General features: G+C 39.2%; 4 protein-coding genes across 5 annotated transcripts; all 4 read left to right on the top strand.

Annotated features, from left to right (window-relative positions):
- The first annotated feature begins 5,945 nt into the window (after positions 1-5,945).
- chrna7a (cholinergic receptor, nicotinic, alpha 7a (neuronal)) lies at positions 5,946-14,671 on the top strand. Of its 2 annotated transcripts, none has more exons than XM_030766164.1 (10): positions 5,946-6,000; positions 8,098-8,237; positions 8,610-8,654; positions 10,091-10,200; positions 10,649-10,728; positions 11,617-11,784; positions 12,404-12,598; positions 13,593-13,679; positions 13,904-14,013; positions 14,141-14,671. In XM_030766164.1, exons 1-10 carry the CDS (start codon positions 5,946-5,948, stop codon positions 14,669-14,671), a joined length of 1,521 nt encoding a protein of 506 aa, XP_030622024.1. The 2 variants fall into 2 exon arrangements, with proteins under 2 accessions (XP_030622024.1, XP_030622023.1); XM_030766163.1 differs by lacking the exon at positions 5,946-6,000 and adding an exon at positions 7,686-7,717 and having other exon boundaries at positions 8,063-8,237.
- A 3,375-nt stretch (positions 14,672-18,046) lies between these two features.
- On the top strand, positions 18,047-49,206 carry trip4 (thyroid hormone receptor interactor 4). Its single transcript, XM_030766149.1, has 13 exons — positions 18,047-18,195; positions 18,893-19,068; positions 19,156-19,286; positions 19,395-19,613; positions 19,769-19,847; positions 19,960-20,083; positions 20,352-20,567; positions 20,790-20,916; positions 21,337-21,521; positions 21,701-21,825; positions 22,161-22,252; positions 31,336-31,438; positions 48,659-49,206. Exons 1-13 carry the CDS (start codon positions 18,116-18,118, stop codon positions 48,715-48,717), a joined length of 1,716 nt encoding a protein of 571 aa, XP_030622009.1. The 5' UTR covers positions 18,047-18,115; the 3' UTR covers positions 48,718-49,206.
- Positions 49,207-52,031: 2,825 nt separating this feature from the next.
- On the top strand, positions 52,032-88,438 carry znf609b (zinc finger protein 609b). The gene is made up of 9 exons (XM_030766636.1): positions 52,032-52,090; positions 63,620-64,476; positions 76,768-76,993; positions 81,550-81,637; positions 83,857-86,155; positions 86,370-86,697; positions 86,819-87,169; positions 87,455-87,533; positions 87,968-88,438. The coding sequence occupies exons 2-8, from the start codon at positions 63,745-63,747 to the stop codon at positions 87,526-87,528; spliced, it is 4,098 nt and encodes a 1,365-aa protein (XP_030622496.1). The 5' UTR covers positions 52,032-52,090; positions 63,620-63,744; the 3' UTR covers positions 87,529-87,533; positions 87,968-88,438.
- A 3,468-nt stretch (positions 88,439-91,906) lies between these two features.
- On the top strand, positions 91,907-106,858 carry gramd2aa (GRAM domain containing 2Aa). Its single transcript, XM_030766884.1, has 12 exons — positions 91,907-92,016; positions 96,029-96,124; positions 99,810-99,815; positions 100,286-100,343; positions 101,452-101,524; positions 101,946-102,049; positions 102,343-102,441; positions 103,410-103,481; positions 103,624-103,686; positions 104,653-104,812; positions 106,036-106,129; positions 106,747-106,858. Exons 1-12 carry the CDS (start codon positions 91,907-91,909, stop codon positions 106,856-106,858), a joined length of 1,047 nt encoding a protein of 348 aa, XP_030622744.1.
- Positions 106,859-108,246: the final 1,388 nt, after the last annotated feature.

Here is a 108,246-nt window from a genome sequence, read left to right as displayed (position 1 = left end):
CACATTGAGTCTGTTTATAAAAGAGAAAGCAGATTATAGTTTTCTCAGCATTGTTCCATGTTCACCACATTATTTAGTCTGAGGATCCTCCCGAAAATGGTTCTTACGTAAATTGTTTAACCGACATGCAGTTGTCAATAATTTTGTGCCCATTTATAGGTGTTTTAGGTGCTAAATGTTTAGTAGGGGTGTACTGAGAGAATTATGCCTAGTTTATTTTTGTATTAAGTGTTTTGATAAACAGATATTGAATGATTGAATGAACAGATTTACATAATGATTGTTTGGGTTAATATTTGGAGTTGTTTCTCAGGCTGGAGAGAACATTTGTGTATCTTTTCAGGTTTCTCCTCACTGCACAATTACTTTCTAATTTCATTTGCTTGTTGTCTGGTGCTGCAAAATATGATGTATCTAATCGAATTCTCTCTTTTTTATTCCAATTGTTAACATTAGGAATGACCAATTATACATTTTTTCATAGCACTACATCTTGCATTTGTTCCCACTTCAATTAAAACATTTTTAAAAACCAAGGAGTAATTTCTGAGTTACTTAAATGCTGTCAAAATAATCAACTGCTTTTGATTTAAAAAAAAAAAAAACCCAAAAAGTGAAGCCATACATCTGTGACATGCTGAGGAGAATTATGTTTGAGATAATAAAGAGTGCTGAGGTATTTTTAGGCTTGTAAAGAATGACATCTCAAACTTCACAGTAATACACCAAAGCTGTTACAACCACTGTCTGCTGTCTCTGAGGTCTAGCTGGAGTTTCTGTCATGGGAGGCAATGGACTTTGAGGCTCCAGTGAAGCATCAGTGAGGGATTTACAAGGCTGAAGAGGATAATAGAGTTAAAGCTACCACTTTGCTCTGTTTGATTAAGGATCCAACATCATGTTCTGTGAAATATTTTCTCAAAGAGTTACTTGTTTAAGGCTTTTCTCATGCTTTGAAAATTTATTCTGTCAGAAAAAGCACTTCAAGCTGTCATTGCAGATGCCTAGCATGGCTATACAGCCAGAGCATGTAGGAGCTCATCTCCTTACCATATTGCAGCTAAGCTGAAATGTCATGAAAATGCCTCCATTGTTTGTACTTTGTGTTGGATAGGTCGCCCAGTATAAGTCTGATCAGTCAGATTTTTTTAGTGCAATGACAGTTGATACCTTCAAAAGCATTACTTTTCTAGTTAGGCATATGGTGTCATTTTTATGAAGAATGATAATGAACAGCTTTAAGGGTCTTCATAAAATATTTACCTTATTGGAGACCCTTTATGAATAGTACCAACTAAAAAAATTTAATAAAACCACGTTTTATCAAATACCATAACCAATCCATGTGGGACACTCAAGCATATTGTCTCAAAGACCACATGTAGGAAAGATTTGGGGGTTGAATTAGTAATTCAGTGACTTTAAATATGCATTTGACCATGCTCTGGATTTGCAAGCATTAACGGAAGCAAGTTCACTGCTGCACCAACTATAGGCTGGAATACATCAGCTCGGAAACGAGAATTTATCAGTACTATTTTACTTTATAATGGTAATTCATTAGAAAATGACAGGCCCATTTTCAGTGCATCACACTTGCTATTACACAGACAGTATTTTCAGAGACAGTAAATGTAGTGTCAAATTATGCCTCTTATATCATATGTCCTTAGGCATGGCCTGTCCATCTACTTACACTTCCAGTGCACTGTACAGGATGACTTAGATGACATGCTGAATGGGCTTGCAGTGTGTCTTTGTGCCATGATGTTAGCTTGTACCAATGCACTATCACCCAAATGTTACAGAGATGTAACATCACAAGATACCTTTAACGTAGTGTGTTATGTTTACTGCAGTGTTGTATTTCCAGAACTTCAGTGAAGTTTCTTGTGTATTCCAGTGAGTTCTTCTGTATGGAGAAGCGTAACAGTGCCCCTTACTGGATGTTTGCCTTTATTTCAAGTCTTTCCAAACTATTAGCTCAGTTAAAGTGTTTAACTCTCTGAGAATTTTCTGGTTTCAAATGAAAATGATTTTTCTCACCTTTTCTCTCTTTGCTAAACTCAGGCTACTTGAATGTCCACAGATATTTTTGGTAGATTAAAAAAAAAGTTTTTCCTGTGCACAGATAAAGCATAAATGAACAAACTAAAATTAAGAGAAGTTAAAGTCATTACCCATAAAAGACCAGCTCTCTGTATTAAATAACTAACATTTTCAGATTATTCTGCTAAAAATGTGATGTAACCCTTGTGAATGATTCTACTTTTACCCTCAGTAAAATGCACATTGTGTAAGCCTTGTAAGGGTCAGGACATTGTAGTAATAAATACATAATACATTATAATTGAATGTTATCTTTCATACAATGTCAATGCTTCATAACTGTTTGCAACAGTATAGAGAGATGGCAAAATACAAAATACTTGACATGAATATCGAAATATAAATGCATTAATAAAACACGTCTACATGTGTCAGTAAAATGTTATTGTGTAATTCACATACTAGGAGAGATTTAACCGGTGCTGAGAAAAAAAAAAACCCAACAATCTTTGGCTGTTTTTGATTTTTTTTTTTCTATCACGACCCTCGTGCCTTCTAGTAGGTTCTGTGTGAGTGTCAGTGCTGTCAGACTGGTGAGGAGTTGTACTCAGATGTGCAGTGGAGCATGCACAGTCTTTTCTCTTATGACGTTTAGGATGTCAGGCACCTTTCAAAAGTCTTCCGCTACCCTCACATGCAGTGACCCATAGTGGGCATAAAACGTTGGTTCCCACTGCATCTTTTGTTTTTTTTTTTTTTTGTTTTTCCTACCACAGTAGGGACATTGAGTGCCCTTGCTCTTTTTCAACACCACCATGCTGAGGTGAGGAGAAGAGGTAAGAACTAGGTGTACCATGTTTCAGCACCTCTGGAGCAACTTGTGGTCAAGAGTCAAGGCCACAACCGCAGCAGTGACCAGAGGAAGGGCAAAGGTTGTGATACTAATTTGCTAATTCTGACTTTTATTCTCAGCTTAATCAAGTTTTTTGTGTGCAAATCTTAGAGCACAGACATTACTGTTGAGTAAGCATCAAATAAAATGACTTTTTTCCCCCCACTTTTTTAAAAGGAACTACAGTGTCAGACATTGATATTGCTCACATTTTATATGAATGAACAAATGTTTGATTAAAATGTAATCTCATTACAACATATTTTGAAATTGTTTACAAATTCCAAAATTTCCATTTATGAGTACAACATTAATGTAGTGTACAGTAAATGACCTCTTGGGAGCACTAGAATGAACCAAAGGTAGTTGGTCCCTTATTTTTCATCTTATATAAAGCTTTATAATTAAGATGTCTTTAACTGCTCACTTGACTACCAATTACTTACTGTGGCTGAAGGACAAATGGTTATGAAAATATGAAAACCTCAACAATTTAATACTGAAATACATTATGTAGCTCAAACAAAAGAACAAAATGTGAACTGCATCAGTATGAGACTCCCACTACTTGCTAATGTACTTGAACTACATTTTAAAAGTTATTTATTTATGTAACTTGTGTGCCGCATATAATCTTTACATAACTGTACTTAGTATTTGTTGAATTGTCAACATATATGTTGAATTATCGACATATTTATGAATCTTCATTTGATTATGGTTAAAACACAAAATTTCTTATGAGGGCAGCTGCTCACAGAACACTTTTATGTTTGTTCCTCTGCCTCTAGATGGCAGTGTGTAATATGACAGGTTACTGTATCCCATCACAAAACAGCAGTCTTTTTGTACTTTGTACTAAATTGACACAGTTTTAGAAATAATGTTGCTGTTTGCTTCTGTTATTACCAGTGTAACGCACTTTTTACTGTTGTGTTTAGTCAGGTATAAAATAACTGTTTGTTTGATGTAAAGTTGTCTGTTAGGTCAATGGTAAAAGCAAATGTGCTCAGCACAGCAGAATTGGACTGCTAGGGCTAGGGAGCTCTGACACTGGCTATTAATTGTCTCCCACGGAAGGAAAGATCAATTAGAAGTGTCTTGACAGACTCAGCCCTTACTGAAATACTGTAGACTGCTCAGCAAGTAGATCAGATAGCAGATATTCAGCTTAATATGTGACACTATCTCCTTTTGTCCTTCCAGAAACTGGGTGAAGATGTGTTGTTTGTCTTTTACAGCACTGGTAGCATTACCTTACAGAGAGGGAGCATTTAATATGCGGCAGTCAATTGTAATTATTGATTTTACTTGAGCTGTTCTAGCCTACACCTATATCTCCTCTCGTGATCTTTCCGAGTGAAAGTATAGATAGAACAGTAAATGTGATTCTTCTTTCATTAACAGGCAGTAAAGATTACAGCATTATAGAGCATGTCTGTTAACTTGTACATGTGTAGTATTTGGCGTGTCAAATAGAAATGAGAGTTCCCTGGGATTAATTCATGTCAGTTCTCTGATTGGGTTGCCTGATATTGTCATTTACGTGTGTAGCATACAGTGTTGTGCTGTTGGTTCTATAATTTAAATTCCTCCTTTAAAAGTGAAACAACAAAAGCTTTAGAAATTTGTAATATCATGTAAACCCACAATATGGACCTTTCTTCTTCCTCTTCTTCCTCTTCTTCTTCTTCTTCTTCTTGTTTTATTATTATTAGTAGTAGTACTGACAATAGTAATCTTCATCATCGTCATCATCATCATCATCATCATCATTATCATCATCATCATAAGGAGTTTTAAGGGGCAAATCTTTGGTCGTATTTTTTTCCGGCCTGGATGAATTTACTGCTATTTCTACAAGGACCCCTGAATTTATTACAAGCCTTACACAAGAAACTGCTAACATCAGCCAGAAAAGGCTATTGCTCTCTCTACGTTATTACTGTGTGTTATCAGGTGAAGGGAGTGCACTGGCTTAGAGATTGTTCGGAAGCACATTACAAATGAAATAGCAGCTCAGTTATGAAACTGTTTCCAAATAAACACTTTTCCCAACACTTTTTCTTTCAAAATATAATGGTGTTTATGCCCTGGTTTTTTTAAGGTTGTTTGTTAACTTATGTGTTCCCATATTGTTCTGGTGGTGGAGGGAGAGTAGTGGTATTAAGCAGTGGTATTAGGCCACATAAAGTCTACAGTGTAGCTAAAATATATTTCTGGGCTTGCATGGCTGACTAACATATTGTGAACGTCTGGAAGGAGGTAAGGCCAGCCTCTTGCCAGTCCTCCATTAGACTGGGCAAGGTTCCAGGGCCATGTTACCTCACTCTCAATCATGCAGCAGCCTGTCAGGGGCTGAGCTGCAGAACTGAGCACAAACATACAGAGGTGGTACAGTTCAAGTCAAAATGAAAGATGCATGTGTAGGAGGGCACATATTTTGTTATTGTTTCAAATATACTCATTCTCAATTGACAAAAAAAAAAACAGTTTCATTAAATATTGCAGACCCTATTCGACGCAATTAGTGCTAGATAACGCAATATGTAACTGTGACTTAAGAGTGAACCCATCCGTGTTGATCTTGACAAATGACGTGAGTGATACCACATATGATTGTACAACTGCTTTTGTAGTAGAACTCAGCAAAAACTCATACATAAAAATCGATTTTGTTCACGCCACACAGTGGATTACAGATGAGGAAAAACTCTAGTTAATTCGTAACAGACAGTCAGACATTTGCTCGAAGTCGCACAAACTTGAAACGTGTAAGCACGGTTTCATTAGAAACTGAGTCGCACTGATACACACACTTGACAAAACCACTCTATCTCAGTGGTTAATAAGGTATAGTAAGAAGGAGGCGGCGCACCGTACCCTGTAGTTGCTGATGTCGTTGGAGACTGGTTTAATCGTCAACATTCAGAATCCTCGGCTGTATCAGTACAGTTGAGGGAAGATTTGCACATTTGCTGAAGATAGATCGTAGCAATACACGATGCGTATTTTGGATTTTACTCTTTTTATCACCGCTGTAGCCTGCATATGGGGTGGTAGGTATTGCATGGTTTATTTAAGGAAAGGTGTGCGTTATACACAATGATTACTGGTTTTGCGTTTTGTGTACTGCTCTTGATTGTTGTCCTCAACCTTTTACCTTTTTTTTTGGCAATTGATAGGCCACTTCACCGTTTTAACGGTTTGTAAGGATTAAAATAACAGGTCCGTTTGAATACTGTGGGATGAGATGGAAGAGACGTACGAAGTAATTTTGTAATTGTAAAAGTGGTGTGTTTTCAAATTCCTGTTAAGTATGCGATTCATTTACATGGTTGGGTTGCAAAACAGTGATTTTTTTATCTGATTGTATGATCTAATTGTATTTCAGTAGGTAATTAATCAATTTAGCCTGAATTGTTTTTTAAACATATATGGATGGTTAACCCAGTGTAATAATACATTTTCCTGCCACTTTTGCTTTGTCCTTTAGATATTTCTACTCCCTTGTTTGATTTCACATGGGCCTACAGACACACACACACACACACACTCACACACAAAACTCACAACAGTACACAGATATCGGACAAACGGAGTTAATTTTCCAAGTGCTCTACTTTTCCACGGATCCATGTTAGTTTTTACCCAGCTTTAACAATTACAGCATGAAGAATTAAACGCCCTCTCCTACCTGACCCTTATAACTGGTGTAGACTCTGTTCAAATAGGCTTTCAGTGTGCAGAAAGTACAGTCAAAGCAGCTACAGTCCCAGTGGATGTAAATTAAGGTCAAGACCAAACCAAGGCTTACTTAACTGTTTTTGGTTTATTCCTTTACTCTGTAGAATAGCCAGTAGTTGAAAATCTGACTGGATCATTTAAGGAAACCAAACTCATGCTGTCTTGGACTGAACTTTGTTGTCCCTTATTTTCTTGGCTTTGAACTCATACGTTTAATATGAGATTGACTAGAAACTTTGTCTCATGAAACTCCCCACCAATACTGATGAGACTGACAATATTTTTTTCTCTTTTGTTCCACAATGATGAATCACATATCCAATTTGAAGTGTAGTAACGTAATAGCCTGTAGTGATTTAGAAGATGGGCTCAGTAGAATCCAATTATGAATGGCTCCAGTTTTAACAAAATTAATGTGGGCATAGAAACCTTTTGTCTCTCCTGTGGTACAAAAAAGCATTGTTCTTGAAGCAACATTAATCATGCATTATAAATGGCCCCATGGACTCTTAGAGAAGATTTGAGTCTGCCGCAGATAATAAGGTGTATTGATTCCATGATTATGAAATTAATTTAAAGTACATTTATTTGAGGGAGCCTTGTGGAGGATAAAATATTCACTACTGTGTGTCACACTCCCTTAGATACTCTTCACAGTATTTGTGATTAAAAGAAATGGAAATCTGACACTTATTTGATTATTTATCATAAACCTGCGCAGTGATGTAAATGCCACAGAAAGGACGTATTTGCATTTAGAATGGATTACAGAGTTAAGGCTAGCTGAGCGAGACAGCAGTCTGGAGGCTCTGAGATCCTGTAGAGAGTCTTTGATGAGTTTCTTGGATCAATAATCTAGCATCCACATTAGCTGGAGCGGCTGTTCAAGCTGATTTGCAATGCTTTCTCCACAACTACTTTTTCAATGCCTGGGGTTGGCAGTTTTCAGAACAGACTGCATGTCTAAGGGTGAGATGTGGTAGAGTGGTAGAAGAAGATGCCCCGTAAATACACTGCACATGTGTACGTGTGTATACACTCACCAACACTGATTGTAATAGGCCTCTTATTTGCAGTAATTTAAAAACTGCCTAAAGATTAATTAAACATAAGTATGATTTCATATTAATTAATTAAATTTAAAATAATGAGGTTTTATTGATATATCCAGAAAGTAACTATACATTACAAGTTTGACCTATATATTTGAAGCTCAATCAGTATGTCTGCTCTTTGCCATCAAGTCTGTTTGTAATTATTACTATATATAACACATAAATAGTCTGCACAACATGCCGCCACGCTATAGTACAGATAGATAGATAGATAGATAGATAGATAGATAGATAGATAGATAGATAGATAGATAGATAGAGTTATATATCTTTTATCTTCATATTTTCTCTTAGTGTCACTACAAGGTGATGCCCAAAGGAGACTGTACAGAGATCTGATGGCAAATTACAACCCACTGGTACGACCAGTGTTCAATGACAGCCATTCTCTCACAGTGAATTTCAGCTTCAGTCTGATGCAGATCATGGATGTGGTAAGTGTACTAAAAGACTAATTCATTTAGAGACCTACACAGTATGCTTCGTGTACTGTAAAAACATGAAAAGTAAAAGCAGATGTGTTTATTTCACAAATATTATTATTTAATATTATTAAATAATAATTATTGACTGGGCTTAGATCCATTTGTGATCACTGCCTCTCTTACTGCAATATATCAGGACAGAGTGCTGTTTTACAAAAGCATAGAGTTTAACTGAGAGGCAAAAACTTCTCTGAACTTGATTCTTGTTTGTGTGAAATTATATTATTCAGAACCCAGAATAACAGAATAGAATATCAAAGATTTAGTGATGCTTCAAGGACATTACGGACATAAAGATATTTTTCCACCGGTTTCCAACAGGATGAGAAGAATCAAGTTCTAACAACTAACATATGGTTACAGCTGGTAAGACACTCTGTTTCTTTGTATGTTGGTGTGTCAGGTTTGTCTGCTTTTCAAATACACAGTAACATGATAGACTTATCATATAATATAATGGAAAAATTCAGGATGGTTTTCCACCTTGAAATGGGAGATCATGAAAGTAAAATGCATTGGAACTGATTGATTCTTAAAGTGTTAGGCAAAGAAGTACTGTTGGTTTGCAGTTATAATGTCATACACATTTCTTTTTAAGCCTGTGTTTATGGGCCAGTTTACACATGCTCTTGTTGTGGTGGCATTTTTATGTATTAACAAAAGTTCATTTTTGAATATAAGATCACTTCATAACAAAAGTTCATCATTTCAAATAATGGCTAAATTTCCATGTAATCTTGAATTGGGAGGTTACCAGATTGCATTCTCAAAAGATTTTACCTGCTGTGTTACATATGTGTCTAGAATATCAGGATTTCGAGAATGCTCTTCAGTTAAAAATAGCGACATATAAATAGCATTGCCACCAACAAAATCCTCGAAGGGAAGAGTATATGGTAATCATATTGGGGAGTTCATCCTTTAATATCCTGCATATCAAATGGTCCAGGGACATCATGCCTGCAAGCCATATGTATGTAATACTTTCACTGTGTCAAATTATTTCTAGTATGTCATTTAATCAGTTTGCCATGCCTTAGCTTGTGTGGGCAATCCCCTTAGCTATCTCCAGAATGGTTTGAAAACAGACAACATCGCTCAGTTTTGATCAGGGCTTTCTTCTCTATTCAAAACACATATTATTAATACATATTGCTAACTTGAGACAGCATGACTAAAAATGTAAATCCTAATTTAGTGTTTTTCTGAAATTGTTTGATCATTTTAATCATGAATGCTAATTTAAAGCACTGTCCTTTCTTTCTTATTTATAATTTTACATAATCTAGATTTAATATTGCAGATTTTGAATATATGGACAAATGAAAGTGTAAATGAAAAGAGGAGAATCTGATATATCTGCTGCTCATTAACTCTCCAGTTAAGTTCATCAAGTGGTGAAATACATTTTTATATCCTGTCAGTATGCATCTTTTATGATCTTTTCTGTCACCATGAAGTGTGTTTGTGTGTGTGTGTGTGTGTCTAGAATTGCATGGAGGACTCAAAAGACCATACAAAAACCTCTCCGTTTGTAAATCACAGCATATTAAAAATGACATATTACTGGTATAAACATTACACTGAGTGTAGAGGGGGTCTGTATGGTTTGCTGTATGCCTTGAGCTGAATGGTTGCCTCAGTTACTGCAGTTCTATAAATATTGAGTCTATTGCTCTATTGGTGTATGCTGTGTGCCTTAATGTATGCTCCAGTATTTTATTCCTCATACACTTTATCACTTTTCCCCAGAGTAGAATGTGACGTTGTATGATTTGTTTTTTTGGGTTTTTTTCTCACAGTACTGGTATGATTACTACCTTCAGTGGAATGTCTCTGATTATCCTGGTGTGACAAGTGTGAGGTTTCCTGATAGCCAGATTTGGAAACCTGACATTTTGCTCTATAACAGGTATATATAAGACACCACAGGGGTTGTTCTGCTCTTATATTTGCAATCAGTATAAGCGTGCTATCCTGGATGTTGATGAATTATCTTGAGAAGTGCTAATAAATGATGACTTGGTCTCCACCACACAATCAGAAAAATACCAGCTTCTGATGTCATTTTGTCACTGTCTTATGGAAACCATTTGGTTTTAATTTGATTGTGCTGTATTTCAGTACCCCTTTCCTTTTGCTTAAACTCTCTTTTTTCACCAATAGTCTTTACTTACTGATATGGTAAACCAATAAACAAGATCAGAGCCGAGTCTTTTCCTTCTAGAACAGCACAATTCAGAACACCGCTTTCAATAATTTGTAACATATGTACAAAGAATTCATATCTATTTTTAATGTTTTCTGTGAGGAATAATAGTAAATTGCTGCAGTACATATGACTGTTGTGTTCTCCACAGTGCAGATGAAAGGTTTGATGCCACCTTTCACACAAATGTCCTGGTTAGTTCTTCTGGTGCCTGCCAGTACATGCCACCAGGTACCACGCACTGTGATATATTTCTAAAATAATTTAAAGAATACATATACCAAATAAATGCATTAAAATATGATCACATCCAACTCTTGTTCATAGTAATGGAATTAATGGGCTTACTTCATCACTAATCTGCAGTTTGTGCGTATGTGTTTGGACTAATATATAGCAACAGAGCATCAAGTGACTTTGTGCGCTGAATAGCCAACAGCCCTAGTCTACTTCTGCACAGGGATGGAAATGCCAGTCTAACTGTACAATGGTAGACTGTAATTTTCTGAGCCTTGGAGACTTTTTAACAGTGGCTTGATGGGAGCAGATGCACCTGTATAGTTCAATGATGATTGTTATCATCTTACAGATCAGTTGTGTACAAGTGTACATACTGTACCATAGTCTCTTTGGCATTCATTGTGCAGAGGAAGATCACTCATTCTTATGACAAGTTCAGCAATTACTCTTCATAAATGATGTGTTTTGCTGCACACACACAAAAAAACTATTATGCAAAACAGTTAAACTGTGAGGGAAGTGAAGGGCTAGGATGTATTTCAAGTAATGTGAATGATTCATAACCTGAACAAAATTGATTTTTTTGAACATTTGTCATTCCTGTCAGATTTAATTCATATTTGTAGCAGTCATTTCCTGTTCCCATTTCCTGTGTGCCCTCTTCATTTCATTTCTGTTCCATGAGATCACTCTTTCATATTGTGCAAATTTATCACTTGTTCCTGTAGATTTTATAGTTTAGTTTTCATTCTCCCATACCATCTGTATATGGACAGTACTTCAAAATTGTGTGTACTGGTTTGTGTGCCTTTAATGTTATGTGTGGGATTTTCTCACTTATAGTTTTCCTGTGTACACATCTTACATTTCTTTCCATAGGAATCTTTAAGAGCACCTGTTACATTGATGTTCGCTGGTTCCCATTTGATGTTCAGAGGTGTGACCTGAAGTTTGGTTCCTGGACATATGGGGGTTGGTCTCTAGACCTCCAGATGATCGAGGCTGACATAACTGGTTATATAGCCAATGGAGAATGGGATCTTGTGGGTAAGATCGTGTAGCTACACAGGGCTACATAAGACAGCAGTCTGTTTAAGTGCAATGCAAGGATTAGTTACCATTCTACCCATGTGGGGAGCAATGAGTAATTTTGCACTGTATGGCATTTTTCTCCATTGTTTGGACCTTTGTTTTGGAGTAACTAAAGATGGAACTATGTGGCTCACTTCTAATAATATTTTTAACAATTTTAAAAATCAATGTACCAGTTTAATTGGTTTCTACAACACTTTTGTCAACATAAATCATTCATATAACTCATTTAAATTAATTACTGATCAGAGGACTTCATATTTAAATAAATTAACCACTTTTTTCACTAGGAAAAAAAATGTTAATCAAAGCAGTCATACACAATATTTAACACTTTATCTGTGTCTTGTTCAAAACATGCAAAGCTGTCTTTCTGACAGTGTGTAAAATGCTGTTCAGTTTCATTAGCTGAGCTCCAGTATCTTTATCAAATCAGAAGTCTGGCAACAGACTGAAAAGAATACAACATGACAATAAAAAGGCCAATTACCATGCAAATATGTAAGCTTTACTTGAAGAGAAGGAGAAAGTATAGTGTTCTTTAGTGTTCTTTCAGACATTGTGCTTTGTGCAGAGGTTCCAGGGAGGAGAAATGAGAGGTTCTATGACTGCTGTAAGGAACCGTATCCAGATGTCACATTCACCGTAGTGATGCGGAGACGAACATTGTACTATGGGCTGAATCTGCTCATCCCCTGTGTTCTCATCTCCACACTGGCCCTGCTGGTGTTCCTACTACCAGCAGACTCTGGGGAGAAGATCTCTCTTGGTAAACTATTCCAACAGTGCATTTAACTGATCCTTTGATGTGTGGGATAATTTTAGAATTATTCAGTGCTCATAAAATAATCATAACCATAATCAGAGGAGTGCAAATGTACTCAGTATATTTTGCCTTCTTTGATGGCAATGCAATACAACACCCACATCTTATACTGATTTTGTATTGCACATCTCATGCTGACATCAGGTTAAGTTGTTGACGTTCCAAACAATATCATATGAAACAGGCACTCACCAACTCTGTAGCAAATGGTAGGTGCCTTTAGGCAGATGCCTGAGATCCTTTTAACTGATGAGAGCTCTACATACAAGGTCGTTCCACAATATTTTTTCAGTACAGTAGATTTAAAGTAAGATGTCAATGTGCAGAGGAAAGTAATCTGGTAGAAACTTTGACTGAAATCACAGCAGAGCTGTTTTTTTCCCCTTAAACGTTATTAGTGTGTGTGTTTCATCTGCCAAACTGATGTCCCAGGGAGTGAGTCATTGGCAGAGACCCACTGATGTTCCAGGATCTATATTTCAGCCAGTCGGAAATTAAATGAGCCGAGTGTCAAGCTCTTTCCCAGATTTGTTAGTATGGTTTAAGAAGAATCAGGAGATCTTTAGACATTATATTTAAGAGACTCCTAAAACAAAGTAGACTTTAAATAAACTGGATATTATTTAATAAAATGATGCAATAAAAAAATAGTAATGTTTCCTGTTACATTTCTGGTCATGGTCATTCATATTTCATCATGATTTTTAAGACTTTCCTGATGGAAAGTACAGGAGGATGCCGTATTTCAGATCAGCATCCAGGATTTTACACACGTTTTTTCATATTTCTTTACATGAGCTTAACAGCTCTGAAACCTCTATGAGGATGTATAAGTTTAACTTTTTTATACAGTGTCATTGCTTGGCTTAAAGGAGATTTTCAGAGGAACATGAGAGGGGTGTTTTAACATATAGTAACATAAGCTCCCATATTGCAGGGATAACTGTGCTGCTGTCATTGACAGTCTTCATGCTCTTGGTAGCAGAAATAATGCCAGCAACATCTGACTCAGTGCCATTAATAGGTAAGCCTAGTTATTTTTCATCTGAAACAACATAACACTTAACAAAATGAGAGAAAGAAAAGTCTATTTGGCTGACAAAAAAAGGCATAATTTTTTCTTTGCTACTTGGCTGCAGTTTAACTGTCACAGTAGGAATAAATTACTTTTATTAGAATACCACCTTTATCCCATTAAACATTCCAGCTTAATCCTTTTAATGAGTCGTATCTCTTATTTTTTATTAGCTCAGTACTTTGCTACCACTATGGTCATTGTTGGCCTGTCTGTGATAGCCACAGTTTGGGTCTTGCAGTATCACTACCATGATCCTGATGGAGGAAAAATGCCCACATGGGTGAGTCGTTTTCCTTGTCCAATTTGCTTTATAATTACATTCACATTTGTGGGTGTGTATGTATGTGTGATATATTATGTAGAAAAGTGGAGTGCAAGTTTAATAGCATGTACCATGTTGTGCAAAGACCCGTGTAGTACTGTTGAACTGGTGTGCCTGGTTCCTGAGGATGAAACGGCCAGGGGAGGACAGAGTCCGTTCAGCCTGCCACAACAAACAGCCACGTGGCAGCCTCTCCAGCGTGGATTTCAACGTCAGCACGGGAGCACCCCAGTCCACCAACGGGAACATGCTCTACATTGGATTCCGTGGCATGGACAGCATACATTATGCCACCTCCCCTGATTCGGGAGTTATCTGCAGTCGACTGATGGGTGCAGGAGAGGAGGATGCCTTACTTCCTGGGGCGCCGGCCTCCACAGTGAGCAGTGGAGACACAGAACTTTCAAAAATTTTGGACGAGGTGAGGTACATTGCCAAGCGTTTCCGGGACCAAGATGAAGAAGAATCTCTGTGCAATGAGTGGAAGTTTGCTGCCTCCGTTATTGACCGTCTTTGCCTCATGGCCTTCTCTCTCTTCACCATCCTCTGCACCATTGGCATTCTCATGTCCGCCCCAAACTTTGTGGAGGCTATCTCCAAAGACTTCTTCACCTAGGGACCTTGTTTCCTTCTAACTGTGTCCTCTTGGGCTGTTTAGTGCCCCTCAAGTACATAACTATTTGCTTTTTATATTTGTAAATTCATGGGGCCACAATTATTAAAACACCACGTCTGGATTCGATAAGAGTACATTTTTATTTGTTTAACTGTCATGGTAGTATTTGTAAATGATAATCTTAATAAAATGCATTTGCAGAATTTGAATAAGTCAACCTTTTCTCAAGTTTCCCTTGTGTAACATGTAAATTAGGTCACTGTAACACAAGTTCTCTTGTTCATGTCATGTGAGGAATATAAAATACATTTTATAAATTTAATGTTTTTTTCCCCCTGAATTACACTTACACAAACGATAACTAAGGCTGTTAGGGTGTTCATGCATAATTATACCTCATGCATATTAAACTTTATGATTAATCTAATATCAAGATTCAGTAAGCATAAACAATTTTTAACCTTAACACAAAACTTTGTAATAGGTGATGGCGGCTTAACTGGATGATGACAAGTTAACTAGGCTGGAGAACAATCTAGAGCATATTCTTTAAAAACATAATACTGATCAGTATACGTGGTTGTTACAGGTATGAGGCCAGAAAGCTACTATTTCTAATGTTACTTGTTAATTATGTTAATGCATGTGAAGTCTAAGGAATTTATAGTTTCAGTCTTGAAACTGCAGAAAAAAGAGCATCCTTGACAAACTGAAACTTTTAAAATATTTTCATGGTTTTGGTACTCAGATGTTTAAAGCATCATAAGCATCATAATAATCAGCTCTTTAGTTACCTGCTGACAGAAAACTGCTGACACATAAATGCTGTTTTGGATCATCTTTATTCAACCACAAGGCAGAATACATAGTACAAGCTGTCAGATCATTAACAAGAATGGCATTAACAAGATGTGTAGAAAACACAAGAAGTCCCTAAGGCCCACAGATTCATTGTGCTGTGATATTTTATGAAATGTACCAATAGACACAGTGCTGCACAGGCTTGGATGCTATTTTACAAAATATGCTTAAAATATCTAAAAACTGTGAGCTGTTAAGATTTTCCAATGGGAATATTCCAAGGCTCCTCTCTTAGTGGACCATCCAGACTTTTTACAGCATACTTACTCTTCAGCTAGCTAAGTAGGTTTGTTTAACTTGAGACAAAGCTGGTTTTGAGTCATGTATGCATCATCATTATTATGATCATTATTGTTATCGTCAGTCATATCATCATCATCATCACCATCACCATCATCAAGCTCTGCAGGCCTCACATATCTTTGTTACAATTCTTTACAAGTCTTCTGCTCTCAGTTACATATTGTACAGTCACATATAAAATAATAAAAATATTTTTATATGTACTGAGAAGTGTAATGGGATTTGTAGTTACACATTATCACAGACCAAAATCCAGAGCTGAAATTTCGATAAAACGAATGTCTTATCTTAGATCTGACTGAACTAATTTAGGTGTTAGTTAATGAAGTACGTGTGCCACAATGATTTAATCACCTAATGATCTGTTTCCCAAAGATTATATTTCATTTTGTTACACTGTTAACTATAACTGTTAAACACACATCCTCTAAAGTGAACATAATTTAAGTAAGCTGTTACTTGCTTTAATGATGAAATATTCCTTTTCTGCACAAACATTACTATTGGAAGAAAGCAAAAGATCTTTCATTTCTGTGAGAAACTTGTCCATATTGTGATTTTGTTGACCACATAGAACACCTCTCTCATTCTAGCTAGGAAATGCGTGAATACAAATTTAGTCCAGCAACACAAAATGCAATACAATCTCTACATAAGGTAATTATACCATGGGTTGGATACCCCACAGGTGATGTGATGTATGGGGACAGTGAGTTAATACATGAGTGGTTTCTGTTTTATCCTGTTCATACATTTTTAGTAATTTTAAAACAGGAAGGCAGATAGTGGAGCAAACAGTAAATGCTGACTCGGAAAGTTATATATGATGTATATTTTGCTGAAAACAGTGGACCACTGTAACAAAAATAAACCACAGAATTTTGGGAAACTCTTTGAATGTTTGTGATATTCTTCAAAAACTAAAGGCCTGCATAATTTGAATGAGTAAGAGGCTTGCAGCCAGGTCAGAAAAAGGTTCAAGCCATGGCCAGAGGTGTATTACATTTGAATAATATGACACTCTGCCTTGGTATTTAATGTTGCCCATTAGCAGGCAGTCCCTGTAAGAAGCATTAAGGGCAATCAGGGCAGCATGATGTTACAAGAGGCGTATATAAGAGCTTCTGAGTAAGAGGTATTTTATGTTACTTGCAGTTAACAGGACGGAAATGATGAATGTGCTACTGGCATATCATTAAAACACAGGTCTGTCAGACGGTGTAAGGATCTCCAAAGCTACCACTGTGCTGCCACCTAGTGATGGAGAATCGCCAGGAAAATCGCTGGTGGTATTGTAAGTTTGAGGGTGTGAGCATAGGAGTCATAACAGAGTGAAACAAAACTAATTGAGCAAGAACATATGTGATAATATAAGAAAATGTATACAAAGTAAAAGGGGAGGGGGGGGGGGGGGAGCATTGAAAGCAAGTGGGAAAAAAACAAGTTAAGAAAAAATACAGGAAATAATGATAAGGAAACATACCAGGCGATAGCTCTCTTTGTTCACAGTTCTTTTACTCAGCCAAACACTGCTCATAATCCTCAGGTAGAGCATTTTCTAAATTCAAACAGGTCCAATTAATAGCTCCTCTACTTATTCTAACGCCAGAGTGCCTCATTCAGTATTTATCCAGTGCTCCTGGGGACTGAGCACTGAACAGGTGTACCATCAGGTTTCTGTTATTAGTCATAAATAATTGCCATTTTGTGCTTTCGGGACTGATATAAATATTTAAATAAACAGAATATGTTTGTTTGTTTTTCAGTGTAACTATTCAGCAGGCAAATTCTAGTTTTTATCATGATGCCAGTGATATGATATGTCAAGGACACATGTCACCCTCTAGGCCTAAATTAGGCTGGAGCAAACCCAATTCCTACTTGTGGTCCAGCCCATAGAGAACGCTCACACAAATTTCAGAATGACTTACAGTTAATCACAAATCGAACGAAAAAAACATAGTTTGTAATGCTAACATCGGTTATAAAACTGATCCATATAGTAATTATTTGGAGATTTGTCTTTATGCATCCTTTTTAAACACGCTGATAATTTGCGACCGTCTGAACAGGCCACCAACAGTCACTTACAGCGTAGGAACCTTTGCCATATAGAATATTTACCTGGGGAATATAATTCTGTTGCAATATGTGTAGACGCGATTTCATTCCGGGTAGTACCATGACAGATTGGATTTGCAGACTAGTTAGTTAACTACGTACGTGGCTTGGAAACGTCACATTATTCTCTTCAGTAATATCAAAATATAACCTTTCACAATGACCGATCCTTTAATTCGCTGGTGTGTAGATCAGTTGAACAACAACTTTGGACTGGAGGCAAGCGATGACATTATTCAGTGAGTAAATTCTAAGATTGCTGGGGAAAATGTTTTGTCATTCATAACAGCATCTTGCCACTCTACCTGAACTACGTCAGCAAAATTTTGCTGGGGGTTTTGTTTACTCAGTATTTAACATTGTTGTATCATCGTAACTCGCCAAGGAATATTACTGACATAACAGACAATAGGCTGAGCAGTGTCTAAGTTGTTAAGACCAGTCTTTAAGTTCTTTACCGAGTACTAGTGAGATTCAAATGAATAACTTTCATTTAGGGTAGTACTTAATTAATTAACCTCATAAAGGTTGGTGGTTGTTTCTGTCATATGTCTTATATTTGTAATTTGTTTTTAAACGACAGACCCATATTCTAGACTTACTTTCTTCATATCTATACCAGTAGGCTATGTTCTGAATGTGAATATGAAATGTATTCAACACATCTAAAAACAACCAGCATTCTGAAATGTTATGTTACTGACACTTTATAAAGGATTATGAAATATTTATGTAATTTAAGCCATGCAGACCAAATAAATTTTTCATGGTTTGTGTTCTTTTCCATACTGATTTTGTTTCTGCAGGTGTCACCTATTGTCAAACCAAATGCCTAAACACTATTGCTTTGTAAATGATAGTCCAGTGTTGCTAAAGAAAAGTATTCCTCAGCTACTGATATAACATGGTAAAAATGTTCTAACATTCCCTGTTTAGGTATATTCTGTCAATTGATAACCAGGAGGAAATTGCTGAGTACGTCGGAGATCTGCTTCAAGGAACAGATGGGAAGAAGAAGCAGTTCATTGATGAGCTTTTGGACAGATGGCGCAGAACCCAGCATCAGACCAGTGATGGTGCCAGCTTCATTCCAGTGAAAGAGACTGTAACAGGTAAACACATTGTCAGCGTTATTTGCATGTCTAGTACCTTACACAGCTGTTATTAGCAGTCAGTAAATTAGCAGTTTGCTTCTCCAGGGGTTGGAGAAGTGACCAAAGACACTCAAAAGAAGTCTAAGCGAAAAGGGAGAAACAAACAAGAGGTCATTCCTATTAGTCAGCTGGAACCCGAGCCTGAGACTGTGAAAACTCCCATTGATTTACGGAAGGTGAGACAAACTACTTTAACGTCATTTGGACCGACTAAATGGTGTAAGCGGCTGCTGCTAAGGGATGCTTGAACAGATGCCTTTTTGAATTATGTATGTTTCCTCCAGGCACAAGAAAACAGTGCCCAGTCCTCTGTGAAGAAGAAGACTAAATTTGTGAATCTGTATGCGAAAGAGGGTCAGGACAAACTGGCCGTTCTGCTCCCTGGACGTCATTCTTGTGACTGTCTGGCCCAGAAGCATAAGCTCATCAATAACTGTATGACCTGTGGCCGTATTGTGTGTGAACAGGAGGGTTCTGGACCCTGCCTCTTCTGTGGCAGCCTGGTGAGACAGTACTTATACTTGAACATGGGTACTTTAATGGAAGTACTTTAGTGAAAGTGCTAGCATTTAATTTACCTTGTTTGCCTTGTTTGACATTACGTTTCATTCGTACAATTCAATCTGTTTACCTAATCTATCTGCGTTTTGTAAAATAGGTCTGCACGAAGGAGGAGCAAGAGATTTTGCAGCGTGACTCAAACAAAAGTCAGAAGCTTCTTAAAAAGCTCATGGGAGGTCAGCATAACTTCTTAGGAATGACCCACAGAGTAAACTGCCTAGATGAGTACACAGTATATGGTCTGTACTTTAATGTTGAATTGAGCACCTCTCTGGTTTCCGATGATAGATCGAATTGTACCTGCTGAGGGATCAGAGAGGGACTGTCTCCCTCATCAGGAAGCCCGGATGAAAGCAGGTCTAGAGAAAGCTGTACAGCACAAAGACAAACTGCTGGAATTTGACAAAAACAGGTACTTTTAATTTACTGTCTCTGTAATCAAAAGCTATGATGTGTAATACTGAAAAAAAAAAGCTATTGAATTTCTGCGTGTGAAGCGCACACTTACTTTCAAGCCACATGAAAATAAAAAAGAACTTGCAATAATAGTAGGACAGAATTTTGGGTGGCACTTTGGTTAAAGTTGTATAGTATTGGATTTTCCTCATACCTCTGCAAAATGTTGTTTCATCCAACTTGTACACCCACTTTCACATACATTCGTCCGTCCTCTTTTGTAGCGTTCGTCGAACGCAAGTTTTGGACGATGAGTCGGACTACTTTGCCACGGACTCAAACCAGTGGCTGTCTCCATCAGAGCGCGAGGCCTTACGTAAGCGCGAGGAGGAACTGCGGGATCTGCGCCACTGTTCTCGCAAAGACCGCAAGATCACTCTGGACTTTGCAGGCCGAAAAGTGCTGGAAGAGGGGGAGAACCTGACTCAGTACTACAATAAGTAAGACCCTTCGCAATATGCTCTCATGCTTGAAAGTAATTACGCAGTGGGATCCTGTTCGCTGTTTCATAACGAGGTAGCTACTGCTACCTTGAGGCTTATAGAATAACATTCACAAACAGACAGCAGTTATAAGTAATGTATGTGGACTCACTCAGAATAATATAACTTGTTAAATGTGATTGTAAAATGTCACCGAGGCTCTTGTTTTGGCTGTTATAGGTTTGATGAGACAGTCAATGCCATCAACACAGGGACTCTGGTACAGACTCCAAAGGGTCCTGGCACAGCGGGGCGTCAGCATCTAAGAGAACTGGTCAACCCTAACATTTTACAGGCCGCACCTGAGGTTGGTACAGCTGCATGGTACCTGTTTGGCAGCTTGTTTACCTATTTATAGTGCCTATATACCAAGCATAATGCTGGCTTGAATGTGGCAGTGGAGGCAGGTTTGAAAGGTACATTGTTGGAGATCACATATACAAAGCTTTATGTATTGTAACAATCATGGTGCCCTGGTGCACTGAATAACAACCCAGTTGGGGTTCTTTTCAGTTTTATGACACAAATACTGCTTCAATCCACCTCTATATTTCTTCTTGTTTCTTTTTCCCAGCAAACCAAAGCGCATATATTTAGTGCTCTTCTCTAGTTTTTGCACTTTCTTTATTGTGAATCTGTTTGCATGGTCCCTGACTGCAGGAATATCCATTAGTTCATATATATATATATGTGTGTGTGTGTGTGTGTGTGTGTGTGTGTTTATTAGTGGATAGACCCAGGTATGGGGGAGGCTGTGCGTAAGGCTCCAGGGAAAGGTATGGGGAGTGAACAGGAATCAGACCGGTCCAGGCTCAGGCTACAGGACAGGGAGCTGCAGGAGATGTCAGACGGGGGCTGGTGTCTCAGCATGCATCAGCCATGGGCCTCTCTGCTCGTCAAGGGCATAAAGAGGTACAGCACTTCTCTTTACCTCTCACTCACCAAAAAGACACTTACTTTACTAAGAAAAAATGTGAAACATAGGATACACCCCCCGTAACATCATAGTAGCAGTGCTCACAAAGGAAAAGTAGTTAAAAAAAAAAAAAGGTATAGGTTGCAATTTAATCTGTGTGGATTTTGTGTTGCAGAGTGGAAGGCAGGTCATGGTACACTTCCCACAGGGGTAGACTGTGGATTGCTGCAGCTGCCAAGAGGCCCACCCCTCAGGAGGTAGCCCAGGTGGAGGCCATGTACCGCCAGATATATAAAAAAGGTATGACAAGAATGTAAAATTTATATTTTATATATATTATATATATTTTACTCTTTGCAGCGTATCTATCTATCCATTTATACACACACACACCCACACGCACGCACACACACACATATATATCTATATCTATATATATATCTATATATCTATATATCTATATATATATATATATATATATATATATATATATATATAAATGGATAGATAGATAGATAGATAGATAGATAGATAGATATGCTGCAAAGAGTAAAATATAGGATGTATTGACCTAGAAGTACATTGTCCTGCTGTTTATCTGTAGTTTAACATAAACCAATTCTATCATTCTCCAGATATCCAGTTTCCTAGAGAGTATCCCACAGGGTGCTTACTGGGCTGCGTGAACCTGACGGACTGTCTCTCCCAGGACCAATTTAAAGAACAGGTCAGTGAAAACTGAGGCCATGTCTTCACGCTCAGCATACATTACATACAGATACATGTTCTCTCTCGCTCTTTCTCTCATTTTCACCCTGTGAAAATCGCATAAAGTGAGCTTCACTGAATGGACTAAGACTTCATGACGCTGGTTTGAAACCCAGGTGTGCCTGCTGGTTGTAAAGACTCTTGCCTTCCTCTTGCCACTACCATTAACCAGTGCGGCTGTGCCCGTGAGCTAGGCTGTTAACCCCAAGTTGATCCGGGGGTGCTGCATCATGGTCTCCATGTCTCCCTTACCCCCTCACCCCAGCATAGAAGCCTTGAAAACGACCAATGAAAACATGCCCGGTGACCTTACCATGGTTAAAGGAAGGTTCAGCAAAGTTCAAGAGCACATAAACGCTAATGTTGTCTAAATTGGACACATTCCTCTCTCTATGTCTGCTTCCGTTTCTCCTCCTGTCTTCTTTCCTTGCCCGCAGCAGATTTCCTGCCTCATTTCCTCCCCTCCCTCCATGTACACACTGTGTATAATGTGGAGGTAATTGGTACTGCTTTGGTGCTTAGATGAATTCTGCTGTGACTGCAGAGCAGATAAGACTAGCTATTGCTGTGGACCGCTCACAGGCAAACACTCTGCTGCAGAATCTTCTGAGCAAGCACCGAAAATCCTATCAGCAAAATGCATTAACGTCCAGAATTTTACCGTAATATTGTTAAAAAAAAAACGTATTTTTGGATGAAACAGACTTCTTGTAATAGAAGAACTAAAAGCAGGTTTATTTTACCATGAGAAGCATAATTAAAAGAGCCCTTGACTTGCCTACTGCAGCCTCAATTTGTGGGTTATTCAGAACATTGTTTGCATTATTTGATATCATCATGGCTTGCATGTTCAATCCAAACTTTAAAATTTTGATTTTAAAACAAACATAAGTCAATATTTTGAAAGTGAATTAATTTTGTACTTTGCAATGTTATCAGCCTGCAGTTATGGAAATTATCAACACTTTTATAATTAAAGGTGTTGTTTTGTTTTCAATTGTGCCAGCAGAGGGCGCAATGCACCATTGTCTCGCTAGCCCCAGGCAGCCATCTTTTAAGTCTTTACTGCAGTCACACTGTCAAGTTATTTGGAAGAAATATCAGAATTACACAGTGAAAGATTTCCTACTCGCTCACTACAAATGATTCTGGTGAATATTTGCCGCTTAAATCAGTTGTATGAATTTGTGTAAGATGGATTTACAAAGGATGACGTCTCAGAGCAGTAACATAACCCAGTTCTGCGCTTGATTAATTATAAATCAATGAAGTCCAGAGCTGCTCTGAGGCCTCTTATCTTTTCCCTTTCATCCTGTTTAAATGTCAAGGTGACTTAGCCCTTCGCTCACAGAGCCTGACAGAGCTTCTCTCAAACCCAAACAGCAGCAGGCACAAAGGCCATCATGTACATTTTGATTTTACTCCTGCTTTTGATAGGAGAAGTGCATAGCCTCTTCAGTAAACCCGGCCAGGTGGATATGTAGATGACTGTAATGGGGGGAAAGTAAAAAAAAGGCACCTAGAGGAAGCGTCTTCTACTGTTTTGACTCATGTCTGTAATCACGCTTGCACTTTTGCTTTATCTCTTTGTTTCCATTTCCTATTAATTTTTTTTTCTTTTTGAAAACTCTGTTTGCTTTCGGATTAAGCCTCAAGTACGAGCAGAAGAACGCTTCTTTTGTCGTGCTGTTTGTTCTTATTCATTAATGAGATCCATGGAACAAACATCTGTGACTGTCACTGCCAACTCTCCCACACCCTCTTAGTCACATTAGCTGTAATGAGATATTGACAAAGACACTGTTGTCTAAATTATGTACATCCATTTTCTGCTGATGTTTAAATAGCACTGATTGAATGTAATTGCTTTCCATCAGATTGCTCAAAGGGTGATTATGTGAAGACAGCAGACATCTCCCCTGTTGTTAAACTTTTTTTTTTTTTTTTTTTTTGTAGGATGCTTATCAGTAGAATAGAAAAAAAATTCTCCCTGAAGTGTCTTTTAGTCTACATGAATGTTTTACTCAGGCACAAACACAGCGAATGAAATCAGACTGGAATCCTGTGTTCTTACGTTTGCTCAGCCGCCTATGTACTTGTTTGCTCAGTGGCTATTTTCCCGGGGTTTTTTTTTTTTTTTTCTACTGATCCCCTCTCAGGTCATAAAGCCGTGTGTGTGGAGGTGCAGGCTGAGCAAGCGCCCTTTCATCCCTTGCTTGAGTGCTCGGGGTTGTGAGGCTAGCCATAAATCCAGTCTGAGAAGCAGAGGGGGGAAGGGGGACATGGAGAGAGGTTGGGCGTAAATAAAGGCTTCCATAAAGCCTCTGTGAAGAGTGCTGCTCCCGCCATCCTATACTACTCCTCCTCCTCCTTCGCCTCCTTCACCTCCTCCACCCCCGCAGAAGAATTAATACTGGCTGGGAGGCTTCAGCGATCGCAGCTTGTCCTCTCACCAAATGAAAGAACAGCCGTGACTGAGTTTTGAACAGCGTCTAAAGGGAGGGAAGGAGATGATTTGAACCCTACCACACTTAAATTCTCTCTAATACAGACGTAAATCTGTACTCTAACACTTGCTCCTGAATGAATCTGTTTAGAGGGACACAAAACCGTTTTGCTATATATATTAGTGCACTGGGATATTAGTCTCTCCCCCATCTGTTGTCCTGATTAGTATGTAGATACCTTAACCTGTTGTTCTTTTTCCACACCATTCATCCCCCCATCTGGAAATGAAACGGGAAAATCTGTGTGGAGCAATAAGAACACAATCTTAACAGCAGTTTCAACAGCCTTCTTTGGTTAAATACTGAGTTATTAGGGTTTGCCTATCGATACTTAGATATTTGAAAACACTATTTAATGAAGCACTTCTTTGCACATTATTTGCCTTAATTATTCAATACATTTTGTAAATCCAGTTAAATTGTATATCTTATTACTCAGACTTCAAATACAGTGGTGGAAATCTGCTAATAATACCAAGAAAGGATTTTTTGTACTGACTCATGTTCAGTTTCTTAGTAAAGCTCAACAAACAAAAAGTGCCTAGTCAAATAGTAATGCCACCAAGAAACTAGAGGGAGGGGGTAAAGCCCATTAATCCACTCAAGCTCCCATCCCCCAACCTTCCTCATACCATTCACTCCACAGTCTGGTTCTAACTCTTTAAATGCACTTGATCTTATTGATTCATAGCTTGTATGAGGCTTGGATATCTTTGTCAGTATTAAGACTGGCTGTAGACTGTTGAACCATTGTGATTACAAACATCTTTCTTTGTTTGTCAAAGGTGAGCTTTTCAGTGAATTTGGTACTAAGAGAAAAAATATATTATGTCCACAATCATTTATATCTTTTCCCCCATTTTCTATCTTACATGCAGTGAAAGATTTTTTTTGTTTGAATACAGATATCCCACATTTCTGTGTTTGCTTTTAATTGTTTCTCAGAAACCTACTATCGTTGGGATTCTCCCTAATGATACCTCACCGGCTAGATTACCGGAGGATGGCTGCTCTCCTCTCTTGTTAGTGAGGCTAGATGGTCCAGCTGATGTCTGTGTTTCCTGGAGTGGTAATGTGATATTTATATGCTGAAAGCCTTCCTGAGGGAGAGAAACACCATGCTCCAGCTTTGCCAAGGAGAATCAGGCCTATTTGCTCTCTCTCTCTGTCTCTCTCTCTCTCTCGCTCTCTCTCAGTCTGAATCTTCAGCATCCTGGCTCTCTTTTTCCACCTCTTTATGTCTTCACTTAGGTTCTTCCTCTACATGTTTTTTTCCTGTCAGGATTGTGTGTGTGTGTGAGGATGTGGTTAGGGGGAATTCAATTTCTACAGGAGCGCCCCCCCCCCTCCCCCCTTCATCATCTGTTGTCTTTGAACAGGGACGATTGGCTTTAAACACAGTCGGCCTCATACCCCCACCCCCTTCCCCATCCCCACCCCCTCCGTTTCTGTGCCGGGCATGCTGCCATCCCAGAGAGGTCAGACATCATGTGATTCTACAGTGCTGTGTAAAATGTAGCCAGCAGGAGCCTGACGCACTGAATGACAACCAGAACCGGCTACAGGTCATCAATAGCTTGAAAAATAAACAAGGCCATCTGCCAGGCAGAACGAGCGCTGCACTGCTCTAAATCTTATTAGGCATTTTAAACTGCCACTCTGTGTGACATGCTGCTTCTCGTCATTTAAAAGAGTGTCTTTTCATGCATTTCTTCCTCCTGGAATTAATCACTGCGTTACAGTTCTGTAAATAGGGCACAGTTGACAGTCAAGGAAATAATTTGATTCTGCACTGCAGTCCTGGACTGTTTCAAGCAAAATATCATTTTAGACTGAACATAGACTTTTTTTTTTGCTTTTACCCCGCTAGCATTCACCAGTTTTTCACTGTCTGTCAGTATGACAGCAGACAGAAAATGGGTTGTTTTATGGGAGAAATCAGCTCTTGAAGCTCCTTGCAGTACATGTATCTGTTTTTCTATTTGTCCAAATGACTGGAGGAAGGGCACAGTTTATTGAAGAGGCTGTTCCAATACTGGGAACTCTTGTCCTCAGCTTAAGAGCTTCATCATCCGTCGAAAGAGTCACTCACCCTAAATATACATGCTGTCTGAATGTATCTGACAGACTTCTCCTCCATAATGGGCAACCTTCTGCAGGAGCCAGAGGCCGTCAGTTGGAGTGAAAGGCTGGCTGTGCAGGGCTCACCCTGTCAGCCGGCTGCTGCGCCAGCCCTCCGCAGGCATCTGTCTTCATGACAGGCGGAGCAGCGAGACCTGCTGAGACTGCAGTGGGTCAGAGTTTACAAACTCAATTGTGTTTCCGAGGATCTGCGTGTCTGCTCGGCTACTTCCCAGTGACAGATCAGAGAGAGAGAGAGAGAGAGAGTGAGAGACCTCTTCTGGACTCTGCCTCTTCTCTTATCCTCCTTCCTGTTTTTTCACGTCCGGGCTGTTAGAACCTACTAGCGTCATAGCCACAGCACCATCCAGACTTCTGAAGTCTGACACACAACAGTAAATAAGTAAATAAATAAATAAATGTTACTTGTTGTAAGAACCCCTCGGTTGAGCCACTGTGTAAAACAGCTTTTTTTTCCCCTCCCCTGGTCAACTGATGTTGTAGAAAGAACCATGTTCCTCCGGGCTGGGGACTTCCATACTCCTGTGCTGCTCCTAACTTTGGTGTTCTTAATGAGGTGACGGGTGGCCTTGGAGGATGTGAATATAATGCATCCTGTCTCAGCCAGGCACTTTTCTTGTGTAGGGCTTTGTGGGAGCAACAGCTTCCAGCAGAGCAGAATGAACACAGATGGGCTGTGTTCCAAAGGCCTAATCAAAGCAAACATTCACTTTGGGCCACCGCCATGCTCATAAACATAGCTCTAATTTCATGTTGGGAGTTTAGAGTAAGTCCGTGCAATGCCATGGTTTCTGACTTGAGTGATATTTGTCTGATTTAGTCATAGCAGTTGTTTAAAAAATTTTAGGAAATCTTTTATTATTATTATTATTATTATTATTATTATTATTATTATTATTATTAAACGTGTTCTGAATATACAAATTCAGCTGATTCAACAAGACACTCCTTGTTACCTGCTGGTGGCCAGTATTATAATTGTGACTATGAGGATGCCAAACTTCTTTGGCTTGGAATATTTTTTAAATTCAGGCTATTGCTGCCTCATTATTTAGCTGTTAAACAAATATCAGTAAAATTAAAATAATCTATTATTGCCATTATTATAGGTGTTATTGAAAATGATAATAAGTTGTAGGGAACTGAGGTGTGAAAAAAGCAGGCTTGACTTGTACTCTCAGTGATTATAGCATAGAAGTGTAGTTTTATGTTTAACACATTCAAATGTTAAAGATTTTAGTTCAGCGTCTCTTACATGATTACCTTAAAGACTGAGCCAACAGGGAGGTTGGAAAGTTCCAGATGCACAGTCAGTTGTTGTGTCTAACTCTGGGTCTGGCTGACTCTGAGGCAGGCTTGTTTTCTCCTCACTTTGTGGTGTATTTGAGGAGCTGAGGTCATAAGCAAGCCTCAGGGCCTAGAACTTTGCTAAACATTTGGACAGTATAAATCTTACCACCAAAATACATGACCTCACAAAATCTATCATCGTTCAGTGAAGTGCCATTTTTTCCCCCTGTTCTAAACTGAGATTCCCTTTGGAAGACTGAAAGTGTTTCATTTTACTTTTGGGTTGAGAGCTGAAGACTAATTTTGCTGCTCTGCTTGCATTTGGCGGGACAGTGATTTACTGTGCTGATCCCGACTCCCGCAGGCTAGTATTCAGCTGTCTGGAGAATCATTTTTCTCTGGCAGCTTTTGAAAAGTACATTACCTGTTCAGCATGTCTCTTAGCCAAACTTTCATTGTCAAAGTGATTGAAAGAATGACAATCTTTGAGGCTGTTAAAGCTAGACCTATCCCTGTCTTAGTGGGTGGGAATATGAATGAGGCTATGTAGAATCACATACACTGATGTATAATTAATGTGTGCTCTGGTTTGACATTGGCTGTCACTGTTTGTGAAGGATTTTCTTTGAATGTTAATCACTGAAAAAGTTGCATAAGAAGAACAGCAAGCTGTCTTCACGTTTTGAATAGGTTTTTTACCTCAGTGTCTAAATGATTTTTGTAGAAATATACAGTATAATGCACAATGACCATGTCATTGCATAGAAATGTATTATTTGTTTAAGGGAAATGATCAAAAGTATGATTTGCATAAAGGTAAAAAAAAAAAAACACTTGCAATTCCATTGTTCTGACCTCTTTTATACTAAGTCACTTTCTTAATGTGACACCGACAAGTGAAGCTGGATGTTTAGATCAACATATTTTGCCTCTCAAAGCTTTTCTGTCAACACGAGTGAGATCATTTGATCTGCTTTCTTTATCTCTGTGTGAAACGGCCCTGTGCCTCAATCCTTTTTGTTTTGTGTCTTTCACTCTGTCTCAATATCTGGGTCCCCCTCCCCTCCCTCCCTCACTCTCTCTCTCCCTCACTCTCTCTCTCTCCCTCACTCACACTCTCTCCCTCACTCACACTCTCTCTCTCTCTCTCTCTCTCTCCCTCTCCCCCCCCCTCTCTCTCTCTCTCTCCCACTCTCTCTCTCTCCCTCTCTTCCCTCTCTCTCTCTCTCTCTCTCTCTCCCACTCTCTCTCTCTCTCTGGCTCTTTGTAGGGGCCTCCTCCACAGTCATTGCCCTGATTCGGGAAATCTCTGCCAATGAAGCCCTTTTATTTGGCTGAGATTGAGTGCAGCCAAGCGGGCCAGCCAACCACACAGCCTTATTACCACAGTGCACAGTGCGGGAGATTGCTTGTCTCTGCCTCCTAATTGCGGACAGCAGCTGAAAGGCTGTGGCTGTGTAGCAGGATCAGGCAGCCAGGCCCACATTCACTGCTCTGCCTGCTGTTTACAGCACTGGGCTGCCTTTGTTAGGGGACATGGGTGGGCTAGTGGGCTGGGGTGCACTCTCTCTGCCCTCCAATCATGTAGTGGTCGCTGGCAAGGGCCATTTGCACTCTTGTGCACTCCTTTGCCGTGGACAATATGAATCTCACATTACTGTGGTTATTGCTGTGACACATTGGCAATACTCCAGCAAATAGAAGAATAAGATTCTTTCACATATCTTGCACCTTGTCCACAAATATTTGTGGTTCGCATGTCGTACAGTTTGGGCATCCTTTTCTGTGCGTGTGGGTGGGTGGGTTGTGTGCTAGGTTCTCTGACTTTCTGAGATGGTTTCTGTTAAATAATTTCCGTGATAAATTTGGAACGTTAAAAAGCTCCCTGGCTTTGTGCGGATGTCACATGCCTTTTCAATTAATGTGGTATTGAAACAATTACAAGGGGTTGGGATGTTGGGCCAATTAGAACCAACAGCTTTAAATCCTAATTAGCCAAAGGAAGATAAAAGAGTTGGCAACTGAATGTGAATTTTTTTGATGAGTTCAGTCACTCTTTGATTGGGCACCATCCATCAAATTTCAGTTAGACATTTGCCATTTTTTGTGTTATTGGAAAAGGTTTTCTATTTCCAGCTGCCAAATTACTACCCAGAAAATAGCCCAAACAAGCTTTTTCCCCCTACATTTTAGGTGTGTTAATTTTGCTTAAAATATTAGTCAAATTGTGGCACTTCTTTTCACTAACCTTTTCCATTCCTATTTGTCTAATTTGAGGTAAATATTATTAGCAACTGATGTTGCTGAAGAAGACTGTTTAGAAAAAAAAAGCAAACAAGCAACAACTAGAAACAAATTAAAACAGGAACCTACACCCCCGTGCTGGTGATGCTCTGTAATCTCCTTCTGGCATGTCAGGCAGCTAGTCAGCCTCATTAATGTGTCCCAGCCTCCACACAGTATGCTTTGTTCCCTTTTATTTCTTCCTTTAAACATGTTAGAGGTTCTGATTAACCTCGTCAGATACCAAGGATTCCTCAAATGGTTGCATGTCTACAGTAGAAACAAGACTGATAGTACATCCAGCTGTCGTGTTTTATTTGTCGTTTGTCGATAAAGGTAATCCCTCAGTCTATCACAAATCCTTCTTTTGCCAAGCAATGCCCGTCAATCAAATTCATCAGAATGGTTCAAACCACATGTGTTATTTATCTTTCAAGAGCTCAATATACTGTGGTCTCTAATCATAAAATATCTACCATTTCACCTGGTCCATCACAAGCACAAATAAATCAAGCAGCTGCTGGACTCAAGCACAGCCCTCTGAGATAGTAGGGTGTAGATGTGGTATGTTCTTAAAAGTCCTGGTTATGTGGAAAGCTCCTTCTTTCTCACTTGGTGGGAAGGAAATAAGGTGACACAATTCTCAGCAGATAAAAAAAAGATGACTAATTTTCATATGAAAGTGTTTGATATTTGATTTGTCCACTCTCTTGTGTTGCTCCTTATCAATTAGGAGGCAGAAAAAAAACCTCTCAAAGTGTGTGACATTCATGTTTATGAAGTGCACAGCTCATGGTCGTTTTTCTCCTCGTCTCTGCAGTTTCCCCAGATTTGTGAGGAGTCAGCCTCGCCATTTGTCTTCATTTGCTCTAACCCCCAGGAGCTGGTGGTGAAATTCCCCATGAAAGGAAAGCACAAGATCTGTAAGTCCTGCCTCATTCATGTAGTGACTCCAGTCGTTCATATTAGCCTGAGTGCCTCTCTCACACACACACACACACACACACACACACACACACACACACACACAAAAACTCCCTTGAAAACTAGAAGAGAGCCATCTGTTAATGCGATATTCTGTAGTGCTGTTGTTTTACTCGGGGATCGCAGGAACTAGAGCTGCAGTATTGTCTGGAGATAGTGTTCATTTATGATTTATTATATGATAATGTGACTGTAATCTGTATCTTAGTCCTCAGTTAAGATATATTTATGGCATTGGAGGTTACCTTAATTTTTCCCCTTCAAATTGGCCATACCCAGTTATTTATTCTGTTTGTCCAGTGGTTGTGTTTGTTGATGTGTTTCTATGCTATGCCAAATTCACACACTGTCATAAAAATAACACAATAACAAAGCAATAACAACTCACAGTCATAACCAGGGACATAACCTTTTTCTTAGAAAATGAACATTTTGAGTGGGGCCTACTGAATGTGGTGGATAGAGGTTAGGAAATATTAGTTTGTGCAAAACATTTCTGTCTGCCTTTAGCCCTTAATTTTGCAAAGAAAATTATATGTAAACATTTTACGTATTTGAGCATTCAGTCACTTCGGTGCAGAACTCTATTTTCAGTTCATCAAAGATCACTAATCACTAATTACTGCCTGTATTAATGACGGTTCCTAATGCGCCCTTGTCCTTTTAACAGTCACTGTAGTTATATTGACATTTAAAATATGATTATGTAATTTGCATAATTTATATGCGCCATGGTGTCTTACTGAATAATTCTGCCATTAAGGACTGTAGGTCTACATACTTCATAGTTTTTAAGTCTACATAGTTCCCAGTGGCAGAATAGTGTAATTTGTAGACCTTTTGAGTTGATGATTCATGTTGTTTTAAGGACCAGTTAATAGCTCTGAGATATGTGTCAGACTGATTTAACATGCACTGAAGCATTCTCTTTGATTAATGGGTTGTTCAATGTTTCATTTCTAAGTATGTGTACTTGCAGACTGTACATGCCTGCAAGTCCTGCACCTTAAAAAAAAGAAAAGAAAAAAAACCGAAAAACGTTTAGCCTAAAACAATCATATCATCACCCTGTGGTTTTTACAAGGTGTCTGGTGAAAATAAAACAAGTGTCATTTCTAATCCAGCGAACACTACAGTCCCTTGGGGGGGATGCAATACAAATAATTTTGATTCAGTGAAGGTGACTGAACTGCAATGAACTGCACACATCACCAGGCGAAGAATAGTGTGTATGTTGAACCCGCAAGTAGTGCCAGAGCGTATGTACCGGGAGAGGCCACAGTCACACTTTAGGTAATGTTGTAGAGAGCTTAAAATGAAAGACTTGGTGTCCAAAATGTTATGAGAATCACTCCCAAATTGACATAGTTCTTACACTAGATAATTAGCTCATTTTGCTTGTTGAAGGACAATGATCTGTTACTTCATGTCTTGCGTTAGACCTCATTAGGAGATCTAAGCTAGTGATTCTTAGAGGGCTTCCTCCATTTCTTTCATTTTGTGATTGGCTGTTTGTCGCTGCATTAGGCTAAGATTGCTGTTGAACTGTCATTTTTCATTGTTTTTGCCTCTTTAATATTTCTTTACTGGATACATAAATATAATCTGTCTCCATGTTCCTCCCTCATCAGTACTAGTATCAGATGAACCTACTGATAGAAAATCAACAGTCAGCATCTGAGCAAAAATTCTAGATATAACCATGCATGTTGGTTTGATTACACACACAAAAATGAAACCAGCCCCAAAGTAATCCTTTCCCTTGACTTAGAGAGCTTTTGCTATTCTCCATGTTTTCATACTTTAATAAGGATTTTTATATCCATTTTGACCTTGTGTCCAGCATAGTATCCTCCCATTCATTTTCATTCACTCTGAAGCTCCTGGTGATCTCCAGAGGGGTGACCTCTGTGAACCTCACACAACCACCACAGGGGAAGGAGATTTGTGCTGATAACCTGGGAGAGCATTTCAGATTAAACTGAAGCTTCGGTGATTGTGTGGTCTTTGTCTCTGACCTGGATCCTCCTCAGTTTAGCCAATGTAACACAATAAAATGGAGCCACCTTTGGACATTTTCTCCTTAACCCAAAAGCAGAAAGGGTGATGATGGTGGGATTAGCTGTTGAAGCATGGTGCTGTTAGACAGGAGGCAGTATTATTAGGAAACACTGCATAGCCACCCCTGCTTCTTGTCTTTTAGTGAAGTCACCCTTTCACCGTGGATGGAGTTGATGGCATTTCAAATTGCAAAAGACTGGGACCCTGCCATTCCACTGAAATGAAATTCACATTCAGTGGCTAATAACAGTCCATTTACAAGTGTGGGTACTGAGTTTTCTTGTGCTTATGGGAATCTCATATCTCTTTTATGCAGTCATCCCATCTCTGTTGTGAAGGTCACCCTCGCTGTAGAGAGCTATCAGAGACATCCTGACAAGTAGCTGCAGCCATGTGTGAATATTGCAAGTTCAAGTCAGCGATTCTGTTGCACACCAAGCCTTTAAAAGCTAAAGCCTGGCTCCCCCTTTCTCCCTTATTTGAATCAGTGTTGCTTCAGTGGCCAGACAAGCATACACTGGAAGTTAATCTGTGCATTGCTCTTTATGCTGCCATTCCACTGTCGTCTGGTTCACAGCTGCTTTAGCTGCACGTATGCTACCGATCAAACATTGTGCAATTTGTGCATTTAGTTGGTGTCTTTTAGGAAAATAATGTTAGCCAACAACAAACACACCTTTTCCCACCCTGAAACATAATTGCACCCAGTGTGTAACAAGCGATAAAAAAGAAAGAAAGAAAGAAACACTTGAGTAAAAGAAAAGTAGATAGAAAGTGAGTGTTGCCACACAGCTGTAGCTCCCAAGTTCATTAAGCAATGAACATCCCTCCATGTGTAGGGCGGTGAATCAAAACGATGGGTCCACTCAGTCGCCCGTTATTTTGACCTCCGTTATTAAAGGTAAAAGTCTTCAGAGGCAGTGCCTTTGAAAAAGAGGTGCTTGTTGAAGAATTTCTGGCAGGAGCTTCAGTGTCATCAAGAGTAAAATGTGATTGAAAGTCTGTACCCCTATGCTCTTTGAACGTAATGCCTGTGCATTGCAGATAGAAGGCAAACCAGATGACCAACACTGATTCATTTGTTTGCAAATATCAGTCTGGGGTTTGTGCAGACATTTTCATCAAGAATCATCAACGCCTCTGAGGACAACGTAAACTCCAATGAATACATGGCTGTTCTGGAGTGATCACCCTCATCCTGTGGTGAAGCATTTGTATACAAAAAGGAGTGGTCTCAAGTGGTCATGGAATGGTTTGATGAGCAAGAAAATGATGCAAACCATCTGCCGTTGTCATCTCAGTCACCAGACTTCAACCTAGTTGAACACTTACGGGGTTTTGGAGCAGTGCCTAAGGCAGCATCTTCCATTACCATCAACAACATGCCACACAACAGAATTTCTCACGGAATAATAGTGCTATATCCCACCAGTTGAATTTGAGACACTTGAATAATAGATGCTTAGGTACAGTGAAGTTGCTCCGGTGGCTTGTCTGGTGGCCCATAACTCTATTGAGACATTTCATGCTGGTGTTTCCATCACTTTACTTTGTCACTTATCTGAAGTATTTTCCAGTCTGTTTGTGTTAGACTTAATAACATCTGTAAGGAAAGAGCACACACACAGGTGTAAAGATTTGCACTACTGAGAAGCAGTTGAGTAAAGTAAAATGGGGTAGTCAGTTCAGAACAAATTTGTCTTTTGCCTGAACTGTACACATGGCACTTCCTCCTGCTATGAATCCCAGATTTTGAATCTGTCAGCAGAAATCAAAGAGTGCTTAAGCATGCAGGCTTGTTTTCTGTCAGTTGGAGGCATGTGGAGCCGCTTTAATGTGCTTGCTAGAGCTGCGCAGGAATGTGTACTGGTAACCAACTCCTGCACACTCCTGCACTATCACCTGCCAGTTACCTCTGTATTGAAGAAAAACTGGAGCCTGGGGACAGGAACACAGTCAGCTCATTGACCAGCACTCTGGGCTTTTTTTTTTTTTTTTATTCCTTCTGCTGGTGGCCTTGTTTCCCTCTCTACCTTTCCCAACTCATCTGTTGGGAGAGCAAAAAGGGAGAGTGCTTTTGATTTATTCATGAATTCCTCTTTTATATTCATGTATTTTCCAGGGCTATCTGGGTGCAGGGGAATTTTTTGCTCCAGCAGCTGGGCTGCTCAACAAAAATCAGGTTTCAGGTCTATTGAGCCTAGTAGCAAAGGGAGGGGGAGAGAGAGAGAGCGAGAGAGAGAGAGAGAGAGGGGATGGAGGGCTTTATATATTACCCAGGAAATATGTGGCAGGCTTCAGAGGTGACAGGCTGTGTTTATTACAGATCTGTCACACAGCTAATGGGCAGCCAGGAGCAGGCTGGGCTGTTAATGTGGAGGAGAGGTGTACAGTGAGCAGGATTCAGCTGGTGTTTGACTCACGCTGTGGACACTTTTTAATTCTATGTCCTTTAAACATAAAAACTGACAATGATCTCTGCATGAAGAAAATATGAAAAACTGTGGTTTAAATAATTATCGTCCGTGGTTTAAGCCCCTGTGAACAGTTGCTTTGAAGTGAGAGGGATTTTTGCTGAGGTGTTTTGATGTAGAAATGCAGATAAATTTAGCTGATTCCACACATTTGTCTGTCAGAGTTTCTCTGGGCATTTTCAGCTTTATTCAGGTCTTTTGTGTTTAAAACATAATGAATTTCTTACCTCATTAAAAATACTGGAGTATAAGCAGATACTCAAGAGTTTTATTCTGCACTGTAAAACTACCAAAATGTTTTCAAGCCTCAGCAGTGGGGTAATTGTCTTTTATGGACTTATGCTATTTGATCAAGGATCAGCTCTGTCTGTGTGGACAACCTGAAATGCAATATATTTTATATTCACTATAATACAGAGTTTTGTGTAGACTGGGATGACGTTTCAGCTTTACAGTGATAATGGAAAGACTGACCAATTGAACCAGTAGAGGTTTTGTGTTGTTGAAAGCTGCCCTGAGAATGTATGTGACATTTTACTCTGAAAAGAATCAGACCATGACTCTGCCCTTTTAATACAAGCGTGGGTCAGACCACCAGAGTATGTAAATAAATAATGCATTGAAACGGTGAGTGGCAGCACCTCTCCCGTCCTGAGCCAGTGTCAGATCTCACGCCTGACGCGAGGTGTCCGATCATGCATTAGCAATAACGAAGGAACTGCTGAGAGAACCCTGCTCCTCCAAAGAGGAGTGTAAGAGACTTCTCTCTCCAAAATGCCCGTGGGTGGGCTGCTAGCTATGCTTGTGTCTCTAATGCTATCTATGACCTAATCCTCCTGTTCTGACTCATATGAATAATAATAATGCACCATCAAAAAAAAATGTGCTTCTTTATCTTAATTTGATCCTAATTTCCAGAGACAAGGCAAAATGGAAAGACTAAGATGAAAGAGTTGAAATTCCAATTAGGAGGTAATAGCACAATGATGGATAGAGATTTTTTCCTGGCTGTATATTTTCATCATGCGTGTGTTTAGGCTCATCTCTTTTTAAATATATTTCCCACTTTGTTACTGTAGGCAAGAGCCCTTGACTCAGTGCCCCTATCCTCTGCCAAGATGGCCATTTAAGCTCTGATTAAAAATTAATGCTTGAGTGGGAGAGGGAGAGGGAGAGAGAGAGAGAGAGAGAGAGAGAGAGAGAGAGAGAGAGAGAGAGAGAGGGAGAGAGAGGGAGAGAGAGAGAGAGAGAGAGAGAGAGAGAGAGAGAGAGAGAGAGACAGCGGATGGAGGTAATGCCTTGACAATAGGAATATGCCTGTAGAGAGACAAGCAGTTGCTCTCTCATTGCAGCTAAAGCGCTTTTGTGCCTGGCTTCTTTGGTTTTGCATTGTGTAGTATTCCAGCAATGATAGATAGGGTGGAAAGCTGCAGTCAATAGTCTCAGTTTTCTCCACATCACTTTGTGCTCTCTCTTGTCTGAAATATTGTGTACAGTACATTTGTATTAAGTTGGAATGATTCTTGAATTCACCCAGTGGCATTTTGAGTGTGGTGGTGCTCTGCTGTCATCCTTCTGTTGTGTGACCAACAGCATTGTGTGAAATGAGTGGGATGAATCACTGATGTGGATAGTCGAAGGCAAGCCATCGTGCTTGGTTACTTCACACTGGTTCCCTGCTTATAGTGGGTGTGAAAGAGTCTCTAGAAAGCCTTCAAAGCAGTGTTGTGCCCTCCTCTCTTCATGCACACCATGAATATTGCATTAACACATTCCCCACCATATGTAGCCAGGGCAACCTAGCTCCTGCTGTGAGCATATTCTGCATGCAATGAGTGGCTTTCATACACTGTGTCTGCATAACGGCTTCGAGCCGCTTGGCTCATTACTTACCAAACAGAAACAAGGTCATGTTGTTAATGTGTTCAGAAACGGTGGAAGATAGATACATTAGCGTAATGCACAGATGTATATTTCAAGACAGAGACTGTTTTATTTTTCTGATACAAACCTTTGCAGGAATATGTACTACTAAGAATCCTGATGTATTCTGTCTCATCTTAAATTGCTTTGATCTTTTTAAAATGTCCTTGAGTTCAAAACATTTGTTGTTTCAACAAATGCTTGTCACTGAGTTGTTTTTAATTTCCAAGATGATGGTTACATTCTAATATGCCCCCCCCCCCCCCCCCCCCCGGTAGTCTTTTAACTGTTGTCAATATGGTTTGATCAACGTTCTCTACTTTTCAGTAATTACATCTTAGACATGTCGAGATAAGGTCCTGACCCTGAGTTCAACCACAGCGTGAACACCCCCGGCACTTGATGAGTTGGGCTTTGGCTACTTAACTTCTCCACAGTCTTTTATTACATAGCAATTTTCTGTCCATTACCAGACATAATGTGCGCTCAGCTGCCACAAACCTATCTTAGCACAGTAAATACATCTGCTCACACTGCACTCTACCTCTGTTCTCAGTGCACATCCTCAGGGAGCACACATTTGCAGCAGAGCTGTGAGAGTAGACAGCACTTTTATTCCCTGTCATTTTACTCCCACCACTTCTCACACATGATCTGTTCAGTTAGATTCTCACATTCTCGCACTGAGGGAATGCTATTCATAGAGACTTATTTGCTGTGATACAAGAAAGAAAGATAAAGTTATTGCAGTGAAGAACAGAATGCGTCCATACAGTGTTTGCAGGGGTTGTGCACGGGTTTCAACTGATCAAATCAAATTTAAAAAAAAAAGCAAAACAAAACAACAAAAAAAAAACCTAACAACTGTGCACAGTTGAGTTAATTGATAATGGTTTTGCACAGTGTATACTGTGTGTGTGTATATATATATATATGTGTGTGTGTGTGTGTGTGTGTGTGTGTGTATCTGTGTTTATGTATGTGCATATATATATATATGTGTGTGTGTGTGTGTGTATGTATGTATGTATATATATATATGTACACACACACACACACACACATATATATATATTTATATACACACACCCACACATATATATGTATATAAAGTGAATGAAGTGTATTACATCTTGTAATCGTGTTTGCAAGGGAATTTATTAGACTGAATAATGTTATCAAGCATCTGCTGCTTCTCTGCTCTCTTGACAGTTAATTAAATTGTAGTTTGCAGTTCATGGAGTGTTGTGCTAAGCAGTGCAGTAGGGTTGGTGTTTAAAATCAGCCTCCCTCTACACATTTAACACCATCTCTCAAATTCTCACTTGGACAGTGGCCACCACTTCTGCTGTAGAAGATGGACTCTTTTGTTCATGCTCTTATATAAGACCGGAATTTCTCCAAAAATGTCTTGCAATCGCGTTAGCAGTGAAAGCATTTCTCTTCTCTAATTAAGGTCTCATCATCTAGGAGAACTCTGACCAAAGATTCACAAATGCATTCTGTCTGTTTAGCTGTCAAACAGCATTTCACACATGACATATAGCCACAGATAGAGACTGTAATAATTAAAAAAGGGGTTTATATTTTCAAAAGCATGTTTATGCTTATTTAAAAAAAAAAGCTGTGCATTTGATAGATATCTTAATACCATAAGCTCTCTTGGTTGCAACTTTTTCAGGTTTATCCAGACTGCACCAAATTTGCATGTTATCACATATGTACTGCATGGCCTGTTTTTTTTTTTTAAACCTAGCATAACATTCCCAGTGCCTGTATCTAGAACCAGGCTACATTAAGGCACTATGTGTGGTGCTACCCTGGCCCAAGGTGCCCCGAGATGCCAGTCTTAAAATTCAGGACAAATTGAATGCATTTGTTCTTGTTGTCTAGTTCAGCTGCTTTGTTCTGTTACTGGAATGAAAAGATATATATTCCTATGTGTTTCCTGTTAAAAAAAATCTCTCTAGTAATTGCATTATATTTTCAAGAGAAATTACTGACCTTTAGTTGTCTTGTGATGCATGTTTCTCAGTTCCTTATTTTAGCACCAGTGGTTTACATTGTCGTCTTTAGTAAGGCTGACACAAAAACCGTTGTAAAGCAACGCTGCTCAACAAAAAGGCAGTTGCTGTTTTTGCTGCATAAAATAATCTTATAAGAGTATTGATTTTTTTAAGGCTTAATGTTGTACTGTTCAAAGAGGTGTATTTACACTTGGAACACCTGTCTGTAGCCATCTTAGCTCAGGCTCAAACCTGTCAGCAGGATAATCTCCAGTCAAATCTGCTCACCCTTTCCACAGGAGCCAGCTCTGCCTTTGTGCCATACAATGGTTGTTGGATGGATAGAGCCCTGTCCAACCAACAGCAGTCCTGTTTCCACATGTATGGACCAGCCCTTTCAGCCTCAGAAGTTCAGCTGGCCATACGGGCCTTGACAGATGTTGTTTTAGCTGAGTTTCTTGAAGGTTTTTGTTTTGTGATCCTGAATTGGAAATTCAGATGGTGCCTTTAAGGATTACAATACAATCAGAAAATATTCACTCTTTTATAACATACGAGAATTTATTTGATTTTGAATGTCAGATTAGTTGGTTAGGACAAAAATATAACTAAGTAAATAAACACAAATACATACACATATACATGCATGCATACGCACATACATACATACATACATACATACATACATACATATATAAAATAAAATAACAATGATGTTATTCAGATTTTTCAACTGCAGTAAATCACCAGCTTTCAAATTTCAAGAGGTTTTTTTTTTTTGGTTCATGAAGCAGACTTATAATGAACTAATCCAGTCTCCATGGAGACACATCTCTAACTGCATATCTAACTTTGATCATGTATTTCTTTGACCCTACCACTTAAAGTGGGTTCTCCCTGTGTTTTTGGCACATTTACCTTTAAAAGCACTAGCTGCATTTAGGTGTGTTGGTGTGTTGCACTCTGTACAGATGTACTCTCTGTCCATAATGGTATCTGACATGAGATTGGCAGGTTTCCAGGTCTGCTCAATGAGCCAGCGCTTAGTCCTCTGAGCGCTTTCTGCCTCACATCACTGTGTTTATTCTTCCCCACACTTCAGTAGAGCACCTGAGCTTCTGCACAGTATACTAGTATCATGCACAGCTGAGCCTCTGAGGACAGGGTGCTCAAAGAATCTGAATCCCATCCATTCCCTCAGCCCCAGTCTTCATGCTTTTACTCAAGCACCCATTTTGATAATTATCAAGAGCAGCATTTTATTCCTTTGCCTGTGCACTGAGCCCTGAAGGACCCAGCTGACCTACTTTCTATTTGTGCTCACAAGTTTCTTCACACACTTAAATGATGTGACCTTGGTATTATTCCCTTTTCTTACAGACGGCCAACTATATAGCATCTATTGATCTATGGGGAAGGAGAATCATATGCTGTTTTTCGCATTCTGAAATATTCTCTGTACGAGCTACCTGATTTAAGATGGATTAACTCTCCCCCTTCTGTTGTGTGATCTCATTTACTTGTCATTGCCTGTTAGATATGTTCTTCACAAAGACAATTCCACCAGTTACATGCTGCATAACATGAGTAATACAAAGGTGCTGTTTAAAAAAAAAAGGCTTTTAAAGCCATCATGTTCTGTTTGTTGGAGGGCACATTTTGTCCAGCAGAAATAATCTGTCTTTTCCCCCACAGATCTGCTGTAATAACACATCCCTCTATGAAAGCCTTTAGCTGCCCTGAAAATTTGCAGCATTATATACAAAAAAAAAAAAAAATCAATTCTCCCAGTAGCTGGTTGGTAGTGTCCTTTGTGGCTCTGAGCAGGAGATGGAAGCTGGGGTGGGATAATTGATTAAGTATCAAGCTGCTTTTTTAGATGATGGATTTCAGGAGTGAGACTGCTTACTTCTGCCATTCTCATTTTTTGGAGGTGGTAATCATTCAAACACTCTCACGCAAGGTAAGGCTAGATATCAGTTATACTGAGAAAGGGAAGGGAGTCGCTTGATTGAAAGTCTTTTCATTTTGCGAATGCTCCCTCTCAAGCATGATGTGGAGCATGCCCATTTACAGGCTGCTTTGAGAGCTCAGAGACCAATACATTCCTCCCTTTGCTAGGAGCTTTCTCCTGCTGGGTTTGTGATAAGATGAAAGGCTTGATGACAGTTTTGTGTGTTCACACTCATAATCTCAACTTGAATAGCAATGGCTCAGTTTGCTATTAATGTAAAGATATGGTTGTATAGGATAATGTATTTCCTGGAGACTCTTAGTTTTCTGCAGCCATGTGATGATTAGTAAAGGAAACAGTATATTGTGGCATACATGCTGTGATTCTCCATTGACAGTGGATTGAATTGCTAACCTTAAGTGATACAATGTGTGACATGACAGCTCACTGTTTATCAGTGGGGCCCAGCCTAACACAACCCCCCCCCCCCCCCCCCACACACACACACACACACACTTCTATCAGGTTGTTAGCCATGCATGGGTATGCCTAGCTCTGGTAATGGCATGAAGAGAAGCCATGACTGGAGGGCTGCCTGTTCTTGGCTCCTACAGTAAAATGTCAGGCAGTGCTGCCCAGCTGTGTAGGACCCTGTCTGTGGTCACAGGCGGTGTGGGAGAGCGTGACTCAATTTCCATTTTTATTAACAATCCTGTTACCTCTGTCAGGGAGACGGATGGATAGGAGCTGGTGGATCAATGTCACTCTGTCTCTAGCACACCAAGGAGCCTGCACAAGCACAGTGTTAACCTCTTCCTACCCTGTCCTTCGCAATGTTACACACCAGGAACCAGTTCGGGGTCAGATGTCGCATATACACTGGCCTCTTCCAAAGCTGTAAATCAGAAATCACTGGAACATATCACATTATAAACAATTTCTACATTTCTGTTGTATCAGTGCATTAGAGCTTATAAAGTCTTAGGAAGATAGAACTTATGAAGTACTATAAGCTTTGCATAGAAATAGTCGAAGGATACTGGGAGGATAAAAGATATAAAAATAGAAAAAACAGAAAATCCTTTGTCTTTTACCCCACTTGTCTACATAATCTACTGAGAGCTCCTGATAGTTAGATTAGCTATTTCTCACAAAGTGTCATTTCTTTAGACAACATCAAGTAGAGCTGAAACACAGAGATCAAAATGTAATGGATTTCGCAAAATCCACCAGTGAGCAGCCAGAGGCAAGTAAGCTGTGTATGTCTGCCCTGCTCTCAGAGACATCATAGGGGCTCTCTTGAGTACACAAGAGACTGGTGCTGAATGCTAAGCAGCATCGCACTGTCTCAGTACCCTGATTGCCATTTTAGACAGCGTTAAAAGCACACTCCTTGGCATGTGGTAATGAACAGAAACTACAGCAGGATCAAAGAGCCATCTCGTACCTGTTCCATTTCCTGCTAATGCACAGAGCCCTTACAAACCATTTCACGATCACAGTATGTGCAGTGTGTATTTCCATGAGTGTGAACTGACTCTCAAACATTCAGTCTTTTTTTCTCACTTACCCTCTTTCTCTCTCTTTCCATTTTTCTTTCTCTCTCTCTCGCTCTCAATTTATCTATCCATCTATCTATCTTTCTCACACAAACATACACATATAGATGTCTCCATTTGCCCTTGCAGCAGGAATACTTTAACTTGCCTTTCCCCCAGAGAGCAGCTTTGCACTTGAGCTGACAGTTAAACAACCAATACTGCACTACCATGGGAGGACTTCTGCACACACAGGCACTGCTCCTGACCCTTAAGCCTCAAGCAGGCTTCTGCAGTCTTTGGGTTGTGAGAGAGGAGAGAGAGAGAGAGAGAGAGAGAGAGAGAGAGAGAGAGAGAGAGAGAGAGAGAGAGAGAGGAGTGCCTGCAGCGATGTCAGTAGAGCTTTAAGATTTTCAACTAGCTGTCAGCACTGACACTTTTCTCCCTCTGCTCTGCTGCACAGATATGCAAATCCTGCCTCCTCAAAATGCAGCGCACTAGGTTCAGGCTCAATTTATTCTGCGCTCTCTGCAAGCCTCTGCTGTTCTGGGCTCCGCCACTAATGAAGATTGTCTCCTCATGCTTCTCCCCCGCCCATCAGATAGGAGGGAAGGAATAAAGAGCTAGTGAGTGTGGAGGAGCGGCTATGTACTCGAGTGTTCTCATTAATGAATGATAATGGAACCATCATATCTTATGTAAAGAGCTGTATGACTAATTGCATTCCAACATTTGGACCCGAGATGCTTTGTAATCTAAATTCCACATATTCACTGGATCCATCTGAAGTGCAGTCTGTAAAACATGCAAGGTTTTTTTTTTTTTCCTCATCAAAATGGCAAATTTATGGAGTCCTCATCATGAGGATTGAAAGAACAGATAAAACAGAGGAATACAAAAGAGAGTTTATTAGTTTGCTCTCTTGACCCTATGGCTACAGAGGGAATGTTCGGTAGTATTACTGGTTATTCAGACGGCTGCTTTATCAGTAATGTTGTGTGCATTTTTTATCATTACTTTGTCCATTATCGTAGATATCTCAATTAAGACTGTGTTATGTTGCTCTGGGAATCAGCATAAGATGGTTGTTGTTGAGGGTAAAGCCAGTCATAGCAGTCTGTAACCCCGATGTTGTGCTTTGCTCCAGGCTCTTGCATTGACAGAGAGGGAGGATGATTAATTACCTCTGAGGGAACTGTTGCAGAAATTATTAATGACTACAGGATTAATCTGTTTTCTCTGTTTGCCCCATTAGTATAGACAGCCCTTGTGGCTGAGAGATTTTTCTTTTTGTGTGGAGCTCACTGGCAGGGTTAAGACAGGTTTCTGAGGGTTGAGAAGATTTCCCCTCTGTGGAAAAATTCCCATCCTCAGTTCGGTGCTCCAACAAGCCCCAAACATTGTGCGGCAGGTGGAATTGATTAATGTCATAATGTATTAGGGACAGTTCTTTAATGCCACCGTGTCCCTGATTCAAAGATCCAGACACTGCCATTTCTTTGCACGCCGCATCTAGTGTGTGTGTGTGTGTGTGTGTGTGTGTCTGTCTGTCTGTCTGTCTGTCTGTATTTCTAAATACAAAAGAGCATTGGGTCATTTCAGTCCTCTACCACGGGATTCTGTCATACCTTTATATTCTGTCCAACGTTTCAGAAGCAGTGGAGGAATACAAATCTGGTATGACTAAACCATCTGAGCACAAGCTTCCCAGCCAAAGATTTATGCACACTGAACGTTTTGGAATGAACAGCCCAAGGTTGAGTATGTTGTAAAACTGCCCTTTAAGTGCTCTCATTATTAAGGCACTTACAGCTACATCAACAACATAGATTTTTTAGAAACATGACCGAGATTCCCTCTTGTCTTCTGTGCATTAACCATGATTGAAACCTTCAGAATGTGTTAGAGTTTACATCCTTTGCTACACAGTGTTTAATAGATTATGGTATTCACTACAAAATGCAATGAGTGTAATAAGCATACAGACTCTTCCTTCGCTCTATGTTAAATTCTGTCTGTCAACTCAGTTGTCTTTCCCTGTGTCTTTCAATGTATGAGATTATTTGTTCAAGACCAACTTAATTTAATATCACTGCCAGTATTTGCTGGAATGTAATCCTTTGTCTCTCACTGTCTTTGTTTGTTTTGTGTGCCTGTCTCTCTCCTGCCACTGTCTTTGTCTGTTTGTGTCTTGTAGCCAAAGGGTTTTTATAAGCTGACATGATGCAACAAAAATTCACCCCTCAAGCACGACAACTTAAGATGATCAAATCCTGGGTGTAACTTGTAGCATTAAAATTGTGTCTCTGGGAGAGGCATTAGTTCCGAGCACTTGTTCTTTATTTTAAAAAAGGTTTATATCCATAAGTAAAAACAAAGAGCCTTTAAAATTTAATGTGGGTGACACAGTTTTTTTTTAAAATAATAAATACATTTTGCGTAGACATATCAATAGCCCAGTACTTATCAATACATAATGACCACCTAAATTATTATCTCTTTATGACTGCTTTGTCAACAGTATGAGTCTACCATGATACTGAAGCAAATGTGCAGGTTGCCATGTCAGTTGTATAATAATGAAAACTATGTTTGTTTGTTTGTTTAAATCATAATAATTGTGTGAAAACCTGACAGCTGCAAAACCATTCTGACATCACTGTCATTAACATGTCCTAACAAACATGTCAGCAGAGATGTTTCTTTTGTTCTCATGGAGGTGTTTTTTTTATAACATAAGAAGAAACACACTGAAAAGTTCAGAATTTGAATTCCAGGACATATGCCTCTGATAAACATGTTTTGAAAGGTGAGAGCATGATGTGGAGAGATGAGAAGCCTGCTGTGCTGTTTGTGTTTGCAGAGAGACACTGGGGGGGAGGGGCAGGTGAGGCTGATGATAAAGTGCCTACTCTGCTTTGGACATACTGCACCCATTATTGGGCAGGCTCCCAGGCTGCAGTATGGGTAATAAACTGCTCCACTGCTGCCCCAAACAGAGCAGCAATCAATGGGAAATTATCTTGCCAGATCAATGTCCTAGCTCTTAAAAGTTGTCTCACCAGCCAATGGAGAATCCTGGAGCTCGGCAGCTCAGAGGAATCATTAGCTCAGGGAGCAAAGCCTGTGTCCTCTATTAGATCAGAGGCAGTTTGCCTTTAGACATGAAAAAGGTACTGATTTCAAATTTTCCCAGTTTTCTTATACATGATCTGATTCAAGGAGGAGAAAATTACTTGCACCTTGTCCTTGTTCAGTGCTGCAAAGAAATAGCCATTTACAAAGCAAATGTGCATTTAGTTTGACCAAAGCTAGAACAGAATCCTTACCCATTGTAATGTTTTTGATCATATACGAGGTATGGCTATTAAATATCAAGACTATTATGTTAGTCTAACCACAGCGTGCATACGCGAACCACGTGGTATACTTTGACCGCCGAATAAACATAAACAACCCCTGAAAGTTTCAGTCCGCTCGCGTCTTCAGTTAGCTGTTACGTATTGCTTGAAGTAGGCGCGTTATTTTGACGTGTAATAAAAATGGTCAGTTCAAAAATTGAGCAACGCATGAATTTGAATTTTTTGGTGAAATTGAATAAAATGGCTGCCGAATGTTTTGATATGCGAAATGAAGTTTATGGGGAAGAATGCATGTCACGTGCACGTGTGTTCGAGTGGCACAAGAGATTTTGCGAAGGTCGAGAGGATGTCGAAGATGATGAACGTTGTGGACACCCATGCACGTCAAGAACCGGCGTTCGAAATGAACAAATTGTTCAAAGTGATCGACGATCAGTGTCAGAATGGTTACAGAAATGGTCTCCATTGATGAAGAGACTGTTTTTAAACAGTCATTATTACTGTTAGTAACTGTTATTAAATAATCATTAAAATTGAATTACAGCATTAGTCTCATTATCTGATAGCCACAACTCGTATTTTATTTTCCATATCTGATGTGCGAAAATACCATGTCGCATTAAAGTCTTTCCACAAACTCAATTTGTTTTTGTTTTTTGGGGGTTTTTTTTGCTTCTTCATTCTTCATAGATTGAATGTGAGAAAACTCGCTTATCTCACTGCTTGTAGCAGCTCAGAGCACAGCACTAGTGTGATGAAAGTGTTAGCGCTATAGAACATGTGCATTGCAGCCTGAAAAATATACTCTGGCTTCATCTTTGGCTTATCCATCTTTTTCATTAACCATTCATTTTGAGCCGGGCTTTGTGGCCAGAGGTGACAGGAGTTTGCCTGCAGCTGTTCAACTCGGTGAATTTCGCACACATGAGAACTGTGCTGCAGAACAGAGATGCTGATGCTGGACAGATCAGACTCATCTGCCCTGTTATCGATTCAGTTCCTCCAGTTCAGGATACAAAGCTGCTGAGCTGATAGTACAGGCAGCTCTGGGCCTACATTATGCAGCGTTAGTCAGTGGAGAACATCCCCGTAGGGCTTGGCAGCTTGTTCAATTAGAACTGGATGCCTGAGGACAGCTGATCTTGAACTTGGATCATAGTAGCCCACCTTTTGTCTTCTGGAGCTTAAGTGCCTGACAAACCTCTAATGTTAACAGCTAGATATCAAGTTGTTGGTTTTCACACGTGCACTTCATACTTTGTGGTCGGGTAGATTTTGCAAATGGTAGAATTGCTGTTGTGATTTTATTTCTTTTTGAACTAGTCATAAATATGAGTGGAAATTTTATGTTTCTGCATTTGAAAGTAATACAAAGCATTTTCAAAGGAAATGACACAATCAGCGAGCCTCAATAAAAGAAAGAGAAGATTCATTCAACTCATTCCATCCAAGTCTAGTAAAGAACAATAAACTGAACACGTTAAATATCATCAACATTGTTCTTACTTTTTTGTTTTTTGCAGTTGTTGCAGAAAAACATTGTTTTCTCCCCACACATCTTCAAGGCTATTTCACAACAAGATCACAAATTTTCTTAGCAAAAAAGAGGAATAGCTTGACAATCATGCAACATCATATTCACTTTACTAGACTGACAGCGCTTGTGTGTATATTACCATAGCAGTTTTTAGAGTTGTGTTTCAGGATTCCATTCCCCCTTGTCCCCTCTTTCATGAGCTGGGGGCAGCTTCTAATTGCCAGATTGTGAGCTGTGAAAAGGTTACTCTTGACTGTCTTTTTATTCCTCATTAATCCCCCATCCTCCTCATTCTCTCACACAGGGAAGCTGGACAGTCAGTATCACCAAAGCGCCAAGAGGGGTCTAATGCAGCCAGTGTGACCTGGACAAAGAGACAAATGGAGAAGGGTGGAGTGTATGCAACCATCATGGTTGGAGGGACATCAACCATGTCATGCTTTATAAGCCTGGTATACAATTGCGTTAGTAGTTTGGGCAACAATCTCATACACTATTTTTGGATGTGCTATAATAAGTTCTTCTGAGGTTGCCTGTTTAATTTAACTTATTTCCCCAGACATTTCTCTCATTATCAAAAGGTGAAAATATATATCGTGGACGGAACCCTGGATTTGCAGCTTGCTTAAAAACTACAAAAATACATAGCTGTAACCTTTGATTTCGGGACCACAATGGCTGTCAAATGCAGGCCACTCTAGATTTGGTCAGGCTATTCTCAAGGTGATTGAGTAGCCTCTTTGTGACACAAGAATCTCTGCAACAGAGAGCTAACAAATGGTGCTCTCTGTAATGGCTGATTTTCAGAAAGTACATCAGCACAAAGGCATTGCCAGCATTTTTGCCTTTCTTTTCTTTTTTTCTCTCTTTCTTTTTTTTTTTTTTGCCTAAGGCACAACAAAATAGAACGTAATGGCTCACACCACTGGACACAAATAAGTGTTATGTCCTACTAATGATAGCATTTGATAGTGTTTATCAAAAATCCACTTTGCAAATTCAAAGCATACCTTCTCCAGCCTTGTGTCCAGGACCACCTAATCACATCTCTCAACCACCTACGGAGTACAAGAGCTTTCCTTTGTGTCTCCACACAAAAGAGGTCCTTCAAGAGGGTGATGAAGGGTCTGTCCAATTCATCTGCAAAGACCCCACTGACAGCAGTTTGAAGGTCTATGGGTTAACATCAGGCTAATTTAACTGTTTCAAATGTGAATAATTCAAAATGATTCTCACCTTCAACTTTTTGACATGTTCATTTCACAGTATGTATTAATAAATTTGCAAACAAACCAATGTGCTTATGTTGTTATTAACATATTACTATTTAATCATCTTCCTGAATTTGCATTTGAATGAAGAAATGTTTTGTTCCCTTTGTTGATGAAATGTTAAGGAGAAGTTGTTTCTACACTTAGGTATTCCCTCATTTTATTCACTGTCTTGCACTGTTAATTTGAACGAATTCCATACAAATAAGCATGCCTGAGGCAATGGTCAAAAAACATGTATCCAGGCTTGCTGAGAGTAAAGGGTTTAACCTCTGTTTAGCAGTTCACATGACAGAGAGGAGTATGGTGTTGCAGGTTTTTGCCGACTCTTATGGAGTACTGATAGGAGCATCAAGAAAATTCCATTCATAAAATTATAGCCAATGGAGGCAGAAGAATGGAGCACTGGAAAGGCTAATGGTTTATTCAGCTTATTAATGTCAAGATTGATAGTTCTCAAACTGCTCACTATGTCAGCAGCTGTCCTAATGTGGTGCTTGCTTGTTGTCACGCGTGGTAGTGTTTTTTTTTTAAGCTTTTCTCATCCACTGCTTTGTATGTTTTGCTGGCAATATCAAACTAACTGTCTCTTGTAAGAGGCTGTGACATTAAGCAACTATGTGTAGCTAGGGCAAGTTACTTAACCACTGGTAGTCATATTTCATACATCCTGAGTGTCAGTGGAGGTTGATTATGTTTGTGCCTAATTAATCCTATGCCATTTCACTTGGCTGTCTCAATCTGTTTGATGTATGCTACAACTGCATTCTGGATGGCATTACTACTTAATTAGTTATGCTTGACCTATCTGACACTGTATAATATGAAGTTACTGACCTTAGATGGGAACCAGTGATGTCTTCCACTTTGTCTGTGGTGTTTCAGAAGTGTTTCCTTGTTAATAAGTGTGCCAAACTGTGTGGATTTATTCATGTGTGCAGCTTCATCTGTGTGAAAATTATCCCATTAATTCTGTTTCCCCAGCCAGCCTGTGCCTGCTGTCTCTGTTTGTTACTGAGATCATTTCTTTCTGTCATGTCAAAGACAACATTATCATATTCTTGTTACCAGGGCAACCAGAGTAGAGAAATATCCTTGTGGTATCTTGCTTGAAGCAGAAAAATGACACAGGTTATCACTGATACCATATGATAAATAGTGTAATACATTTGCTTACGTCTTCTTCCTGTAATTCTTTTTTAACTGCTTCAGTGGTGCTCTTGAGACGGACAGTAAACTGAAATGATTATTTGACAGAATGTTGTATTGCATGGCTAATGGTTATCAGGTCAGAGATATTGAGATGAAACTGCCGTGTGGTCTTTAGGCTTTCTGTTAAAGAAGGAAATCCCATCCGCTTTACAAATTCTCTGTGTTTACATTATTTTTTCTTTTTGTTTTAATCAAATGGACAAATCTTATTTTCTCTTACTTGTACTTAGAAAAAAGCAAAATGTTATTTTTCTACTTTAACAAAACATGTCAAGTTACAAATAGCTCTGTATTTCTATACTGGGTAGTTAATTTGCCAGTTGTGGTTTGATATGTAATAACTCAAGAATGGTATGGTCGTGCAGTTTTGATGGCAACATTCCAAGATTACACTGCACAGTGAATTTACATTAAACAATTTTATTTTGTTTCCTGTAAGATTTAGAAGTTTGAAGTGCTCCAACCTATTTAGCCAGTACAACAGTTTCATGGCAACGCTAAGAATGTGTGCATCATACATTGTGGATGTAGAGCCCTTTTTCGCCAACAAAGTTTTTGGGATATAATTATTCTCTTGAAAAATAAGAATAAAATGTATTTTATCTGTTTTAAATCTGGTTTACACACTACATACATTTTATGACTTTGTTAGATTCTTGTGTGTATCGCAAACAACTGGTTTTCAAATAGCTACTTCCAGCGTATGATAATAACAAAGGAACAGATTTTTACAGTTTTATATCTGTTATGAGTAAAACAGTCGAGCATTATAGTTTCCGGTTTTCTTACGCACCTCCCCCGCCCCCCCGGACTGTTCAATCCAAACGGAATCTTGTCCTGAATTTCATGGCAGTTCACCTCAACGCGGAGTTCCACCGTATCCACCGTCTGTGTAGAAGGGAACACTATTCGACACTTGTGAAGGACCAAACAAAAATGAATGAATCGGTCTGAACGGAAAAAAGTGGACCGATGTTGGATTTAACACCTGGAAATCGAAATGTTTAATCCCAATCTGAAATTGAGATTGAAAGATGCATATTTCATTTTCGGCCATCATTGTCATTTTTAAACGGGAGCCTAGTGTGTGATGGCTGCTGTCCAGTGAATTGCTGGCCTTCCCTTTCTCTTGTGCTGGATATTTTGGGAGTTAAGTGCTTTGTGTTTGTGTTTCATTTTTAGCAGACCGAAAAGTTTATCACCTGCATCTATGGAATGTACTTAAATATTCGCTGGTCTGGGGTCTGAAAGGGGTAAGTGATTTGGGAATTTTCTTTGGTTTTAGCTAGCTGTTAGCCTGTGTGAGCGACAGCTAGATTGTGTTGCTAACGCTTGCTAGCCAAGTTAACGTTAGTCTTGGTTGCCTGCTGAGTGATCAACGCTTGCACATTGTTTAATATAAGCGTTTCTTGACGAACCTTTTGATGACTTACAGCAAACGAACATCTGCAGTACTTTCTCGATATCTTGTTGTTAAATGCTGATAACGATTTTATACCATATAAAATCCACATTAACAAACAACGATATAGTTAGCTCAAAGACTGGTCCTCACCGTCGACTGGGTCACTGCTTAGGGGCTATGCTAATTAAGCTAACCTAGTTGTTAACCTATAACCAAAGTTCGGCTAGCTTGGTTGAACTTAGATATGGTTAGATGCCAGAGTTGATGATTTCTATAAAGTCCCAAAATGTGTGGTAGTTAACAGTCTCGAAAATGTATATATGTGTCAAGCTTTCATGTTAGTGGCTGGGGGTTTCGCTAGTTAGTTAGCGTTAACTGTCAGGTGCTGATAGCTGTAGCCAGCGAAATCTAGTTTAGCTTTTCTTTTGGTTTCCATCAGAACACAAAACACTTTAGCTAACGGGTTAGCGAGCTGACAAGATAACGTAACCTTGAATACATTTAGTATTCATGCCTGAAACACATGTGCATCTGAAATATTTTTTCGTCAGGTGCTTGCCAAGCTCAACCATTTTTAATGTTTTTGGTGAAGTGTAAACTTAATACTGTTATGATGATTTACCTACATTTCATAAAAGATGACCTAGAGCCCATCTGACGCAATGTTTTTAAGACCACTGAATGTTTGCAGTATTGTAGTTGTCTGTGTAAACTTGTGTCTGGATTGGTCAACAAAATTTACTAAAGAAACTGAGCTTATCGAGTGGATAGCCAAACAAATAACTAATTACCTAGCTAATTTCAGTAAAAAACCCCAAAAAACACCTGGTTTTCAAATGTGGTCTTGCAAGATGTACTTATCAAATGTTTCTTTTAGTGTGCTCGTTTCGTGCTGATTAATCCTGATTACTTGATCCCCAGATGATCCACTTCAATCTTTATTAAACAAATTAATTTTGCACTCATTTACCAAACTCTCATTTTCATCATAAATGAAAACTCGCTTCTTAAAACCTAAGAGACCGGGTGTTTGGATTAGATTAGATAATTCATTTTGGGAGGAACTGAAGCACTTTGGTGGACCATCAAGTGTTGGGTAATGCTATTATTTTTAGTAGCAACATGTGTACAATTTGGCCAGTTCTGTTTCATTGTAGTCTTTTACTGCCATCAAAATTCCATGGAGCATTTACACATGTGTATGATACCTGGAATGATTGTAAAGCCAGTAACTACCATTCTTTGCCCATGATATTTTAACTGACTTTCCCAACACTGGCTGTATGATTTTCTCAACCATGAATGTTAAGAACCTTTACAGTCAGCTTATGGAAAGTTAAGCACCATACACTGTGACATCATTTACATCAATTTAATTTTAAGTTAATTGATGACTCATAGTGGATTAATTTAAGAGGCTGAGCAATATGTTAAGTGCATTTGAATTCAAGGCTGTCATTACATGGTTTAAGTTTGAGTTAAAAAGCGCTTAGTCTAAACCACCAAGTTAAACCCAGTGTTAGGGCATTGACAGCACCTTTTGTAATAATGCTTATAAAGCATCTGCACGGTTCGAACCCAAAACAGTAGTTAAGCATGGATTAAATTTTTACTGTTTTTTGGTTAATTGATGTAAATACGTTTGGTTTCTATGTGTTGCCAAATGAAACTACAATCCTCAAAGTTTCTAAATTGCTGTTGAAAGTGCTTTTTGAAATGTTAATAGCTGAAATGTTAATAGCCCCATCCCAGCCCTTAAGTGCCTTAAGAGCAGCCCCCTCATTCTGCGCATCTCTTTTAGCGTAATACATCAGTTCATCTCTCCAAATTTTGGTGTCTTAGTTCCATCAGGGCAACAGATGGGTTCAGTCACAGACTACATAAGCAAAGTCTTAAATGTGCATTCAGTGTATTGCTGCTGTTTATCTTATTGAGTGTAGTTTCAGCATGAAATAGGATGCTAAAAGTGGCTATTTTGTACCAAGCCCAGAAAGTAATAGTAACGTAAGGAATTTGTGTTTTCAGGAAACTTTGGCAGTTAAGTTGACTTGGTTACACTGAGTATATTTATTGAACCACATGCAATTCTAACAGTACAGCTTAACATAGAATCAGTCAAAACTCATTTACATGAGTAATGGAAATTGTGTAGAAACAAAATCACTGTAGTTAATCTTTCCAGACATTTTGCATGCTCAAACTCTTGGTATGGTCGTGCATTGTCCACAGCAGCACCTTTGGAAAATGCTGAAACATATCACCCTTCTAGCTACCTTCTGTGCTTCGCAGCTGAGCACACATTTACCCATTACTCCTCTGTGACTGTTACCATGCAAGTCTGATTTTGTATTTACCACATGAATGTGTTTACTGCCAAGTTGAAATACAGCATTTTGAATATTTCAGCAGGTCCAAACCAAAAATCTCTAAAATAGTTCATATCTTTGAAATTGTAGCAGAATCCATGATACTGATAATGATGCCATACATGATCTGAGTTACCAGATTAAGCAGTTATCAAAACACATCATCCATTCAATCTTGTCAGACTGTGAAACTGCTTATATCCTCTTTTCAAAGCGTGTATTTATATGGATTAAATTAGTGATTAGACCGTCCTCACTCATGATTTTGTTTCATGATTTGGTCTTGATCCCCTTTCACCAAATCAGTTTAGACTGTAAGACACTGAATAGAGACCTATTAATTGTATTTTTACACCATGTCTAACTCACAATACAATAATTACACATACAGCTGCTATTAGGGAGAGGTTCACCCACTGTGAATATCAGCCTTTAATTATGCCAAATATACTGACACAAACAGGTGGATAGCCTCCTGTCATCAGAAACATTTAGTGTTAAAGAGAAGCAGCCTTTTCCATTTAAAGAAACAGAGTTACAGGGTAGAGTGAGTTAACTGGCACTGGATGCAGTCAGTGCTCAAAATTCTGACATTCAGTGTTTGGAAGGAGCATGTAGTCCACATTTAAATCTCAGTGCAAGTCTAGCCTGAATGTTCAAATTAAGCAGGCTTATTGATCTTTGTATTTGCTTTACGCTGCTGCATGCAAATGATTTTGTTTGTTTGATGAGTCCTCTCTGTGGAGGATATCATTTGAAAGTAGGCAAATGGCATTTTCTTATATATGCCTTATGGTGACGCCTTAGAATTGGTTTCTTGTAATGTGAAATAAAACTGGTTGGCTTTACATCAGGGAGACGGATCAGAGGAAGAGTGAGCTTGTTTTGAACTGGCATTTTGACAAGGCTGTTGTCTGTTTTTGTACTTAGATAGTTGAAGGACGTTGACAGATTAATCTGACATTCTAAATTTTTACAAAGAAAGTGTGGGCATCTCAAATTTTTAACTGGCAGTGTGACTCTGTTTGAAATAACTTATGTAGCAAATTCTTTAATCCCATATTGTGGGAAGATAATAAGGTACATGACCACCATAGGTTCGACAGGCAAGCTCATGCAATTTTTTTTTGAATGAATATAGATGAACCCAGTTGTTAAAGATATTGAGCTCTGCAGGTTATATTTCACACTTCTTGCACACAGACCCCGAGTCAGTCAGGGTCCACTTTTATTACAAACAGAAAGATGGCAATGAAAGTAGGCCCTTAACTGGAAAGAGGAGCAACACAAACATGTTTACAACTATAACAAGTCAATGAAGGGTTCCTGTTTTTGCTCACAGCCTGTTTGATGGTTTAGGTAAGGAAATTCATAAAATTCTGTAAACTTCATTTCTCTCTGTGGGGCCGTCAAAAGGATTGCACTGCATTTCCTTCTAAGAAAAATACAGCACTGTTCAGGACAGCTGCAGTCCTCAACTCCCGCTGCTGCTCTTTGCAGGGTTGACGCTGGTAAAAGCACGGAACACAGGGTGGTCACATCACACTTTTTTTTTATTTTTTAGCTGATCCTCTGTTGAGTCCGTAATGAATATTGACTCGTAAATTTTGTAAATCAGCTAGCTGTCATTTCATAGACTGTTGTCACAAAATAAGATTAAATAGTTAAAGACTTCATAGCTAGGGTTAATTCAGGTTTCTCCTCAGGAAGTCTGCATAATATATGATAGATCAAATTGGTGGCACATCACTGATAACATTTTAGCTAGAGATGGATTGTTGTCTCTGAAAGAATTCTCAGATGGTGAATATGCTCAGAAACGTCAATCTACTAAAAAACAGTCTGCTCAGATTCAGTCAATCACCATTTTAGCCAGAAACTGTTGACATGAAATTGCTGAGGGAATATAAAAAAAAAATCAATTACTTAAAAGATTAAACAAAATTGTGCTTGCTACAAGTCCCAAATTAGCATGAATTATGTTTATAATAAATAGTGAAAAGTCAAGGATATTTTGGTTATGCCCCCCCTCCCCCCTTGCCGTGTTCACCATTTTTCTACTGTACAATATGCCAGACAACAATAAACTGCTTGTAAAATGATTGCAGACACTACTGAACATTTATGGTGCCATGTGCACAGAACAGGCCAGTTTACTGCATTATATATGCAAAAATAGGCCAGTTTGAATACAGAGGCACATCAAAATCAATTAGCCTACTGATGAGACCCAGTGTGGAGGAGGATCTCTAAGTGACAGTCTAACATGTGCTCTAAAAAGCACTATTCCCACCAAAATTATTAAGTTAATCATAGGAAAATTGCCAGAAACATGTAAGAGAACAGATGTGTGACTGTTATTATGTTTTGTTTTTTATGATGTTATTTTGATCTGGGGGCTGTTTACCTTTATGCGTGTTGTGGGGCGAGGGCAGGGTTGCGAGTCTCTAAAAATGTTATTTTCTGGGTACACTGCGATAAAATATTGAGAATTCATTTGTCCAGCCTTCAGCCTGGTATCAGTAGATGAAAATGTCCTTTGCAGTTTAGATGAAAACATGTTCAGTGAGCATAAACAAAAGCCACAACGCTGTAAGAAAAATAACCCCACAAACTATGCCCACATTTGTAAGCACACATTTGTGTGCTTTTTTTCCCGTTTCCCTGAATTTTGTAAGAATGGTTTGGAGGCAGACTTGTTTCAGTGTGAACATTGCAAATTCCCTTAAAAGTTGTCATAGTAAACCTTTAACTCCCATATCTGTGTTACAGAATTAGGGCAATGGCAAGGTTAGTAACGACATTATTTATAAGCCTGCCACCCATAATGTAGAAACATATACAGATTCAGTCATTTTGCAAAAAGTGAAACTTTCTCTTAAGCTAAAGTTGCATAAATGTCTAACATTTTCCTCATGAATGTGCACGCATTCACAGCAGACACAATAGGGATATACAAAAACCAAAATGTACTTTTTGTCACCTGTTCTCCTGCATATTTTGTTTCTTTTCTAAGAACCAATCAAAATTCTTTTCTCACCTGCAACCAGTGGCTGTCTATCCTAGTGCCCTGCATCAACCATGTATCTATAAACCTAGTGAGTATCTTTGCCCCTACCGTCTAGGTAAGCAAAATAGAACCTTACAAGACAACTTACTTATTGAGACACTCTAGTTAGACCAATCATGCATCACCAGTCTTGTGCAACACTCGTTTCATGTGAACAGTGTTTACTCACCTCAACTGTCAGCTTTTGTCAAAGTATAGGAATCATAGAACCTGTTCTTGCCATTTTCATTGGTATTGGTATTGAAGTCCCAATGAATCCCCATAATGCTATCTAATTATTCAAGACTACCTCAGAAAGCTGGGATGGTTGTCTGCTGTTTCCCAGCTAAACATGTTTGACAAAAGGATTGGAACAACCTAGCGCTAGGCAGCTAAGCTTACAAGTTAGTTAGCTAGTTGGCCATTAAAAGCAATAGCCTGAGGTGACAGAGTTAGCTCGCATGCTAATCTATGAATATCTTTCAGCATATCAGAAATGTACATGAGAAACTAATTTAACATTGACCTGTGTCTAAATAAAATGTCATTTACGCTTTTATGACAAAAACACAAGCAAAACACGATGAAATATCTTAAAGCGCTCCCTTTGTAGGCAGCTTACTACCTTTTGAGATGTACTCCAAGTGTACTAGCACTTTTACCATTAGCTGAAACCAAATAATGTTAGGGGATGTTAGCTATCCAAATAGTGACTGACTGTAAATGTCACAAACTGTCTAACACTTACATTAGATGTAAGTGACATCAAAACCCGAATATTTTAACAGATCCATTGCAGTTTAGTTAAAAACATCTTTAGAAAATATACAGAAGATAAATTATTCCAGTTTGACCCACGGATCTTGCAGAGCCTGCAAATCTATACAAATGACAATATCTAGATTAGTATCTGGAAAAGGGAGTCTCATCAAGTATCATTTGTACACTCTTTAAATACATGTATCTTTTCCGATTCTGCAGGAATAATTTTAAATTGTTGCTATAGCCTAAGTTTTCCAGATGTGTGCTTTATGTATCTCCTTCATCGCACATTATGGTAGCTTCTCTAAAAAAACTGAAAGTATAAAGACAGTGTATGTATGCAGTGAAGTAACTCCTCAGATTCCCACTGGTTCAGTCTTTCCCACACATGGAAAATGATTAAAGTCAGTGGAATCACTTCGTGTTCTAAAAAAGACATTATTTCCTGATGTATTTGTTAACTTACACATTAGGGATGGGACAATATAGTTATCTCAAGATTCGGTTCAACATATTATATGAAGTTCCCAATTTGATATCACCACAATTCGATAGAGCCTAATAACAGTTCAGTGACAAAGTATGAATATTCAGAATTGGTATTTCATTTTTAATTATGCAAAATACAAAATAAATTCTCATTTGAATAAAGTTCTCTACTTGACAACATATAAAGAGATAAAAGTAACAGAAATTCAGACAAAGATCAGAAACAAAAGTGTCGTAAATACAAGCCACCTCAGTGCTTCCCAGCAACAAAGTGAATCAAACATATTAAATGACTAACATTATGTCATGAATCATACATTAAGTATGTGTCTCTACATTGTGAACAGAAACTGTTTCTTTGCATAACAAGATACCATAAATCCCTTCACGGTTTCATTGTTCAGTCATTTCAGACAGCAGTTTTCAATGACGCGCGTACGTAATGCGTTATTTTGACACTGATAGTAACCTTACGATTAGTTGAAATAAAGCTTAGTTTTTAAATGATGCGTAAGATAACGAGAAACCATAATTGCGCGATTGCTTTCATTGTTAAGGCATCTTAATCAGCGCTTTTCAATCAGTGACGCATGTTTGTATCTTGCTACGCAATGTATATTCAGGAGGAGAATGTACTTGTTTATAAAGTCCATGCACATGAATTAAATAAGAGTCTCAGTGGTAGACAGGAGTTGAGAATCGTAGCCAAAGAAACTTTAATTTCTAGGGGGTAGGGTACAATGCAAAGTAGCAAATAGAAATACAAGTAGGGTTCAATACAAAGTAGCAAATATTGCAATATCATTTTCTTACGTACGAAATGGATCGTAATGTTTTTGGATCAAGATATACTGAATTTTGATTTATTGTCCCATCCCTATTACACATGTTCTAAAGTTTGAAGAAAATTAATTGAACGGTTAAGTAATCATATACAAACTGCCAAAAAAGAAAGGTGCAATGCGACAGTTCTATCTCTTGCTGTACTCTACATTTAGGCAAATCAACCTCCTCCATCCTGCTCCTTGACATAAATAGCTTAGCCATGGAATAGTAAGGTGAAAGTGCCTAGAAGTCAAGGATGACATAGAGAACCACTTGATTTACATCTTATGCTCTGGACACTCATGGAATGAACATTGGCTTTGAAGTTGTTAAACAGACTGACTTCACTTTGATAGATGTAATGGATTATCATATTTATGGCATTATAACAAATTATCTTTGCATCAACACCTAGATCAGAATGTGATTTTCTGTTCATCAACACCTCACATAATAATGTGTTTTTCATTCATCTCGCTCCGATGGGTATTTTATCATTTTCCCCCTCAACATTTCCTGCTGCTGTCGGCAGTCACTATAACTCATTATTAAACAGAGTTAAAAAAAGAAGGTAGGAAAAGGCCATGTGTTTTCAGTGTGAATTTAATGTGCTGCAGGCACAAATTAGGCTTTCTTGTTTGCAGTTTATACACAGCTCACTGATGGATACAAATAAAAGTAAATTGTGCTTATAAGAGGGAGATTATGAGAGAGGGCTGCAGTGTTTAAGAAGCTATGATGGCTATCTTCTGTCTGTATTAGTGCTCATCCACAACCTGAAATTGTCTTTTCAGTAAAAGAGGATACAAGCAGAGGAAGACCAGGTCACAGTGATTTCAAGCTCTCAACAAACACTAACAATTGCTGGGAGTATTTTAAGACTAAATATTAAAGTCAATAACCAGGCCTGTTTAAATTTGTATTGATCTGATCTGCCTAGTTGGCCTCTGAAGAGCTGTGCTACATTTGTTTACACATACCGTGTCTCTGTAGGACAAGTGCAAGTACTACAGATGTGAATGTTAATTATTTACACTGCGAGGGATCAAGGAGCTTGATTCTGGGATGGTGTTAAGCTGTACCTCAGCTGTGGCTTCTAGTTTTAGAAATAGTTCATTCAAGCATTGTTTTGCCATCAAGTAGTCCGTTTAGTTTTGTTTTGTTTTTTTTGACACATAACTGAAAGATGGTTTATGTGCCATAATGTTAGGTAGAGATATAACACTATGCATTTACTCCAAACTCTTCAACAACTTTACACAGGGCAAGGGTTAGAGCAGTTAGAGAACATAAAACTACACACCAGTTTTGATCGTGATATACAGTCTTATACAAGAGAATACCAATGGGAGTATTAGGCTGTTCTAATCTTTCAGTGTATCTAAACCAGTACCCGTCAGCAATGTAGCCTACATGTGGAACATTATTTCAGAGGTACTGCTGTAACAGATTAACTCATTTTAGCCTAGCGGTTGTAGTCTGTCAGCCAACAAATTTCCATTTGCCATTACTTTTGTTTTACTGCACCAAAGCCTTATTGAGCTGTGACTTTAAAACCATGAACCATAAGACTAAGATTTTTTTTCACTGCAGCACCGCTAATGTAAAATGACGCCTTTGTTGTATTTGGCTTGAAATCCTTTAGGCTTGCAGAGATTTATTTATCTACAGATAGTTACTCAACTCAATTTGTGGATCAGGACACGAGTCTGCTCCTTTGAGAACTGCTCCTAGTGGACATGTTCAAATACAGTCAGTTTTCACCCAGCATTTTGGGAGATTGCCTCAGTAGCCAAAGGGAGAACAGTAGCTTCACCTATTGATCAGACCTAACGCACCGTACCCAAAATCTAATTAACTTGCAGTGTGCCAAATTTTCTGGCACTTATTACAGGCATGGAGACAGACGGAGGCTGCGCTCCCCTGGGAGGAAAAAAGAAAACAGCGCTCTCAAAAGAGGGCAATACAAAGTAGACTATAATATGATTGTGATTTACAGTGGCTAAAAGGCATTCAGGATTTTCAAAACACATCCTCCTCATAATGTAGCTGTCAATAGCCATGCTATAATAGGATAGTTAATGAGAGCTGAGTATAGCTAATGACAGCATTAACATCATGACCGAGCTGGATGCAAGCCAGAATACAGGACAAACTTGACTTTTAAATCTTGACTGACTATATAATTATGTCAGACATGACCCCACCACTATGAAAATGTAACAGGCAACACTATCAAGTAGATATAGATGTTTGGGTAAGTGACTGCAGTCCATTGGACTATGTGTTCCCATAACAGATACCAGTGAACCTGCAGATAGTTCGGTGGTATCTATTATCAAACGCATAGCCCAATTTTTGATGCTTTTGTAACGTATTGTCTTTTTAGGACCTTATATTTTTACATAGTTTTATACCCATAAAACCTCAATTTATTTTACTACATTTTTTAAAAAGAATATTTCCATTTTAGCACAAACAAAATCTGCCTGTCAGGTATTATAGCAGTTTTTTGTCCCTCAGGCAGATGGAACTCTAAATCTCCATATGTCCCTATTTCGCATAGTCGTATTGTAACATGCCCAACATGTTTACACTAAACAAGGTGTATTGCCATTAAAATAAAACTCAGAACTACATGCCTTGATTCAAATGACCTTTATTAGACCTATTACCCACATTGTTAAGAAATATTCAGCATTGTCGCTATTCCTGTTGCAGATCACTTAAATATAACAAAATGCGCTCACTAAGTGGGTGCTAGTTCCCTAAAGATCTCTACACATTGTCTGCATGCTTGCTCCTAATACTCCCAGCCCCCCCTTACGTGTTTTCACTTGGCCTTTGCCCTTTTTGGACTAATGTGCATACGGACACAGAATTCTTCTTTCACAAAATTCACAGAATTTTATAGGTCTTTGGTTTGCCGACATTCACTGAAATCCCATAAAGAAGATGAAATTTTTACACCCTTCCGCATAGTGAGGAAACATAGGAGAGCAAATAGATGTTCACAGACATGACAGAACAGAGGCACTGATTCCCAAAAAGGGACCAACTTCAGTAGGTTGATAGATGAAACATTAAACAGTCTATGGTTACGACAGAGTGCAGGGGAAAATTGTTGCCTCGGAAGGAGAAAACACAGCTAATCTATTTTATCGTCCAAAGCACAGTAGGGATGTTTAACTTAATAAAAATTGTAACAATACTGGAGTCTAAATATTTATGCCCGTAAAAGACATTTATTTTGTGAAGAACAAAAGTTGTCAGTGTTTCATTAATTGAGTTTCTTTTCATCAAGTTTACTGATACAAAGTTTGATCATTTGGGACTGCTTGATAATTGAACCATTTGCAAACTTAAAGACTGTATGTAGTTGGATTTTTTTTTACATTGTCAAACATTGTTAGATCAGAACACCTCATAAATATTGTGAGATTATTTGAAGGCCTTATCAAACAGCCACACCTTAACTTTCAAACAAACTTCGTTCATCTTCAGTTCAGGGGCATGTATTTCTGCGTAATGAGTCTCCAGAGGGCCAGATCTAGCTGACTGTTTTAGCATCACAGAGTGTACTTCTTGCACATCCTTTCCTTTACTTGTCTTTGCCTGTTGGCACCAGAAAATACAAACAAAAAGTATAATGCTTGTGGTTAGCACTATGATTTCATAACTAAATCAATTTTAGCAGTTTCATGTAAAGAACCTTACGGCACAAGTATTTCCAGCTTTTGGTGTGGGACTGAAGTTGTCTAAAGAAAAAAAACAATGTAGCTAGTCCATGTTAGAATGAACATAGCAATGGTTTGTTTGTTGTCTGTTGGATGTTATTTTCAGATGTAATGTTATAACACTTGTGTTTTGTCCTTCCTCTCCCTAGGGCAAAATGTGGGTAACTTGGAAATTTATATCAATACCTTGAGACTACTGTTCCCCTTTTCCCCACACCCCGGCAGTCTGAGCAGTCAGACTTCACTGTGACAAACCTGGGCCGCTGGCACTAAAATGTCCCTAAGTGGTGGCACTGCAGGCGGGAAAGGTGTGGATTCGAATGCGGTGGACACTTACGACAGCGGTGATGAGTGGGATATTGGTGTTGGAAATCTGATTATTGACCTTGACGCTGACCTAGAGAAGGATAAACTCGAGATGTCTGGCACTAAGGAGGGAGGAGGAGCAACTGCGACACCCAGTGCTGTGGCAGCTCTGCCAGACAATATTAAGTTTGTTAGCCCTGTAACTGCCCCTCAGAGCAAAGAGAGCAAGTCTAAATCAAAACGGAACAAAAATTCTAAAGACAGTAGCAAAGCTCCAGCAGGGGATGGAGCAAAAAAAGAAAACCAGGGACGAACCCAGGCGGAGGCCACTAGCACAGCAGGTAGTGTAGGAGGCGCAAACAACTCCATACCTGCCAAATGTATCGAGAAGAGTGGTAAAGCTCCTCGAGTTGTAGCAAACAGTAAAAAAGAAAAGGAAATTTCTAGCGGGAAAAACAAGAAGGAAAAAAGCGAAGGAGGACCAGTGGCAGTGGTTGCCATTGATAAGGAGGTTGTTCCTCAAGCACTTGGAGGTACACGAAGCTCCTCCTGTGAGAGTACACAAAATGCAGACTTGACTGTGACAGAGCAGCATGGAAATAATGTCCTGGAATCTGCTTCCCCATTGGCCATAAAAACAGAGCCTGAAGAATTGGATAATTGCGAATGTAGAGCACTGAAGAAGGTGAAAAATGAAAAGGTAAGAATATTTATCCTACCCCCCCCCCCCCCCCCCCTTTAATGCAAGGAAGGAGATGTTTTTATTATATAAACAGCTTTGTTTTCTGGGGGACTCTGAGAATATGAGATGTTGTCTCGCTGTTTCTGTTGAAACGGTTGTCAGCATAAGAATAAGGCCTGATAATTTTCATGAACGGAAACATCTTAATGGTCCTCTGTGCTGATGCATTGAAACATCATGTTTTAACTTAGTGATTCAGCTGCACATAGTAAGTAGTCTTCCTATACTTTGTTTGTTGCAAAGCAACATTTTCCATGCAAACATATTTGCGATTAGATTGTATGGTACTTAGTGTTTGGTCAAGGTTAAATGTCAACATATTTTGAATTCATACTTGCAATTTCAGAAAAAAATATAGTCCACTGAATAAGAAAGGCTAAAAATGGTTAAGCCTGACCTAATTAGCCACTAGTGGTCATTTCCAGATGGTTCTTTCACTGTTTTCACAAAAGTGATGGAATCAAGTGCTTGGTGTTATGAGTTCATACGGACAGTTCAATTTTTATAGTCATTTCTTATAAATGGTGGTGATGCACTGGAAATTTGCCTTCTCAAAATGTTACACGGGCCAGCAGATGGATAAGACCCACTTTTTGGTCTTGCGTCTTCAGGGATTTGATTTGATAGTTTTACTAGATTAATTTTATAATTAGCCATTTGTAGTGTAATGAGATGGTGAGCACTGGTTGGTCCGTCAGTGTTTCAAATCTTAATCAAATAACAGTGATGTGGGTTGGGGGATGGGCTGAAGCCTGCTATTGCTTTTCCTGTGGCCCTGAAAATGAAAGAGGAGGAGCTGTGAAAGGGTCATTTCAGTGCTTGCTCTGCACAGCTCTCAATCAGTAATGCAAATTGTTCTGTCTACTTCAGGGATGAAAGAGCTCTGAGGATATGCAGATATCCGTTTTTCCTGGGTCAGAAAGCATTAATCACAGATTCGTGTAGAGTCAATGTATTTTTCCAGCTGGGATGGTGTAAGTGTGTGTGGCAGGGAGCATCTCATTGGTTTTATAACCAAAACAGCAGGCCTCATTGGTTGTCAATCACTACCCTTAAATGATAGACCAATTACGTCACTTGACAGTTTACTCACAATGGAGAGCAGTGACAAATGAAGAAATGACAGTGAAAGAAGAATGGCAGCAGTACTTGGAGGGGAAAAAAAAACAATAGTGCAAAGTTCAAATATATTGAACGCTGAATAAAAACAGATTGTGATACGATGAAACAATCTCTATTTTATTTAGGGGGAGCATTACTGAGGTGACTGAAGTTGTGAATTGGATAAAATTTGGTGACAAGTAGGCTTAATCATTGTCTGCTGAATTGCATTGTAAACACCACTGCCAACAGATACATTTTCCACTTTCTCATTATTCGAAATGGGAAGGGAATCCTATCACAGAACTCAACAATTAGTGACTATGCCAATTTATATTCCTGCATAGTTGTTCAGTGTGATAACCAACTAACAGACAGGGCTGCCAAATCGACCCTCAATGAAATGAGAGGCGTTTGCATTTTAGCAAAACAGAAACTCAATTGTATAAAAAGCGTTACATGACCTGAAATGGCAGCACGTAAGCAATTTTTGATGTCTGGTAAAATTCAGCCAACCTAATGTGATGCAGAAGTGATCTTGTGTCATTCCAGTGCATTTTCAAACAGTTTTGCTTAAGGGTAAGCTGATACTCTTAGCTACACTACAGCACTTTCAGGGTATTCCTATGAAACAGAAACATTAGCTATAAAAGGTTTGCACCTTTTCTAAAATTTCATTCAGCAAATTAAGACTGCCGCAGACATCAAGTGTACGAGGTTTAATTCTGTAAAGGAGCTACACACACTGTTTTCAGTTAGGTGGGTGAGCTGTCATCCTTGAGGTAAGTGATGTTTGACGTTGACAAAAGTTCTGCTGAGTTTTACACAAGCCTGGATGTTTTCACATGGAGCTGTTTTGCTCAGATATGGTGTTTCAGGCATGTATGTTAAACATGTGAGCCTGTCTTTGATCTCATCATAGTGCTCCATACCAAGTCATCAGGGAAAGAAAAAGGCATGGCCTATTGTTTCAAAACCTCCTTGGATGCCACAGTAAACCATGATCAGGGAAGCAAAGTCTTTTCATATCTGATGCCTGTTCTCTGTACTATCCTAGCCACAGCCTAGGTAAATATGAGTATGAGTGGAGTGTCTCAGAAAGTGCTGAATGTGGGGGAGGGGAGAGTAGCAAACTTGCACTGCTATTTCAGCTCTTGAAAGGCTTGAGCACTGAGAGCAGCTGTCCTCCATTGTCAGCCAGTAAATTTTCACTATGCCTCATTTCACCTCTCAATGCAAGAACAGACTGCTTGAGGGCACATCAGATTAGGGTAAACAAACAAAGACAGATAGGTAAAAGAAGGATAAGATTATTAAACTAAAGCCACCCTCTTAGTAGGGATGGAATATATGTGGAATTGTTCAGTACGGATATAATAAACTGTGAAAGAGCTCTGATGTATTGGAGAGGAAGATACCTCCGAAAAAATTCTTGAATGTGGCGTGTGTCGATAGCACAGTGAAAAGATGAAGACTTAAAACCTCCTAAACAGTAAATACCTCGTCAAAGCTTCCGCAGCTCATTGAGCAACGGGGATCAGTAAGGGCAGGCACAGAACACATTGGTGAAAGAACATGTCTATTAACAGAGCAGACGTTTTAAGGTTTGTTGTATCCCATGAATTATGTGGTCTAATGACTGGCTGGGTCAGGCGCAAAGAACACAATTGGTTGCGTCTTGGGAGTGTCAGTTAGCCAGGCAGGGTGCTCTGCATGTCATTGTTCTCTAGCAACTGCTGGCATCAATTGGGAACCTGAAGGGTTGCAGGCAAACCCCATGAAATGGCCCGGGCTTCCACATGTGCAACATTCCTGTGGAGGTTCTTGGAGAGTGGAAGGTGCACACATGTTTTGGAGAGCACATGTGCTAGCCCTCCACCTCTGGCTCTGACAGTGCAGATGCACAATGGTTGGGGACTTCAGATAGTTAAAGGAACTGACCATTCCAAGTTGGTAGCAGAAATGAAAAAAGAAGGGAAAAAAGGGAAATAGCAAAAGATAAGCACAGTAACAGAACAGTTCTTTTTTAAAAAACGCAAGAAAAAAGGCCTAAAAATGATTTCAGAACCAGATCTTTACAATTGTGAAGTGGCTGAACACAAACTGAAAACTGAGATTCATTAAGCTTGACATGGTACGGCTGCCATTCTGGAAACATTTGTAACCAAGGCCAGTGTGCAGTGCTGAATAATTTGATGTAATTACCACTAAACAATGGAACACTGGAAGAACATAATCTAGCACAATTATAATTAGCACAAAACTGTGGAGGCCATGGAAGAATTATAGTATAGTCTGATCATCTTCTCCAACATCTGGGTTGATGTATGTTTGGTGAAAGCCAAAACAAGCGTTCAGCCTACGCCACTTATTCGCAACTGTTAAACATGGTGGTGAATGTGTTCTGGCATAGGCAGCCATCTCAGAGGAGTAACTGGGTCTGACTATTACTGTGTGTGGTAAAGTCACAGCCAAGAAATGCTGAGCCATTTTAGATGACTAGACCCTCTAATGCAATCATTGTTTCCTTAATATGTTCTTATATTCCCTAATATGCTGTCCCATGCACACATGCAAGTAGTTGTTATTAATGCCAGAACAAAGAAAAAACACTTTCCATGGACCGTGCAATCACAAGAACTAAATGTGTTTGAACCTTTATGGGAAGTTGTGGAAAGCACAGTGTGATGTAGGCCTAGATTTCCACCCGCATCTTTCAGACAACTGGGGACTTTATTCCTCTGCGTTGCACTAGAAACAGTTAATAACTTGTATAACAGAATTCCAAGAAAGACTAAAACTCTTTTGAGGACAATCCAAGCTGTAGCCCCTCTAGTTCCTTAATATTTATGTAATGTTTGGTGTTTCCATATATTTTGTCTCTATTCCCTGTAAGATGTTTTCACAAATATTTGTAACATTGCACCAAATCAAGTAATCCCTCAAGACAATTGTTCTGAAATCCTGTGTGAACCCCCCCCACCCACCTCCCCTGCTTGATTGCTGCTGGGAGAGAGACTTTGCTATATTTTTGATGTGTGTTTGCTTTGAACATTTGCCAACAACAACCATCATATGAAGTAGGACTGGGAGACACAGGCCTACAGTGAGCTGAAATTAAATGTAGGTGTTCACAGAGGTCTAAAACATACATAAATAGCTGGCCCATAACTCCACTGAAGGTTGTAATATCTTTTGGCAAGAAACAAGCTTTGCGAAGCTCTGTTGTTTTAGAAACGATTCATTTGCAACGATAGATTATTAATTTAAAAGTTTATGAAAATAATTAACCAAAAGCCTTATATCTCACATCTTTTTATGCACATGCGTATTTTCAACAGTTTTTTTGTACCAAAGTATTACACTGATTCATTTTCTGATGTGGTGTCTTTATGACACTGGTGGACATATTTTTCTGTGTTCCAAAGAGTTGTGTTGAGACCTAAGCCCCTTTCAGACATGCACTGCAACCCTAAAATAATCTAGATTCTAACTGGCGGAGCTGTATATGAGAACGCAAATGTCCGAATCAGTCGGATCGGACCCTAAGCGGACTTTACCAGCTCCCTAGTACAAAATCGTCAGACAAAAGTCGGTAGCCTCGTCCGCCATCTTTGATGCGCTGTAAAGAAAACACTGTGATTTCAGCAGCCTACTTTTTTGCCTCCTGCACGCCCCACCCAGGTGCCACCTAACGGAGTATTTCGAGTAGGTGAGAATGCGTCCGACATGGACAGTCTGCTGTTTGCTGCATGTGTCAAAGGGCAGCTTCGGACAAAATCCAAACCTCACTCTGCGGACATAGTCCATAGTTCATATGGCTCTATTCAGCTTACTCTTCTTGTAAAGCCAACTGCTGTGTTGAGTTTCAGCAGTTGTCATACTCTCTTTGTGGCAGACTGCCTGCCTGCAATGCTGAAATCAAAAAAGCTAAGTGAAGGTGTCTTTTCATTTTTTGAGGCTTATCTCACTCTCCAGTAACCACTGTGGTTCTATTATAAGCATAACTACTCATCTGCACTTGTCTGGTATAGAAACCAGTCCTCAAGACTTGGCCTTGGAGAAGTTTCTATTAAGATACAGTAGTCTGCTTTAACTTAAGGGTACAGAGTGTGCAAAATTCAACAACTTCTGTGTTTTGACAATGCACATAGACAGCCTGGCCCTTCTCATTCAGTCTAAAAATGATTTCAGCAGGAATTTATGCTATCGATAGGAAATAAATGGTTGGTGGAGCTTCAGGTATGATGTTTAACACTAATAGTAGTCAGTGACAGATGACTAGTGTGTTATTTTCTCCTTCTGGAAAATTAAGTGTCCTATCTTGAGATCCATTACTGTGCCTTGTTGGAAAGGAATGATTATATGCAAAAAGAACCCTGTCTTTGGATCATTCCATTTCAACAACAACAACAACAAAAAAAATCGGTTTTGAGCTTTAAAAAAGGTTCAGGCTCTGAAATAGGCCTAGGTCCCTCCACAAATAACATTACAGGAACTCAACTCACACATGAGGTATCTCCTCTGTTAGATTTTCCATCTAGATATTTTGAAGAGTGTGTAGATTAGAGAGTTTTGCTCAGCTTTGTTTTAGACATTAATCCAAAGCCAAATCAGGCTTGGAAATGTTTAGTGCACGCTGTCACTATTCTTGTTTAAATATCCAGTACAGCTGTCCTTGTCCTCATTTTTCATGGGCAATAGCATTTTGGTAAGAATGATGTTACCCTCAACTTTACTTGCACTACAAATTTGAAATCTTTTGAATATAAAAAGGGTTTAATTTAAAAACCATGTTTGTTTTGTGCCAAGTTAAGCAGTCTCCCAGAATTTTAAGGGCATAGACTTCATTTTTATAAGTAACTTCTGTGTATGATTTCATGGAACAGGGTTTGCCTTAAGGTATTAGGGGTTGTAATGGATATGAACTGTTACACAAAAAAAACAGAATCTGACTGCTAAGGCTCCAAGGGCAGTCGCCTTCGCTTGATAATGTGTCAGTATTTTCATTAACATATCTTTCTGTCGATTGTTCAGCCTGTTCGCTGTATTGATGTCACTCGCTTATTACCTGCAGCATTAATTTTAGCTCCAATTTCTGGCAGGTGGACTGTCTTGCGAAAACAAAATGTCTGTGAGGGAATTTCTGTTGTAAAGCTACTTGGATGTTCTTGTGTTCACTGTAAGCAGTTGCTATTGTTGGAACTACTTCTGGGTTACTGAAGTTGTTTGCCAAAGTGAAGTCTGCTGAAGTAGGCTAAGTTAAAGTTGTGATGGAAAATGTTTTATCAAAAAATTCTCTTAACTATTGTCAATTTTAGACCTTTAGCCACGCTAACTGTTAGAACATATGATGAATATCATACATTCATCTGATGGAAATTTTAATTTATTCAAACTGTTGGATTTCACTTGCCTTAAGATATAGGCTATCTTTTACCCTTGTCGGTTGTGTTATAGTCTAACTCCCAGTATAATCCATCTATAGATTTGTTTTAGCTCTCCTAGGACTTATTTGGCATTAATAGACTCAAGTCTACATTAACTTAAAAATGGGGCAGCAAATCAGTGTGGTCTGGGATACAATATACCTGAGAAATTGTAAGTGTTCCTCAGTCTGCAGAATAGTGAAATATAGCTTTTATTCTTAAATTTAGGCGTATGTTCAAATGTACAACGGTCTCACAATTTTGTTTGACTGATGATTTAATTTCCATGTTAAGCAGCTTGTTAGTAGGATAGGGCATTTTCAAAGATTTTTTTTTCTGATTAATTACACAATTTAATCAACTTACTCAGTTAATCTACTGGAACTGAACTATCTATAAATAAAGGTATAACAAATATTACTGTGTGGTAATAAGGAAATTTCTTTTCTGTTTCAAGTGCTGGACTTATTCAGTCATTTATGTCTATCCCTGCTTGTCTGATATTGCCCCTGAGGTTGAGGGAGGATTGCTCTTGTCAGTGATTCAGAGTAAATTAGCCTGTCATCACTGTGCACTAGGTCTTGTACCTTGAAAACTGTATTTTTAGAGCTGTTTTTCTATGCCTTGAATTTTTTCTGGGTTTGAGGATAAATTTGGTCAAGAATGCAGAAGGGCAGCAAATTGTTTATCTGAAGTGCTTTCTGATTTGTGTTCTGTTTTTATCTCTTTGGCTAGCTAGAAGGGGCATATCCAAGCAGTGGGCAAAGCAAGAGGACATCTGCAGTGTTTTTAACTGCTTATCTAGATTTTGTCTCCATCACCCAGCTTGCTGTCAAATGTAAAGAGGGTGACACTGGGAAGAATGCACATTATTGTTGTAATGGATACTGTTGTTAAATGACTTGCACTTGTGGGTGTTTTTGCACATTCAAATTAGCTTTGAATGAAGTAAACATTAGACGCCTTGATCATTTCTTTATCTTGATTTTGACATGACTTCATAATATGAGATTAGAAGCTTTGAGCTAAAGGTAAGGACAGTATCCAGTGATTTATGTTCACATAAATCATCCCCTCTGACTGACAAGAGCTCTCACAACAGTATCAAATGCTTTCTTCACTGGCTCATGAATAATTTGGAAAGGAGTTGTAGTGTCTTGCTTTCTGAATGGGGGAAAAAAATGCTCTCAGTTGGTCTGACATGCACGTCAAAAACCGCTAGTAAACTTCCTGAACGGACTTCTAGTTTCTCTCCCAGCAGAAGTGAGGAATTCAGGTGGCTTGCCTTGCTAAAAGAAGGCGGGTGGCAGCCCTCCTCCAACCTTCCCTTTTTCTTCCAAGTCAGAGAACAATGCCGGGCATGGGCCCAATCCAGCCAGCTGCACTGGGGAGATGGAGTGGAGCAGGATGGGGGAGGGTTACATACAATCAAGCCATGTTGAGAGAATGACTCCCAAAACACCTGCTGGTTATGAGCCAGCCCACCAGCCAGCGAAAGCCAAAAGTAGATGGCACATCTGCAGTCGGCTGCTCATTATTTCAGTTCACATTAGCAAAGTGGAGTTTAAGTTACCTTTCCCAAGCTGTGAGGATGTGTAATTTGCCCCTCATTTTGATATTTTTAGAATTGTTAAAAGTAAACTCTTACACTGCTGAATCACTCTGTCATGTAACTAGTGTTTTCTCTCTTTCATTGGAGCCCAGTCTTTTTTGTATAGGACTATAGTTGATCACTGTTTGGTTTGGCTTATGGAAACTAAGCTTTCCAGTTCCCTTAGTGTGCTCTCATGCTTGAGTAAAAGCTTAAGCCTCTGGAGTTCATGCTGACAGCAACCCAGAAGCAGAAACAAGATGCAGTGATTGTTACCTCAGTGCCTCGCACATCTTATCTGTGCAGAAAATTAATTTACTTTAAGAAAGTAAAGAGCCACCACCACAATTTCTGTATTATCTGAAACAGCAAATGTATCATAAAGTAAAGCTGACAGATTTCACCTACAAACCCTGAGAAAGAGGCTTGTAAGATGTAAACGCTGTTGAACTTGGCCATGTTTTGTTTTAGAAATATGTCAGTCTTGAATTTTCTTTATTTTTTGCTAGTAAAGTATTTTTTACAGTGTAGATTTGTCAAGACAACGACGAATTTTCTCAGTGGTCTCTTCACTCAGTCCAATCCACAAGCAAACATTTCGGTTCTGACTGAAACGGTCTGTGCACTCTCTTTGTAATGTTGCTTCTGCACAGTGTATTTTGTGCAACTGATTCCATCTCAGTTTTTTAGCCCCAGGCACGAACATTAATCTCATATCGATGGACGTGTCTTGTTTGACTTGAAGGGCAACAGTATTATTTTCTGTAGCTTGAGTCAGGATCAGGTCTTCTGAGCTTTTCTAGTGCAGAATGCTTAATGACTGTCTTGTTAGCAACAAGTGAGCAAGACCAAGCTGTTGCTAAGGTTCCTAGATGAAAAGGCATTCATCATAACATCCCAGGTGAAGTAATGACCTCTCTGGAAATCTCATTATTGTTCTAATCATTTTAGCTGGACACATGTTAGTAGTGTTTCCCACTGACAAAACAATACTGCAGCATTCTGATGACGGGAGAGTCACTGCAGCAAGGTTTTATGTTTTCATGAAGAACTTTTGATGAAGACTCAATGTCAAAGTATTCGAAACTAATTGTTACAGTTGTCTTGCTTCTCCAAGGAAATTGATAAAATAGATGCCCAATTATTTTCTATCAAAAAACATAGCTTCAAGAAAGTCTGGAGTGTTGAGTTTGTCTACTTTCTCTGAATGAATCAGAAATCCTACCATTACTGTTGTTATCGTATTCACTCGTTCACTCATTCATTTATTCATCTCTACAGAATAAGCGCCCATCTGTGTGGAACTCTTTCTCAAACTCATTTGCTTGATCTCTGTGCTCTTTTTTTCTCCCTTTGCCTTTTTTTGGGGTCAATAAAGCAACTAGCAAGTTTATGTCTTTAATCTGAATGTATATCCTTTCTCTGTTGTTATTTTGAGAACATTCTAATGAAGACCCTAAAGTCAAATGTCTTTACCTCAGAGAATTCAACTCTCACCAACTGCATGTCAGTGACTTATGAGGAAAGCAATCCAAAGATCTTGATATTAAAAGAGGGAGCTGCTGATTGTCTTGAGACGCAGTTGTCAGAATGTGAGGGAGGTGAACTTTGAGCTTTAAACTTGCAAGTCAAAGTTTCTGCAAGTGTACACTTGCTTTATTGTTGCAAGTGTACTTGCCCAGAAGACAGTGACCACATAGTATGGTTTTCAGAGAGTGTTTAATGCTACGGTAATGATTCTTTTTCATCGCATTATTTGCAAAATAGTCAAAAGTAGGCTTCAAACCTTCACAGAAAATTTACCTGTTCTAATTGCTGCAAATTTTCTGTCAAAGGGAATTGCGGTGTCGTGTGTGTATTTTACACGATGTAAAATATGTCCAGTGTATTCTCTCTTTCTCTTTTCTGTGTACTAGTTCTAATGATTCATTGGTTTCAGGGACTTGCCAAACTGTTTCTTATAGTTATCAACTTTGGTGTGGCCCATAATTAGGTGAAATTAGCCAGTATTCACACCATGAGATGAAACTGTGGTCAGAGATTGTGGTGAGAGAAATCTGAGCCTCAGGCAGGGTTATGTTATGAAATAGCTAAAAAAAAAAAAAAAAAACATGTTTGGACTGTGTCTTCCAAACCTGGGGAAAAAAATAAAAATAAAAAAGTGATGGAAGAGTGGACAACTTATGGAAATTTGTTTCATGAATCAATTAATGTGTTCTGTTATGCTCAGTTTTTAAATAGTTTATGTGGTGAGTAACATGATGGTAAAATCATAAACCGTCTTTCAGATGAAGCCTAGACAGATGGTTCTGTAGCCTGCCTCCATGTCCAGACCTCTGTCTCCAGATAGCTCTGTGCCCAGACAAACTGATCAAATTCTTCACTGAGTACTAAAGAATAAAAGCCACTGCTTTTAACTAGAAAATAGAATAAAAATTCTGGATATACTGTTTGCTCCTACACCAATGTTGTAACATGTGGAAAAAAACGTGTAGTATAGCAGTCTGTGCCATGATATCCTTGTTTTATTTGTTAAGACTGGACAAGTGCACAGGCTGTATAAATAAGTGATCCAAGTATTTTCTCAAGCTATGATCCTATGTGTTACTTGTTAAATCTTTTAAATTATATTTCATTTCACTTTCCAGTCACATTTCGCTGCTTTTCATTTTCATCTTATCACAGGCTTCTTTCCACAGCTAGGAATCAGTTTCAGGTCTTACTGGCTGCAGTTACACTACCAGTAAAAGGGACCTAGTTACATTTTTTCACTTGTTACGTGACATAGATCAGATATGTCCATGACTGGGTGGACAGCAAAGAGCTTCATGGAGTCAGATATTGTCACATCCTCTATTGGATGGATTCATGTGCGACACGAGGTCAGATAGATGTCAGATATCTGTGAAAGCAAACTCAGATATCTGCTCAGCTCAGATCAAATTTCTTCACAAACTACAAGTCACTCCTTAACATTGTCATAGCCTTTTGTTCTCATTGAGGCTATGGTTTTGCTCAGTACTACCACAATGGAGGACACTGAAAGTACTAGCCAACCAGGTTACATTCCACAGATCAGTATAATATTTGAAACTGTCATTAACAATTGCAAATCCAGCAATAGCTTTTTTTGCCATGGTAGCTAGCTGTAAAATTAGCATTGCTAGCTATTGAAAGCTAGCTAAAGGAAAATGTCCTCAGCCATATTTTTATACACATGTACAAGATATTGATAATGCCTGCAATTCTTGCACTCATCTACAATGCTGAAGTACTCTAAATCACCATAGGAACAGCATTGATTTTTAGTTACGGAAATCCATTGGTCAAAATGCGAACCACTTGTTTTGAATTTTCAGCCTCTCCACCGGCAGGGTTTAAATAGCCTGTAGGTTTCAGTGGACGATGTCATATCATTCATGATAATGCTAGTATAATATCAAAGACAAAGATTTCTTATATCACGATATTATGACATAAGCCTAAGTGATGCCAGGTTTAAAAAAAAATTTAATAAAAATGACAGAGATTTAACCATATTGTTTGAGCTTCCTGAGTTTGGGGGGGCATTGTGACATAATGACACATCCTAATAATGTGTGACAAGAGTAGAAGGCTAGTGAGAAAAAAAAGAATGAGTGAGTAGCACTAATGGTGAGGAATCGATTCCTCAAAGAGGAGCCCCTTTAGTGTGGAGGTGGTTTGTAAACAGCTACAGCAAAGTTGGAGACAAAACCTATTTATTTCACCACCTGAAGCAGAGGAATCCACATGGCTACAGGGAGTATCAGAAAATATTTGAGGACTTGCGCAATTTTGAGGAAAACTTTTAAAAGTAAAATGAAAATTTTAGAGCATTTTTCATATCATAATGAATGCCATAATCACAAAATTATCCTGAAATATCATGATATTATTTGAAGGTAATATCATTCATCGCTGCTTATAGGTGCTTACAAAAACAGATTTTGAGGTGTGTACTGCTTTTGCCCACTAGAGTCTTCACAGCGTTTTATAAACTACGATATCCCCTTACAACACGTCTTTCCTTCTGTTTACAAGTGTAATGATGATCAAGTGTAAGTGTTTTAAGTGTACTTACAAGTGTAATTTCTCCCCCCTGTACAGATGGACTCGCCGGTGTCTACACCTGCCCCTCCCCCACTCCACCTCTTGGCCTCTGTGGGAAATACTGACATCGCCTCACCATGTGAGCAGCTCATGGTGCGCACTCGCTCCGTGGCTGTCAACACCTCTGATGTAGCGCTGGCCACCGAGCCTGAGTGCCTAGGGCCCTGTGAGCCAGGCACCAGTGTCAATCTGGAGGGCATTGTGTGGCAGGAGACAGAGGATGGTAAGAGTTTTTGTCTTGATGTTTAGAAATTAACATAGGCACTTGTTTGTGTGTATGTGTGAAGAAAGCGTTCTTTACTGGACTGAACTATTGACTGAAAATAATTCACATCGTGCATATAAGCGTTTCAAGGTTCAAAGCTGTTCTGATGAACTCTTTATTAGTTAATAGTTCAACAGATATTGTTTGATGCTACTCCCAATAAATCAGCAGTAAATAACTAGCCTAAATAAGCAGCCTCTTTTTTGTAACTTGCATGCAAATAAATGCAAACAGCAGATCTTTAAATAAGAGCATATCCAAGCTGTTGGTAGGCAGGAGAGCACAAACCGCCCACACTGTGCCTGGCGGTATCCTCTGAGCGACTGCACATAAAGGGACAGCCTCATCAACATTCCAAGTGCGAGGGCTGTATAAGTGTTTTCTCTCTCTCCCACTGTGGGCACAGTGTGTCTGATTCACTCCTGTCCTCTGCAGTGTCTGTAGTTCTGTGGGAGTGAGCAGCCAGATTCCCTGTCGCTGTCACTGAGTTGGATAGAGGGATGGCATGGTCGATTGGGACAGAAGATAAAACTGTGTCTGTACACATTTACGACTCCTGTCCACAAACGACATTTTAGTCTCCTGCCATCTCAGCGTAGCTAAACTGGGGAAATAGGCATAGACTGAGGCACTAGGTTGTTCTAATGTGCTTTTTTTTTTCCAGGGTTAGGGTGGGATGAATGGTAATCCTGTGATGTCAGGTCTTGTTCATCTTTATAAGACAGTATTAATGTTGTTGACAGTATTAGAGTTCACTGTAGTGTTTGTCCCATGTTGAAGTTTAAAGTTTATGAAAAGGTTTATATTGTTTGGTAGCTTGAGTAGCTCTTATCTCCCACCCACTGTTGATATTTGGCTTCTGCTTTGAAATTTTAGCATTCCTGTGTTTAACTACAATCAGAACCATTAACTATATCTGTTTACAGTAGCATTTCAGTTAAATTTGTTATTTCTCTTGATGTCTGCTGTTGTGCATTCCAGTGTAATGATTATTTTGCTTAAGATGTTTGTCTCTTTCTTGTATTATTTGAGCAGTAGTTGTCAGAAATGACTATATATTTAATGCGGTTGAAACAAAATACTTCAACTCTAAAAACGTATTAGTTCAAATAATATGTTACATTTAGTCACTGCATTTTTTTAAAATTTGTATTTTCCATCATTGAACTGGATAACAAAAAAAGCACATTTTCTGCAGACACAGAGTCCTCTATCACGTGTTTAATCTGGCAGATAGTGCTGTCGTTTGATTTAACCTGAGGTGGACCAAAGCACTGTAACAGTTGTTCTTTAAGCCAGAATGTACATCTTTTTTTCACTCAGTCAGCCCATAAAGGTTATGCATCAAGATATGCACTGTATTTCAAAATGTATGCCACAGTGGGAAAAATAGTGAATCTTATTCTAATGAAATAATCTTTTGGGGGGGATGTTGATTTTTTCTCAGAAATAGACACCTAGCTATAGGTACATACTATGTGTACCAGCAAGACTTTATAGTGAGCAGACCTTAGTGCATAACTTTTGAATTGTGTGTCTTTCTTTTGCTTACCAAAAGCCTAAACAGTAATCTCTTTGGTAGTACTCAAACTCAAAACTAGCACAACAATAAAGTGGTTTCTGTTCTGTAAATTGTACTAAGCCAGTATGATTTGTATGCTTGCCATACAGGCACTTATTTTATCATACTTTATCTTTAGAAAGATTTTTTCTGAATTTGGATATGTTAAGATTTGTATCAAATCTGGATCACTGGTAGACTGACTACGAAAAGACAATTAAACAATACAAAACGATAATGAAGAAATTTACTGAGGAATGCAATAGTTGTACGCATTCACATGGTGGTTTTCATGAAAACAAATGAGCTGCCTTCTGTTTGTAGGGCTGAGATTAAGGGCAGCTAGACAGTTCTCAGAGCATGCAATGAAACACTAAGGAGCAGATTGAGATGATATTTCAAGGCATCACTTTGACATAAATCCCCTCTGCAGGGATCTGGAGACAACCCACAGTTGTGTTGGTGTGGCATCCACTCTAGCAGACCTTACATGCTGATGCCTGCAAATGTCAGCTCTAAATCTTCTGAAACTTTATTGCTCTTGAAGTGTAGCCCAGAAAACCCTCACTCAAAGACTATGGAGGAAGGCTTTGTGCCAGGGAACACAGTAGCGACAGCCAGCAGTGCACTTGTGCCAGTGCTCTCTGATGTCAGTCCTGTTTTTACAGTGTGAGACCGTTCCCCCAGAGGCTTCACAGCTACTATGTTAATGGATCAATAATTTATGCTCTTTCACAGTTATTTTTTGGTTTGTTTATAATTTACGCAATTATAGGTTCAAGTATCACAGGCCACATTGTGGACACAAGCTTAACTGTTTTAAATAAGCGATCATGATGTTATCGTTGGTGTGCATTAAGTGGCAATTTTTTATTTTATTGTATTTATTTATTTTGATAAAAGGGATAGGTTTGTATTAAATGCTTGTTTCTGGATAGGAATTGTGAGTGGTGAAAACAATTTTAAAACGTTGTGGTTCATTCAGTTCAGTTCACACTGAATCACCTCATAGAGAACTTAGTTTTAAACTTTTGAACTCACAAGTGTTCTATGTGTCCTCCAGGGACTTTAACTACATGTTCTCCATGGTCTACCCCTGTAAGATGCTCTTTAGCATCCCTCCCTTATTTGGTTTCTTTTGTCTTTCACCGGTGAGCTGTGAAGTCATTTAACTCAAGAGTTGTTTTTTCTGCATGGTCTCATGATAAAGTATAATGATTTTCTAGTCAGTTTTTTAAGCCCAACATTGTGCATCTGAGTGCTTTTCTGAAGTTATCTCCACCTTTGCTTCAGGTACACAGACTGTAAGAACTAGGAGATGGTTTGAGAGCTCTTGCCTCATAGTGATAGTAATCAAGAAAATGAAAGGTCTGTTTATGTGCAGGTAGCTGGAAGCAGTCACCCACATTTCATTTACATGTGAACATTACATTGTTATGAAACTCCCAAGGAATAGAAGAGGCAAGTACAGACCATGGAATTGCTTGAAAATTCACCCACAAGATGCTGTTTATTTCATAATGTCAGAGGGGTACAGTAGCTGAAATGACAAGTTTGGTAACCTCTGTTGAACTGGATGTAGACACTTATTATTTTGGCTTGAAAGACCCCAGATTGTGCTCCTCCGTTTGCCTTTGCTGACGTGAGTTTTTTTTTTAAGCTCGACTTTTTGCCAGTCATGACAGCCTGTTATGTAAGCTCTTGCACTCAGTTGCTTGTAAGTTCCCTGTGGTTTAAGAAGAACTGTTGAACTTCTTATTGAATATCAGGTTTCTTCAAATGAGGTTTCTGTCAGTTGGACGTTAGTGAACTCTTGACGCTTGAACTTTGAAATTTACTGACTCTGGTGTTACTGTGAGGAGAAAGGGGAAAAAATGAGAAGATATCTGAGAATTGATTAAGTGCCCACAAAAGTGCACATCATGATCAAGTAAATGTACTGGTAAATGTATTAAATATGTCATCTCATAGATCTGAGTTCCTGCACATAGATTTCAGTCAGTTAAAAGGCAGAATTCAGCTGTTTTCACCTCTTCATGTATCCTTAGGTTATAACAACTCAACTGGTGAGGGTTTGATGCATTCCATTGGCTTTGATAGCTGAGTTTCAAGATGTTGACATTAGTGTCTTTGTAACAGGAAATAGGAGTGCGCAATGCTGAGAAGGCACTTAGAATGTAATAAGTCAAATTTTTGGTCTTGTGTTTTCCCATTATCTCTGGCTGTGAGGAGGGTAATTTTTGCATCTTGTCTCTGGAGCATCTTGCTAGTAAGTGCATCAAACCACCATGTTTAGAAACATTTAAAGTCATGAACATGATGATGAATATATATAGGCTATATATATATATATATATATGTGTGTGTGTGTGTGTGTGTATCTTGGTAGTTATTTCTAGAGAATATGTGTGGGAGGGTTTGGCATCATATACAGGAGGGCTGTGAAAAAAGGCACCATTTGCTAGTAACTGGGAACAGACAACAGAATCAAAGTCTGGAGAATTCATCATTTGTGTATGTTATGATTATTTAAATTCAGATCAGATGCATAGATAATAACAAAGACGGCAAGGTACTTTCATCTGCTGCAGTTTTTTTCCCCACATAATAGCTTTCCAGATACACACTGCTGCAGTGTAAGATAGAGGACATCAAACAGTTTTCCACAAAAATGACTCACTGTGCACCTTGCAGCTTTCAGCTGCTGTAATCATGAAGTATGAAATAAAAATAGAAGGCTGCTCTGAGGTCTGCCCTCTGAAGCCTCAATTTGCTCTATATAAATTGGAATAGAGCATGTGTCTGGGCTTTGTGAGGAATACAGAGGCACGCAAATGAGTCATAAGATCAGAAGAACTTTACCTCACAATTGTGTCATTTAGCCTTTGTGAAAATGACAAAGAGAGAGGCTCAGTCTTTCATTGTATGAAGTACCCTTTCTCCTCTTTTTCAGGTATGCTGGTTGTGAATGTTACATGGCGAAACAAGACTTATGTTGGTACACTGTTGGATTGTACCAGGCATGACTGGGCTCCTCCCAGGTAGGCAGAAAACCTCTTCATTTGTACAGCTGAATTCTCCACAGCTCAGTGTCTGCCAGTGTTATCGACTAGGAACAATGATTTTTAAACTGTCAGATTAGTAGTAAACAGACAAGGTTTTGTGTAATTGCATCTCATCGCAAATTGTACTTCATTTCATTGATCAACATTTAAAGTTCATCAGTTAAAGCTGGAATTTGTACTTAACATGAGCAAGTTTTTGAGCTTTCTCCATCTTGTGTACGCTTAGGAAATGTTAAATATCCAGAGAAAATAAAAAGGTCTATGATGAAAGTAAAAGTAAAAAACATCAAATATTTCATCCTTTTTTTTTTGTTTGTTTGTTTTTTTTTACCAGGGAATACTAAACATATCTGACCGTTTGAAATCGTTAAATAGTGCTCATCTCTGTTTGGGTTTTGGAATCACTTTTATACTTCCCAGCACCTCCCTGGCTGACATGAAAAAATAAAATTTCTTCCACTTTTGCTTTTGCATCACCTGTGCAACAAAGAAACAGCATTCCTGTGGTAACAAATTCATTGTGTTGACCCAGGTTGGTTTGTAGATATTGTGGTTGGAATCCCTAAAATTGCCCACATTGAAGCACTGGAACAAGATTTTCATTAAATATCAGTGATAATTCAAATTGACAGAAATTCCTCCAAGCACAGCAAATAATATTTGTCCACTAGGTACTCATCCTTACTCATATAGTGTTTCACTGAACAGGCACTAATTACTGGCTGCTCTGCGACCTGAACACGCCTTTTATGTGTTACAAGAATGTTCTAGAAAACTTTATCCTTACGCAAACTTGGGGAAGAAAAATAACTTGTTTTAAAAACATCTAAAAGCTTTTTAATTGCTCTTATATTAATTTATACTGGATTGTTATGCAGATACTTTAGAAATATCCTTCAAAATGCTTAGCTTTAATAAAGAAAGCCATCTACTAATATGTCAAATTCATTAATTCAGCACACAAGTAACTAAATACTATTAGAAAATGAGCTTTATGGATCTTTGACCCCCTTGTTTGGTCTGTGCGTGTTGTGGTTTTGATGTGTTTAATTTTGTAGGCTAGTTGTAAAGTGCCATTCCCTGTTATGAGTCACGCACAACTTTGCCATGTTCATTGTTTAAGAGCTTGATAGTGCTTTGTAACTGTTTAACAAGGCAAAATTAGCTTTTTTTTTGTTGTGATAAATATGACTGTCACTTAAGCTATGTTATTTTATGCACGTACTATCAGGGAAGTTTCTATATGAGAAATGTGTGTGATTTGTTATAAATTATTACAGATGATGAAGAATGGTTTGGTTGTTTGTTAAATAGTGAGAAAATTAAACTGAGGTGTGACAAGAAATACAGCAATTAGAAGTTTAGTTGTCTTTTTAAAGAATTCAGACAATGATCTGCAAATATGTTTGTTTCAGTGGCAGTACAAAGAAGTATTTTTAATCCCTCATTACAGAGATAACCAACAAGTAAAACTTTGTTCTGTAAATACAATGCACAATTAATCATTGTCGTTAGATGATTGTTGCAGGGACAGAAATGCTCTGAGATTGAAAGCTTTTATTTTTTTGCTTCATGGTTGGCGTTTTTTTTTTTTTTTTTAAATAGAAGTTCTGGAGAAAAACAAGCCCCTCAGGCCAAAAGAGATGACAAAATACATTTAGCACTTCTTAGTTCCTTACAAAGAAATGATAGGATTTTCTGTAAAAGTAGCTTTTCCTCTGGACTTAGTGCTTGTTGCTATCTGACAGTCCTCCAGGAACTGAAATATTTTGGAGGATTAAAAGAGGAGGCATTAGTCTCTTTATTCTATGGGTATCATAGAGTATTTACAAATAGCACACAGTGAACACATAGTCAACTTTAAATATCCAATAACTAAAAAAAAAGGTCTGATTGAAAGAATATCATGCTTAAGGTTTATTTGCTCTTAAATGTTAAAACCTTTCTCAGATCTTTGCCAGTGGGGATCCAGTATGCGTATTCAGAATTGTTGGTCTCAACTAGCTCTTTCATTTTCCATTTGCTGGTGTTTGGTTAAATAATTTAGACAGTTGTTTCCCTTGTTGAGGCACAAGCATGTATTGAAAAAACGTGCTTGGGGGACAGGCACAGTTATTGCTCATGATTTGTTAACTGCTAAATTCCAGTAAAATAACAGTATAATGCAAATAAGACCTGTTCATTTGCCCAATTAGGTTCTGTGAATCTCCAACAAGTGACCTGGAGATGAAGAATGGTCGTGGCCGGGGAAAAAGAATGCGGCCCAATAGTAACACACCTGTGAATGAAAATAGCAACTCCTCTGACAACAAGGGCAGCAACAACAGCAAGACACGAGCTGGTTCCAACAGCAAAGGTCGGCGAGGCAGTCAGAATTCCTCAGAGCGACGGACACCTCCCAACAGTAATACGGAGGATGTTAAAGCCAGCCCTTCTTCTGCTAGCAAGCGCAAAAACAAGCCTGCCTCAGACATGGAGCCTAACTCTAGCTCCGAGGACACTAAAGGCAATAAACGAATGCGCACCAATTCTCACAGCGGTGTGGCCCTGTCTTCTCTCTCTACACCCTCTATCAAGACAGAATCTCTTCCTCCTCCTCCAGACCGCAGCTGTCCTTCACCAGTCCTTATCGACTGCCCGCACCCCAACTGCAACAAAAAGTACAAGCACATCAATGGCCTGAAGTACCACCAGGCACGTGCTCACAATGACGATGATATCAAGCTGGAGATGGACGGGGACAGTGAGTATGGAGAGGACTCTACTCTGCATCCAGAGCCAGGGAATTGTAATGGAGCCTCGGTCTCACAGAAAGGCTCATTCTCGCCAGCACGCTCTGTCACTCCTAAAGGCAGAGGGTTCGAAGCTCAGAGCCCATCTCCTTCCCCTGGTAAATTTGGTTCCAAGCCACAGAACAAGAAAAAGAATGGTGAACCTGATGCTGACGCTTGTGGCACACCCATGGATGGTTGTGAAGATGGACCATGCCTCACAGATGAGGCCAGCAATGATGGCATGGACGAAAAGAGGACCAAAAAGTCCAACAGCAGTGCCAAATCTGACAAGCTGGCACAGAAAAACATAAAATGCTCTAGACCAGTTGCTCCCTCTCAACAGATGTACACTTTACAGGGAACATCTTTTCATCCAGGAGGCCCTAACCCACCTCCAGGTATGGCCTCTGTGATGCAGGGCATTCCCAAGAGCCCCCAACTTAAAACCATACAATCTAAGCCTGGCGTGACTGTAGACCCTTCTTCCATTAATCCAGCTCTTAGTGCCTCTAAGGACAAAAAGAAAAAAGACAAGAAAAAGAAAGATCCTGGTAAAGAGACAGACAGCCCCAGGCCCCCAGGTAAAGTGGGGAGAAGTGAAGATGGGAAGAGCCCGTACTCGGAGTCTTCTGATCCTGGGACCAGAAATGAAGGGTTTCTCAATGGCTCCTCTGATTCCCACCAGAGTCGTCTGGCCAGTATCAAGGCTGAAGCAGACAAGATATACAGCTTCACAGACAATGCTCCCAGTCCATCCATTGGTGTTGCTAGTCGAATGGACAGTGGTGTTGGACAGCCACTCACTCCACTCCATTTGGTTAATCAGAATGGTGCTGACACCTCTTCAGTGAAAACCAACAGCCCTGCATACTCTGATATTTCTGATGCTGGAGAAGATGCTGAGGGAAAAATAGATGGGATGAAATCTAAGGTAGAAGACCAGGCCATGAGAGAGGGAGCCAAGAAAGCTCTCTTCCTGGCACAGGCTCCCAGTAAGGAGTCTCCGTATTATCCTAGCTATGAGAACTATTACTCACCCAATTTCACCCACCCTAGCCCTGGTGGTACCAATACAAGTGCTCCCCTGACAGAAGGCCAGTCTGTAAAGGTGAAGAAAGAGGATGAACATGAACAAAATGAGGAAAAGGTCAAGCTGGAGGCCCAAGAGGACCGCAAAGTGGAAAATACCACGAGTCAGCAGCAGCAGCAACCATCTGTCATCCAGCAACGCTCCAACATGTACATGCAGCCTTTGTATTACAACCAGTACTATGTCCCCCCTTATGGGTATCCAGACCAGGTCTATCACAACCACCTGATGAACACCAACCCTGCTTACCGACAGCAGTATGAGGAAAGGCAAAGACTGATGGCAGAGCAGCACAGGGCCTCTGAGAAGAAACCTGACACTGGTCTAAAGGATAGGGAGGTCTCCATGAAAGAAGAGTGGAAACAGAAGCCCTCGATTCCCACTGGACTTGCGAAGATGCCAAGTATGTCTGACCTCGGGAAACCACAGGCCCCTGGAAAGCAAAGAGACCCCTCTGAGCCAACCAAGTCTGTTATCATCCCAAAGGGGGAAGAGGCTAAACTTCAGCCTCAACAGGCCGAGGGCTTGAAGATGAAGCTTGCTGATAGCAGCCATCACGGCAAAGATGACCCAAAACCAGGTGCAGAGTCTGCAAGGCCAGGGATGGAGCAAGCCATATGGTACAGACAGGTAAGGGCTTCTACTTTCAGTGCCATTTTGACTTTCAGTACCATTTTTTCAGTGTGAACTAATGACTTGGTAAAAGTATAGGATAGATATGAGAACCTTGTGGAATAAAGCACTGGATTATCAAGTGTGGGTAGAACGGTGTTTTCTTCTTCTTGCTTTCAGCTTATTTTGATATTATGATTTATGACTGTAATTATATGTCTTCCCTAACAAGTTCCCAGAGAGCCAGAGGCAGTTAGACGAGGAACGAGATCGGGAACGCGAAAGGAAAGTAAAGGAAGAGAGGCCTCGGGCAAAGGAGATTACCTCAAAAGAAGAGAACAAAGAGGGTTCTGAAACCCGAACGTCTGCTCCGTCTTCAGAGGACCACCGTGGTGCAGGAAAGGACCACAGGCCTAATTCCCATATTCCATTCTCCTCTTCCCTTCCACAGCACCAGTCATATATGCCATATATGCATGGTTATGCCTATGGTCAAGGTTATGATCCAAACCACCCTGGATTCAGGGGGATGCCCTCCGTCATGATGCAGAATTACCCAGGTAAAGGCATCTAAATGAAAATGTATTTACTGAGGTTATTTAATTTATTTATTTTTTTAGTTTTAATTCTGCTTCCGCTCGCAAAGACAGATTGAAACTAATGTGTGCACCTCCTCTGAAGGTTCCTATCTGTCAGGCTACTCTTTCCCACCATATGGAAGTAAGATGGGCAATGGTGAAGAAGGGGAGAAATCTCGTGCCAGCCCCACCGTAAGCAGCAAGACTGCCTCAGAGTCCAAGGCCCTTGACATCTTACACCAACAAGCCAACCAGTATAAAAGCAAGTCGCCCACAGTCAGTGACAAGCCACCTCACGAGAGAGAGAGGGGAACAGGGGAACGGGAACGGGAGCGAGAAAGGGAAAGGGACCTGGATCGACCGCGCTCATCTCCTTCTCAGCGCATCATGCCAACACATCACCACCTAGGCTATCCTCTTCTCTCGGGACAATACGATCTCTCTTATGCTGCAGGTCAGTTTGTTTCAATGCTCACTTTCATTCATGCGCTCATGAGAATGTCATTGTCCACTGCCAGTAACGGTTAAAGACAAGTAAAGATATCTAAGACATTAGTGAAATGGAATGGAAATGACACACTGCTAAATACTAAGATATATATATATATATATATATATATATATATATATTCTGTTTTACTTCTGTAAAGTTTGGCTGACCTGAGTGGTTCCTTGGTATTGTAGTTACAACAAACATTTTTGTCTTTGTTGCACCAATAATGTTCATTACCACTTACAGGCCTTTCATCGTCTGCCATTGTTGCCAGTCATCAAGCTTCAGCCCCCTCCTTGTATCCACCAGCACGGAGGTGAGAATGGTAAGACATTTATGATAGACAGCTGGAGTAGGTGGGAGAGAAAGATCAGTTTCTCGATTAGGTGTTATGCCTGTACTTTTAAGTATTCGCTATCACACAAGTGCACAGTGGCATCTGAACTGTCTTCATCTTAGTTTGTGTTACACTGAGCTGTATATTTTCCAATGTCAGAAAAAAACCTCTCTTTGAAATCTTTAAAAGATAGACACAGTGTATTGCAGGCTTTAATCTGCTCTGAAGCCCCAGAATTATATAAGGATCCCCAGGCTAACAGGTCTTTTCAGGACAACAATAAGCTTCAATATCGGTGTCAGCCATCTTACTAAGCTTATACTGACCCCTGGTGGCTATGATTTTACTTGCTTTTTTTCATGTTTTCTCTATTGTGGTGCATTGGATATTCATGGACTGACTCTGTCTGTTTCATTTTCCAGGGAGACCTGATTGCTTCACCTCTCGTTCACAAATATACATGTGACTGGATCACATGGGGAAATATATGGAGTTCATTTAGACATCAGTTGAATGGTGTTTCTATATTTTTAGTTTTCTGCCAGAATGTGTGGCAGATCGCTGTTTTCCTAGTGTCTGTACCTCGTACCATACTGCGGACTGTGAGACCAGGTTCAAAGCCATTCATCTCTGCTGAAAATCACTGGCCTCTGAACTCTGAGAACTTTTTGAAGAGTCAGTCATACAAACTGATGATTAATACTGTTGGGGAGGTCCCCTCACTGACAGTATCTTTACAGAGATTTGGTATGGGTTGGAGGGTGAGATGAAAAGACTGAAGATAGTTTATCACCTTGCAATGTTTGAAGATGTTGCCCTTTTCTCCTTGTGTGCATCCTCACATTAAAAATTGTGTTAAGTAATGTGAACCATTTCTGGTTGTTCTCTAATGACCACAAGAGGGGTGCTGGGTGATTAATTTTTTTTTTTTTAATCATTGTCTCACATGTGGTCTATCTCTCTCACAGTCCTCATCCCCATATGCCTATAGACCTCATTACTCCATGTTGACCTTTTCATTAGGGTCAGTATAACTTTTCCCCACAGTGAAATACGGTCACCCTTCTCAGTGCAAAAGAAATGATAGAATGTGTTTTTTTCCCTCACAGTTAACATTCATCCACAGTAGGGGCTGCCTATCACTGTTTACCTACACTATTTATTGTAAGTGCTGATAGATTTCCCTGTATATTTTAATAATGTTCTACCGAACAGTGAAACTCAGCCTGCTGTAGGTCAAAGCTAGGTCAACTGAACGGTTCTGTCTCTGACAAGCTGTATCACCAGAGTTTTGTTTGTTGTTATAAGCAGTGTCAAAGTTCAACTCTCATTTAAGTACATGTAGTGTTCTCCACAAATCCCTCCGGTGCTGTAGCTGCCTTGAAGCTCCTTGATGCGTTTGTACCTGGAACCCTGTGAAAGGCCCTGCATTGCCACCGCTCTGAAATAAATGTCTGGTAATATGATGGAATAGGTAAGAGCTAGACCGGATGCTATTAGTCCATGCTCAACTGTGTAGCAGCGGGGAAGTGCAGAGGGACTTTTCAGACGGAGTTTTAAGGAGTCTTTAGAGCCAGGCTTTCCCTACATCTAGATGGAGTATATGTACTGTAGTGTGCAGGTGACTAGAATCGTGGAGGTTACTGTGGAGTTGGGTGGCACGTCAGAATAAACTCAGCAGTTTTGTGTGTTCGGTTTTTAATGTCTTTTTTTTTCTTTCTTTCTTTCTTTCTTTCTTTCTTTCTTTTTTTTTTTTAATAACTTCGCTATGAATGTGCATAGCACCTTCTGTTTTACTCCAGGACACTCAGTGTAGATGTAATGTGGATGGTGGCAGTGAATGCTCAAAGGTATTTTCAGAGAGAATGCTTTATTTGAATGTCTTTACATAGCCTATCATGATGTCACCCTAACACTAACAGAGCAATTGGTCACGTTGCTCAGCATGGTGTATGAAAGCGCTAAAAAGGTGAAACTGCAGAAATGTCACCTTTTTCCATTTCTCTCACACACTCCACTTTCAATGTGATCATGTCTGTATATATTGTACAGAGGAATTTTTTTAAAAAACACTATTGAAACACCGTCAAAGTTTACCTTGACATTTCATTGCTACTATGATATGAAAGCAGTCTGGAGGTTTTTGCCCCCCCCCCTCCCCCCCTTTTTTTTTGTTTTTCAGTCATGTCCTTTATCCCAGACAGAACATAAACATTAATTTTTAGTTTTGTTTTGGTTTATCACTGTCTACCTTCATTTTAAGGTCATTATCAGGGTTGACCTCATTTCTTTTCAAAATATGATGACGTTTTTGTTTGCAGTATCTCTAGAAATTACCCTGGATGAGTGCTGCTGAGCGTGTTTAAAAGTGGTTTATGTTTTACCCGACGGATACAAAGTGACATTGCGAGAGACCATGTCAGATTTACTGATTAAAACGATGTGCTCGGAGTGTTACCCTGGCTGTTGTTCTCACTTTCATGTGTAAACCACAAGAGTAATGCTTTGTCATTGCACAACAAAATTCGTGCAGAAGCAGGAATCCAAAATGTAGTAGAGGCTGTTAGGTATGGATTTCAAATTTCACTCCCAAATCCTCAGGATCGCTCCTTTGACGTAGTGTTTTTTGGAATTTCTTCATCTGCCACAGTTCATGTAGTACCTCTTTTTTCTACTTTCTTTGAGGTGCCATTGCTTGAATCTGTTCTTCACTATTCTGAATTGGTTAAATGCTTGAACATGCATATGATTGGATTTAAAATGCCCAAAAAATGAATACTCGTGTACCTGCTTTGTGTTGTGAATTTTACATGTTTCCTCAAAGGGACTTGGTGCACACTGAATCACAGGTATCTTAATCTGCAGTCGATTTGGATCTAATAATATTTAAAAAAACGAGTCATGGACCTTGACCTGTGAGAGTTTTATACTTTAAGTCTCTTGACTTGCCTTTGAAAGTATAGCCATCATGAGGAAAAACTTATGTTTTTTTTTCGGTGCAGGTTAGAGGAATTTTGTTTCCTTTTTTCGTCTGCTGAGGTTTATTCATCCAGTTACTTTGTCCATGTCATTATTGCAGTCTGTAAATCCTCTCAAATGGTGCTTAATCCACATTCTTTGTAATACTAGAGAAATATGTTGTGCACTCTTGCATGGATGGCATCCACTTCCCACGAGTTACCATCTCTCCGAATGTGCTCCATCCGTCTATGTCACAAAGTATCTGTTCGTGGTACTAAAAGGATGTTTACATTTTTTTATCGCTTTGTTTGGAGTATTCTCCCAGGTGTCACCCAAACTCTCCTAAATGACCTTCTGCTCCTTCTTGGACTTTATGTAAAAGTGTACATTACCACTTTTTTTTTTTTTATACAGTACTGTAACTTGCCTTTGTACATTTAGGCAAAAAAATAAATCTTTTTATGAGACAATCATTTCTTTCCTTGTGTGGCTTTTTTAGTCATTCTCTCTTCTCTTATGTGCTAAATCATTAGTGCTAATCTAGCCTTGTCCACCTAGTGCACTCTGGTCATCATCATTTTTTACTGCAAGTCTGACAGTAAAGCTCATTGGTCAGAAACACCAGTTAAAATGCCATAGACTGCATGTTACAACTGCTCAGTTAAACACAGAGAAGATTTTTGCCTTAAACGCATGTAACCACAGACCTCAAAACATGATTTAGAATGCAGCAGGAGATCAGGAAACTGCAGTATGATTCAGACACCAGTAGAGGACGCCCTCTGCGTGATTTTTTTTTTAACTAGCCCATCAGTGTATCTGTGCCTGCTAATCTGAATTGCTGGTCTGCATACAATAGGTTTCATAAATCAGGCAAATCCATTTTAACAGAACGTACCTCGCGCTATATTAGCAATTTAACATTTTATTAAATTCTAGTATTTCAATCTTTTAGAAACATATTTCTATGATACAACATGTACTTTGTTCACATCCTCTAGATTTGATAGCAAGCTTGGTTCATATTGACTTCAGAAGTTCAGAATGTGTAGGTAAGTGCATATAATAGCATATAATACCCTTTGACAGCAGGTTTATTGCAATAGTTGTTTTCAGCTAGTGGATCTTCCCGATGAGCTTTCAAGGGTATTAAAAAATATTTTATGCCCATGTGAATAAAAGCTTTTTGTGCCCAATGTGATGCAGCAGTGGAGATTATAGGATGATTTTGTTGAGTGTAAATGTAAAATCTGATTATCCCTCTGTTGGGAGGGGGAGAGGCAAGAGATATGCTGATGCAATGGCTTTTTCCGTGGGATCCTGAGAAGACAGCTCACTGACATGGAAGGACATGCTTTCTTTTGCTCTGCACTGACCTTTCAGTAGAGACTTGAGGTTTCATGGGATGCACTATATATGCGGCCAGCCCTGAGGCTCCATCAGTGGAGGGGTCTGACCCAGAGAGACGCCCTTATGGTCCTAGCACCTGGGCCCATCGCACCAAAGAAAGGTGAGACCACTTTTCTCTCATGATACAATGCCACAATGCTAATTGTGGGCAAAGTGTTCCGCAATATATACCAACATCCCAGTCAAAAAGAATTTTAGCAAGCTTATCTTAAGACCAGATACCATACATTACAGGGACCATACAAACATTTTATTCAATGCAAAAAGTTAGTTTTGTCTCAGTCATAGCCACAGTGGTCTGCACTGTTAGTGTTGTGTGTGCATTAGGCATATGCTTTGATCTTTTCAATCAAAACTCTCTTAGTATTCTCATGAGAGCATGTTCCTGTAGATACTCAAGAACATCAGCATCAATAAACTGGCCGTTTAACAAAGAAATGGTTTTCCAGTTTGCCTATTTAGTCACGCCTGTGATATCATTCAAATATTATGGAAAATAAATGGGTTACAGAAGATTCTGAAATACTAATTATTTCTAATTTGTAAATGCTTTGCTATGCCTTTATAGTAGGCCCCTGTAGTAACCAAATGTAAACCAGGTCATTTCAAAGTGTTTAACATGTTCAGTACTCCTGAGTTTTGGTTACAAACAGCTGGCTAAGAGACCTTTAGATCAGTAACAGCATCAGTGTAGTTTTGAATGTCAAAGCTGCAGATCTTTTTGTTGTTGTTGTTCTAGTTTGTTTGTTTGTTTTGTTTTTGCCTCAGATAAGGTGATAAATAACTGATTCTCAAACCACCAATGTCTAAAAGAAGATTTAAAAAAAAAGATTTAATGATATCCTTCAGTTCTTTATTGTCATAAGTAAATTTACGTAATTGGTTACCATTCCTTTACTATACTATAGCCCTTCGGAGCACTGTAAAAATAAATTAAAAAAATATATATATGTAGGTATTATAATAATAATTCTGATAGGATGAGCTTAATGTCTATATTATAAAGACATGGCCAGTTTCTTATTGGTAGATGGATTCCGGTAAACCAGTGTGTTAAATCAGTCGTGGACAGCAGTTAAGTCGTAAAGCGACTTCTGTAGAAAATTCTATAGTCATGTAGAAGTGAATGCTACAGTGTACAGTTCAGCCCACCCCTACTCTTGGATGCATGGCGCAACAGGCTTTCAAAGAAAGGTTCGATTTGCCTGCAGCCTAGGTAGGCTGAGTTGAGATAGGCCGTCGGGGGTGGCGTTTTCCGGTGTCTGTTCGCCCGAGATGATATGGCTTTGGTGAGTTCGTTTAAGTCACCTGGTTGATACCCGTCCCTGATGCAAGGAATGGAGTTGTCTACCGCTGGTATGTTGAGTATGAGCCGTTACACCATCATATAACCGCGGAAGACATGAAGAACGCTTTGGGATAGAAAAGGATATAGGTACGTTCATAGGGTATTTTTTAATGTGTTCGGGTGTTCTTTTGTAATTAGCCAGGGATGTAATTACTGTGAACCCTTCCATTACTGTACTGAGTGTTGAGAAAAACAGAGTACTGAGTACAATTAATTTCACTTCCTAGAAACGTTTTCTTCCCAGTATGACAACAGAGAAATAGTTAAGACTTAAACCAGCCTCGCGAATGAGAATAATCTGTAATTAAGACGTAGGCTGCCCTGCTTTTTCATAAGTTTATTATCATGACTGTCTGACTCATGTTCCAGTGAGTTAAGTAACATAAAACATACATGACAGCATTTGTTGTAAGATTTGCGAGAACAGTTCAGCTGACGTAGCACCATAGCAAGTGACTCTAGGTACATATACTTGCCCTATTTTCTTTGCATTGATAGCTTTCTTCAAAGGTGAACGCCATACCCTAGTCAGACATCTCTGGACTTTGAAGCTACGTTTGAGAAAGTCTAATGCCACTTTTGGTATAAACCTGAATGATTGTGAATGAACAAATATAGCTGTATAATAGTTTTGCAAATTCTGATGTTAGTTAGACCATAGTATGAAGGGGGGGCAATAGCTCCAGTTTGCAATATGTTTTGCTGATTAGTCTTAGAAAGTACTTTCTTCTCTGACCACTTGCATAAATGAAGACTGTATTACTAGAGCTGACAGTATGGAGGACTAGAGGAAAAAGAAAGGAAGAAAGAAAACCTTCACTTGCCTATTTTGTAGAGCAGGTGGGTGGACTGTGCCTGTCTTCTCTAACAAAGACTAGGGTGCAGCACTGGACTGCAGATGTTCTATAGGGGAGGTGAAAAGAAAGCCTTCGTTCCCTTCACCACAAATGCTGAAAGAGAGTTTCTGGGGCTTGGTTAGTCATGCATAATACCAAGCTGTTCTTGCTCACAGAATATTCAGTTTTGATTTTTGAATCAAGTCTTGATTTGGGAATCCAGTATTTATTTGAGTTTGCAGTTGAACTAATTTTTGGAGATATTTGTTTCATAGTACCATGCTGAATAGGGAACCGATTTTTGCCAGAGGCCAAAACACACACCCACATATCTGTGTTTAACTTTCACTGTTAAATTGTCAGCCCATGCATATTTTAGTAACTGTTATTCACCATGACCACACGCAACACCTATCGTCTTTGTATAGGTGAGTTTAAAGGAGCATTGTTCTGTGCCATGTTTCATTTAAGCACCTAAGACAAACAAAGAACACCATAAAACTTAAAAACACACCCATACACACAATAAATAAATAAATAAAGTTTGTGTTTCTGTAACATGCACTGTTGACACATGTTAAAAGTAGTTACCATTTGTACAGATGTACAGATACAGGAAAGGCACTTTCTCCTGTATGAAAAGCTAGTCTGATGACATTGCACTGTGCTCTGTGACATCATTCTGAAAAGAGTCACGTCGCAATGTGATATGATTCCATTTTTTCAAACTGCTTTCTTGTCCTATGCGTGGACATGATTTCCATTTATGTATTGTGCCTCCTGGCATATTCTGGCAAGTTCTGGCTCCAACAGTAGTTAGTCGCAACTGATGTGTTAGAAATGGTGCACTGTATCTTTAAAAGATGTCCTATGCTGCTGAGTGTAAGTTGATTAGGGTAAGTGGATTAGAGGTAGTCCTGTACAGGCCTGGGCTTGTATATATATGTCCTAATAAAAAGGAGGAGGAGGAGGAGGATGTGTACTGATTAACCTTCATGAGTAGGACAGCTCTTACTACGTCACTGTGAGACTTACCAGAGACACAGATAGACAAGAAACACTTATATTCTGTAGGGGCTTTTTGGTGACCATTTGTGTATCCACCACAAATACACGCCCTGGTGCTGAAACAAACCCAGAGGAGTTCCATTTGTGTAATGTATTAAAAGGATGTATTGAGACCCTGCTACTGTACTGATATTGGTGATCTTTCCAAAATCATGAAAACAGGATTTAACCCTTAGTAATGTTAACAAAGGGAAGGTTAAGTGAATCTTTTAGTGTACTGTTTCTTTAGTCTTTTGTGACCTAAAGGGCACTGCTGTTTTTCCGTAATAGACCCTAAGAGGACCGTGCAGCACTGCTTTCTGTAGCAGACTTAGCTGTTGACTGTACAGCTTTAGGTGCTGTCCTCTCTCAGGCATTTGTCCTTTGACATTGTCTGTTTATTGTACAAATATTATCATAAACACTTTGGATGATGGATTGTTGTGTGTTATAGAGGTATTCTGCACCCTCTCAAAAATGAAAAAGCTGTTTGTTGTGCCATATTGTGTCAGTCCTCTACTATATGTAAGGCAGTAATTCAAGTGTGACCTTCAAAACTGGAACATGTCTGCATTTTAATAGACACATTACCTGTAGTATAATGAATTTTCTCAATTAGAGATTATTAAAGTTATAAGACACCTTTTTAATTAACCATGGCAGTTGGATATATGGCTGGAGGGTAGATGTGTGTGTGTGTGCGTGTGTGTGTGTGTGTGTGTGTGTGCGCACGTGCATGCGTGTGTATGCACACACCCACAAGCTAATGTGTTATTACTCTTATGGGTGACATTTTAGCTCTGTATAGCTGTTTGGACTATGCACACATAAAGTAAATGCTGCACACATTTTGTCACTGAGTTATGTGTGTTTGTGCACAGGCCTAGAAGTGTGATGGAGCACCAGGAGCAAGTTGAGGATGCTGGCCTCCTCACAGCTCAGGACCTTACAGACCCCACAAAAGAGGAGGACACCCAGTGCCCCACACAGTTCAGGCAAGTCATCCCATGAACTCTTCACTACCTCTGTCTGCTTAACCTTGTGCATTCTGGAGCCTGTATTCTAATGACCATAAACATGTTCCTTACATCATTTGCATTATTGTAAAGCTGTGCCTAATATAAAGTAATAAAACCTTATTTTTAATATAGGGAAATAGAGTTAAGTAGAACAATAAAGTTCCCATCATTGCAAGGATATATGCTTCCTGATATTACAGAGCTCTGTTAAGGTATGAACCTGGTTTATATGATACAGATAGGAGTTTCTGTGTTGGAGCATGAACAGTAAGTGGTACTTTTTTCCCTTACTCACAAAGGCACCCTCCATAGGAAGGTGTCTAGAACACTTATCCCAAGGCATGGTCTTTCAGAAAGAGAAGTTTTTTTTTTCTTTTTCTATTTTTCCTTTTTCTTAAATTGCCTCGCTATTATGTTTTCTTGCTTGATCACAGCCGTATGTTTCTGTAGAGCAAAAAATTTCATCTGAAATGTTCTTCAAAACTCCATTACTGTGTTTCAGCATCTCGTTTACTTTCACATTCCATTTGCTGTCACTAACAGGTAGTTTACTTGCAGAGGAAAACGATACCAAGATTGAATAGTGGCGTAACCCAACCCCGTTGGTGCCAACAAGTGACGTTATACCAGGGGAATAGGTTTTGCATAATCATGTGCTAAGACAGGATATAATCTGTTGGAATTTGCTCCTAGAATGGATTGGGTGCAGAGGCCTATGGTTTGCTGAATCAGTAATGCCTATTCTGTCTTTATATCAATGAGCCTATTGTCCAGTTACCCAGGATAGTGTTCCACAAGTCACATTAGAAGTGTTGTGTTGTGCTATGCCTTTAGAGGTGGCCAGTTCAGGGTTTTTAGAGATGGTCTTGAGCTCTGAGCCTTGTGACCTTTTGTCTTTTTGCGTGGTATCAGTTGAATTATTGACAATATGTTCTTCACTCACTACGCCACAGAGGTGTTGCCTTTCTGGTTGCATCTTCAGTTGGGCTCTTAATTTGTTTTGCTATGCAGTGCCACAGCCAAGGGCACACAGACAGCTTGCTTAAGTGGTAACTCTCCACCTCCACGGGTACAGGAGGAGGGGCCCGATCTTGGGCATCACTGTCGTCATCCAAAACCCCCCCCCCAAAAACCTGCAACGTTGTACAGTGCCTTACTTCAGAAATCAATGAATAGATTTCAATGAGGGGCAAATTTTGTACTTAGAATTTGCATTTAGTGTTTGTTTTTTATAGAGTCAGATATGTTTAGCTACCCACTTGTTTACCAGATGTAGTCAGGCGTTAATTAGAATAGTGTGTATTAATAACGCATGGTGTGGAGGGCTTTCCCCATGGAATTCCTGTGTGTTTTTAATAAGCATGTCTGCTTACATCAGGGGAGCAGAAAAGGTATGCCAAGCCTATTTATAGATACACACACACACACACACACACACACACACGTATATATAAATATATATATATATATATATACACACACACACACACACACACATACAGACATGTATACACATATATATGTGTGTATACATACACACACACATACATATACATGTATATATGTGTGTGTGTGTGAGTGTAGTGCGTAACGTGTAATTCCAAGTTTAAATGCTTTCAAAGAAATTAACAAATAATTTAGTAGCCTGATATTAGCTATAAAGTGCAAAAATACTAACCATATAAAAAGTACTTTTGCAGATAATGCGGTATTTGTTTGAGATCCCAGTATGCTTCTAGCCCTTTCTCTAACAAACTGTTATTATCGAGGCAGACAGAGGCAGAACTGCATGTAGTGGGACAGACTAAGTGTGGTTTGGATTAACCCCCATGTTACTAGCTGTTCATAGAGAGTGGATGACTAGTCTGGTCATCTGACTCTGGTAATTACTCTCTGGTGACTCATCTCGACGTTACAGAGAGAGTGTGTATTCCCTTAGCCTGTGTGCTATGTCATGGAGCCCTCCCCAGAGCCTAACGTGGCACAGGGAGAAACAGAAGGGTGCGTCACGCTGTCCTTCCTACTGGAGCTGTGCAGCTTCACAGCTTACATTACTGCTTTGCATCATCACTTTGAGTCTGAATACAGGACACGTCTCTGGCTGCTTTCTGATGACAACCATGACAGGAAGGTTTCTTTGCCTTGACGTATTAATATGAACTTGACTCAAAACTCAACCCGTTTGTTTCAAACGGGTTGAGCTTTGAAGAATTCCTTTTCTTTAAAAAAAAAAAAAAAAAACACATAAAGGCTTGAATGTATGCAAAAATGTCATTCAGTGTCATTCACTTACAGAACCCTCTCTTAATTTAATGTGAAAAAGAGCAAGGCCAGATGACCTAGGCCACCTGTACTTACTCTCTCTCAGCAGCTGTTAGATTATTTGTCAGTGTGGAGACAAACTCTCTGCTCCTCTCTTGGCCCATTGCCTGTGTCCTCTGAGTCCTCTCTGAGGGGCTGAGGTGTACAGGCTCAGGTGGTGAACAGAATGAGCAATGATGTGCATATTCTCAGGTGTAATCTTAGACCATCTAGAATAGTCGTGTCATGTGTGGAAGAAAGGCTCTTCCCTGTATTACAGGCTAAAATGGGAGATCTCTTAAATGCTTATTATCTTTAAATGCTTATTGTCTTAAATGCAAAAATGTCTCTAGTGTGGTATGGTTTGTTTGTTTGTTTTTTTCAAATGGGCTGTTAATGTTGTATGTTGTTGGACACATTATTTTGCAAGTCTTATTAAAAATGTTGCATATATGATACAACACTGAGTTTCGGGCTAACTCCTCTGCTTTACTTGGTCATTTTTTTTAAATTAATGATCTCATCAGCTGGAAAAAGAAGCTCAGCATTATTCCACGAGACTTGGGGAAAATCTCTGCAGAAATGTTTCTTACACACGTTTTCAGCTTCGATGCGCCCTGGAGCTTGTCTCAATTAGTGTTTTCACAGCTGCTCCATCTTTTAACACTTTTAAGTATTAGCACCATTATTTATCATCAAAAGCAGTACAATGGGACTGAAACTCAGTCTGCCTATTTTTGTTTCTGGGCTGGCATGTCCCTTGCCTGCTCGTTCTTGCTTACTTTGAAGTTTCCAAAACATACTGATAAGCTTGCAAGTATCACATTTTAAAAAAGATTTTGATCTTACCTGAAATAGCAAAGCGTCATATGAAACCACAGCCACTCAAGACATGGAAGGTTACATTTTTGTCCTAAATCTATGTCTAGTTCAAAAATTATGTCAGTTTGCCAGAAAGCAATTCGACTGTATTAAAGCATTAGACTGTAGGTGCTGTGGTCTTATAGGCCAAACACCAGGTTACCATAAGTGGTATGATGTACCATATAGAATAGTTTGAATACTTTGAATAGCCTCTGTTCATCTGATATGCACGCTGATTGGTCAGAGACCCATCAGCCCATTTTTAGAACTTGCACTGTAGATGCTCTACTGTTTTGAGAGGACACTGGTTCATTTTAACTGGAGTCATAAGAACAAGTCAAGTCTGCCACAGTGCCTCAGGCCTTAAACATGAACATGACCATATGACTATGGTCTCATCATGCCTTGAGTTAAAAGTGCCTTTGTTCATATCTACTGAATTGAGAAGCTCATCCAGCGGTTGTCTTTCCAAACACAGTTACAGGTTATAACTCAGTTACAACCAAACTCAGTTACAGGTTTATGATTTGGAATATAATGCTGATTATTTGTATCAATGCATGTAAACAGGCAGGCGCATATATTCATCTTCCATTTCTGTAAAAGTTTATATGTGTTAAAACTTTCATTGTATACAAATATGAAAATGAGTTCTGCACTTCTCTGGTGTGGTGGTGGTGGTAACGTGTTTCCTTCTGCTTTGCGATTTTGTTAACTGCAGACTGCAGACTGCTGTAGTGTTGTAGCCAAAAGAAAATATATACAAACATTTGTAGGGGCAGAAAATTATATCGAGATTAGCTTTTATTTAAGTTAAGGGTGCAGGATTTCTTGTTGGCTGCACAGATAAGTTCTACAAATAACCCAATGATACATAGTCTGCTACATACACACTCACTATTGGTCATGAAAGCAATTTCCATTTCCTTATGTGTATTGCCTTCTTCATGACAGGGTGCAGTTGATAGATGACCTGACATATGAAGATGTCAAGAAATGCTACCGTGGATCTGTGAGTAAAAACTCTCCATACATTTCTTATAGAAACAGAATTAATTTTTTTTTTTTTCCCCTTATTCATTTCGAGTAGCGTGTATGCTTGCTTATTTTTTCTTGATGATTTTTTATCCCTCTTCATCTTTTTTCCCCTTTGTACTATTTTTAATTAAAAACAAGTGGTGTTATCAGAGTAGAGCCACAGAGGGCTGTCTTTTCTTTTATAGGCTAGTCTTTGTTGTAATATCTTTATGTGTTCTCTAAGAAACAGCACAGCGCCGCCTCTTTGACCTACAGGTAGACCATAGGTAATGGAATACACCAGATGTCTGTCAGGAAATAATAATAAAAAAAAGAAAACTTGGGTCAAGGCCATGAGCCAATAATATCACCCTGTATTTCACATCCAGTCTCTAACCTAGGTATGGGATTATATTGCTGTGTGTTAACCTCAGTGAGCGTGTGACCTTATTATATGAGAAGTTGTAGAGCTGTAATATCTATAATTGCATTCAGTGGTAGCGGCTCAAGCTCCGTGATTGCACAATGCCAGGTTTAAACATTAAAAGAAGCCTCCACTTAGAAGCCCCCATCTGGATCACGACTATTATCTAAATGCTCAGTTGTGCAGCAGTGCGCGATGAAGCGTACTGACATGAGCTTCAGGAAACCCAAGTGTGAGTGTGGGTTTTTTTTGTGCAATAGAGAGTGAAGCTTCCGCCGAGGTGCCGTGGGTGTTTCTGCTGCAGGTCTGCTCTCTGACAGACATTATCAGAGCACTGAAGGGAAAGAGGCGGTGTAACAGAGGGACTGAAGTAAGAGGAGACCAGGCTACTGGATCAGTTCACAGGAAAGAGTAAGAGAGCTGTTTGTTGGCTCAGCAGGCCTGGGACACGGGACAGGGACTGTGGCATACGAGTCCGTCTCTGACGCGAATGCGCATGCACAAGCGCTCTCGCGTTCAGCAGAAGAGAGGTGCAGTGTGAGGCTGCTTCGCGCTGCGTGCGGAGTGTTGTGTCAGCATGCTCAGCCTGGTGCAGAGCTCTCGTTCTCTGAAAGAGAGAAGCGGTCGGCAGAAGAGTTCTATACAGGAGCTTATCCCTTTGCCTTGTTCTTCTTCACAGACTGTCAGCAAGTACAACTCTCAGTACCACAAACTGTTCCAGAATGTACCCAAGGAAGAGATACTGATGAAAGGTAAAAGTTGGTCTAGATGTCTCTCTCTCTCTCTCTGTCTCCCTCTCTCTCTCTGTCTCTCTCTCTCTCTCTCTCTCTGTGCTATTCTCATTGCTGCATTACGACTCAAAACCATACATAGATCTTTGCAGAGTTTTCACCTCAAATCATTTTACAGCTTGGATTTAGAAATATATAAATTAATCATTTGTGACAATAGTTCAGCACACAAGAATTTTGATGGTCCAATGAGCCCCTTGCTCATTGTCCTAAGTGTGAAACATTCTAGAACTTTAGAAGTTTAGTCTGAAAAATATATTTGATGTGTCATATCAGATTTGTGTACTCTTTATGAACATTATATCTGTGTCTGCTGTCTGAATGTCTTTTGGGAGTTATATGACTGTATGTTTGGCAATTTTTTCCATGACCTCTTCCACAGTATACTCTTGTGCTCTTCTGCGAGACATTCTACTGCAAGGCCGACTGTACATCTCCAGAAACTGGCTTTGTTTCTATGCCAACCTATTTGGCAAGGACATCAAGGTGAGTATCAGTCACTTGGTAGATGGCAGTAGCTTGGCTAGATTGTCAAAGCCATCACCCCTCATATCACAAACACCTTTGGAGATATTCATGGTTCTGGCTAAAATTAATCTAAGTTAACAGCACAAAGTTTTTGGAAGTTGTCTGGTTTATTTTTAACTTAGCTCTTCCTTTAGTTTTGATGTTTTGTTTGTCCTCTTAAGGGACATTTTACATGAAACAGAAATAGCGCTGTGAGTGGTGTATTCTTTGCCTCACATTTCCTCTTCATTCTCACTTGTTTTCTCTCGCAGGTTGCCATTCCTGTGGTGTCTGTGCGGCTGGTGAAGAAGCATAAGACTGCGGGCCTTGTTCCTAACGGTCTTGCCATTACCACTGACACCAGTCAGAAGGTACGTTGTCTGAGACTGCAGGTCAGGGCTGAGTCTGTGGAAATATAGCTCAGTCAGCAAGCGCAGAGAATCGGAAAACAGCTGCCATGCAAATGCTAATCGAAGCTGTTTAGTGATATTCAAAGAGTCTGAAGGGCACCTAGGTTTACTCATTTCACTCACGTACCAACACCCACATTTACCACATATCCAAATGAAGGAAGAGTTTGAAACTGTGTGTGTTCAAGATGCTTACTCACTGCCAACGACACATATACATGTTAAGTTAAGTGTTATGACCTGTTTTCTTTATCTGCGTCATACTGGGCTGTATGGTTTTTGTTTGGAGGTTTACAGACGTAGTTCGATTTCTGTACGTTGCCATTTCTCAAAGCCCATATCACTGCTTTTTTTCCTGTGGTGATGTCAGCCTGACCTTGATGTAGCTCAGAAGTATAGAATGACACCTCTGCCATTCAGAACTGTGTTTGCCTAAGGTTGGTTATGTAATTGTTAGCTGTAACACTTAAATTGTTGCACTGAAATGGCAAAAGTTGAGGAAGTGATGGATCTGGGTTCAGAGGTTGGAATACAGCATGTTTTTTTTTTCCAAATGCAGGGGTTAAGATTTTAAATGATAGGCTTTCCCAACCTAAATGAGTTAACTGTTAATTAACTGTTCCATAAATTTCCAGCATTCCAATAAAATGTCATTCTCATTGCATTGTAGTAGGTTCTGGAATACGTATATATTGATTTTGAAATCTTATAAATCTTATGGGTGTGTGTGTGTGTGCGTGTGTGTGCATGTGTGTGCATGTTTACGAGTGTTTGTGTTTGTGTGCTACACCTGTCGGGATGTGTTTACATGATAGTATGTACACTTTGCACTTTGCATATGTGTGTCCGTTTCTGTACAGACTTGTGTTTCCTTGTGTGTGCATTAGGCCATTTGGAGACCTTAATCCTCTCTTTGCTCCCCCTTGCAGTATGTATTTGTGTCTCTCCTGTCCAGAGACAGTGTATACGACATATTGAGGAGGATCTGCACACATCTGCAGGTGAGATAATGCATTATCCTACCATGACGAATTGGATGAAACATTCAAGAAAGACGATCTAAGTATTATTTTTAATTATGATTGTTGAATAGTAAATCGTCTGTGTAATAAGGTAAACTCATTTCTCATGGACTGTACATAGGTTAATGGCAAGAAGAGCCTCAGCCTCAAACAGTACATGGAGGAGCCCAACACTTTATCGTTGGTAAGCCTTGGACTCTGGACTTCTGACCTCAGCTGCTTACTTTCAGTACAATAATACAGTACACGTCCGCAGGGGAAAGCAGATAAATATTCATGGGTCAAATTATCTAATATAATTATGCATTAAAATTTGAGTTGATAGCATGATGGTTGTGAGTGATAATTGATTAGATTTGCCACTGTAAGTGTAATTAAGTGTATATCAGTTTCAGTTTTGTATATACCCAGGTGTGTACCCAGATAATTCATCAGTTTATAGTGATCCTTTGTTCCAGATTATACTGAAATGCTGGCTGTTGTCAGGAATAAAGTCAGATATGATTAATTTCAAAATAATTTAGGGCTTTAGTTGACGTGATTGATGACGTCGATGATGAAAATGCGTCAACATCAATATTTTAAACCGACGCATTGTTTTTTATTTAACCGTTTTTATTTAACTGATTAGTCGATAGATTAATCAATAGAAAAACAGTCGTTAGTGGCAGCTCTAGCACCAATTATGTAGTGACATTGAAGAAAAAACATTTGTTATAATGTCTAGAAATCAAAAAGGTAAATTCATAAAAATAAGAAAACGATGTGCCAGTTTAAAATATGGATGTCAACGCATTTTCATCGGTGAAATCATCGATTATGTCGACAAATAGTGGCAGCCCTAAAATAATTCAGCATAATGATTGCAAATCTACAATCATATATTTAACACAAAACCTTTGTTTCATGTTTTTGTGATGAAGAGATTTATATTTAACAAAAATTAGCAATTGCATCTTATCATAGACAGAGCTCACAGCCAAGTTTTTATCAAGTGATTTATTAATGATACTAATGGTGGTTAAGGTGTGAGTACATGGTACTTCCATACAGAGATTCTGTTGTTGATGATGTTACTGTCAGTATGACATGAGTGATGAGATGAATGAGACTCTGCTATACATTCTAACACTGCCCTCTATGTGCCCAGGATGAGTTCCCTGCTCCTGGTGAATTTCCACCAGTGCTTAAGTGGAGAAGGAAAGCTTCAGTAGCTTCTGTGTCTTCCACTCTGCCTGATCTTCTGGGCAATTCCACCAGCAGTCTGAGTGCAGTGGAAGCAACATTTCAGACAGATGAACCTCTAGAAGGTGAGCAGAGCACCATCCACACAGGAACACTTACAGGATACATGTGCTGACTACATGCATTTATATATACTCAGCCCTGTTTTACCCCCATCAAAGTGCTCCCCACCAGACCATAAACCTGAAAGGACTTGATTGGTGAACATGTGGTTAATATGTTGTTAAAATTCTCTGATATTGCACTGATGCTTATGTGCAGTGTGCCTTTGCTTTTCAACATATATAGGGTCCCATGGGTTTCTCAAGCCACCATTAGGGGGCACTGTGATGTCCATGAATAGTTTTTTTTTTTTGCTCTTTGAAAGGGAGCTCAATTTACTGCTTTTCCAAAGAAATTAAATAATGAAAAATAAGGTTTCATTTAGTTAAAAGCTTGTTTTTTTTGCTGCAGTAGGCTTATCTTTTAGGTCATCCATAGATATTTTCAGCCCAGTACATGCTGTGATCCCTTCTTAAATCCTTTGGCATGACGAACTGGGACTAGACAGTCCATATTTGGTGCAGTCCATTTGTATTATGCAATGGGGGATTAAGCGAAAACAGAGATTTCAGAAATCTCAGGATTGTATTAATAATCTGTGATCTGTGATTCATCAGTGGATGAATTTTATATATATATATATATATTTTATATATATATATATATATATATTTTCTTTTTCTTTTTTTTCATTGTGCTTTTTCATATCATTATTTGATGAGGTTTTTTTTATCCTTTTAGAATCTTTGCAAAATAAGACTTAAAGAAAGTTTGTAACTCATTGTTATAGCTATTTTAATTATTTTAATTTTAATATGATCTATTATATCGGCTACAACAACTGTAATAGATACCGCATTTATAATTCAACTGTATTATAATAGTTATAATTACTTTGAACCGTATTTTTGAACCATGTCTTTTGAACCGTGTCTAATGTGTCATAATTTGACATAATTTCCTCAAGATATATCTGTCTCTGAATTTGCAAGTTCAGACACCTGATGATGTTAGTCAAATGAAACATAAATACATAACCAGGGCTATAGAGATTGTAGGTGTTATGTTTCCCACATGACATTGAACCATTCTTTCCAGTAACCTCTGCATATTATTTTAGAAAATACCTGTAACCATATAAAAAGAGCAGTTAGCTTGAAAGTAGTCTGCATTGAACTGAATGTGTTAATACCACAAGTAATTTAAACAATTTTGTGGTCTGAATTGCACACATTGTGTTTTGCAGAGAGAGGACTAGAGGCAGAGAAGATCCTTTTGACAGAACCAGTACCAGAACTTGGCCATATGGAGTACCAGCTGTTAAAATTCTTCATCCTGCTGTGAGTGTAACAGAGCTCTGCCATTAGATGCCTGCACTTTTGTTTCACTGCGGTCCTCCCGCTAATAACGCTCCTGTGGAAATGTCCATGCTGACAAGTACATATCTCTTATTTTCTGTACATGTTTTAGCTGAGTTTAGACATTTCTGTAGTCTATATAGATAACTTTTCAACAGTAAATTCTATTGTACATGTACAGGTCTGTGTATGTCAGTCACAGAAAGAATGAATCTTTACACCAATGCAATAGAGAATAAATATTTTGGTTCCGTTGGTTCAGCTCTTGTATGTTTCTGAGCTATTGCAACTAACATGATTATAGCTGGGCTGAAATTCCTTTTGTAGCACATCTTTACATAATGTGCTTTACATGTCCAATACTGCTATCTAGTGGTCAAAATAATCATATTCACCATACCTAAGTATGCTCTTACAAGTGGCACTGCATAGTATGTCCTCCATTGCATTGTTGGTTTTTGGCTTACATCCCTTAACGTGTTGTTGTTTTTATGTATTTGCCTGTAATTCACATACATTGTTTCCATCAATATGAGATGTCGTGGAGATGAGTGACTTTACTGAGACTGTGCTTTCTGCTGTTCTAATCCATCCTGCAGCATCATCATGCTCATCCTGTCCTCCTGTTACCTAGCCTTCCGGGTGTGTAGTCTGGAGCAACAGCTCTCTTTCCTGAACACCAATGCTGCTTTGCCCCTCAGAGAGAGGTGAGACCCCATCAAATAGCCCCCTTGCACTAGTTGTTTTGTGGAAGTTTCCTTAATTACCCTCATGTTAACACTCAGAATGTGTCTTCATACAGGTAACTGAAGCTGGACCATGCTGTTCACAGGACAGACTACCCACAACAAGCCCATAGTCCTCTGTGTTCAAACCATGACTATGCAAACTGACTCTTATTTACTGACGTTGAAATGCGGATGACAAGTCCTCTGTGACAGACTGAAGAAAATAAGAGGGGGAAGCTACTGTAGTACTTATTGCTCACAGGTCCGCTGACTTCAGTCAAGTCTTTCTAATCAACTGTCCGTGAGAGACAGGTCGGAAACGGGAGCAGGGATACTTGCTCTCCACGCTGGATGCAGTTTGATGGGGCAGTAAAGAGAGAACATTTAGATGACTACAGCAAAAGGCACTGTGGTCATCTCTCTCCTTTTCATCCCGTCATTTCCTGCTACAGGACTTCCAGGACTACAAAAAATAGCAGCGAAAGAGAAATAAACAATTATCCTCTTGCTATTTATAGCCAAAAGAAGCTACAGTGAGAAAGAAGTTGTGATAGAAGCTGTGAAGACAAAGGAAAGAAAATGGAAGAGAGAATTTTCTCCTCAGGCTAACTTTGTCATGTGTTCTGAGATGTTAATGTCACCCATGCTCATCATTCCATTAATCCTCAAACTAAGCATATTTGTGTCAAATGAAATCCTTACACTAAGTTTTAGGTTTTCAAGTTTATTTCAGTCTGAAGTCTAGGTTACAATGAGGTCTTCACATATTTTACAAAAGGTAAAATGATGTGTATACTCATGTTAAACTGAGGATACTGATAAATACAAATAAATAAATAAATACAAAATAAATAATCTTGAAAACAACCAAAGACAAGAAAAGCACTAATTAAAAAGCTATGTGTGTGTATGTTTGTATGAGGAAAAAGTCATTAGTCATCCAGCGTGTGATGTTAACAGCACAGACCCGAAGGACAGACACCTGTGGGGTCTTCCCAGGTTTTGCCAATATATGAAGCTGTGTACCATCCACATAGCAATGAATGCTTATGCCATGTCTCGGGATAAATCCACCAAATAGAACAGTAAAGAAAGCGAAAAGAATGGACTCAACACCGAACCCTGTGGAAAATTATACTACCTTGATGAATTATCAGATTTACGTGGACAACTTGATATCTGTCAGTAAGATTTAATACATGATAAAGTTACAGCTGTAGAGTCAAAAAATACTCCAGTGTTCAAGTCAAGCAGGATTTGATAGTGCACTGTATAAAGGTGGCACTTAGGTGAAGAAATAGGAATAGATCACCACCAAATCACTGAGTTTTGGTCAAATCGTAAAAGCAGCTCTATAAAACTTTGATCAGC

Source organism: Chanos chanos, chromosome 2 (genome assembly GCF_902362185.1).
Source record: "Chanos chanos chromosome 2, fChaCha1.1, whole genome shotgun sequence".
Taxonomy (NCBI): domain Eukaryota; kingdom Metazoa; phylum Chordata; class Actinopteri; order Gonorynchiformes; family Chanidae; genus Chanos; species Chanos chanos.
Note: the sequence above shows the minus strand (reverse complement) of the source record. Positions and strands in the feature narration are given on the sequence as shown.

What these genes read in the sequence shown, in the direction of transcription:
- chrna7a (XM_030766163.1), top strand. Translation starts at nt 7,686, where the DNA reads ATGCCCCGTAAATACACTGCACATGTGTACGT. An exon ending in TACACTGCACATGTGTACGT is followed by an intron (nt 7,718 to 8,062) that starts GTGTATACACTC and finishes ATAGATAGATAG; the next exon opens with AGTTATATATCTTTTATCTT. An exon ending in TGGAGAATGGGATCTTGTGG is followed by an intron (nt 11,785 to 12,403) that starts GTAAGATCGTGT and finishes TGCTTTGTGCAG; the next exon opens with AGGTTCCAGGGAGGAGAAAT.
- gramd2aa (XM_030766884.1), top strand. Translation starts at nt 91,907, where the DNA reads ATGGGATGCACTATATATGCGGCCAGCCCTGAGGCTCCATCAGTGGAG. An exon ending in TATTTGGCAAGGACATCAAG is followed by an intron (nt 102,050 to 102,342) that starts GTGAGTATCAGT and finishes TTTCTCTCGCAG; the next exon opens with GTTGCCATTCCTGTGGTGTC. An exon ending in CCACTGACACCAGTCAGAAG is followed by an intron (nt 102,442 to 103,409) that starts GTACGTTGTCTG and finishes TCCCCCTTGCAG; the next exon opens with TATGTATTTGTGTCTCTCCT.
- znf609b (XM_030766636.1), top strand. Translation starts at nt 63,745, where the DNA reads ATGTCCCTAAGTGGTGGCACTGCAGGCGGGAAAGGTGTGGATTCGAAT. An exon ending in GTGGCAGGAGACAGAGGATG is followed by an intron (nt 76,994 to 81,549) that starts GTAAGAGTTTTT and finishes CCTCTTTTTCAG; the next exon opens with GTATGCTGGTTGTGAATGTT. An exon ending in CGATCTCTCTTATGCTGCAG is followed by an intron (nt 87,170 to 87,454) that starts GTCAGTTTGTTT and finishes TACCACTTACAG; the next exon opens with GCCTTTCATCGTCTGCCATT.
- trip4 (XM_030766149.1), top strand. Translation starts at nt 18,116, where the DNA reads ATGACCGATCCTTTAATTCGCTGGTGTGTAGATCAGTTGAACAACAAC. An exon ending in AGTGAAAGAGACTGTAACAG is followed by an intron (nt 19,069 to 19,155) that starts GTAAACACATTG and finishes TTGCTTCTCCAG; the next exon opens with GGGTTGGAGAAGTGACCAAA. An exon ending in CTGGAATTTGACAAAAACAG is followed by an intron (nt 20,084 to 20,351) that starts GTACTTTTAATT and finishes CCTCTTTTGTAG; the next exon opens with CGTTCGTCGAACGCAAGTTT.